The sequence below is a fragment of the Erythrolamprus reginae genome, chromosome 1 (genome assembly GCF_031021105.1).
Source record: "Erythrolamprus reginae isolate rEryReg1 chromosome 1, rEryReg1.hap1, whole genome shotgun sequence".
NCBI lineage: Eukaryota > Metazoa > Chordata > Lepidosauria > Squamata > Dipsadidae > Erythrolamprus > Erythrolamprus reginae.
The window spans coordinates 2,747,096-2,891,274 of NC_091950.1; the positions used below are offsets into that span (position 1 = coordinate 2,747,096).

A 144,179-nucleotide genomic window follows, 5' to 3' on the forward strand; every position below is an offset into this window, starting at 1 on the left:
CACTGTACACTCGCCCACCCCTTTCTCTTCCTTTCTTTCTTCTTTCTTTTGTTTTCTTATTTCTCAATCTTCTTCTCTTATCTATCTTCTATCTTCCCTTTATCTCCCTTTCTACAAAAAAAGAGAAAAGAAAAAAAAAGTCAGTAATAGTCATCAATAGTCAGTAACCCAACAATCCAATACAGCCAAACAAAGGATAGGCAAAACTTTCAGTCCAAGTACACACCAAGCGATAGTGTGATCTCCTCACTGGCCGATGAAAGCTGCAAGCCAGTGAAAGCTGTATTCCGCACACACTATACTCCACAGACTCTCCCGAATTTCCTGATCTCCGATCATCAATCTCCGCACACCACACTGCAGTTCCGTTTTCAGCGTCAGATCACCGTCTCCTCTTGTTTTTGTATCACAATCTCCAGTCCCCCATTTGTCTTTTTAGTCTCTGTCTTCAGCTCGTAATGTCATTTAACTCAGAGTCACTCACGGTTCATTCATTATTTGCAATCTGCTCCCATCCGCTCCATCGCCACCCAGTTCAATCAGGAGACTCACTTTTAAGGCTTCATTTCTCTGAACCTTTCCACTAGAATTCTTACGGGTGAGAGATTTAGCTGTTAAAGTCAACTCCACTGGTGTTTGTCGCTTCACTCTTTCTCCCCTTCCCAGCTGTCAATTCAGTGCACCATGTTTTTGGACCAAAGGAAACTTCATTTTTTCCCCGTTTGATGACAGGGATTCTGCTTGTCCCAGTGGAGGTTTGCACTTTCACCCTCTGCCCTAAGCTTTCCCCTTTGTTTAGCTCTCCCCTACGAGGAGCTGCGTTACTAATATTACGGTTTCCGAATGGAAAATCTCAGGCAGAGTCCAGCAGCTGCAAGACTTTGCATCGCATCACCATGGCACCACCCTGGAAGTTTGCAAGACTAAGGAGGTATTAATACCACTCTATAATGCTCTAGTCAGACCACACCTAGAGTACTGCATTCAATTCTGGTCACCCCACTACAAAAAGGACATTGAAACTCCAAAGAAAGTACAAAAAAGAGGAAACCAAGACATAAGAAGAGAGGTTGCTGGAACTGGGCATGGATAGTTTAGCAAAAAGAAGGGCCAGAGAGGACATGATAGCAGTATATAGATATTTGAGGGGTTGCCACAGAGAGGAGGGGGTCACACTATTTTCCAGGGCACCAGAGGGCCAGACCAGAAGCAATGGATGGAAGCTGAACAAGGAGAGATTCAACCTGGAAATAAGGAAGGACTTTCTGATGATGAGAGCGTTCACCCAGTGGAACAGCCTGCCAGCAGAGGTTGTGAACGCCCCATCACTTGACACATTCAAAAGGACTGCCATCTGGTTGGGGTGGTGTAGGGTTTCCTGCTTGAGCAGGGGGTTGGATGTTATGACCTGCAAAGTCCCTTTCAACAAACAAACAAACAAACAAACAAACAAATAAATCTTAATGAACACACCACTGGGCGTGATCATCTGACAACATGGGGCGAGTTACCAGCAATACCTTGATGATATTCAGCTGTAGATCTCCACCCCATGTCAGTTCAGTGAAGTGGTGGAAGACATGTGCCGGTGTCTTGAAGCTGTAAGGGTCTGGTTTGGGGTTAACAGGTTAAAACTCAACCCAGACAAGACTGAATGGCTGTGGGTTCTTCCTCCTAAAGACAATTCCATCTTTCCATCTTTGGTCTTGGAGGGAGAAACAATTTCCCCCTCGGATAGGGCTCACAACTTGGGTGTCCTCCTAGATCCACAGCAGAGGCTAGAGCAACACTTCTCAGCTGTGGCTGGGGGGCTTTCACATAGCATTGGACCAGAATACCTCCAGAACCGCCTTCTACCGCACGACTCCCAGTGGCTGATAAGGTCCCACAGAATTGGCCTTCTCTGGGTCCCATCGACTAAACAATGTCGTTTGGCGGGCCCCAGGGGAAGAGCCTTCTCTGTGGTGGCCCCAGCCCTCTGGAATCAACTTCCCCTGGAGATTAGAATGACCCCCACCCTCCTTGTCTTTCACAGGTTACTTAAGACCCACCTATATTGCCAGGCATGGGGGAACTAAGACTTCTCCCCCAGGCTTATTATATTTCATGTTTGATGTTTATGTGCTGTATGTTTTTTAATTGTTGAGGTATTATATATATTTTATTATTAGATTTGTTCCATTGTTATACTGTTTTTATTACTGTTCTGAGCCGCCCTGAGTCTTCGGAGAGGGGCGGCATACAAATCTAATAAATTGAATTGAATTGAATAGGTTCAACTTGTTCACCAGTTCCAGCCGTATCAGGACCAGGAGGCACTCTGCACAGCCACTCACATGGGGCTAGCCTTGAAAAGTCTTCTGAAACTTCAGTGCAGTGGCGCATGCAATAACAGGTATTTTGTGAGCCATCCCGAGTCCTCGGAGAAGGGCGGCCTACAAGTCAAATAATAATAATAATAATAATAATAATAATAATAATAATAATAATAATAATAATAATAATAATATAATAATAATAATACCTAAGTATGCTCGTATTACTCCATCTTTATGCGAGCTGTATTAATAATAATAATTATGATAATTTATTAGATTTGTATGCTGCCCCTCTCTGAGGACTCAGAGTGGCTCACAGCAAGCAAAACATCAAATACAAATCCAATATTAAAACAGTTATTAAAAAACAATCATACAACCCAAGCAAACCATGAATAAACCAAAACAGCTAAGGGTATATTCATTTCCTCATGCCTGGCGACATAGATGGGTTTTCAAGAGTTTACATAAGGCAAGGAGGGTGGGGACAGTCCTAATCTCTGGGGGGAGTTGATTCCAGAGGGCCGGGGCCGCCACAGAGAAGGCTCTTCCCCTGGGTCCCACCAGATGACATTGTTTTGTCGACGGGACCCGGATAAGGCCAACCCTGTGGGAACTAATTGGTCACTGGGATTCGTGCGGCAGCAGGCGGTCCCAGAGGTATTCTGGTCCGATGCCATGTAGGGCTTTATAGGTCATAACCAACACTTTGAATTGGTTGCCAGTCAGTCTCCGAACCAATTCAAGGTATTGGTTATCACCTTTAAAGTCCTAAATGGTTCAGGGCCAGATTATTTATGGGACCGCATCCCCAGGGAAGAGCCTTCTCTGTGGCGGCTCTTACCCTACAGAATCAACTGCCCCAGAGATTCTCATCTCCTCCCTACCGGTCTTCCGGAAAGTGGTTAAGACCTGGCTTTTCTGCAGGTCTGGAATTAGATTGACAGCTGTGTATGTATGGTTCTTTTTAGGACATTATTTTATTGTCTTATTATATTACTGATTTTATTGTGTATTTTGACCATATTTCAGCACTGTTGTATTTATCCCCACTTATTATTATTATTATTATTATTATTATTATTATTATTATTATTATTATTATTATTGTATGGCATCAGCCACGACCCCAGGAAAGGGTGGAGGAGTGGCTACTGTAGTCAAGGAGACTATTAGCCTATGCAGACTCGCTGCTCCTGAGATTGTGGGTTGTGAGTCCCTCCTTGTGAAGCTGGATCTAGGGGTTCAGGTGGGCTTGTTGCTCATGTACCTGCCTCCCAGCTGCATGTTAACAGCCCTGCCAGAAAGTAAATTCTGTGTCAACAGGAAGTGGGTTGAAAGAGGAAGTTGACAAATATAATGCACTTGAATTGGACTTTGGGTCAGAAAATACTTGAGACAAATTATAGTCTGGTATATAATTAATATAATATAAACATATTGACTTTAATGCTAATTTTTATATATGCTACTATTAATTTAATTTTCTTTGATTTTCTTCTATACTTACTATTATGTTTTCTTTTTTAAAAATGGAAAATTAATAAAAATGTTTAAAAAGAAAAGAGGAAGTGGGCCAGAAGAGGGAGTTGACAAATATACTGCACTTGGTTTGAACTTTCAACCAGAAAGAGATAGAAACATAGAAACATAGAAGTCTGACGGCAGAAAAAGACCTCATGGTCCATCTAGTCTGCCCTTATACTATTTTCTGTATTTTATCTTAGGATGGATATATGTTTATCCCAGGCATGTTTAAAATTCAGTTACTGTGGATTTATCTACCTCATCTGCTGGAAGTTTGTTCCAAGGATCTACTACTCTTTCAGTAAAATAATATTTTCTCATGTTGCTTTTGATCTTTCCCCCAACTAACTTCAGATTGTGTCCCCTTGTTCTTGTGTTCACTTTCCTATTAAAAACACTTCCCTCCTGGACCTTATTTAACCCTTTAATATATTTAAATGTTTCAATCATGTCCCCCCTTTTCCTTCTGTCCTCCAGACTATACAGATTGAGTTCAATAAGTCTTTCCTGATACGTTTTATGCTTAAGACCTTCCACCATTCTTGTAGCCCGTCTTTGGACCCGTTCAATTTTGTCAATATCTTTTTGTAGGTGAGGTCTCCAGAACTGAACACAGTATTCCAAATGTGGTCTCACCAGCATTCTATATAGCGGGATCATAATCTCCCTCTTCCTGCTTGTTATACCTCTAGCTATGCAGCCAAGCATCCTACTTGCTTTCCCTACCGCCTGACTCCCCAGCTAGCCAGACTAAAGTATAGTATGACATGAGGCTTAGCCTATCGTAATATTTTTAGACTTAGATTTCTACATATATGTTTTGTATCTATTCTTGTTCTGAGCTGCCCTGAGTCTGAGGAAAAGGGTGGCATACAAAACAAACAAAACAGACAAAAGAGACAAAACAAACAAAACAAACAAACAAGCTTTATGTTCCTGAAGGAGCGACCATGCCAAAGAGCTTTTAAATTACAGGTTTAAAAGGTTTGACTTACAACCACAATCGAGTCCCAGAATTCTGTTGCTAAATGAAACATTTGTTAAGGGAGTTTTGCCCCACTTTATGGCACCGTCACTAAGTGAATCACTGCAGTTCTTAAAGTAGTAACACGGTTGTTAAATGAGGTTGCAAAAGGGGATCTTGGGATCTTACTGTAGCAGGACAAGAACGACTTGTTGCCAATAAGGGAGCAGAGACCACAAGGAGATTGAGATACACAGGTTTATTGCATGCGGTTCAGAATAATATCAAGGGACTTCTGAACAGTTCTAAAACTGTCTCTTGGGAGTATTTATACATATGCAAAAGCGGAGAGTGAAATAGCCAATCATATGTCAAAGAGACAAGGTTATATGATGTAAAAATACAGATATGAAAATTACAAATCTGAAAGTACCTACGGTTGGCATAAAGAAGAACTTGTGGTTAATAAGTGGTTGTATTCGTGTCAAGCTATATGCCAGTCTATCTGCCTAGAGTGCAGGTGACAACCTATCTTACACCATCAAAGCTTTGTTCCTTTTCCTGAGTACATTTCTTGGTTACGCTTTTAGCGCTACAGCTGTACCTCCACCGGGCACAGAGGAAGCACAAGTGTGAGAGCAAAGATTTGCCCGATTGTCAGCACTTTAAAAATGTCACGTTTATCTCAGATATATGTGGGACAAAGGTCATATATCAAAAGAGCATAATTAAGGCAAGAATTGCAGTATTAAGTGAGAATGCAGATATCAGGGCATAGCCTAGTTTCCTCATTACAACAAGCTTTGTGTTCCTGAAGGAGAGACCATGCCAAAGAGCTTTTAAATTACAGGTTTAAAAGGTTTGACTTACAACCACAATTCTGTTGCTAAATGAAACATTTGTTAAGGGAGTTTTGCCCCACTTTATGGTCTTTGTTGCCACCGTCGCTAAGTGAATCAACGCAGTTCTTAAAGTAGTAACACGGTTGTTAAATGAGGTTGCAAAAGGGGATCTTGGGATCTTACAACAGTCGTAAATATAAACCAGGGGCCAAGCATCTGAACTTTGATCATGTGACCATGAGGATACAGCAAGAGTCGTGTGAAAAATGGTCATAAGTCATTTTTTTCAGTGATGTTATAACTTTCAAAGGTCAAATAAATGAAGTGTTGTAAGTCAAGGACTACCTGCATTTAAATTGATAATAGATAACAAATGCATTAAGAAAGTTAATTCAATGTTAGCCATGAAAAAGAAGTTTAAAGTAGACAAAAGCCAAAGGGCATCAAGAAAGAATAGCAATTCTGGAAGAAGAGAAGGACAGAGAAGAAATTTTGGAAGGAGAAGGACAGAGGAGCAGGATCATCGATTCTGGAAATAATGATGATGATAATGATGATGATGATGATGATGATGTTTTGGGATTTACATCATCAGCGAAGAGGGCACAGTTGCTTGTGATGTAATCACAAAGGTCATTGATGTAGAGAATGAAGAGCGTTGGTCCAAGTACACTACCTTGGGGAACACAGCTTTTAACTGGGACGAGGGTGGATATGGCGCTTCCTAGTTTGACCACTTGTTGTCTGTTTGACAGGAATGCTGTAATCCAGCTATGGAGGGATCCTGAGATGCCATAGGATTTGAGTTTTAGGAGTAGTTTGTCGTGGACCACTGAATCAAAGGCTTTGCAGAAGTCAATATAAATTGCATCTGTAGATTTCCCTTGATCTAGATGAGTTGTTCATATATTTTTGCAGTGGAGGAGCTGCAGGTTGCAGGATAGTTTTTTTCTGAAACCAAATTGTTTGTTAGAGAGCAAATTATTAGTTTCTAGATGGAGAGTAATGGATTTGTTTATAATTGATTCCATGACTTTGCATGGGACGCAGCATAGTGAAATTGGTCTGTAGTTATCTACAAGAGAGGGATCTCCTTTTTTGAAGATGGGGATGACCATTGCTTTCGACCATAGTTTAGGAAGTGTGCTGGTTCTGAAGGATTTTTCAAAAATTATGCTTAGTGGTTCAGCTACGGCAGAAGAGAACTTTTTTAGGAAGTAAGCACATAGACCATCTGGTCCGACTGATAGAGAAGGTTTAAGGTCACGTAATGCTTTTTCAACTCGGTCTTCAGTGAAGTCTACTTGGGTTAAGTCATTGAGGGAGTTTGAGGTGTGATTGATGAAATTGGGGGATGAGCCATTGCTGTTAACAAAGACAGAGCCAAAGAAAGAGTTGAGGAGGTTGGCTTTGGATGAATCATCATGGTATTCTTTGTTGTTGGGTCCTTTGAGAGGTGGGATTGGTCTAGAGTCTTTGAGTTTATTGTTGACAAAGTTGTAGAAAGCTCTATTAGATTTGGTGCGTAGGAGGTTTTCCTCTTGTTTGCTGTAGTAGTTAAGGCATTCTGTTTTTATTTGATTGCAAATGCTTTTATATCGGCTTTTGAAGTTGGAAACTTGTCCTTTTTTCTTTTTCCTCCAGAGAGATTTTTTTCTTGTTTGTAATTTTCTTATTGAGATGGGGAGGTTATTTTTTTTTGTTTATAGTACATGTTAGAGGTACATGAAGTCTGATGATAATTTTCATTTTGAGTAGGAATGTGTTTTAGAGGTCATCAATAGTGTAGCATTCAGAGAATAGAGTTTTCCAGTTTAATATTGAGAGGTGGGCTTCAATGAGTTCATAGTTCGCTTTTTTGAAATTGAATTTTGGTGTTGTATTATTTTGGTGGTTCATAGTGTGGCTTAAGTTGAGACTGAAGTTTATCATGCTGTGGTCACTGTTGGAAAATGGTTCTGTTGTTTGTAAGCCATATATTGTACTTTTGCTGTTGTAGAAGATGAGATCCAGACAGTTATCAAGTCTGGTATTGTTAGTTACTAGTTGGTCGAGTCCCAGATAGGTGACGGTATTATATATAGTAGAATGGATGGGTTCCGTGCTGCATTCATTTAAGGATCAGTTGATGTGTGGTAGGTTGAGGTCTTCAAGGAAGATAATGGGGTATGGGCAGTAGGTTGTCCACGTTAGTAATGTGGATAATTTGTTAGCATGTTCGATGTCGTAGTCTGGGGCTCTGTAGCAGAGTAAGAAGCGAATTGTGGTATATAGGGATAAATCACAGACTAGTTTCAGGTACCAATAAATGTTGTGCAACTTTGAAGATTGTTAGGTTCAGTGATTTTTTGTAGAATATAGCTACTCCGCCACCTCTGCGGGACTCACGGTCTGAGCGGAAAACATGGTAGTTTTTTGATGTGATAATGGAGTCTGGGTAGGAAGCATTTAGCCATGTTTCACATATAAAAATTATATCAAAGTTGGAGGTGTCAAGTAGAAGGAGGAATTCAGATGTCTTGTTGACTAAACTTCTAGCATTTAATAGTTTACATTTGAGATTGGTCTTGTGTTGGGGATTGGTTTTTGGGGTGGTTAGAGGAAGTAAGGGGCACTCTTTCCTATTCTTTGTTTGAGGTGGTAGGGTTGTCCATTTGTTGTTGTGGGATGGTGGTCAGTTTGATGTTGTGAGATGGAAGGTTGAAAGTTAGACCGGAAGATGTGGGGAGAATTATGGGTTTTGGGTTTGATGCTTTCTGTGCGGTAATCTATGTAAAGGTTTGTTTCACCAAGTTCATAGCGTCTCTTGAGTTCTGCCCGTAGTTCGAGAGAGCGAATACGTTGGAGGAGAGAAAGATCTGGTCTGGATCTGAGTTTGTTGAAGGACTTGTTATTTCTGGCAATGTAGTTAATGGTCTTGATGAATTGCTGTTTTATTTGTTCAGTTTTGCATACTACTTTGCAGAAGCGGGGAGCTATTGAGCCATCGTTATACTTGTGCTCAGGTCCAATTCTGGTAACTTCCAAAATGTCTTCTTGGGCGAATGTTTGTGCATGTGAGTGATGATGGTGGATGATATTTCTTATTCTTGTTATATCTGATTCATGACTTTCATCAAGACCAAAGAGGATAGCATTCTGGCGTTTTTGTTCACGTTCCATGGCATCCTTGACTAGGGTAGAGATATCAGTGGTAGAATTAGTGGGTTTTTGGAGTACTGGAAGTGGTTGAGGTTGAAGTTGGGGTGGTGGAGTGGTGAGTGGTATTTTGTCGGGTGGATTCGGTGTTTGGATATTTTTCTCCATGGATGAGAGTCTTGATTCAATACTTTCTTTCAATTCTTGTTGTGTTTTGAGAAGTCTTGGTTCAATACTTTCTATTAATGTTTGTTGGGTTTTCATGGCTTCTTTTAAGGTATTAATCTCATCAGACAAGCTGCTAAGTGTATTTAGCTTGAGGGCGCAGGATGAGCACATATAAAGAAATGAAGAGTTTGCTTTTAGGAAGGTGTCAATATGTTTAGAAATATTGAAGCAGCTTTTGTGAGCAGACTGATTGCAAGTCTCGCATTTTATGAAACCATCATGATCATTGATAACGTCATTGCATTTAAAGCATTGATAGCTGTGATTATCAATTGTTGCTTGTTGTTCTTTTTGGTCTTGTTGTTGTATATTCTTTTTGATTGGCATTTCTGCTTTGATTTGAGCTGTTCTGTGCCAGCATCTGTCTACCAGGGTGTGTGTGTGTGGGGGGGGGGTGTTAGTGCTTTCGGTTACCCTGCCTGAGTTTCTGGCTTCCTGCTCAGTGGGCCTCTTTATGACTTTATAGCAGCAATTAGGAGTTTGTAACTTTAAGAGAGAGGCAAATAGTTGAAACAGGCAAGAACAATGTCTTTCAAATGCCCAATAAGCTCCCCTCTTCCTTCACAGCCAGCACCTAGTAGTTTAAGCTTGCCTTATTAGCCCAAATGGTGTTTGAGAAGGTGATTTAGAAGATTTTTCAGTCTCCCTTTGAATGGAGCGTTTACAGGTCCTTTTGTTGTTAAAAGGGCTCCTAGTGCTTGTTCAAACTAAGGGTTTCTCTCTTGGTTATTCACTTGGCTTACAAGCATCAGATGGTTCCAAGCCTTCGTTGATAGCTCGGCTGATGGCAGGGTAAGCTTGGTTCTGCAGGGGGTTCGGGCAATGGCAAGATGTTTGATGATGCTAGGGTGCTGGAGGTCCTGGGGTGCTGGGCAGATTGAGGCTTTGTGGTGTTCAATGGGCAGTAGGGATCAATCACGGTTTGATGTCTTGCCTTGTTTCCTCGTGGAACTTTCTCTTCTCTCCTCTGCTCTGTTCTGCTCTGCTCTCCCAGAAATGTTGATCGAAAATGTTTTTAAAATATTTATATTCAATAAAATTACTTTTAAAAAGAAAGAAAGAAAAGAAAGAAAGAAAAGGAAGGCAAGGAGCTGCCTCTGCTCTGCTCTGCTTCAGAGGTTCAGCTTAACCAGACGTCAAAAACTGGGCTTAAAACCCTTGAAGATGCCTTCTCTCCACAAAACTTTAAATAAATAAAATAAGTTGAAGGCAGCCACTTGATGTTTCTCTTAGGTCTTCCACACCTTTCCTGCTTCTTTCTCAACTTTCTACAGAGTTGTGATACCAGGAAAGAGTTTGGAGACCTATGCAAATTCTTTTTCTCCCATTGGCAAGAAATGCAGAGAAGGCTGCAGGGAAAACAAAGCTCTTCTCCTAAGAGGAACCCTTGCTGCTCACACAAGCCAAGAAAATGCTCCCCTTTTCCATCTCCATCTCCATCTCCATGCAAGATTGGTGTGGCTGTTCTGAGTCAGAGAAACTGCCATTTTCGTTTAAGCTGCTAAAACTCTTTTCTTTGGTAGATAGGCTGGCCCAGTCCTTCTCCATGGGCCTGTGGGCAGGGAGCTCTGAATGTCTGTTTTTAAAAACACATTTTCTCCTTTAGGGAAAATATAATTCGGAAACTTCAGATTGTGCAGAATGCAGCTGCGAGACCAATTATGGGCTTCCCTAAATATGCCCATATTACACCAACACTCTGCAGTCTGCATTGGTTGCCGAACAGTTTCCGGTCACAATTCAAAGTGTTGGTGATTACCTATAAAGCCCTTCGTGGCACTGGACCAGATATCTGCGAGACCGCCTTCTGCCGCACGAATCCCAGCGACCAGTTAGGTCCCACAGAGTTGGTCTTCTCCGGGTCCCGTCGACTAAACATTGCCGTCTGGCAGGACCCAGGGGAAGAGCCTTCTCTGTGGCGGCTCTGACCCTCTGGAATCAGCTCCCTCCAGAGATCAGGACTGCCCCCACCCTCTTTGCCTTTCGTAAACTCCTCAAAACCCACCTCTGTCATCAAGCGTGGGGGAACTGAGACATCTCCCCCTGCCTATGTAGTATTTGTGTATGATAGGATTGTATGTATGTATTTATATATTGGGGTTCCTTGTTTTTATATTTTTAAATGCACTATTGTTATTTTTTAGATTTTAATTACAGTGATCCCCCGCTCGTTGCGAGGGTTCCGTTCCAGGAGCCCCCGCAATGAGCGGGTTTTCGCGAAGTAGCGATGCGGAAGTAAAAACACCATCTGCGCATGCGCAGATGGTGTTTTTACTTCCACCGCCGCCCGCCCTTCGCCCGCCATTGTCAGCTCCGCTTCCCAGCTGAGAAGCGGAGCGGGGGGTGTCCCGAAGCGCGCGCGCGCTTGCGGACACCCTAGCTCCGCTTCTCAGCTGGGAAGAAGAGCTGGGGTATCCCCCGCGCTCGCGCGCGCCGTCCGCCATTGCCAGCTCCGCTTCCCAGCTGAGAAGCAGAGCTGGGGGTGTCCCGAAGCGCGCGCGCGCGTGCGGACACCCTAGCTCCGCTTCTCAGCTGGGAAGCAGAGCTGGGGTATCCCCGCGCTCGCCGCGTGCCGTCCGCCATTGCCAGCTCCGCTTCCCAGCTGAGAAGCAGAGCTGGGGGTGTCCCGAAGCGCGCGCGCGCGTGCGGACACCCTAGCTCCGCTTCTCAGCTGGGAAGCAGAGCTGGGGTATCCCCGCGCTCGCGCGTGCCGCCCGCCCGCCCCGTTGCTCGCATCGCCGCTGTCTTACCGGGGCAAGTGAGGGAAGACCCAGGGAAGCCTCTGCCCGGCGGGGAAACTCCACCATCTACGCATGCGTGGAAGGGCACGCATGCGCAGATGGTGGAGTTTACTTCCGGGTTGAAAACTCGCGATATAGCCATTTCGCAGTGATCGGGGTCGCGAAAACCGGGGGATCACTGTATTAGATTTTTTATTATGTATTGCCTTCATCGCTGTTGTGAGCCACCCCGAGTCTACGAAGAGGGGCGGCATACAAGTCTAATAAATAATAATAATAATAATAATAATAATAATAATAATAATAATAATAACAATAATAATAATAATAATAACAATAACAACGATAACGATAACAATAACAATAATAATAATAATAATAATAATAATAATAATAATAATAATATTATTAAGGCTTTTTAAATATTTCCTAAAATATTTCATGCTTCCACGAGGGGGTGGATACTAACTTTCTACATGTTCAATCTTGACCATAGGTCCACAACACTTGATTAGTTGCCCTCTGGCTTCTGGACTTTCCATGGCTGGCTAGCTTTTATTTTACTTACAAAAAAGAAAGGGGAATTAGCCCCAAATCATCAGCCTCTCTGGGTCTGCTGACAGATGCTCTTGGAGAAGGCTCTCAGGGGCCTTCCAGAAATGTTTCGGACAAGGCTGAGAGGCCCCAAAATGGAACAGAATACTAAAAAGAATCAGAATACTAAATATAAACTTGGAGGAATTGAACTCATTGATGACCCTCACTCTATCAAAGACCTTGGAGTACTCATCTCCAATGACCTAAGTCCTAGAGCCCACTGCAACAACATTGCCAAAAAGGCCTTAAGAGTTGTCAACCTAATCCTTCGCAGCTTCTTCTCTGGTAATTTTGAACTGCTAACAAGAGCTTACAAAACATTTGTCAGGCCAGTCCTAGAATACAGCTCACCTGTATGGAATCCCCTTATATAGAGCACTGGTGAGACCATATTTGGAATACTGTGTTCAGTTCTGGAGACCTCACCTACAAAAAGATATTGACAAAATTGAACGGGTCCAAAGACGGGCTACAAGAATGGTGGAAGGTCTTAAGCATAAAACATATCAGGGAAGACTTAATGAACTCAATCTGTATAGTCTGGAGGACAGAAGGGAAAGGGGGGACATGATCGAAACATTTAGATACGTTAAAGGGTTAAATAAGGTTCAGGAGGGAAGTGTTCTTAATAGGAAAGTGAACACAAGAACAAGGGGACACAATCTGAAGTTAGTTGGGGGAAAGATCAAAAGCAACATGAGAAAATATTATTTTACTGAAAGAGTGGTAGATCCTTGGAACAAACTTCCAGCAGACGTGGTTGGTAAATCCACAGGAACTGAATGTAAACATGCCTGGGATAAACATATATCCATTGTAAGATAAAATACAGAAAATAGTATAAGGACAGACTAGATGGACCATGAGGTCTTTTTCTGCCATCAGACTTCTATGTTTCTATGTTTCTATGAGATGGACCTGAAAAAGGGGAGCATTTTCTTGGCTTGCATGAGCATCAAGGATTCCTCTTACGAGAAGAGCTTTGTTTTCCCTGCAGCCTTCTCTGCATTTCTTGCAAATTTATTTATTTTTATTTATGTATTTATTTTGTCAAGTATGTATTGATAGTATGCAAAAATACAACAATGTTGATATACATGATACTAGTAAGAGAGAAACATTAGGACAGGGGACGGTAGGCACGCTGCTGCACTTCTGCATGCCCCAAATGGGAGAAAAAGCATCTGCAAATGGTCTCTTTCCTGGTATTACAACTCTGTAGGAGGTTGAGAAAGAAGCAGGAAAGGTGCAGAAGACCTAAGTGAAACATCAAGTGGCTGCCTTCACTTATTTTATTTATTTAAAGCTTTGGGGAGACAATGGCAAGACAGAATACCCTACGAAAACAGACTAACAATCCTGGGCCTAGAAAGCCTAGAACTACGGCGCCTAAAACACGATCTGAGCATTGCCCACAAGATCATATGCTGCAACGTCCTACCAGTCAATGACTACTTCAGCTTCAACCGCAACAACACAAGAGCACGCAACAGATTCAAACTTAATACGAACCGCTCCAAACCTGACTGTAAAAAATATGATTTCAACAATCAAGTTATCGAAGCGTGGAACTCATTACCGGAATCAATTGTGTCAACCACTAACCCCCAACATTTCTCCCCTTAGACTTTCCACGATTGACCTCTCCAGGTTCCTAAGAGGCCAGTAACGGGCGTACATAAGTGCACTGGTGTTCCTTTCGTCCCCTGTCCAATTGTCTTTCCTTTCTTTCTCCTATCTTATATATTCTCTTCCTTTCATATATCCTCTCCTCTAAGTCCACTTTCACCCTCTTTTATATTATCACATGTCTATTTTTCTTCCTGTGTATTTGTGTATTGGACAAATGAATAAATAAATAAAAATAAAAATAAAGGCATCTTCAAGGCAGCTGCACAGGAAAAGTAACTCATCGAATATGAGCTATAGGGAGGAAGGGAGGAGCACGTTTGAAAACGAAAGTGCTTTTTAAAAGAAGGACTCAGGACAAAGCTTTACCCCTCTGTTGACAAATTGAGAATCAATTTAGCTTTCAACCTCCCTCACTTCACCAGAATGGTAAGTCTCACATTGAAAACCTCAAAAATGGGAAGGGTGGATCTTGAGGAATCTATTTGTGTGGTAGAGTTGCCTTGGAGGAACCAGTGCTTTGTCAAAAACATGCAGACTTTACAGCTGTCAGTAATTTTTGCAGGGACGAAACATGTCCTGGAAAGGAAGTGCTTGAATGGGGCTGGAGAAGGAGGGCCCCTGACCTTGAATTGCACTGGATACTGGGATGAAATAACTTTAGAGGCCCCTTCCGTTCCTGGCTTGTGAACTTGTAATGCCTTTTTTTCTGGGAAGGTTTTTAATTCCTGTGGTTTCATATAGACAAACTCTCCTGGCTTATCAGGGTGCTGACATGCGGTGTAGAGTTCTGGTGTTGTTTTTGCTGTTAATGTTTCACCAAATGCTTCAGCAGAAGAAGCGAGGATTCGGGTGTTGGTCCCTGCCTGGCAAATGCTGTTCTGGCCCCCAGGTGCCAAGAAGAAAAGGGGTCTTGCATCCTGGGAGGGGGGTGCAAGGCATTATGGGCTAGATGCAGAGGGTGGGACCTTCATCATTGCTCAATTTGTGGGGCTCCTGTTTGACATTGAACAACCAGACAAGAGGCAAAGGAGAGCGGGGTGGTTTGAAAGCCCCAAGTCCATGAAATGGCTCATGGCTTTTTTTTTTGGTGCCCAGAATGAAATATGACTTCAGAATAAAATATGACTTCAGCAACCGAGTTGTGGAAGTGTGGAACTCATTACCTGACTCAGTAGTGTCAACCCCTAACCCCCAACACTTTACCCTTAGACTATCCACGATTGACCTCTCCAGGTTCCTTAGAGGTCAGTAAGGGGCGTGTATAAGTGCACCAGTCTGCCTTCCGTCTCCTGTCCAATTGTCTCTTCTTATCTCATTTATCTTTTCTTCCTTTCAAATACATTCACCTATACTTTTATATCTTATCTTCTATTCTTTTCTTTTGTTATATTACTACATATCTTTCTCTTCAATGTGTATTATGTATTGGACAAAATAAATAAATAAATACAGTCCTACATGAGAAATTCAACTTTACTCTCATTTAAGTATTTTATGGGGCAGCCCAAATCATTTCTAACTGGGCAATGCTCCTTAATAAAAATAATAAAAAACATATGAGGAAAGGTTTATCTGTCTGTCTGTCTGTCTGTCTGTCTGTCTACCTACTTACCTGTTTCTATTTATTTATTTATTTATTTATTTATTTATTTATTTGTATGTTTGTATGTTTGTATGTTTGTTTGTTTGTTTGTTTATTTATTTATTTATTTATTTATTTATTTATTTATTTATTTATTTATTTATTTATTTATTTATTTATTTATTTATTTATTTATTTATTTATTTATTTATTTATTTATTTATTTATTTATTTATTTATTTATTTATTTATTTATTTATTTATTTATTTATTTATTTATTTATTTATTTATTTATTTATTTATTTATTTATTTATTTATTTATTTATTTATTTATTTATTTATTTATTTATTAGATTTGTATGCCGTCCCTTTCCCCAGACTCAGGGCGGCTCAGAACACAATAAAAACAGTTCATAACAAATCTAATAATTTACAATTTAAGATATTTTTAAAAACCCAGTATTAAGCAGACATACATACAAGCATACCATACATAAATTGTATAGGCCCAGAGGAGATATTTCAGTTCCCCCATGCCTGACGACAAAAGTGGGTTTTAAGGAGTTTACGAAAGGCAAGGAGGGTGGGGGCAACTCTGATATCTGGGGGAGTTGGTTCCAAAGGGTCGAGGCCACCACAGAGAAGGCTCTTCCCCTGGATCCCACCCAACGACATTGTTTAGTTGACGGGACCCGGAGAAGGCCAACTCTGTGGGATCTAATCGGTCACTTTGATTCGTGTGGCAGGAGGCGGTCTCGGAGATATTCTGGTCCGGTGCCATGAAGGGCTTTATAGGTCATAACCAACACTTTGAATTGTGACCGGAAATTGATCGGCAACCAATGCAGACTGCGGAGTGTTGGAGTAACATGGGCATACCTAGGGAAGCCCATGATAGCTCTCGCAGCTGCATTCTGCATGATCTGAAGTTTCCGAACACTCTTCAAAGGTAGCCCCATATAGAGAGCGTTACAGTAGTCGAACCTCAAGGTGATGAGGGCATGAGTGAGTGTGAGCAGTGACTCCCGGTCCAGATAGGGCCGCAACTGGTGCAGGAATTGGGCATGGAGAATCTAGCAAAGAGGAGGTCCAGGGGGGACATGATAGCAGTCTTCAAATACTTGAGAGGCTGCCACAGGAGGAAGGGAACACATTGTTTTACAAAGCACCAGAGAGCCAGACCAGGAGCAATGGTTGAACACCGTTCAAGGAGAGATTCAACCTGGAAATAAGGAGGAACTTTCTGACAGTGAAAGCGATCACCCAGTGGAATGGCTTGCCTGCAGAGGTGGTGAACGCTCCAACACTTGAGACTTTCAAGAAAAGATGAATGATACTAGTTTAAGAGTGTAAAGCGCTTCCTGGCTTCAAGGATGACAGTTACAGTGTGGCTTCTTATGAATGAGCTAAATGGGAGTGAGAGAAGACCCTCTACATTTCCACGGCCTCCTCTTTGACAATCCAGAAGGAACAATTGATGATGTTCTTGCATCTTCTGAATAGTGTGGCTCCAAACAGGAGTAGGCTACTTCAGGGGGAATCTGTCTGTCCATTATGTGCAAATCAAGAGCAAAGCTCTGGATTCACATCATTGGAAAAGACAGGTGAAAACCTGGAGGACAGGCTTCTTGGTGATAGCTGGACGTCTCTGGTCAGGATGAGTGCTGTCGAGGTTTGAGGAATAGTATAGTCTGCCTAGAATGTATAGAATAGTGATATACACCAACCTTTGTGAATGAGCTAACTTTAATATTGTTTCCTTCAAGTTTCATTTTCCAAATTAAATTCTCTAATTTTAATTTTAGATCAGACATGATTTCTCATAGCAGAAATGAATAATACTGTGGAAGAAAATATTTTCAATGCATTGAAGGAACTTACTGGCAGCCAATTTAAAGAATTTACATTTAGGCTAAAATTAATTAATTATGAAGGAAAGCCAAACATTCCTAAAGCTTCACTGGAAAATGCTGGTCGAGAAAAAGTTGTAGATCTCCTGGTTCAACATTATGGAGAAGATGCTCGAGAGGTTTGCATTGGTGTTCTTAGAAAATGCAACAGAAATGATCTTGTAAAAAACCTTGAAGAAATTGGACAGAAAGGTAAGAAAACGCAACATAATACAGAAATGTTCTCTCTACTTAAGATTAAGTGGCAATAAAGAGCCATTATCAATTCTTTCCCACGGAATCTTGTTCATCTGATTTGTTGGTGGTGGTTAGGATCGGCAGTGGCTCCCTGGGATTTCCGAGTGGGACTTTCCTTCTAGTCTGAGATTCCTTGTCTTGAGCCTGGAATCAAACCAGAGGGAAGGATCTGTACTGTCATTCAACTTGGCATTTTCCTATCACTGTCAAAGTAAACGGATAGGCCAAGTTCAAGCCAAAGATGTCAATTCGTTGATCTAAATGGAAGGGAGATCTTTAAAAGTTTAATTTAATCCATCCTTTTTTCCATCCTCCATCCTGACATAATACAGTATTAGGGGATCTTATAGGTGGTGACGCTATTGTTGCTACTAGGGAAGAAAGAAGGGCATGTAATGCTGGGTGGAGTCAGAGAACAAAGAAGGGCAGCATTCTTTTAATTCCTTTAATTAATTACCAAAGTGAAACATTTTTCAACTATATTTTTGTTCAAATATATATTAAGACAAAATCTCCCATCTATCTATATCCATCTATTCATCTATCTATCTATCTATCTATCTATCTATCTATCTATCTATCTATCTATCTTTCATCTATCTATCATCTATCCATCCATCCATCCATCTATCTATCTATCTATCTATCTATCTATCTATCTATCTATCTTTCATCTATCTATCTATCATCTATCTATCTATCCATCCATCCTCCCTCTCTCTCTTCTCTCTTTCTCTCTCCCCCCTTAAAACAACCAGCAAAAAAGGTGAAATGTTCAATGTATGTGTTTATGCCCAAAGGATACCCAAATTATAAATGTGTTAAATGTAAACTACTTGGACCACTAGTAGAAAAAGGAAATGATCCCGAGGCAACTCTAACCAAACTCCAAACTACACAATAAGGCTATATCCAAATCAAGCCAAATAATGAACCATTCCTCCTAGAGGAATTGACCCTGTGGCTAAACCTTAGGAAGAAGATAAATGTAGGCATATCCCAAATAGAATAGAAACATGACAATTAAAAAAGAAGCAGCATACATGTTTCAAACAGGTCCCGCAGAGTCAGCCTTCTCCAGGTCCCATCAGCCATACAATGTCATCTGGCAGGGCCTGGGGGGAAGAGCCTTCTCTGTAGTAGCACCTTCGGAGATGTGTACTTCCCCCACTCTCCCTGCCTTCTGTAAACTTTTAAAGCCCCACCGCTGCTGGCAGGCTTGGAGCCATTGAAATTTTAACATCTTGCCCCACTCAATGAATGAATGTGTGATGTATGATGTATGAATGTGTTGTTATTTAGATCCCTACATGTTGTGAGTTGCCCTGAGTCCAAGGAGAAGGGTGGCATAGAAATCAAACAGACAGACAGATAAATGATTGATTGATTGATAGATAGATAGATAGATAGATAATTAGATAGATAGATAGATAGATAGATAGACAGACAGACAGACAGACAGACAGACAGACAGACAGACAGACAGACAGATGATAGATAGATAGATGATAGATAGATAGATAGATAGATAGATAGATAGATAGATAGATAGATAGATGATGGACGGACGGACGGACGGACGGACGGACAGATGATAGATAGATAGATAGATAGATAGATAGATAGATAGATAGATAGATAGATAGATAGATAGATAGATGATGGACGGATGGATGGATGGATGGACGGATGGACAGACAGACAGACAGACAGACAGATGATAGACAGACAATCAGACAGACAGACAGATAAATGCCTACTATCTAATCTTAGTAATCTCAATGTAGCCCCATTACAAGTGGGCAATTGATTTCTCCTCCATATGTAGCATGTAAACTCAAACTCAAATATCCCTTGAAAAGTCACATTATCAAACACTTCTGGGATAAACAGAAAAGTGCCCCAGACCGTCTCCTCCCAAAAATGAAGGCGAGTGCTGAGCAGAGCAGATTATATTCTCAGATGAACACAACCAGCTATATTGTCTCCCTGGAGCAAACATCAAAGAGAATTTCACCAAAATAATTAGGCCAACAGATAACTACTTTTTTTTCTCTTCCTTCATATAGGGATGAATGACACAACAAAGAACCCGAAGACAACATTAAAAGATAATGAACAGTCTTTCGATTTTGAATTCTGGGTGCAGTGCAGATTTCGGTTTATCTGGGGCTGCTTGGCCACTTTGCTTGATATTTAGCGGATTTAGGGTGATCATTGACCCATAGAGCCAGTGATTTGAAAGAGGAGCCCCCAGCGCACCCGAGGGTGGCCGGCAAACCCATTGGGCAGCGAAGGAATCCTCTAGCTGACTCACGGAGAAACTGGTTTGAAGACATGACGCTCCGACTCCATCAAGGCAGCTGGGAGGAAACAACGAAGATAGAGTTGGAGTGAGGCTCTCTAAGGAGTTTTCTGATCGACCATTTTTTGTGGATGGTAATGGATTTTGATCTCTGTTGTGTGCTTTGAATTGGAGAAGAGATTGTGCTGGAGCACTTGAAAAGCGGCGACTGCCAAGTCTGCGATCCCTTTGAATGGCTAATGACGGCAGAGAACGAACGACATCAGGCAGAGCGGGTGAATTTTTCTGAGTGGATCTTTGCCACATCCTACTATTATTGGGAAATAAACACAGTGATCGACTGGAAACAACATTGTACAGTGATCCCTCGATTTTCGTGGGGGTTACGTTCCAAGACCTCCCGTGAAAATCGATTTTCCGCGATGTAGCGGTGCGGAAGTAAAAACACCATTTTTGGCTATCGACAGCCAAAAACTACCCCTCTCACCGGCTTTCTTCGGACACAGGTCCTCCTGCAGCAGCGCTGGCGGCCACCGTTCCCCGTAGGCACCCGCCCGCCCGCCGTTCGCTCGCCGCCCGCCCGCTGCTCGCCCACCGTTCACTCGCCACTCGCCCACCTGCCCGCCATTCGCTCGCCGCTCGCGTGCCGTTCGCTCGCCGCTCGCCTGCCGTTCGCTCGCCACTCGCCCGCCCGCCGTTTGCTCACCGCTCGCCCACCGCTCGCCCACCGTTCGCTCGCCACTCGCCCACCCGCCCGCCATTCGCTCGCCACTCGCGTGCCGTTCGCTCGCCGCTCGCCCGCCGTTCACTCGCCGTTTGCTCGCCGTTTGCTCGCCGTTCGCCCGCCGTTCGCTCGCCGTTCGCCCGCTGCTCACCCGTTCGCCCGCCATTCACTTGCTGCTCGCCCGTTCGCCTGCCGTTCGCTCACCGCTCGCCCATTCACCCGCCCACCGCTCACCTGCCCGCTCGCCGCCTGCTCCACCTCTCTTTCTCCTCTGCTGCAAGAGAGGCGGGACAGGCATTCTCCGGAGGCTGATGGGTGCACGGGCCGGCGCGTGAGAGAGAAAGAGGGGGGAGAGCATGAGATAGCAAGAGAGAGAGAAAGAGTGAGAGAAAGAAAACAAGAGAGGGAAAGTGAGAAAAAGAGAGAGAGCAAGAGGGGGAGAGATAGAGAAAGAGAGAGAATGACAGGAAAGAAAGAGAAAGAGACAGAGAAGTGATTCTTGGTGATGACGTATGACGTCATCAGGTGGGAAAAACCGTGGAATAGAAAATTGACAGATTGGAGTGGATTGAGCGGGTGACAATCCACAAAACCAGAAGCCTCCACTTCCCTTTGACTTTCTATTCTTAGCTAAATAACAGAAACTCTGAAGCTCGAACCTTCGTTGAATACAGTGGCACCTCTATCTACAAAGGCAGAAGTCACCATTTCTTCCCCGCCAGCACTTGGATCAATTGCGGGGGAAATGTACAGAGTAGAGCCGAGAGGAGGAGAGGGGAGCCGGCCACTCCTCGCCGTTCCTTGCAAGAGAGGGGGCTATAAAGAAATGGGGGGGGAGGAATACATGGGGAGGCTGGGAGAGGCAGAAACTAAACTTCCTCTTGAAGTTTTCAGTGCTGCGGAAACTAAACAATCGCGCGGCCCCGAGCCAGATGGAAGAAACGCGCCCTCCCCTCCCCCGCCATACTCAGAGCCTGCAGCGCTCTGGTTTTGCTCCTTGTTAGTTGACAGACTGACCGCCCCCCCTAATCTGTGTCTGCATCGCCTGCACTTCCCTGAGGACCGGCAGCTTGATCCCCAAGAGCGAAGGGGAAGCAAAGGAGCCTCCCCCGGTCCCCACCGGCATTCAGGGACCCACACACACACCATCTGAAAAAAGAGCCAGCCACGCTGGTACAGGAACTCCTTCGCCCATCTTCCAAGCCCTGAAATCGCCTTTCAAGGAAACAAGGCCAAGACGTCCCTGCGGTTGACCGATGCCTGTCCAGAAGGGACTTTCCACCTTCAACCGCAGAGAAATCTTGGCCTCATTTCCTTGCAAGGAAATTTCAGGACTGGGAAGATGGGCGAATGGGCTCCTCGGCCGCATTTTGGGAGTCAAGACGTCGGGCTTTGCTTGCCACCCAGGGAATCACGCAGTGACAGGCAAAAAAACCAAAACACCCCACCAAGGCAGAAAGGACTTTGGACTGCGGTCTTGGGAAGCCAGAGCGTGGCATCGCTTCGCTGGCAACCATCGGCATTGGCAGTCGGGAGGCGGGGAATCCCGGTAGCAGTGGCAAGCAAAGGGGAAATCCCGGTGGCTGCAGTCACAAGGCAGGGGATTTCACTGTGGCAGTAAGAAAGCACATGTACCCGGGCTCAGGTTCGTAAGTAGAAAATGATAGAAACATAGAAACATAGAAGTCTGACGGCAGAAAAAGACCTCATGGTCCATCTAGTCTGCCCTTATACTATTTTCTGTATTTTATCTTAGGATGGATATATGTTTATCCCAGGCATGTTTCAATTCAGTTACTGTGGAGTTACCAAGCACATCTGCTGGAAGTTTGTTCCAAGGATCTACTACTCTTTCAGTCAAATAATATTTTCTCATGTTGCTTTTTGATCTTTCCCCCAACTAACTTCAGATTGTGTCCCCTTGTTCCTGTGTTCACTTTCCTAATAAAAACACTCCCCTCCTGGACCTTATGATTCAGATGTAGAGGCAAAAAAAACCTTAAACACCGGGTTCATATCTCAAAAAGTTCACCAGTAGAGGCATTGATAAATAGAGGTACCACTGTATGAGCATAAGTTTAAATTACTATATGGATTGAAATATAAATAAGTCTGCAATCAAAATCTAATAAATAGTGGTACCTCATCTTACGAATGCCTCTTCTAACGAATATTTCAAGATACGAACCTGGTGTTTAAGATTTTTTTGCCTCTTCTTCCGAACTATTTTCACCTTACGAACCCAAGCCGCTGCTGCTAAGATGAAGGGGTTTCTTTTTTTCCCCTTTTTTGAAGAAAGAAAAGGGAGGGGTGGCTTGGAGGGAGGAAAAGACTCCACTGAATTAACTAGGAGAACGCGTTTTTGCAAGCACTGAGGGGGGTGTCTTTTTAAGAAAGAAAAGGGAGGGGTGCCCCCCTTGCCTTTCTTCCTTCCCACTCACCCTTTAGCCTAGCTTTGCTTCTTCCACCCGCCCCCTTTAGCTGCTCCTCCCTGCCCTCTGTTCGCCTCCCTTCTAAAGTTTGGGATTTTCCTGAAGGATTTGCACGCATTATTGGCTTTTACATTGATTCCTATGGGAAACATTGTTTCATCTTACGAACTTTTCACCTTACGAACCTCCTCCTGGAACCAATTAAGTTCGTATCATGAGGTACCAGTGTAGTTCTATCAATATCGAAGTATCAATGACAAAATATCCTTAATAACTTTAAATATGTCTAAAAAGTGGTGGTAGTTAATATATGGTAATTGACAAATAGTAATTAATAATTGATAAGTTAATATTTTTTAAAATAAATGTGTAAATCAATAATTACAATATAATCTTGCAATAAGTCGGTAAAATAAATCTAAGTCTATGAAGTTTTAGCAATGATAACGGTAGTAATAAAAGTAATAAAGATAATACATTATTTAAACTAGCACAATTATATCAATACGATTTGTCCAAGGTCGGAGTCAGAGAAGGGCAAGAAAAGGAAGGAGAAGAAACCCCCCCCCAAAAAAAAAATATGAAAAGGAAGAGAGCAGGAAAAAATTAATTATTCAATGTAATGACAGAAAAGTATACTTTTGGTTGCATTATAATATTTTATTTATTTATGTTTGTTTGTTTGTTTGTTTGTTTGTTTGTTTGTTTGTTTGTTTGTTTGTTTGTTTGTTTATTTATTTATTTATTTATTTATTTATTTATTTATTTATTTATTTATTTATTATTAGAGTTGAAAGGGATCTTACAGGTCATCAAGTCCAACCCCCTGCTTGAGCAGGACATCCTACAGCACTCCATCCAAATGGCAGTCCAATCTCCTCTTGAAAGTGTCCAGAGTTGGGGAGTTCACAACTTCCGCAAGCAGGTTGTTCCACTGGTTGATCACTCTGACCCTCAGAAAGTTCTTCCTTACCTCCAGGTTGAAACTTTCCTTGGTCAGCTTCCAACCATTGTTCCTCGTCCAGCCCTCTGTTGCCCTGGAAAACAGTGTGTCCCCCTCCTCTTGGTGGCAACCCCTCAAGTACCTGTATACAGCTATCCTGTCCCCCCTGGCCCTTCTTTTTACTAGACTATCCCTGCCCAGTTCCAGCAACCTTTCCTCCTATGACCTGGTCTCTAGGCCTTTTATCATTTTAGTTGCTCTTTTCTGCACCCTTTCCAGAGTCTCTATATCTCTTTTGAAGTGTGGTGACCAGAACTGGATGCAATACTCCAGGTGCGGTCTGACCAGAGTGGGGTTATTACCTCATCATCAACAGCAAAAAAAAAAAAAAAAAGCAAAACCTTAAGTCTGGTAAAAGTTCTAAATCAGGAAAAGTTCTTAGTCAGAAAAAAGTTACATCAGTCTATTTTTTTTGGCTTGTCCTGAAACCACAATTCAGTAGCAGAACAGGTTTAAATCAGTAACAGTCGGGAACTGCACATTCTGGTTCTTTTTTTTTTTTCTTGTGTGTGTATGTATCACTTCCCTTCCTTTTTATTTATTTTTTTACATTAACCTGGCTGCCTCCAGCAGAAGAGTTCACGTACAGGTAGTCCTCAAACTTACTGCCAGATCTTGAGTCCAAGATTTTTGCTCCATTTCACCACCTCTCTTGCCAGTTAAAGTGAATCACTGAAGTTTCTTAAATTAATATCACTGTTGTTAAGTGAACCTGTCTTTCCCATTGAAATAATGGCAACAATGAGTTGGAAGGGACCTTGGAGGTCTTCTAGTCCAACCCCCCACTTAGGCAGGAAACCTTACACCACTTCAGACAAATGGTTATCCAACTTCTTAAGAACACCAGTGTTGGAGCATTCACAACTTCTGGAGACAAACTGTTCCCCGGATCAATTGTTCTGTCAGGAAATTCCTCCTTAGTTCTAAGTTACTGAAGGAGGGGAAAGGGGGCGGGGGAAGGGACGGCGTCAAGGCTGTTTTCATTGCCCTTCTCGCTTGCTCGCTTCCCAGCCGTCAGAAGCTTCTCCCCAGGGCGTCCTTGCAGCGGGCGGGAGAGCGAGCGAGCGAGACGTGCAATCGGGAGAAGGCTGCTCCCTCTCGCTTGCTCCCTTCCCAGCCACCAGGAGCTTCTCCCCGTGGTGTCCTCCCCCCAATGCCCCTGGACACACACACACGCCCTTGTGTTCACACGCTCGGCCCGACACAGACACACAAAACATCTTCCCTCGGGCAGGAAGCGCCTCTTCCCATTTGTTTTGTACAAAGCAGAGCCCATCCGCCGAGCAGACCTGAGTGACTCCGGAGTGAGGGGAAGGCTTGGAAGTTTGTGATGTCCCTGCGGCGCTTCCAGCTTTCCCGGCGCTTTGCCAGCCTCCCGCCGACCATCCGCTCCCCCAGCTCGCCACTCCAGTCAGCTTCCCAGGTGGTGGCTTGAGACGGGGAAGCGGACGGTCGCGGGGAGGCAGGCAAAGCACCGGGAAAAGCAGGAGCAGGAGGCGGAGGAGGCCGAGAGGGACATGTGTGTGCTGAATCCAACGACCCTGGCTTGGCGAACAAGGCTCCACCGGAGGCTCTGAGATGAGCCGGAGATTATGGAAGCAGCGCTCATAATAGGGAGAAGGGCCAATTTGGACGGGGCGCCCTTCCTGAGTCGGGACCATCTCTGCAGGCGAGCGAAGGAAGCGGGTGAAGGGACCCATGAGCCCAGAGTGATTCTCCAGCCGCACGTCTCTCTTTGTCGCTCGGACACCGCGGGGAAAAGCTCCTGGTGGCTGGGAAGCTTGGCTGGCGAGAGAGAGAGAAGCCGCCCGTCGGGAGCTCCGGGGGGAGGAGCGGAAGTCCGGCCGGGCAGAGCTGACCCGCTGTGGGACGCATACGGGACCAGCTCCTCTTTCTTCCTGGCTGTGTGTGGGAAGCTGGAGCCCTCCGTGCCGCCCCCCTCCGCCCCCTCCTGCTGCAGAAAGAAGCCGAGGGTCGCTCTGCCTCTTTGCAGCCGCGAGAAGCAGCCTGACTGTGGGGTCGCCTGCTTTTTTCTCTCCTTTGCCGCTTTGGGCTGCCCGGTTGCAGGCTCATCCAGTGGCTGGCTCTTCTTCTTTTGCCACCACCGCCGTTGCTTGGAGGTCACGCGTGGCTCCACAGCCGGCCCGGTTTCGAAGCACCCTGCTCGACTGTCCTTTGGAGGTGAGGGGCGCGTCCCGAGTTCAAGACCAGCTCTGGTTTGCAAAGAGGATCGGCTGCGGTTTGTCAGCTGAGCAGCAGGGGGGGGGGACGACTAAACGGGGCCTGGGCTCATTCGTCCCGGCTCAGGAAGGGCGCCCTGTCCTCAGCTGGCCCATCTCCCTATGATGAGTGCTGTACAAACAATTCCTGGGTGGGGTTCTAAGGGCTCTGGTTCATTGCAGAGCCTCGGATGAAGCCTTGATTGCCGAGCCAGGGTCGTCGGAATCCGCACACCCAGACCCCTCTCGGCCCCCTCCGCCTCTGCCTGCTACTTTCCCTGGTGCTCTCCCTGCCTTCCCCACCAAGCCTACCTCTTCAGTAGAAAGTAAAGCCTCCACTGGTGGTGGTGGTGGTGGGGAGGAAACCCCCCTCTGTTCCTCCTTGGCAGGGTGAAGTTCTGGGAAGGTGAAGAGCTTCCTTACTTGGGCTCTCCAAACTCTTTGCCATCCTGAAACTGCGCCACCCCCACAGGAGCAGAAGAAGGTAGGGCCACTGTTGGCAATGGGGGGGAGAGAGAGAGGAGACCCACTGCACTTTTCCATGGCATGGTGAAGTTCCAGGACTGCTTTCTCCAACTACGGGTCTGTCTCCAGCCTTATATATCCACGTGACCTGTCAGAGCCCACAGAGTTGGCCAGGTCTTGTCAATCACGCAGTGCCGTCTGGTAGGCCCTAGGGGAAGGGCCTTCTCTGTGGCAGCTCCGACCCTCTGGAACCAACCAACTCCTCCCAGAGATTCACACCACCCCCACTCTCCTGGCCTTCTGGAAGGTTTTAAACACTCACCTTTAAATAATGATAGAAGACAGTAGAATAGTAAGAGAGGAACAGTAGGCACGATGGTGCTCATATGCACGCCCCTTACAGACCCCTTAGAAAGTGGGAGAGGTCAATTGTAGATAATCTACAGTTAAAGGTTTGGGCCTTGGGAGTAGAAACCACAGAGTCAGCTAGAGCATTCTAGGCGTTGATTACTCTGTTGTAACATAGACAAACTCTCCTGGCTTATCAGTGTGCTGACATGCGGTGTAGAGTTTATTTATTTTTATTTATTTTTTATTTATTTATTTATTCTTTGTCCAATATACAATGCATATGAAGGAGAATAAACATTAAGTAATATATATAATGACAGAAAGTAAGAAAGAAGAGAGGTTGGAGGAAAGGAGAGAAAATGTATGATATATGAGATAAGGAAAGAAGATTGGACAGGGGACGATAGGCACATCAGTGCACTTATGTACGCCCCTTACTGGCCTCTTAGGAACTTGGAGAGGTCAATCGTGGAGAGTCTTAGGGAGAAATGTTGGGGGCTGGGGGCTGACACCATTGAGTCTGGCAATGAGTTCTGGTGCTGTCTTTGCTGTTAATGTTTCACCAAATGCTTCAGCAGAAGAAGTGAGGATTTGCTCTTTGTCCCTGCCTGGCAAAAGCTCTTCTGGCCTCCAGAGGTGCCAACTGTGGAAGAAGAAACGGGGTCTTGCATCCTGGGAGGGGGGTGCAAGGCATTATGGGCCAGATGCAGAGAGCCGGACCTCCATCATTGCTCAATTTGTGGGGCTTCTGTTTAACATTGAACAATTGGACAGAAGGCAAAGGCAGGGGTGGGCAGGGTTCCCTCTAATTTTTTTTCGGTGTGAGCAGGAAAGTATAATGTCTGAAGGGCACATTTCCATGCCTGGGCGTGGATCGGTTAGAAACAAAAGGGGGTCACGTGACCTCCGGACACACAGCAATGGTCATAAAAAGGAAACGGCAGCAAAGTTTTGACCCTCCGATCATCGGGCTGCTGCGAAGGTGCTAAATGTTAAAAAGGGCCATAAGTCACTTTTTTCAGGGCCATTGCGACTTTGAACGGTCAGTAAATGAACCAATGAGGCCAATGTTTCTATCTCCTGAGTAAGACGGTTATTAAGTGAGTTCTGCCTCACTTTACCACCTTTCTTGCCACAGTCATTAAGTTAATCCTTGCAGCTGCTTGAACATCCCTGGGACATGGCCACCATCATAACTAACCTGTCAAGTGTCCAAAGTTTGATCCAATAACCCCTTTATTTTTCTTTTTTTTTAAAAAAATATTTTTATTGAATTTTTTAAAAGGACAAACAAAGACATACAACATTGAACACTCAAGGAGCTGCCATTGCTCTGCTTATCTTAGAAGTCTAACTACTACAAAAAACAACAACACCTAACTATAATCAGATCAATAGAAAAATAACATACATTCATATTACATATTTATTAAATTTAACTCTATATATTAATTTAATTATTTTGTCTATAAAATGCTTATTCAAAGAGTATAATATAGTAAATAACATGTCTAAGTTTATTCTATTATAAATGTTTTTAAACTATTAAGCTCTAACTTATAAAATTTCAAGACTATGCGTTCAAAAAATTCTAAATTCTTGTTACTTTAACTTTTGTTGTTATTTTTAAAATCCCACCATTCATATAATTTGTTCCATATTTTATAATATTCTGTTTCTACTTGATTATTCAAGCGTTTAGTCATCATATCTAATTCTGCACATTCCATAATTTTTTGATAAACTTCTACATCCTTTGGTATTTCCTTTTCTTTCCATTTCTGTGCAAATGTAATTCTTGCCGCAACCAATATATGTATTATTAAATAATAAATTTCTTTTTTATACTTAATGTTTGAAATACCAAATAAGAAAAATTCAGGAGATTTTTTAATCTTCTCCTTTGTTATTTCATTTAGTTTAAGTTCAGCTCAGTTTATTCAATTCATTTTTTCATGTGTTCAATTCATTTAGATATGCCTACTTCATCTAAATTGACAAATTAACAGTTCAGTCTTTCAGTCTTTATATTACTACTGGAGAAAAAATATGAATAGTAAAAGAGAAAAAGAAAAAACCCCACACTATAATCTTAAAATTCGAAAGAAAAATATACTGTTAATATTAACTAAGACAAGTAGTTCCAGCCGTTTTTCTTCTGAGCATATGGATATCACTTACAGTTTTTTCACTTTGTTTATGTTCGCCTTTTCGATCTGAATCTTCTCTTTTCAAGCTTACTCGATAGTATACCAAAAGATTTTCTCATCATGCTGTAAATCTTCTTTCTCTATTGATCTGCTTCTGTATTCTGTTTTTTACTTCCTTCTCTTGGAGACCACTATGGCTGCGCCCAGGCAGCCGCTGGACGGAGCTCTTTATGGATGTAGTTGTGGGGCTTTCCCTGGCCCCCAGGACAGTGGCAATCTGCCCCGGGGGATTCGGGAGACCCCCTGTCCTGTGCCGACCCCTCCGGGTGTCGGCAGCGTGCAAATTGCACCCTACAAGCCAGAAAAGGTAGGCTGCGGAGACAGAGCTATATCTCCGCACCCCCGTCGCGATCGTGCTCCAAGCCGGAAGTCACAATGGAACAAATCTAATATTAAAAAACATCTAAAACCCCCATCATTTAAAAACCATGCAACACATGCATACCAAACATAAAATATAAAAAGCCTGGGGGAGGTGTCTCAATTCCCCCATGCCTGGCGATACAGGTGGGTCTTAAGTAATTTGCGAAAGACAAGGAGGGTGGGCGCAGTTCTAATCTCTGGGGAGAGTTGATTCCAGAGGGCCGGGGCCACCACAGAGAAGGCTCTTCCCCTGGGGCCTGCCAAACAACATTGTTTAGTCGACGGCATCCGGAGAAGGCCAACTCTGTGGGATCTTATTGGCCGCTGGGATTCGTGTGGAAGAAGGCAGTTCCGGAGGTATTCTGGTCTGATGCCATACTGTGTTGTTAGTATTGTGAGAGGTGGAAGGGTTTCTCCTAAAGTCTACCACCATTTCTACGGTTTTGAGTGTGTTCAGTTCTAGATTGTTCTGGTCACACCACAAGGATAGTTGTTCAACTTCCCGTCTGTATGCGGATTCATCATTGTTTTGAATGAGTCCGATCACTGTTGTATCGTCTGCAAACTTCAGTAGTTTAACAGAGGGATCGTTTGAGATGCAGTCATTAGGGTATAGAGAGAAGAGAAGTGGTGAGAGTACACAGCCTTGGGGGGCACCTGTGCTAATTGTACATATATCTGATGTGATTTTTCCTAGCTTCACCTGCTGCTTCCTGTCTGTTAGGAAGCTTGTGATCCACTTACAAGTGTGTTCAGATACCGCTAGCTGATTTAGTTCGGTTAAGAGAATGTCCAGTATGATAGTATTGAATGCTGAACTGGAAACTACAAAGAGGACCCTAGCGTAGGTCATTGGAGATTCAAGATGTTGAATGATGTAGTGTACAGCCATATTAACAGCATCATCTGTTGATCTATTTGCTCGGTATGCAAATTGCAGGGGGTCTAACAGTGGATCCATGATGATTTTCAAGTGGAACATCACTAGCCTTTCAAAGGTTTTCATAACTACAGATGTTAGAGCAACTGGTCTGTAGTCATTCAGTTCCTTGATGGAGGGCTTCTTCGGCACTGGGATGATAGCGGAGCATTTGAAGCAGGAAGGAACATAGCACAGCTGTAGTGATTTGTTGAAGATTTGGGTGAAGATGGGGGCCAATTGGTCAGCACAGACTTTTAAGCAAGAAGGAGTTATCTTGTCTGGGCCTAATGCTTTTCCAGGCTTCTGTCTGTGAAATAGATCTTTTACTTCCTTTTCTGTGATCATTAGGTGTTGTAAACCCAATGGGATGGGTTCAGTTGTAGAAGATTTAGCTGTTGTTGGTGTGTCTGGGATGGAGGTTGTGCAGATAAGTGGTTGTGGTTTCTTTTCAAACCTGCAGTAGAACACATTCAGGTCATCTGCCAATTGCTGATCTCCTTCACCTTGAGAAGGTGGTTTGCTGTAACAGGTGATGTTTTTGAGAGTTTTCCACATGTTTGCTGGTTCATTTTTTGAGAATTGATTCTTTAGCTTTTCAGAGTAGTTTCTTTTTACTGCTCTGATCTCCCTTGTTAATATATTTCTGGCCTGATTGTACAGCATTCTTTCACCTTTTCTGTAGGCTTCCTCTTTGGAATGATGTAACTGCTTGAATTTGGCTGTGAACCAAGGTTTATTGTTACTGTATATTTGCAAGTTCCTGGTTGGTACACATAGGTCTTCACAGAAGTTGACATATGATGTTACAGTATCTGTGAGTTCATCTAGGTCTGCAGAGGTGTCTTTAAAAATATTCCAGTCTGTGCAGTCAAAGCAAGCCTGTAGCTTTAACTTTGCTTCTTCAGTCCAAGTCCTCACTGAAGTAATTGTTGGTTTTGTGGCTTTAAATCTTTGTTTGTAAGCAGGTACAAGTTGAATCAGGCAATGATCAGAGTGGCCCACAGCTGCTCTTGGTAAGGCCCGGTAAGCATTTTTACTGTTGTGTAGCAATGGTCTAAGATATTATTGCCCCTGGTGGACAATTTACATGTTGAAAGTATTTTGGTAGCTCATTTCTTAAGTTTGCCTTGTTTAAATCTCCCAAAATAATGGCCAGTGAATCAGGGCATTTGGCCTCATCCTCCGTAATCTGATCACCTAGGGTTTTTAGTGCCTTTTTTTACAAAAGCTTGCAGAGGGATGTAAATAGCAGATATTAAGAAAGAATGAATCTCAGGGAGAATAAAAGGGCTTGCAATTAATAATTAAAGACTCCAAGTTTTCATCACAGAATTTTTGTATAATGGTGATGTTTTTAGACCAGCTGTTGTCGATATATATATATACATAAGCCTCCTCTCTTTTTTCCTCCTGATAATTCTGCATTCTGATCTGTGTGAAAAATCTTGGAGCCAGGTATATGCATACTACTATCATCAATTTCCTCATTTAGCCAGGTTTCAGTAAAGCATAGGGCAGATGCATTGTGAAAATCAGAATTGTATCTATTTAAAAGCAGTATTTCATCCTTCTTGTTGGGTGAATGTAAATTGGTAAGAAAGATGGAAGGGAGCGTTTTTTTAATTCCCTTCTTCCTTAGTCTATTTAAAATTCCCGCCCTTTTACCTCTTAGTCTCTGCCGTCTGCGTTTGTTTTTGGTGATCCATGGTTGCCGGGAAATGGCTTCCTCCTGTGCTAAAATCTCCTCTGTGTTTGTAAAGGCAGGTGGGGTGAAGTTGCAGATAGCTGCTCCTTAAAGAAATGTTCCTTAATTCTTAGCAGATGGTCTCTTGAGTAGGAAATCCGTTGAGAATTGCAGGGAATATTAGAAAATGAAGAAACTGTTTGAGAACATTTCACTGAGGCAGCCTTTGTCAGCGCCATCTTGGATAATTATGATAATGATGATTTATGATAGCTTGCAGTTTTGAGTTAATGATTATATTTTGATATTAACTTGTAAATGCAAAATGGGTATGAATAAAGGCATTATAGAGGCATTTAAGGCTTTAATAAACTATATAGGAAAATGCATATATTGTGGTGTCTCCCTCAATGTAACAACAATAGCACAATGTAGGCTCACCATAATTAAAGATTGTTGTCCATTTATGTGCTGCTATAACTCATAGCCATCGTATTAGATCTATTCAATTGGAGACTGCTAACCCAAGTCCATTTAAACTGAGGCTTTACTTTATCACTATCAGAAGTAAGAGAACCTTTTACAAGACTGAAAACCTCTTCAAAGTATATCTATATACACCAGCGGTGTCAAACTCAAGGCTCACGGGCAGCATCAGGCCCACAGGGTGCATAATTCTGGCCTGTCGGAATAAGAAAGGACCAACGGCAGTGCTTCTGCCAGCCAAAATCGGCTGTGGGTGGGCAGCAGTGGGCTTTTTTGGTCTGCTTTCAGCCCCCGTGCCCTCCTGGCAGCCAAAAATGGACTATAATGGAGTGAGCGTGGACTGTTTTTGGCCTCAACAGCCTCCTACAGCAGTCTGGCAGCCGAAAACAGTTATGTTTCTCTCTCTCTCTCTCTCTTTTTAAAAATAATTTTTATTATAAGTTTTCAAAAGTTTTCCAAAGGTAAGGACAAAGACTAACAATAAAATAAACACATGTAACAAAAAAGTGTCAAAACAAAGCTGAAAAAAACAATATAGTATAATACAAGTAATACAAATAATGTAGAAAGAAAAAAAGGAAAAAGAAAACACATGCAACATTATAATTAAAAATTAGCTAATATTCGCTTCCTTGACATCAGTATAATATTAATATTTATGGATTTATATTTTTTTATTTTTTCAAGCCATATATACAGTTTCTCCCATATGATATATATTTCTTTCTTTTGTTCATTACGTAGATTTTGCGTGAGTTTGCTCATTTCTGTGGATTCTAGTATTTTATTAATTACCATTGTTTCGGAGGGCATGTGTTCATTTTTCCATTTTTGTGCTATTGCTAATCAAGAGGTTGTTAGTATGTGTATAATTAAGTAATAGTGTGCTCTTGATTGTTTTCCTCTTATTAGTGGCTGGTTTTCTCTTGCTTCCATATTCAGGAATTAGCTTCTTTTTGGACTGAGGGGCCAGGAGAATAAGAGGTTTCCCAGGAAAGGTTGCAGCTGCTGGCGAAAGCTAGCGTCCTTGGTGAGTAAAGTTGGCCACGGGGTCTGATCCTGGGGTGGTGATACGATATGTAGAGGTATGATTGAATACATGTGGGCACGAAGAGCAGGTGGGAAAATGTCTCTATATTTGTGCTGGGTTCATGTGCACAAGAGCTAATTTAACACACATAGAACATGCTAACAAATTACCCACATTACTAACGTGGGCAACCAACTGCCCATACCCCATTATCTTCCTCAGAGACCTCAACCTACCACACATTAACTAGTCCTTAAATGAATGCAGCACGGAAACCATCCATTCTAGTATATATAATACTGTCACCTATCTGGGACTCAACCAACTAGTAACTAACAATACCAGACTTGATAACTGTCTGGATCTCACCTTCTGCAACAGCAAAAGTGCAATATATGGCTTACAAATAACAGAACCATTTTCCAACAGTGGCCACAGCATGATAAACTTCAGTCTCAACTTAAGCCACACTATGAACCACTAAAATAATATAACACCAAAATTCAGTTTCAAAAAAGTGAACTACGAACTCATTGAAGCCCACCTCTCAACATTAAACTGGAAAACTCTATTCTCTGAATGCTACACTACTGATGACCTCTGCAACACATTCCTACTCCAAATGAAAATTATCATCAGATTTCATGTACCTCTAACATGTACCATAAACAAAAAAACAATAACCTCCCCATCTCAATTAGAAAATTACAAACAAGAAAAAAATCTCTCTGGAGGAAAAACAAAAAAGGACAAGTTTCCAACTTCAAAAGCCGATATAAAAGCATTTGCAATCAAATAAAAAAAGAATGCCTTAACTACTACAGCAAACAAGAGGAAAACCTCCTATGCACCAAATCTAATAGAGCTTTCTACAACTTTGTCAACAATAAACTCAAAGACTCTAGACCTATCCCACCTCTCAAAGGACCCAACAACAAAGAATACCATGATGATTCATCCAAAGCCAACCTCCTCAACTCTTTCTTTGGCTGTGTCTTTGTTAACAGCAATGGCTCATCCCCCAATTTCATCAATCGCACCTCAAAATCCCTCAATGACTTAATCCAACTAGACTTCACTGAAGACCAAGTTGAAAAAGCATTACGTGACCTTAAACCTTCTCTATCAGTCGGACCAGATGTCTGTTTGACAGGAATGCTGTAATTTCCCTCCATAGCTGGATTACGGCATTCCTGTCAAACAGACAACAAGTGGTCAAAATAGGAAGCACCATATCCACCCCCGTACCAGTTAAAAGCGGTGTTCCCCAAGATAGTGTACTGGGACCAACGCTCTTCATTCTCTACATCAATTACCTTTGCGATTACATCTTAAGCAACTGTGTCCTCTTCGCCGACAATGTAAAACTCTTCAACACCACCGATAACACAACTACTCTCCAAAAAGACCTTGACGCTGTTTCTGGCAACTCCAAATCTCAACTAGCAAATGCTCTGTCCTACATATTGGGAAGAAGAATCTGAACTCCAAATACGTACTGAATAATCAAATTATCACAGATAATCCCCACTCGGTTAAAGTCCTTGGTATACTAATAACAAAAGATTTAAATGCAGCTAAGAGAGATAAGGACCGAGTGCCTGTATGGAATGTGTTTGAATTACAGGAGAGCAGAGAAATAAATGGAGTTTCTTTATTCATGAAATGATGCATTTAATTAGAGTTATTTGTAATTGCTAAATTTCTACCAGAAACCAGAACATAGCCTAGGCGATGGAATAGATGACATGCACCAACTTTTGTGAATGAGCAAACTTTAATATTGTTTCCTTCAAGTTTTATTTTCCATATTATATTAATTCTCTATTTTTAATTTTAGACCAGATATAATTCCTCATGGCAGAAATGAATAATACTGTGAAAGAAGCTATTTACAAAGCATTGAATGAACTCATTGAGCGCCAATTTGAAGAATTTACATGGATGCTAAGTTCCATTGATTATGAAGGAAAGGAAAACATTTCTACAGCTTCACTGGAGAAAGCTAGTCGAGGAAAAGTTGTAAATCTCCTGATTCAACATTATGTCGAAGATGCTCTAGAGGTGTGCATTCGTGTTCTTAAAAAATGCAACAGAAATGATCTTGTAAAAAACCTTGAAGAAACTGGACCGAAAGGTAAGAAAATGCAACATAATACAGAAATGTTCTCTCTACTTAAGATTAAGTGGCAATAAAGAGCCATTATCAATTCTTTCCCACGGAATCTTGTTCATTTGATTTGGTGGTGGTGGTTAGGATCGGCAGTGGCTCCCTGGGATTTCCGAGTGGGACTTTCCTTCTAGCCTGAGATTCCTTGTCTTGAGTCTGGAATCAAACCAAAGAGAAGGATCTGTACTGTCACTCAACTTGGCATTTTCCTATCACTGTCAAAGTAAACGGATAGGCCAAGTTCAAGCCAAAGATGTCAATTCATTGATCTAAATGGAAGGGAGATCTTTAAAAGTTTAATTTAATCCATCCTTTTTTCCATCCTCCATCCTGACATAATACAATATTAGGGTATCTTATAGGTGGTGATGCTATTGTTGCTACTAGGGAAGGAAGAAGGGCATGTAATGCTGGTGGAGTCAGAGACCAAAGAAGGGCAGCATTCTTTTAATTCCTTCAATTAATTACCAAAGTGAATCACTTTTCAACCATATTTTTTCTTCAAATATATATTGAGACAAAATCTCCTATCTCTGTCTGTCTGTCTGTCTGTCTGTCTGTCTGTCTGTCTGTCTGTCTGTCTGTCTGTCTGTCTGTCTATCTATCTATCTATCATCTATCTATCTATCCATTAAAACAACCAGCAAAGAAGAAACAAACACATATAACAGTGACTGACACTATTGTGGTAAGCAATATATGTTCAATGTACGTGCTTATGCCCAAAGAATTCCCCAATTATAAATGTATTAAATGTAAACTACATGGGCAACTAGAAAAAAAAGGAAATGATCTAGAGGCAACTGAAGCCAAACTCCAGCCTACACAATAAGGCTATATTCAAATAAAACCAAATAATGAACAAACAACTCCTAGAGCAGTGATGGCACGCAGATCCATATCTGCTGGCACGCGAGTCGTTTGCCTAGTTCAGCTCCAATGTGCATGTATGTGCTGACAGCTGATTTGTGGCTTACACAGAGGCTCTGGAAGGGCATTTTTTTTTGGCTTCCAGGGAGCCTCCAGGGGGATGGGGGAGTGCGTTTTTACCCTCTCTCAGTTCCAGGAAAGGTTTCGAAGCCTGGGGAGAGTGAAACACAAGCTTACTGGGCCCACCAGAAGTTGGGAAATAGGCAGTTTCTGGCCTCCAAGGGTGTGGGCACTCATGCATGTGTGATAACACGTATGCATGCTCTTTTGGCACCCAAGGAAAAAAAGGTTCACTGTCCTAGAGGAATTGACCCTGTGGCTAAAGGGAAGATAAATGGAAACGTAGAAACATAGAAGATTCATTCATTCATTCATTCATTCAATTTTTATGCCGCCCTTCTCCTTAGACTCAGGGTGGCTTACAACATTTTAGCAATAGCACTTTTAACAGAGCCAGCCTATTTCCCCCACAATCCGGGTCCTCATTTTACCCACCTCGGAAGGATGGAAGGCTGAGTCAACCTTGAGCTGGTGATGAGATTTGAACCGTTAACCTTCAGATCTACAGTCAGCTTCAGTGGCCTGCACTACAGCACTCTACCTGGTGCGCCACCCCTATGCATGTATTGTGGAAAGGCTGGACACATGATAACTACTTGCTCTTAGAGAAGACATCTCAGTTCGTCCACTCCAGTCTCAAACACCATGCCCGTGTCTCAGGTGCAGGCTACATTGCCGGGAAACGACCAGAGCCCGGCCTAAAGCAAACCTTAGGCCGGGCAGGGACCAAACCTAATGACAATGATAAGACAGAGGAAACGAGACCGTCAAGACACCTGACCTTAGCCACTCAGAACCCACGATCCCAATATCGTGTGGTCCCAAAACCGAATTTCCTTCCCAAGTCTACCATGCATCGACCACATCCGTCCACCGTTTACTACTCCACTCCCTGCCCAACTCACCTGCACCCTCCCTCCAAACATTGCTGACTTCGTTGACGTTTTCGATGAGAAAGAAGCAGACCAGTTACCCCCCCCCCCCCCAACTCTACGACTATACCATTGACCTCTTACCCAATGCCAAACTGCCTGCTGGACCCCTCTATTGATGGCAGAAAAAGACCTTATGGTCCATCTAGTCTGCCCTTATACTATTTTCTGTATTTTATCTTAGGATGGATCTATGTTTATCCCAGGCATGTTTCAATTCAGTTACTGTGGATTTATCGACCACGTCTGCTGGAAGTTTGTTCCAAGGATCTACTACTCTTTTAGTAAAATAATATTTTCTCATGTTGCTTTTGATCTTTCCCCCAACTAACTTCAGATTGTGTCCCCTTGTCCTTGTGTTCACTTCCCTATTAAAAACACTTCTCCCCTGAACCTTATTTAACCCTTTAACATATTTAAATATTTTGATCATGTTCCCCATTTCCCTTCTGTCCTCCAGACTATACAGATTGAGTTCATGAAGTCTTTCCTGATACGTTTTATGCTTAAGACCTTCCATCATTTTTGTAGCCCGTCTCTGGACCCGTTCAATTTTGTCAATATCTTTTTGTAGGTGAGGTCTCCAGAACACAGTACAGTGAACCCTCGAGTTTCGCGTCCTCAAGCATCGCGAAAGGGCTATTTCGCGAGTTTTAAACCCGGAAGTAAACTCCACCATCTGCGCATGTGTGCGTAGATGGTGGAGTTCCCCAGCTGGGAAGCTGGGCGGCTTCCCTGGGTCTTTCCCCTCTTGCCCAGTAAGACCCCAGCGGCGGCGCGAGCAACGGCCGTGGGCGGGCGGGGCGGCACGTGCGGGGACACCCCAGCTCCGCTGCCCAGCTGGGGAGCGGAGCTGGGGTTTCCCCAAGCGCGCGCGCGTTGCTGGGGCCGCTCCCCAGCTGGGGAGCGGAGCCGGGGTTTCCCCAAGCGCGCGCAGCGTTGCTGGGGCCGCTCCCCAGCTGGGGAGCGGATCTGGGGTTTCTCCAAGCGCGCGCGCGCGTTGCTGGGGCCGCTGCCCAGCTAGGGAGCGGATCTGGGGTTTCCCCAAGCGCGCGCGCGTTGCTGGGGCCGCTTCCCAGCTGGGGAGCGGAGCCGGGGTTTCTCCAAGCGCGCGCGCGCGTTGCTGGGGCCGCTCCCCAGCTGGGGAGCGGATCTGGGGTTTCTCCAAGCGCCGCGCGCGTTGCTGGGGGCCGCTCCCCAGCTGGGGAGCGGATCTGGGGTTTCCCCAAGCGCGCGCGCGCGTTGCTGGGGGCCGCTTCCCAGCTGGGGAGCGGAGCCGGGGTTTCTCCAAGGCGCGCGCGCGTTGCTGGGGCCGCTCCCCAGCTGGGGAGCGGATCTGGGGTTTCTCCAAGCGCGCGCGCGCGTTGCTGGGGGCCGCTCCCCAGCTGGGGAGCGGATCTGGGGTTTCCCCAAGCGCGCGCGCGCGTTGCTGGGGCCGCTTCCCAGCTGGGGAGCGGAGCCGGGGTTTCTCCAAGCGCGCGCGCGCGTTGCTGGGGCCCGCTCCCCAGCTGGGGAGTGGATCTGGGGTTTCTCCAAGCGCGCGCGCGTTGCTGGGGCCGCTCCCCAGCTGGGGAGCGGATCTGGGGTTTCCCCAAGCGCGCGCGCGTTGCTGGGGCTGCTTCCCAGCTGGGGAGCGGAGCCGGGGTTTCTCCAAGCGTGCGCGCGTTGCTGGGGCCGCTCCCCAGCTGGGGAGCAGCCCCAGCAACGCGCGCGCGCTTGGGGAAACCCCGGCTCCGCTCCCCAGCTGGGAAGCGGCCCCAGCAATGCGCGCGCGCTTGGGGAAACCCCAGATCCGCTCCCCAGCTGGGAAGCGGCCCCAGCAACTCGCGCGCGCTTGGGGAAACCCCAGATCCGCTCCCCAGCTGGGGAGCAGCCCCAGCAACGCGCGCCGCGCTCCCCAGCAACGCGCTGCGGGCAGCGGTGGAAGTAAAAACACCATCTGCACATGCGCAGATGGTGTTTTTACTTCCGCACCGCTACTTCGCGAAAAATCGATCATCGCTTGGGGTCCTGGAACGGAACCCTCGCGATGATCGAGGGTTCACTGTATTCCAAATGTGGTCTCTATGCAGCGGGATCACAATCTCCCTCTTCCTGCTTGTTATACCTCTAGCTATGCTTCCAAGCATTCTAAATAATAATAATAATAATAATAATAATAATAATAATAACAACAACAACAACAACAACAACAACAACAACAACAACAACAACAAACTGTCCCGGGCCTGCCAGAGATCATCCATCAGCACGAACAAATCAGTTTCTGTGCTGTAGCCGGGCCTGAATCCTGACTGCTGAGGGCCTAGATAATCGGTTTCTTCCAAGGACCACTGGAGCTGGAGCAACACCACCTTCTCAACAACCTTCCCCATAAAGGAAAGGTTGGAGACTGGACGATACTTATTAAGAGTGGCTGGGTCCAGGGAAGGCTTCTTGAGGAGGGGGTGCACAAGGACGCCCTCCCCAAAGAAGCGTTCACAATCTCCTGGATCCAGTTCCGTGTCACCACTCTACTGGCCGAAACCAGCCAAGAGGGTCATGGAACCAGTAAGCAGGTGGCAGAACTCACAGCTCCAATGGCCTCGTCCACTTGATCAGGTGTCACCAAGTCAAACTCCTCCCAGACAGATGGACAAGGACAGGCCCCAGTCACCTTGACTGACTCGTTGTCAGCCAACTCTTGATTTGAGACAGAGTAAGGATGTGGTGTCGCTGATGAGGTGTCTCCCAGGGGCCAGTGCCAGCAGGGACAGGAGGTGGGTTACAAATATTGTCAAGGCTGCGAGTAAAGGTAATAATGTTGATGTGGTGGTGCATCTTGGCACAAATGATTTGTCCCAGAGAAATGTTAATGTAGTAAAAAGAGAATTCCAATGTCTTAAGTGTGGAGCTGGGCAGAATAACTGATTCAGTGACTTTCTCAGAGGTGTTACCGGTTTGTGGTCAGGGGGATAAAACAACTTGTATCAGAGAGTTTAATGTGTGGTTAAGGCAGTGGTGTAAAGCTGAAGGGTTTGGCTATGTAATTCATGTCAGTAGGTGGTCTAATAGGGAGTTGTTTAAGAGGGATGGTTTGCATCCCTCATACAGAGGTACCCAGGTGCTCAGTGAGGAATTCAACCTTTTGAACCCCATGGACCACCAAGGTCATAATTTTAAAAGCTTTGCTAAGGCCCTGGAAGTGAGGATTTTTGGGCAAGCTACAAAATGAACCTGTTTGGAAAAAATATCAGTAACGACCCAAATAACCGTGTTCCCCCCACTCTCAGGCAAATCCACAATAAAATCTATAGAAATTTCCTTCCAGGGTGCCCTGGGTCTCACCACACTTTGCAACAGTCCTTGTGGTCGACCCAGGGGTCATTTTGCTGCTGCACAAATGGGGCAACTGGCCACATAAGTCTCAATGTCCTTTTTCATGGAGGGCCACCAAAATTGTCTCCTCAACAAGTGTAAAGTTTTCAGAAAAGCAAAATCTCCTACCACTTTAGAGTTGTGGCCCCTCTCTAATACTACAGTCCTCATCGAGGCTGAAACATACACTCTGGACCCTATCCAGGACAGTACATTCTGCTGAGTGCAATCCGTTTGATGTGCCAATAACCAGTCATCTGTTTCTAAAGCTTTTTGCAATTCCGTTGCTAGATCATCTGGGAGATTGGCCGATTTTGAGTTCTGCTCTCTGGTTACTGCCGGGCATGCCCATTGTTGTGCTGGAATAACTGGTTGAATTACCTCTGGCCTGCCACTATTATATTGAGGCAACCTGGAAAGGGCATCGGCCATCAAATTCTTTTCCCCATGGATATAGCGCAGTGAAAATTTGAATCGATCAAAATGCTGCACCCACCTAGCTTGCTTTGTGGACAAATTCCAGAGGTTTTTCAAAGCCTCTAAGTTTTTGTGATCAGTCCACACCTCAAATGGTTGCTTTGCTCCCTCTAGGAATTGTCCCAGGAAAGCAGGGCCCAACACACTGCAAACACTTCTTTTTCCCATACAGCCCATCTGCACTCAGTCTCAGTTAGTGTCCTAGAGGTATATGTACAGGGACGAAGGCCCTGCTCCTCATCTCCTTGTAATAGGACCACTCCCACGGCCACGTCGCTAGCATCAACTTGGACCACAAAAGGATGCTCCAGATCTGGGTGTTTGAGGATGGGTTAATGTCAGCTGCTTCAAACGGAATTTAAGAAAAATAAAACTCAAATAAAACATAGCACGTAGAACCACAGTGAGGTTGATGTAATATCAACTGCTTTACTGAATTGGCATGGGATGGAGATGTATAACTGGGTATCATCAGCATCACGTTGATACCTCACCCTGTGTCTGTGGATGATCTGTGGATGATCTGCGGATGATCTCATCCAGTGGTTTCACGTAAATGTTAAATAGTAAGGGGGAGTGGACAGACCCCTACACTACCCCACAGAGTAGGGGCCTAGGAGTGGACCTCTTTCTTCTCACTAATATTGACTGCAAACGACTGGAGAGGTAGGAGGAGAACCATTGCAAAATGGTGCCTCCCACTCCCAATCCCTCCAGGCGTCAAAGAAGGATACCATGGTCAATGGTATTGGAAGCCATTGAGAGGTCAAGAAGCACAAAGATAGAGAAGTGACCCCTATCCTAGGCTGCCAGAGATCATCAATCAGCATGACCAAAGCAGTATCTGTGCTGTAACCAGGCCTGAGACCAGACTGAAAATGGTCTAGGTAATCAGCTTCATCCAAGGACTGCAGGAAATGGAGAGACACAACTTATTTAAATACTTAAATAAGCATTTATAATTTTGTTATATTAAATAGGTGCATTTAATATTAATAAAATGGAAGTTCTCTGATCATTATTTTACAAATGTATTTATCTTTTTAAAGAAATACATATTAGTGATCTACAGGATGTAAAATTATTTATTTATTTTTGTTTATTTATTTTGTCCAAAACATAATGAGGGTTACAGAGGATATATCCATAGTACAATATATCAATGGAAGTATCTGAGAAAAGATATAGGAATAAAATATATCAATGTAAGAATAGAAGAAAAGATATAGGGCTAGAAAAAGGTATATAAAAAAATATAGGAGAGACAATAGGACAGGGAGCGGAAGGCACGCTGGTCCGTGGGATTTAAAATTATGACCTTGGTGGTCCCTGAGATTCAAAAGGTTGAGGACCCTTGATCTAGGGGACTGCTATTTCATGAAGTTCCTAAGACCAGAGAAGATTGAAAAGATTGAATGACTGACACAGCACCATTGAAAACCAGTTTATCTGAAATATGGTGAAGAGCTCAGTCAGCTTTAAAACTCTAATGCCTGAAATAATCTGAAATAGATTATATACACAGTTGGAAAAAACAAAGGAATTGTTATACAAATTTGGAACTTAATGACATGATGAAGATGGTAATGTGGATTACACTCACCACACATCACAAAGCCCTCACTGTTGAGAAGTCAAAGATTTCTACTCCCACCATTCACATATACAAAAGAAATTAGGATAGAAATGTGAGTACTGCAGAAGGAGTTATGGGGTCCTGCTAGCTGACATAGGCAGTGAGCACTCAGGCCCACATCATGCTTTCCTAGAAGAATGTGGTGAAAGGGAAGCTCAGGAGTCAGGGAGACAGCTCAGTTCTACTTTCATAGGAGGCAGCTGATTTTTCTACTTCATGACGAGGTGTTCTGCCTGGCCTCGAGCCACCCAGAAACTAAGTAAAGAGTCAAACACACATATAAAGCAGGCTTGTAAAAATAAAGCAATGATTGTTCTTTATATTCAGAAAACTGCAAACGGAGTTTCCAAGCAATTGTTAGTTTAAAAAGTCAATAGGTCAAAGTAAATTACTTCTGTTAGTGCAGGAGCCTTCCAGGCTTACGTCAGTCAGAAATAACTCACAAATTGAATGTCAGAATGTTCAGAAAGCCACAGCAAACACCAAAGTACAATTAATCAAACATTCAGAATAGGGTTGTTCATTAACTCTTCCCCTTCTAATTCAGATGAACCTCTGGCTGGAGAGCTGACTGACCCCCTCTCTCCAGTCCCTTCCTGCTCCATTTCTCTCCCTGTCTCTGCTTCTGGTTCGCTGTCTGATTTGTCCTCCAGCCAGACTGGTCTTCTGTAAACAGACGGCTCCCACTCCTCAGCGTTAAAATCAGCAGCCACAGGAGCTGGCCTGAAGCCAACCACAACTCAAGGGACATTTTGCTATATAAAAATAAACAATTTTCTGACATTTCCTTATTGATAATCTCACTTCAAACTCTACAATATGCTACTTTTCTCCTTCATTTAGATTTCAGCTGCTGGGCATGTGGATTCTTCAGCAAATTATATCAGTCAATGCTCGTTGCATGAGCAAATTTGTCCTGCGTTTGAGCCAGTTAGCCTTGAGGAAGTGGCTGGGGTCCTTGTGTGCTTGAATCTTGCCCTTTTTTACATCCATGATTAATTAAAGCCTCTCAGGGGAAAACATGTAGCTGAATGCAAAAGATGGAAAATGATTTTTGATGGGAGGGGATGATCCCACCTGCTCAAAAGGAGGTGACAGGTCATTTGAAGAACACAGGAAGAAACAGTTATCTAGATCCTTTCCAGTGGTAGGATTCAATTTTTAAATTACTGGTTCTGTGGGCATGACTTGGTGGGTATGGCTTAGTGGGTGTAGCAGGGAAGGATACTGCAAAATCTCCATTCTCCGCTCCGGGAGAAGGTTACTGCAAAATCCCCATTTCTTCCCAATCAGCTGGGACTCAGGCAGCAGAAAATAGATGAGGTCAGGGCCACACAGAGGTGGTATTTACTGGTTCTCTGAAGCACTCAAAATTTCCGCTACCTGCTGAACCTGCTGAATCCCACTTCTGATCCTTTCCACTCATTTCAGGTAGAGATATAGCACTGAGATGATATTGACTGAATTTATGGATGCCCGTAAGACTGTGATGGCGAATCTATGGCACATGGAGCCATATCGGAGGGCGCATGAGACTTTGCCCTGTGTCAGCTATCAGCCTTGGGAAAGGCCATTTTGCCCTCCGGATGAATCAGGGAAGCTTCCCTAAGCCCTGAGTGGCAATTCATCTTCCAAGGAACCCAGAGGTGGGAGAGAGGGCAAGGGCACAGTCAGCTACTATGATATTCACCATTGTGAGCCATTCAAGCCCATCAGAAAAAGGAAAAAGGGGAAAGGGAAATGTGTAGAAAGGCGTAGAAATTATTAGATAGGAAATCTAATATACATTTATAAATGTGGACCATTAAAAACGTGTACAATGTTAAGACTCATGGTGGCACAGTGGTTAGAATGCAGTTCTGCAGGCTACCTGCGGTTCAGCAGTTTGATTCTCACTGATTCAAGATTTTCATTGTTCCAAGGTCAGTAAAATGAGGACCCAGATTGTTGGGGGCAATATACTGACTCTGTAAACCACTTAAAGAGGGCTATAAAGCACTGTGAAGTGGTATACACGTCTAAGAGCTATGATTTGATTTGATTTGATTTGACTTGACTTGACTTGACTTGACTTGACTTACTTGACTTGACTTGACTTGATTTGATTTGATTTGATTGCCACCCTTCTCTGGAGATTTGGAGCGGCTCACAACAACAAAAAACAGCACAAATCCAATACTTAAAATAATTTAAAACCCTCAATATAAAAAGCAATCATACATCTCATACAAACCATAAATAAAACAAAAACGGTCCAGGGAATCAATTTTCCCATGCCTGACAACAGAGGTGAGTTTTAAGGAGTTTGTGAAAGGCAAGGAGTGTGGGAGCAATCCTAATCTCCGGGGGGAGTTGATTCCACAGGGTTGAGGCCGCCACAGAGAAGGCTCTTCCCCTGGGTCCCACCAGACGACATTATTTTGTCGACGGGACCCGGAGAAGGCCAACTCTATGGGACCTAACCAGTCACTGGGATTCGTGCGGCAGAAGGTGGTCTCGGAGATATTCTGGAATTGCTATTGCTAGATATTCATAGAAGTTACAAACCCATGCATTTACTTATTTTTTTTTAAAAAAAACCTCTATGAACATTTTTATAATGTGTATTTTACTAATTCCAGTCCATCTTTTCTTGCAGATGTTGATGCTCATCAACTTCCAGATTTATCAGGTAAGGCAGGAATCATTCAAAGTGTCATTGGTTTTAAAACTAATTCAACATGAGCGTTTCCTTTCCTCTCCTTCCCCATCTTTGCAAAATATTCTGAATGGGAAAAACTCCAAGAGGCTTTGTGATGTTGATCATAAAATTGGAGGGAGGGAGAGAGTGAATCAATCACAGTGAATCAGCAGAAAGAACAGAGAGAACAGAGAGAGAAAATAATGCTTTCTGGCTCCCTCTTATGGCAATTTGAAACACTACCTCTTAAAGCTATTGTACATACAAACATTCATTGTTAGCTTGTTTATACACTGCTCAAAAAATAAAGGGAACACACAAAGAACTCATCCTAGATCTGAATGAATGGAATATTCTTATTGAATGCTTTGTTCTGTACAAAGCTGAATGTGCTGACAACATGTGAAATTTATTGTCAATCAGTGTTGTTTCCTGAGTGGACAGTTCGATTTCACAGACGTTTCATTTACTTGGAGTTATATTGTGTTGTTTAAGTGTTCCCTTTAAAACCCAACTGTCCTGTACTAACACATTTCAATTTCTTCATGGGAAATTTGATGGCATAAATAGTCAATTTTATTGTGATGAAACTTACATTTGGATAGTTTGGCATACAACATAGCAGCACAAAGTTTCTGGAGAAGAGCTCTGACTATTTTCACATGCCCAGGTTTCATTTCTATGAAAATTAAAATGTCATCTAGATAAACCAATACCTCTTTATACAGGTTTTTATGCAGGACTTCATTTATCAGCTGCATGAATACTGTGGGCACCCCTTGTAGTCCAAAGGGGAGCACCCTAAACTGGAAACATTCCAGCAGGCAGTTTTTTCAGTCCAGCAAGTGATTTTCCTCTCATCTCCTTCTCTGGTTCTAATGTGGTAGTAAGTGTTCTGGCTTTTCCCAAACCATGAAGCAGACTCCCCACCCCAATAAAAACCTCTTTTATTTGACATACAGTGAATTTTACTTCAGAAAAGATTTTCCTCTCCCACAGTCTTTCAAGATAGTTCTCAATTATCAATTTTATCCTTGGCTCGGAAAGTGGCCAGGCCGATATCTTTCAGATGCTGCAGTACTTGGCAAAAATGAACTAATTAAGCAAATGTATTGTCTTCTTCACACTCCACTTCCTGTCCACTCCTCTTTTATTCCCTATGGGAGGGGCCATTCATCATCCACCTATGGCTTTACTCCCAAGTTGACCCTTGTTCCTCAGCTGTTCCCTTCGTCTGGCAACTCTGCGCATGAGCACACTGGGAACAGGTTCCAGCTGTTCTTCTGTTTCATGTATGTCTGTCTCCAGAGGCAGATGATACCTGTCAGACTCCCCTAGCCCCTTCTCTGCCTCCCATTCAAAGCACTCATCCAAGCCTTCCCCAGACTCCAGGGCTAGCCCATGTTCCTCCCCAACCTCCTCGCTATTTGAATCTGCTGCCAGCTCCATTGGCCACTGGTGGGCCACAACACTAAGCCTCTTGCAAGTCCAACTTTGTAAAAAAAATCCCCTTTGCCAATGGGTCAACATATCCTTCATGAGGGAAAGTGGGTATATATTTTCCACACAGACCATGTTTAACCCTCTGTAATCAACACAGAGGCACAAAGATCAGTCCATTTTCTTCCTAAATAGGACATCTCCCAGTCTTGGGACATTTCCAGCTCCTCTGGGGTCTATGTGGGGTCCCCCCGTCACTGCTGCTCCTGCCATAGTGGCTGTCACTGCTGCTGGGATGCCCAGGGATGGGTTTTTCCCTTCTCCCTCCTCTGGCTGGTTGTGACATCCAACACTTACGGGCCCTTTAGTCTTGGCTGTCTCCTAGGCTGCAGCTTCCTCTGTTCATCCAGCAGAGTTCACATCTGATTGAGACTTGGCAGAGGCTTTGCCCCAGCATATGGTTTCTTATGGTTACAAGTGGTGTGCCACAGGGGTCTGTTCTGGGTCCTATTCTTTTTAATATGTTTGTGAGTGACATAGGGGAAGGTTTGGTAGGGAAGGTTTGCCTATTTGCTGATGACTCTAAAGTGTGCAATAGGGTTGATATTCCTGGAGGCATCTGCAATATGGCAAACGATTTAGCTTTACTAGATAAATGGTCAAAGCAATGGAAACTGCAGTTTAATGTTTCCAAATGTAAAATAATGCACTTGGGGAAAAGGAATCCTCAATCTGAGTATTGTATTGGCAGTTCTGTATTAGCAAAAACTTCAGAAGAGAAATATGAACAGTGCTGTCAGGTGGGAATAGAGGGGAAATTAATTAAATTCACAGATTTCCCCAAGCTTGTGTGAGTGGCTAATAACGCAGAGGATAGTCTAAGAACACAGAACACAGAGATCTTGAAAGACTTGTACAGTGGGCCCAAACAAACAAAATGCAGTTCAACATGGAGAAAAATAAAATCATACACCTAGGTAAGAAAAACCCAAAACATACATACAGACTGGGTGAAACCACACACAACACTGTGAGAGAGATCTAGGAGTCTTGGTAGACAACCAACTAAACATGAACCAGCAATGTGCAGCAGTGGCTAAAAAAGCCAACACAATCTTGAGCTGCATCAACAGAGGGATACAATCTAGGACTAAAGAGGTACTAATACCACTCTATAATCCCCTAGTGAGACCACACCTGGAGTACTGCATTCAATTTTGGGCCCCACACTACAAAGAAGACATTGATACTCTGGAAAAAATTACAGAAGAGAGCAACTAGAATTATAAAGGGACTGGAAACCAAACCATATGAGAAAATGTTGCAGGAACTGGGCATGGATAGTCTAGTGAAGAGGAGGGCCGGGGGGACATGATAGCAGTATACAGGTACTTTAGGGGTTGCCACGTAGAGGAGGGGTTTGAAAGCTGACCAAGGAGAGATTCTCTCCTGTATGGAATCCACACTGAATAATAGACATTAATACAATTGAAGGAGTCCAGAAATACTTCACAGGAAGAGTCCTCCACTCCTCCTCAGGCAACAAATTACCTTACTCCTCCAGTCTTCAAATACTATGTTTAGAAAATTTACAGCTATGCTGCCTCCGAACTGATTTAACTGTTGTTCATAAAATCATACATCACAATGTATTCCCAGTTAGTGACTATTTCACCTTTAAAACAACAACACAAGAGCACGCAATAGATACAAACTGACTGGAAATCGCTCCAAACTAGACTGCAGAAAATACGACTTCAGTTGGTCAATGCCTGGAATTCACTACCAGACTCTGTTGTTTCCTTCTCCAGTCCCAAAATCTTCAATCTTACATCATCTACAATAGACCTCTTCCCTTTTCTAAGAGGTCTGTAAGGGGCATTTATAAGTGCACCTACGTGCCTACCCTTCTTGTTCTAATGTCTCTTTATCTTTTCTATCTCTACTTTATACTTACATTATGTTAAACATAGTACTAGATTTGTATGACAAATGAAATAATGAACGAATGAATGAATGAATGAATGAATGAATGAATGAATAAATAAATAAATTCAACCTGGAAATAAGGAAGAACTTTCTGACTGTGTGAGCGACCAACTGGTGGAATGGTCTGCCCGTGGAGATTATGAACACCCCAACGCAGGTGTAGAGTTTCCTGCACCAGCAGAGGTTGGACTAGAAGACCCACAAATAAATAGATAAAGTAGGTTAGGTGCCTCTCTGGGTTGACTACTTTGCAGACTTCACCTAATGTAAGCACCTGCCTCAGCTATCTTCTCAAGAAACTAAGACTCTTAAACAGTTTGCATTTCAAAAGGAAATTTTACTGAGAAGTAGTGATTGCAGAGAAGTCAGGCGGAGTCTGAAATTTGTGCATGAAGCCTTAGACTAACTTTTTTCTTCAACTCCCACCCCAATGCCCCATGTCCATCGGTAGCCAGTCAAATGCCACAAGGGTGTTTTGAAAAACTCCAAGCCTTATGGTGAGAAGAAGTTTTCCTAGGAACATTATGACCTTGAATTCCAGGCTGAGACCAGCTGAGATGGAGCCTGTGCAGATGGCCCTTTCGCCCTCCCCCTAAACTCCCAAGCAGTTACAGCAAAAGTGAAAGCAATACAGTCTTAAACTGCATCAACAGGGGGATACACTCCAAGATTAGGGCGGTATTAATACCACACTATAATGCCCTGGTCAGACCATACCTGGAGTATTGCATTCAGTTCTGGTCACCACACTGCAAAAGAGACATAGAAATTCTGGAAAAGGTGCAAAAAAGAGCAACTAGAAAGAGAGGTTGCAGAAACTGGGCATGGATAGTCTAGTGAACAAACGGGCTGGGGGGGACACACATGATAGCAGTATATAGGTACTTAAGGAGTTGCCACGGAGAGGAGGGGGTCACACTATTTTCCAGGGCACCAGAGAGCCAGACAATGTACAATGGATGTAAAGCTGACTAAAGAAATAGTCAACCTGGAAACCACAACAACACAAGAGCACACAACAGATTTAAACTTAATATTAACCGCTCCAAACTTGACTGTAAAAAATATGACTTCAGTAACCGAGTTGTCGAAATGTGGAACTCATTACCGGACTCCATAGTGTCATCCCCAAACCCCCAACACTTTACCCTTAGATTGTCTACGGTTGACCTATCCAGATTCCTAAGAGGTCAGTAAGGGGCGAGTACAAGTGCACTAGAGTGCCTTCCGTCCCCTGTCCTATTGCTCTCCTATATCTCCTATACCTTTCTTCTATTCCTATATATCTTCTTCTATTCTTTAATTGATATGTTCTATTCCTATACCTTCTTTTCTATTATTTCTTAGATATATTTTACTATGAGTATTTCCTCTATAACCTTCATCATTTTATTATGGGTATATAGATATATACCCACTAAAACCCTCATTGTGTATTGGACAAAATAAATAAATAAATAAATAAATGAACGAACGAACAAACAAACAAACAAACAAACAAGCAAACAAACTTCCTGAAGGTCAGAGCTATCAACCAGTGGAACGGCCTGCCAGCAGAGGTTGTGAACTCCCCAACTCTCAACATATTCAAGAGTAGATTGGACTGCCATCTGACTGGGGTGGGGTTGGATTAGATGACCTGCAAGGTCCCTTTCAACTCTAATGAATGAATGAATGAATGAATGAATGAATGAATGAATGAATGAATGAATGAATGAATGAATAAATGAATAAATAAATAAATAAATAAATAAATAAAAGATTTCCATGCAAAACATTCAACCCATGAAGCTCCCCCCCCCCTTCAGAATGGCAGAATTCTGACAGGGAGCTGACATCCTGATTATTGCATTTCATCAACGTATGAAAAGGGATCAAAATTCAATTTTCTGGATATGATATATCATGATATTGAGCTTGATGTAATAGTGGTATGGATTATCTAGTAATCTATTATATTTTCAAGGCAGTGTCAATCTAAGTAATATATATATTTCTAAAAGGGCCCAGGAGTGAGAATTTATGTTGAATGAAATTGTTCCAAATTTGGTATCATCAGTACATATGCATATTTGTATAATTCAAAATATTGGAAATCAAAGCCTCACATTTTAATAACAATTGCATCTTTTTAAAGATACGTTGAAAAGGATATGTAGAAATTGATAATTTGAATTGAGGAACCCCAAGGAAATTTATTGAAGAATATATTTAATTGTAGAAAATCCATTATCTCCTGTGTGTGTGTGTGTGAGAGAGAGTGTGTGTATGTTTGTGTGTGTGTTTCCTCTCTGTCAATAAAAAACAATCCACACTAAATAGGAAGTTTGCTGGGAATTACACTCATTCTGAGAATATTTACCATATCACAAGGGAGTAATGTTTAAAAATACCCATTTATCAAAGTCCAAAGAAAAAGCTTATACAACCTGTTATCATTTAATGCAATCATTTGAGAAATGTGTGAAATAACAAGAGTTTGAAATGATAAATATTTAATGTACTGGTTAACAAATATTTGCCTATTCACATCAATTCTGACCAACCAACTAACAAAGTATTCCACAATTTCCCTCAACACATTAATCCGGAGGGTGGATGGGGTGACTTCAAGGAGAAAGATACACAACAAAACATTTAATTGAGAGTCTTGTGCAGGTCTTATTTTTCACACTTTTAATTTAACTCATTCTTCCTTTAGATTACAGAAACTACATTAAAAACAAATTTCAAACAATGAAAGACCCTAATGCCGTTCCAGGTGAACATGTGCTGTTGAATGAGAGATACTCAAAGCTAAGGATCCTAGATTATCACCTATCTAAAGGCGAGAGAGTAAATGAAATTCGGGCAACAGGAAGGAAACGACCTGAGTCTTCAGCCAGCATTGAAACACTATTTAACCCTGATAAACATGGATTAATTCCACAAGTTGTTGTACTACAAGGAGCTGCAGGAATTGGAAAAACAATGACGGCCAAAAAAATCATGTTTGATTGGGCTTCTCAACAACTTTACCAGGACAAATTTAATTTTGTTTTCTATATTTGCTATAGAAAGATGAATCTCCATGCAGAGACAGAGAAGCATAGCATTGCAGAGATAATTTCAGAAGGATGGCTCAAGTGTCATGAATCGAAAAAGGTCATTCCAAATATAATGAAGAATGAAGAGAATCTTCTGTTCATAATCGATGGCTTTGATGAATGGTATTCCTTTGATTGGTCCAAAGATTCCTTTTGCTCTGATCCCTGGAAGAAGGAGCCAGTGAGAATTCTTTTGAGCAGTTTATTTCAAAAAAAGCTTCTTCCCAAATCCTCTCTTATAATCACAACAAGACAAACTGCTTTGGAGAAACTCCATCAATGTTTAGATCACCCGGGTTATTTTGAGATACTGGGATTTTCTCCTGAGGGAACAGAAGAATATTTCTACAATTTTTTTGGAAATGAAGACAAAGCAATTAAAGCTTTCAAATTTGTTAAACAAAATGATACCCTTTTCGCCATGTGTGTCATCCCCCTTGTGAGTTGGATCATCTGCACAGTTTTAAAGGAAGAGATGGAGAGAGGCCAGGATCTTCAGAAGACACCATACACTCTCACTGCAATCTATATGCTGTATCTCTCCAGTTTGTTAGAGTTTCACCATAAAGAATCCAAACAGGATGTTCAATCAAATGTGAAAGGCTTATGCTCTTTGGCTGCAGAAGGAATCTTGAAAGAGAAAATATTGTTTATGGAAAAAGACGTCAAGAAGCACATTTTAGACCAGGGAAACTCCCTCCCCCTTTTTCTGAATCAGAGCATCTTCAAAGAGAAGATTGATTGTATTCAAACCTACAGCTTTATTCATTTAAGTTTCCAGGAGTTTTTTGCTGCTTTGTATTATCTCCTAGAAGAAGGAGATGAGCAGCATTCTCAAAATCGGAATGAAAATTTGCAGTCATTATTAAAAATACATAAATCTTTTCACACTGAAGGAGTATTTCGCTTTCTCTTTGGTTTTTTAAGTGAAGAAAAAACAATGAGAGAGTTGAAAAAAAAATTTGGATGGAAAATTTGTCCTAAGAATAAAGAATTAATGTTAGACTGGTTGAAAGGTAATTTAAAATATGATAGATATACCAGATTGAAAATATTTCATTATTTATATGAGACACAAGATGACAATTTTGTAAAAAATGCACTAAATGGTGTCACTGAACTAGGGGAATATTTCAACTCTTCTATGGAATTGATGATCTTCAACTATTGTATACAACACTGCCAGAATTTAAAGACACTTCATGTTTCGTGTTATTTTCAACATCTTCCAAGAAATGAGTAAGTATTTTGAAAGTCTTTTGAACATTTCATTTAGTTTATGATCCTGTCACTACTATTCTATAACTTAATGTCTCAAATATAATAAGATAAAAGAAAAATGTTACTTGGGAGTAAAGATATTTGTTTCCTTGTTTGTTCGTTTTCTTATTTTCGTAATAAAAGTAACTTTGTTTGAAAGCTGATTCTCTACTTTAATCCATTGATTCTCAGATATGATTCATTGTGGTCCACACGGGCTATAATTTATCTTTAAATCTGTCATCTATGAGATCATAGTTGGCTTTCCTGAAATTGTACTTTGGAGCCACGTTATTCTGGTGAGTGTTTAGATGATGTAGGTTGAGGTTGAAGTTGATCGTACTGTGGTCGCTGTTGGAGAAGGGTTCTTTTGTGTGCAGTCCATAGATAGCACTTTTGCTGTTGCAGAATATGAGGTTGAGACAGATGTTGAGTCTGGTGTTGTTTGAAACTAATTGTTCTAGTCCTAGGCTGGTGACAGCGTTATAGATAGCGGTATGTATAGGTTCAGTGGAGCATTCATTTAGTGACCAGTTGATGTGTGGTAGGTTGAGGTCACCAAGGAAGATAATGGCATGGGGGCAGGAGGTTGCATTCCTAAGAGAAGAAAGAGGACTGGAAAGTCCAATAAGTTCCAGGTAAAGTATTAAAGATAAAATTACTGGGCACATAGAAAAACAGGCATTGCTGAAAGAAAATCAACATGGTTTCTGCAAAGGCAAATCATGTCTTACTAACTTGTTAGAATTCTTTGAGGGTGTAAATAAACACATAGATAAAGGGGACCCAGTTGATATTGTATATCTTGACTTTCAAAAGGCTTTTGACAAAGTCCCTGACCAAAGGCTCCTAAAAAAGCTCTTCAGCCATGGAATTAGAGGACAGGTCTTGTCCTGGATTGGTAACTGGCTAAATTGTAGAAAGCAAAGGGTGGCAATAAATGGACAATTCTCTGGATGGAAAGAAGTGAGAAGTGGTGTGCCCCAAGATTTAGTTTTGGGACCTTTTCTTTTTAATTTATTCATTAAAGATCTGGATGTAGAAGTAAATAGTGAGGTAGCAAAGTTTGCTGGTGACAATAAATTTTTCCGGGTAGAGAAAAGTGAAAGTGATTGTCGTGAGCTCCAGAAAGAACTCTCGAAATTGAGTGAGTGGGCAACAAAGTGGCAAATGCATTTTAACCTAAACAAGTGCAGTTATGCATATTGGGGCAAAGAACCCCAATTATACCTACCAACTGATGGGGACCAAGCTTTCTGAGACAACCCAAGAAAGAGATCTTGTGGTTTTGGTGGACAGCTCAATGAAAATGTCAACCCAGTGTGCAGCAGCAGTAATAAAAGCAAATTCCATGCTTGGCATGATTAGGAAGGGAATCGAAAATAAGTCGGTAAGTGTTGTATTGCCTCTGTACAAATCGATGGTGAGACCACACTTGGAGTACTGTGTACAGTTCTGGTCACCGCACCTCAAGAAGGATATAACGGAACTGGAAAAGGTGCAAAAAAGGGCAACAAGAATGATCAAAGAAATGGAGCCCCTCCCTTATGAAACCAGGTTGCAACGCCTTGGTCTCTTCAGCCTTGAAAGACGGCGTTTAATGAGTGACTTGATCAAAGGTTATAAAATCATGCATGGGATAGAAAAAGTGGATAGAGCAAAATTCTTTTCTCTATCCCACAATACTAGGACGACGGGGCACTTCCTAAAGCTCATAGGTGAGAAAGTGAGGACAAATAAAGGGAAATATTTCTTCACCCAGAAATATTTCTCTTTGTTTGTCCTCACTTTCTTACCTATGAGCTTTAGGAAGTGCCCCCTCATCCTGGTATTGTGTAATAGAGAAAAGAATTTGTCCTCACTTTCTCACCTATGAGCTTTAGGAAGTGCCCCGTCGTCCTAGTATTGTGTGATAGAGAAAATAATTTTTCTCTATCCACCTTTTCTATCCCATGCATGATTTTATACATGCATGAGGGGTAGAGGGTTATAAGTAACACAGTCATATGGGAACTGCACAGCTGTCATGACGTCTGATTGTAATGGGCAGATTCCAACAGTTTTTGGTCAAGGACTATCTGTAACCATTTCATTTACAAAGTTTTCTTTTTCTACTACTAATTTCTCCCACTGCAATATAAATGAATTTATTTTCAAATGGACTGGAATGCCAAACATATTTGCAGAGTAGAGTAAATGGAAACACTGAAGTAAAAGTCTGATGAACAAAAATGTCTTTTCTTTTTAGGGATTTGGATGAAAGATATATGGAACACTTCTTTAAAGCACTGACAAAACTGAGAAACTTAAGTGCCCTCCGGTAAGAAAAGTGTTAGCATTTTATTTTAGATGTTATTGATAATAAAGCCAGAACATAATATTAGAAGTTTGCGTAATAAACTAGATATATTGTTACAGCAGTCTCGCCTCAATTTCTCATGGTCAGCAATAGAAGATGCTTTACTAACAGTTCCCAAAGCCTACCATGGAACTGACTTATAATTGACACTGAGAGAAGGAAACAAAATTTGGAAAACTTAAGGAAGGTTGCAGCACTTTCACTGGAATTTCTTAATAAGAGGCAGGAAATAGACTAGAACAGAACAAGATAGAATTCTGTTTTTTTTTAAAAGAAAATATCTTTATTGAAAATAAGTAGCTGTAGGGATACATAAAGCAAAAGGATTGTGCAAATATTGGTACAAATTTTAACACGTTTTTTGCTGATAAAATTGCTCAGATTCAGACGGACCTTTACTCCAATTGGAAAGCAGGGGGAGCGGGCTTTGGGAGCTCTTTCATACATACACACACACCAATTCTAGTCTGACCTCCTTCTCATTCAGGAGACAGTTACAGAATCCTAGAGATGGAAAGGATCTCAGAGGCCATCTAGTCTGACCCCCTGCTCAAGCAGGAGCAGTGGGATGGCTGGGGTGAGTGGTGCTATGGTATGGATGAGATGAATGGAAATAGTATGAATGATAGATTTGGCCCACCTGACACTGGAGAGGCAAGAGGGAAGGGGGCACCAATCTCTGGGGTGACAGAGGGTCAGAATATTCCGGTGTTGCTGGGGAGAGGCAGATATGGCGGGGGCCACGGAGTTAGCCATTCCAGGGGAACGAGGGATCGTTGCTTAATAATGATCCCTTGTTCTGGCTCCGTGAGCTCAATCTTGGGCACTGGTGATGAATGTAATTCTGGCCCTGGGCTCAGGTTGCTGCTGCTCAATGCCAGGTTGGTGATAAATAAAGCTCTCCTCATCCGGGATCTGATCCTGAATGAGGAGGCCAACCTGGCATGTATTACTGAAACCTGGCTGGGCCCAGAGGGAGGAGTTCCTCTCTCTGAAATTTGCCCAGCCAGGTTTCAGATATGGCATCAGCCTTGACCCCAGGGAAGGGGGGGAGGAGTGGCTATTATAGCCAGGGAGAGCCTTGGCCTGCGTAGGCTCATTGCTCCAGAGATTGCGGGTTGCGAGTCTCTCTTGATGAAGTTGGACTTAGGGGTTCAGGTGGGCTTGTTTCTCACGTACCTGCCTCCCAGCTGCATGTCAAAAGCCCTGCCTATGCTACTCGAGGAGGTAGCCGGGTTGGCGGTGGAGTTCCCCAGACTTATTGTCTTGGGGGACTTCAATCTGCCATCACTCGGTGAACCCTCTGGACTGGCACAGGAGTTCATGGCCACCATGACAGCCATGGACCTGACTCAAGTAGTTCAGGGTCCGACTCACGAGAGAGGACACGCACCCGACATGGTATTCCTCTCCGAGCAATTGAGTAATGGTCTGAGACTAAGGGGCTTAGAAGTGTTGCCTTTGTCATGATCGGACCATTTTCTACTATGGCTTGAATTCCTGGCTCCAATCCTTCCCCGCAGGGAGGCGGAATCGATTAAGATGTTCCGCCCCAGATGCCTGATGGACCCAGAGGGCTTTCAGACGGCGCTTGGGGTTATTCCAGATGCACTCATCCACAGTTCGTCAGAGTCTCTTGCGGAGGCCTGAAACAAGGCTGCAGCGGAGGCTCTTGATCGGATTGCGCCTTTGTGACCTCTCTGTGGTGCTAGACCCCGTAGAGCTCCATGGTTCAACGAGGAGCTCTGGGAGTTGAAACGCCAGAAGAGACGTCTAGGGAAGCGATGGAGGAAGAGTAAGTCTGAATCCAATCGAACACTTGCAAGAGCTTTTATTAAGACTTACAAAGTGGCGCTCAAGGTGGCAAGATGTGCGTATCATGCCGCCTTGATTGCATCAGCGGAATCCCGCCCGGCCACTCTGTTTAGGGTGACCAGCTCCCTTCTTAACCAGGGGGGAGTTGGGGAGCCCTTACAGAGTAGTGTCGAGGATTTTAACACGTTTTTCTCTGATAAAATCGCTCGGATTCGGGCAGATCTCGACTCCAATTGGAAAACAGAGTCGACTGACAACGAGTCAGTCGAGGTGACTGGGGCCCATACTTGTCCACCTGTCTGGGAAGAGTTTTTTTAAAAAAAAGAAAATATAATCTTTATTGAAAATAAGTAGCTGGGAGACTTCCGGTGGCTGCGAGCCACGTCGGGAGGCTGGCGATGGAGCTCTGTCCCCAGACCTCCGTTTTTGCTTTGGCGGTCGCGTTCTCGCGGTGCGACCAGGCACAGAGAACCCGATCAAGAACAGGGGGTTTCTCTGCGTCAGAGGGGGTGTCCACCGCCATCCCCAGGTGCAGGATTGCCCCGCACCACCAAGTGCAAAGATCCGGGACCGGATCCTTTCGGCGCCTGGCCATAGCGTCGACTCCACAAAGAGGAAGTACAAAGAAAGAATCAAAGAAGTCAAAAAGAGCGAAGACAAAAGGTATTGTGACTATTACTCTCCACAAACGAATAAACAAATAAATAACTGAATTTACTAGAAATAAGGCGAAGAAGATTAAATACAAAGAGAAATTTCTGCCTACGTGAGCGGACTTCAAGAAAGCGGAAATGGCTGTAGCTTACGTAATTTAAAGCGGCAAAAAAAAAAACCCCCACCAACCTAAAACTCTTTTTTAAATGCTATTCCTGGAAGGTTTTTTCTTACCATCGAAACCGAGGGAATAAGAATTGTTTAAGTTATATATAATACTCTTTTTTTTCTCTTTGCCTTGAAGTGGACTGTGTATGAGACATTCGTAGTGTTTGATTGCAACATAGAAAGAAATAAGATCTAATATTCAAGATGGAGGATTAATATGTTCAAGAACAAAGAAGCTGACGGATTAGTTTTGGATATGTTAAATTGAATATTTTTTGAATATTATATTCTGTTTGGATTGTAGTGCATTATTCCTGACTTTCTTTTGTGGGCTAGTTTCTGAGAAAGCATTGCTAATGAAGATATTCTTTTTTTTCTACCTGAAATTAAAGTGCCATTTGGATTATTTACTTGGACTATTGAAATTAATTGGATTATTATTTGGACCTTTTTGAATTACTACTTGGACTATTTGAAATTAAAATCTGCCTACCTTTTTTAAATTTTATTTTTGGTATTTTTGAAACTGGACTTACAAATATCAAATGAATTAAATGATATTGGAACATTGAACACCGATTTAACTGACCCATTCCAACCATAAGAAGGGCAACTAAAGAACTGAAATACATTTTGGATTTTTTTTCTCTTCTTTTAAGTTTATAAATGAATTGCTAAACTTCCCTCTTCCTCCCTCCCTTGTTTGGTTGCCCCCTGTACCTCTTTATCCCCTCCTTATATATTCTTTGATATTACGTGTGTGTCTCTTTATCTTTTGTGTTTTTCTTTTTTTTCTTTTCTTCTTTGCTTCTTTTTTTCTCTTAGGCCCTAAGATTGTTTAGATTGACACAATATATATATATATATATATATATATATATATATATATATATATATATATATATATATATGTAGATTGTTCTGAGTTCGGGTTTTGCCCTGTGTAATGTTTTGCATGTCTATGCGACGTTTCGGTGAAATCACATTCACCATCTTCACCATATTCCATTTACAACAACACAAAGATTGGAACTCCAGCCTGAAGATGGTGAATGTGATTTCACCGAAACGTCGCATAGACATGCAAAACATTACACAGGGCAAAACCCGAACTCAGAACAATCTACATATATATATATATATATATATATATATATATATATATGTATGTATGTATGTATGTATGTATGTATGTATATATATATATATATATATATATATATATATATAGAGAGAGAGAGAGAGAGAGAGAGAGAGAGAGAATTGTAATTGTTTTATTAACTGTTTTTTAAAGTAGATTTGCATTTTTCCTTTTCTTTCCCTTTTTTTCCTTTTTCTGGATTCATTCTTTTAAGTATTCTTATTTTAAATAGATTTTAAGTAAGTGTTTATTAGAGATTTAGCTATCTGAAACTATTTGATATTATAACTACACATTTTCTCTTTTTTTAATTGAAATTGACTTTACATAATATTGGAAGTATTTTGAACACTATTAGATATATTGATATACTGTTGATATATTCTTCCTTGCACCTCTTTTTTTTAATCTTTCTGTTTTGTTGCTTTTATTGAATTTTAACACTAATATTAATTTTATAATAGCAATATTAAAGACTGAGTGACTATTAAATTGATGCCATTTTGGAAACTTACAGATTTCAGAAGACCTAGAAAAGTGTCTAAGATGTCCACCACCTCGACCATCATAAAAACTTCAAAGAAGCAAACTCCAACTCCAACTGCTTCACCACAAAGCTCTCCTTCTCCATCGCCATCTTCTCTGCCACAAAGAACAATAACAAGTATGTTGGCCAAGGAGAAAGAAAAAGAAAAACCCCCAGTACAACCAACTTTACAGACTATTCAAGACACACTGGCCTTGCTTCAAGTGTCTATGCAAGCTAACAGAGATGATGCACGGGAAGAGGCCCAGAAACACTATGAAGGTATAAAAGCAGAAATGAGCAACTTGAAGTCTGAGATGGAAAATGTGAAAGGAAGTGTTCAAGCAATGGATGGGAAAATTGAAGCGATGCAGCAAACCGTAAAAGAAAATGAACAATGGAGGAAGAAGGTGGATTACAAAATAGAGAAAGCCGAAAAGAGAATGGATGAATTCGAGGACCACAGTACAGTGGCTAACAGAGGATTTGACGAAGCCATTACCAATCTTGAATTACAACGAGCCTCACATGGGCTGAGGTTCCAAAATGTGCACGAACAAAAAGACAAAAACTTAGGCTCGAAAATGGCGGAAATAGTAGGTGAGATTCTACAGATGGACCCTTAGGATGTAATCAAAGAGATTGATGAAATTTACAGAGTACAAACTAGCTATGCGAGAAAACACAACTTACCAAGGGAAGTACACATTAAATATATTAGGAAAACCATAAGAGATGACATTCTGAACTGGTCAAGAGATGAAAGTTTAAAATATGGAGGTAAAGACGTTATAATACTAAAACAGGTACCAAGAAGAGTTCGTGAAAGTAGGAGGGAATACTACTTCCTAACGAGAATTTTAATTAAAGAAAAAATAATTTTCAGATGGTTGATCCCAAAAGGAATTTCTTTTTTCTGGCAAAGATCCAGAATAAAGCTAGAAACAGTTGATGAAGCAAGAGCCTTTTACGAACAATCTGGACTGTGTAGGCATGAGATATCATATAGAGAAATTGGAGCAGGAGGAGAGGAAAGGGGAGCGACCTCAAGGGGGGAGGAAGAAACTCAAGATCCTAAGAACAAACAGTCTCAACCACAACAAGAATTGGTACTAAGCACCAGACTTCGAGAACCTAGAGAAACCAAAAAGTACTATTAATAGAAATGTACTCAGATTTAAAAATTTTCTCTGTAAACGTAAATGGATTGAATCACCCAAGAAAAAGAAAACAAATATTTTCAAAACTTAAAAAATTAAGAGCTCAAATTATGATTTTACAAGAAGTTCATATTAAAGATATGAATAGAGATTTATTATGTAATTCTAAATTAGGTAATTTGTTCACTAGTTTAGCTGCGAAAAAAAGGAGAGGTATAGCGGTCTATATTGATGAAACGATTGAGGTCAAACAACTTTACAGCGACAATGATGGTAGAATTTTAATTTTGCAAATGCCGTCCTTCTCCGCAGACTCGGGGCGGCTAACAACAATAGTGAAACAACATATAACAAATCTAATATTTAAAATAATTTAAAAAACCTAATTTAAAAAACCAAACATACACACAAACATACCATGCATAAATTGTATAGCCATAGGGGAAAGGGCATATCTCAGTTCCCCCATGCCTGACAACAGAGGTGGGTTTTAAGGAGCTTGTGGAAGGTGGGGGCAATTCTGATCTCTGGGGGGAGTTGGTTCCAGAGGGCCAGGGCCGCCCCAGAGAAGGCTCTTATTTGTTCGTTTGTTTGTTTGTTTGTTTGTTTGTTTGTTTGTTCGTTCGTTCGTTCGTTCGTTCGTTCATTCATTTATTTATTGGATTTGTATTGGATTTTTATTTATTGGATTTGTCTTCCCCTGGGTCCGGCCAAATGACATTGTTTAGTCGACGCGACCCAGAGAAGGCCAACTCTGTGGGACCTAACTGGTCGCTGGGATTCGTGCAGCAGAAGGCGGTCCCGGAGATATTCTGGTCCAATGCCATGAAGGGCTTTATAAGTCATAACCAACACTTTGAATTGTGACCGGAAACTGATTGGCAACAAATGCAGACTGCAGAGTGTTGGTGTAACATGGGCATACCTAGGGAAGCCCATGATTGCTCTCGCAGCTGCATTCTGCACAATCTGAAGTTTCCAAACACTTTTCAGAGGTAGCCCCATGTAGAGAGCATTACAGTAGTTGAGCCTCAAGGTGATGAGGGCATGAGTGACTGTGAGCAGTGACTCCCGGTCCAAATGGGGCCACAACTGGTGCACCAGGCGAACCTGAGCAAACGCCCCTCTCGCCACAGCTAAAAGATGTTTCTCTAATGTGAGCTGTGGATCAAGGAGGATGCCCAAGTTGCGGACCCTCTCTGAGGGGGTCAGTGATTTCCCCCCCCCCCAGGGTAATGGACGGACCGATGGAATTGTCCTTGGGAGGCAAAACCCACAGCCACTCCGTCTTATCAGGGTTGAGTTTGAGTCTTGGGTCGGCTAATCAAATATAAGCACGTTGACCTTTGCCTCTGGTCAGGTCCCAGGGTAGCGCCGTTCTCCAATTCCAGCCTTACCCCAGAACCTCTACCTGCTGGCCATTCATCTCGTCTAGGTCAGGGAATGTGCCATTCCCCCACTCCGGGCCTTGCCCCAGGCCTTCGTCTGCATGTCACCACCCCCAGCTTCAAATTATGGCCCCCGTGGCTGAAGCAATTTATTTGGCCTGTGACCTGCTGCGCTAGGCTGAAGGGGGCCATACGGGGCAAGGACAAACAGGGGCAAAGCAGTTTGGGAATAGACCAGATGGTTTTTCTGACCTGTAAGAGATTCCATTCAGAAAGCACTGGAGTGGAGATCTTGTAGCCATTTCTTCCATCCCTTGCCAAGCCTTGGTCGCTTGCGGAGATGCTCCATGTGCCCTCTCAGTCAGCAGCTGCTTCTCTCCACTGCTGTTCTTGCTGGGAGCAAGAGCATCTTGTGCAATTTAGCAGTTGTGAACTGCTACTTTCCTCCAAGTCCCATCCCAAAGTGCTGCAGCTGAGAGAAACAGCATTCTACATGGCTGCTACTTCTCTGTGCCACAGCATTTTCCATATGGGACTTAGAGGAAAGCCATGGTTCACAGCTGCTAAACTGCACAAGACCCTCTCCCAGCAAAGTGGAGAGTAATAATAATAATAATAATAATAATAATAATAATAATAATAATAATAATTTTTTATTAGATTTGTATGCTGCCCCTCTCCGAAGACTCGGGGTGGGTCACAACAATGATAAAAACAATATAATAGTCACACAAATCTAATATTAAAAGAAATAACTAAAACCCTATCATATTAAAACCAGACGACACATACATATCAAACATAAATTATAAGGAGCCTGGGGAAAAGATGTCTCAAATCCCCCCATGCCTGGCAGTTTAGGTGGGTCTTGAGTAGTTTACAAAAGACAAGGAGGGTGGGAGCAATTCTAATCTCTGGGGGGAGTTGATTCCAGAGGGATCGGGGCCGCCACAGAGAAGGCTCTTCCCTTGGGGCCCATCAGACGACATTGTTTAGTCAATGGGACCCGGAGAAGGCCAACTCTGTGGGACCTTATCGGTCGCTGGCATTCGTACGGTAGCAGGCGGTTCTGGAGGTGCTCTGGTCCAATGACATGTAAGGCTTTAAAGTTCATAACCAACACTTTGAATTGTGACCGGAAATTGATCGGCAGCCAATGCAGGCCACGGAGTGTTGTAGACATGTGGGCGAATCTGGGAAGGCCCACAATGGCTCTCACTGCCACGTTCTGCACGATCTGAAGTTTCTGAACACTTTTCAAAGGTAGCCCCATGTAGAGAGCTTCGGTCAAGAGCCTCCGCTGCAGCCTTGTTCCAGGCCTCAGCAAGAGACTCTGCTGAGCTGTGGACGAGCGAATCTGGTAAAACCCCAAGCACCTTCTGAAAGCCCTCAGGGTCCATCAGGCATCTGGGGCGGAACCTCCTAATTGGTTCCGGCTCCCTGTGAGGGAGGATTGGAGCCAGGAAATCAAGTAGAAAATGGTCTGACCATGACAAAGGCAATGCTTCTAAGCCTCTTAGTCTCAGACCATTATTCAATTGCTCCGAGAGAAATACCAAGTTGGGTGTGTGTCCACCCTCATGTGTTGGACCCTGAACTACTTGAGTCAGGTCCACGGCTGTCATGGTGGCCATGAACTCCTGTACTAATCCAGAGGAACCGCCGAGCGATGGTAGATTGAAGTCCCCCAGGACAATGAGTCCGGGGAACTCCACCGCCAACCTGGACACCTCTTCGAGCAGCACATGCAGGGCTGTTGCAACGCAGCTGGGAGGCAGGTAGGTGAGTAACAAGCCCACCTGAACCCCTAAGTCCAACTTCATAAGGAGTGACTCACAACCCGCAATCTCAGGTACAACAAGTCTACGCAGAGAGAGACTCTCCCTGGTTACAATAGCCACTGCTCCCCCCCTTCCCTGAGGTCCAGGTTGATGCCATATCTGAAACCCGGCTGGGCATATTTCCAAGAGAGGCACTCCTCCCTCTGGGCCCAGCCAGGTTTCAGTAACATGCCAGATCGGCCTCCTAATCCAGGATCAAATCCCAGATGAGGAGAGCTTTATTCACAACCGATCTGGCATTGAGTAGCAGCAGCTTGAGCCCAGGGCCCGGATTATACTCGTCACCAGGATCCCAGTTTGAGCTCACAGGACCGGAACAAGGGATCGCTTTTAAGCAGCGATCTCTTTTTCCTCCAGAAAGGCTCGCCACTGCATCGGAGAGAAGATATGGAGGGGAACAGGGCCTGAAATGCTGCTTGGTCGAGCCTCACTGTGTGGTGGAAGCTGTGCATGTGGGAAAGGTATGGGCATATGCGCGCATGCTTATATTTTTGGTGAACCAGTTGCTAAATTAGTTGAATCCCACCCCTTCTTCGGTTCCTTTAAAAATACAATATATAGTTGTTTTACGTAAGCGAATGTTAATTATCTACCTCTATCTCCACATCGAATCCCTTTCACCATTTGTTTGTTTGTTTGTTTGTTTGTTTGTTTGGTTGGTTGGTTGGTTGGTTGGTTGGTTGGTTGGTTGGTTGTTGGGTTGTTGGGTTGTTCGGCTGTTCGGCTGTTCGGCTGTTCGGTTGTTCGGTTGTTCGGTAGGCCTCAACTAAGAATGCTGACTTTTTACTTTTTTCTTTCTTCTCCCCATCCTTTCTTTTCTTTTGTCTTAATTATATGTTTGTAATAGTTGTTTATTATTCTTTTTGAATTGTATTGTTTTTCTCTTTGTGAATAAAAACTTAAAAGAAAAAAGAAATTACATCACACAGTTCTAGATGCTTGGGAAGTATTCGACTTGTGATATTGTGATACAAAATCCACCACATCAATCTCATTTGCTGTGTATTACTGTTTTTTGTGAATAAAATAAAATAAAAAAATAAAAAATAAGAATGCTGAGTCATTCAGAGGCAGCTGAGCATGCAGCAACCAAACAATTATATGAAAAGTATTTAACTAGGCAAGAGCTCCCTGCTCTTTCTCTCTGTGTGTCCACTGTTAGCTGGGTGCGTGGAAGTATGCTTTGAAGAAGCTGTAACGCTGTAAAAGTTGGTTCCTGTGAGGTATTGAACTAAGATAGTTGTAGCAAGGTAGTAGTAAGATACTAGTTTATTGTATGTATAGTATAGACAGTAGTAGTAGTAGTATAAAGAAATAAATATATTTTTCCACAACTTCCTACTGCTGCTGTGTTTCATTGAAGACTTCAACTCCATTTCTACTGATCTGTGGCTGGCTGGCTGGTTGGGTTGGTGGGCTGGCTGGACTTGTTTGCTGCTTGGCCACAAACAGGTTAGTTTCTGCAAATGCAGCTCTGATACAACCCACCACCACCAGAAGTAATGTGGAAGCAGCATTTGCCTGCTTCTCCCTCCCATCTCTGGCCCACGCTGCATGCAGATAGGGGTTGCCTGCCTTCCCCACTTGCTCTCTTTTATAACCTGTCAGTAACCCTTCCCTGGTCCATCATTGCCATCTGCCACCTGATTGGCTGGTGGCTTTTTATCCTGTGGAGCAACACACCAGGGACAAATGGTGTCTTGATGAATGGGCCCGGCTGAAGGGCAAGGGGTGGAGGGCCAGAGAGAATCACCAGGGGAGAGCCAGCATAATAGAAATGCTGGCTGGGAATGGGCTGAGACAGGTGGGTTGAGATTTACTGGGTGTGGTCAAGAGTGAGAACTGAACTCCAGAACTGAACACAGTATTCCAAATGGTGAGACCACATTTGGAATACTGTGTTCAGTTCTGGAGACCTCACCTACAAAAAGATATTGACAAAATTGAATGGGTCCAAAGACGGGCTACAAGAATGGTGGAAGGTCTTAAGCATAAAACGTATCAGGAAAGACTTCATGAACTCCATCTGTCTAGTCTAAAGGACAGAAGGAAAAGTGGGGACATGATTAAAAGTTTTAAATATGTTAAAGGGTTAAATAAGGTCCAGGAGGGAAGTGTTTTTAATAGGAAAGTGAACACAAGAACAAGGGGACACAATCTGAAGTTAGTTGGGGGAAAGATCAAAAGCAACATGAGAAAATATTATTTTACTGAAAGAGTAGTAAATCCTTGGAACAAACTTCCAGCAGATGTGGTAGATAAATCCACAGTAACTGAATTTAAACATGCCTTGGATAAACATATATCCATCCTAAGATAAAATACAGAAAATAGTATAAGGGCAAACTAGATGGATCATGAGGTCTTTTTCTACCATCAGTCTTCTATGTTTCTATGTTTCTATGTTTCTATGTTTCTATGATGTTTCCATGTTTCTATGTTTCTATGTGAGAGCCTAAAGGTGCCAATCCATTCTGAATTCACTGCATGATCACATTCCCATCAGTTCCAATAAAATCCAGCAGACAATGGATTTTCAAGAAATACTTGTTATTTTTCAAACTCATCTCTGCAGGCTTGGTGGAAAAGTCGCAACAATATCCTGCAGCTGCCCTCTTGCAGAAGTACTCAGCAAAAACCAGAGATTGAGAGAGATAACTTTGTCCTTCAAAAGCTATGAAGACAAATCAATGGAACTATTGTGCGATGGGCTCAAAACTCCATGGTGTACTGTAGAGAAGCTAAAGTAAGAAATGCATAAACCTCTCTGTTTGTTCTACACAACCATTGTTTGATTGTTATTTTTCTGGAAATTTATCCAGGGTGAGACAGTTCAACTCTTTTACTTAATCTTAGTCACTTCAAGTCCTATATAAATACATTCTATACTTATTTCTTAAGAAATAATTTTGATTTTTCATACTCTTCTTTGGAGGTTTTATGGAGAGATCCTGGACGAATCCTGCAGCGGGTATCTGGCGGATGTATTGAAGAAAAACCAGAGATTGAGAGAGTTAGAGCTGTGCTTCTCAAGCCCTGATGAGAAAGCAGTAGAACTATTATATAATGGGCTAAAAGATCCAGAACATGAAATAAAGACGCTAAAGTAAGTAATGCCTTTTACTCTACAAAATCGTCTTCTAAAGGTGAATATTTTGAAAATATATCCAGAGAAAAGCAATTTAGCTTCCATTGTTTATTGTATTTACTTCAGATCAGGGGTGAGATTCAGGTGGTTCGGAGCAGCTCAGGTGAACCATTTTTTTACGATTCTGCGCAGTTTGGAAAAGCGGCAAAGCACACCACCAGCTGGCCCTGCCTGCCCAGCCCTATATATATATATTGCCTTTGCCACACAACCAAGCTAACCTCCATGCCTCCCCCTTTGCCTTGGATTGCATAGCCAAAGATAAGCATGTTGCCCATCCCCTCGGGTCAGGTCCTAGTGCTGCGCCATTCTCTGGTTCCAGCCTTGCCCCAGAACCTCCACCTGCTTGCCATTCACCTTGTCTAAATCAGGGAACGCACCGTCCCCCCACTCTGGCCTTGTCCCGGGCCTCCATCTGCATGCCCCCCCCAGCCTGAAATTACGGCCCCCAGAGCTGAAACAGTTTATTCAGCCTGTGGTCTGCTGCACTGGGCTAAAGGGGGGGCACCGGGGGCATGGACACAGGAGGGTGAAAGGAGTTTGGGAATGGACCAGATGGTTTTTCTGACCTGTAATAATTTCCATTGGGAAAGCACTGCAGCAGAGATCGTGCAGATGTTTCTTCCATCCCTTGCGAAGCCTCGGTCACTTGCGGAGATGCTCCATGTGCTTTCTGAGTCGGCAGCTGCTTCTCAACACTGCTGTTCTGGTTGGGAGAGAGAAGGTCTTGTGCAATTGAGCAGCTGTGAGCTGCTTTCCTCCAAGTCCCATTAAAAGCCCTGCAACTGAGAGAAGCAACATTCACTATGGCTGCTACTTCTCTGTGCCACAGCAATTCCAGATGAGATTCAGTGGAAAGTCAATGCAATATGCAAATATTTGAATAAAACTGAGATTAAAGAAGCATTTTTGAGAAAAGAAAACTGTCTAGAGAAAATACTGAAAGAAAAGATTAATGATTCAAAAGGACAGGCTAGTAAGATTTATAGTATGTTATTACAAGTGGAAGAGGAAGTGATTAAAGGCCTAACAAGATACTGGCAAAATGAATTACAGATCAACGAAAACGAGATGGAAGAAGTAGTAGAAAATATATATAAGATAAAGAACACAAGAATTAGAGAGATGAGAAGGAAAATTTTACATAAATGGTACTTTACGCCAGTAAAACTAGCACACTTCCAGAGGAAAGGAAAAGGAAATTGCTGGCATGGTTGCCAAATAAAAGGAGTTTTTATGCATATGCTCTGGGAATGTGTTGAAGTTCAAAAATTTTGGAAGGAAGTACAGAATGAAATTAACAATATGCTAAACATTAATTGGATAATCACGAAAGAATCAGCAACACTAGTTAAACATGGGGAATTACGAGAATTTAAAGAAATCAAAGCAGCAGCTTTGGAAAGCGCTCAAGCAGTAGTGGTATTAGGGAGGAAGGACAGCAATAAATGGACAATCCAGAATTGGTACTGGTACATGGTGGACCACATTCACTTCGAAATTATGGAAATAAGATTAAATAACTTTGATGAAAATAAATTGGAGAAGCTGATGGCACGATGGAATAAGGTGAAAGATTATATCTTAAGTAGAATATATGACGACAATGTGAAAAATAAACTCCAATCACTCTTTGTATGTAAAGAAATGTAAACCGGAGCCAAGGAAGAAATTGAAATTTACTGTAAATAATTTAACCCCCTAAATGGTGGAGGGGTTATTGGTGTTGGGCACTTTTTCTTTAAGATTCTTTTGTTTGTTTGTTGTGATAAAAATTTAATAAATAAATTTATTTTTTAAAAAAGAATGGAAACAAGACAACAACAACATGGCTGTGCCTGGCAGCTATATATATCCCGGGCTGCCAGGCTGAGCCAACCAATCACCTTGCAGTATTTTCCCGCCCAAGGAATATGGGGCGGGTACAAGGCCTAACTGTCCTCTGGACACAACACCCTGCATGATCACATTCCCATCAGTTGCAATAAAACAGAGTTCACGATGGATTTTCAAGAAATACTTGTAATTTTTCAAACTCATCTCTGCAGCCTTTATGGACAACATGCATCAATATCCTGCACCTGGCCTCTTGCAGAAGTACCCAGTGAAAACCAGAGATTGAGAGAGATAACGTTGTCCTTCGAAAGCTATGATGACCAATCAATGCAACTGTTGTGCAATGGGCTCAATAATCCAGGATGTACAGTAGAGAAGCTAAGGTAAGAAATGCATAGACCTTCCTGTTTGATCTACACAACCATTTTTTGATTGTTATTTTTCTGGAAACATATCCAGGGTGATGCAGTTCAACTCTTTTACTTAATCATAGTTGCTTCAAGTCCTATATAAATACAGTGGCACCTCTACTTAAGAACTTCATTTGTTCTGTGACCAAATTCTTAAGTAGAAAAGTTTGTAAGGAGGAGGAGGGGGGGCAGAAGAGGAGGAGGACAGTCACTGCCAAAGGAAGAAGGTGAGATGGGGGAATCAAAAAACCCCAAAATTTTAAGCCTTAAAAAGAAAACGAACTCTGAGGCGGCAAGGAGGAGCACGCGCCTCCCATACACACAGCACGAGGCTGCCTCCCATACACTGCACCAGAGAGAGAAACCCAGGCGAGCGAGAGGGCCACTGAAAGGCTCCTCTGGCAGCCCAGAAAAGCGTGAGATAGCCAGGATTAAAGGGGGAATGGTAGGAAACTCGCTGGGCCTTCGTGCCGCTCTCAAATCCCCTGGGAAATTTTTCTGGGCTCGGGTTCTTAAGTAGAAAATGGTTCTTAAGAAGAGGCAGAAAAAGTTTGAACACCCGGTTCTTATCTAGAAAAGTTCTTAATTAGAGGTGTTCTTAGATTCCACAGTACATTCTATGCCTATTTTCAAGCCATAGTTTTAATTTTTCATATTCTTCTTTGGAGGCTTGAGGGAGATGCCCTGACCGAATTCTGTAGTGTGTATCTTGCGGAAGTATTCAAGAAAAACCAGAGATTGACAGAGTTAGAGCTACGCATTGCAATCTTTGATGAAAAAGCGGTAGAACTATTATGTGGTGGGCTGAATGATCCAGAATGTAAAATAAAGAAGCTAAAGTAAGTTTTACTCTCTACAATTGTCTTCTAAAGGTTAATATTTTGAAAATATATCAAGAGAGAAGCACCTGATCATATTCACCCTTGTTTAAAGTGACCAGATTTTAAGATTGGGAAAGAGGGACATTTTTGGGGGGGGGGGCTAAAAAAAAGTTAAGCCAAAAAAAATTAGCATCGCATTCCTTTCTCTCTATTTCTCTATCTTTTTCTCTCCCTCCCTCTTTCTCTCTCTTCCTTCCTTCCTCTTTCTTTCTCTCTTCCTTTCTTCCTCTTTTTTGCTCTGTTTCTCTCTTCTTCCCTCTATCTGTCTTTCTCTCTCCCTCCTTCCCTCTATCTCTCTCCCTTTCTTTCTTTCTGTTTCTCTCTCCCTCCTTCCCTTTCTCTTTATTTCTCTCTTTCTTTCTCTCCTTCCCTCTTTCTTTCTTTTTCTCTCTCTCTCCCTATCTTTCTTTCTCTCTCTTTCTTTCTCTCACTCTCTTTTTTCTCTCTTTCTCCCCCTCTCTCTTTCTCTCTTCTCCCTCCTTCAATGAAGCATTGTGTGAAGAGTCTGAATACTTATGCCAATGGGATATTTCAGTTTTTTTCTTTTTAATACATTTATAGACCTTTCTAAAATTTTGTTTTCTTTTTGTCTTTATGCTCTATATTGATGTAGATTAATGAGAAGACAAATGAATTGTAATGACTATAGAATCAGGCTACAGCATAACAAAATGAAGAAAAAGTGAAGGGGGTCGGAGAAATTTCTGAATGGGTATAGAAACTTCAGGCCCCCACCCTTGGCAAAGCCTCCTTTGTATGCATCTGCCTACTTCAGCCCATTCACAACCAGCTTTCCTCCTCTGCTGGCCTTTCCCCAATGAGTCTCCCTGGCCAGTAGGCATCTGGCCCTCCGACCCTTGCCCTTTGGCCTGGCCCATTTGCTGAAATTCCATTTGGAATACTGTGTCCAGTTCTGGAGACCTCACCTTCAAAAAGATATTGATAAAATTGAATGGATCCAAAGACGGGCTACAAGAATGGTGGAAGGTCCACTGATGAAGTGGACAAGGCCATTGGAGCTGTGAGTTCCGCCACCTGTTTGCTGGATCCGTGTCCCTCCTGGCTGGTTTCAGCCAGCAGGGAGGTGACACGGAGCTGGGTCCAGGAGATTGTCAATGCTTCTTTGGGGAGGGGGTCCTTTCTGGATCCCTACAAGGAGGCACTTGTGTGCCCCCTCCTCAAGAAGCCTTCCCTGGACCCAGCTATTCTCAACAACTATCGCCCAGTCTCCAACATTCCCTTTATGGGGAAGGTTGTTGAGAAGGTGGTGGTGCTCCAGCTCCAGCGGTCCTTGGAAGAATCCGATTATCTAGGCCCTCAACAGTCAGGATTCAGGCCCAGCTACAGCATGGAAACTGCTTTGGTCACGCTGATAGATGATCTCTGGCGGGCCTGGGACAGGGGTTTATCCTCTGTCCTGGTGCCTCTTGACCTGTCAGCGACTTTCAATACCATAACGCTAAGCTTCATAAATAAAGTCCTTGAATGCGCCAAAATGACTAAATTGACATTAGAGCTACAGGAAAAGAATAAATCCGAATTATATAAAATATGGGAAAGCTGGTATAAATGGCTGAAACTGGGAATATATATATAAAACATAACAGAATAGTAATATTAGACACTCCTTCCTCTCATATCCAAACACAATGACAACAGAGAAATACTACACCATGAGTCAATAGAACTCAACTTCCCCCCCCCCAGGAAAAGAAAAGCTCGCACCCCTCCAAAAATACCTAAGAGAAGTATCAATAAAATATTTACAATTCATGAAAACAAATATACAATTCCATTCCTTAGACATAAACACCTAACCTAAGGTCGCTCAACAACGATTTATGTTTGCATTTGTTTTTATTCACTATTGAAATTCAATACTATATACGTTAACATATGGCCTTGTCCCTTTTCACTCCCTATTCCCCCTTCCCCTATGCATGTTTTGCTTGTTTGGTTGTTTCTTTTATGGGTAGAAAATCAATAAAGATTAATACATTTTTTAAATAAGAAAAGCTGGCTGTGAGTGGGCTGAGGCGGGGGGGTTGAGAGGAACTGGGTGCGGTCAAGGGTGAGAACCTATAGATTTCAATCCATTCTGAATGCCCTGCATGATCACATTCCCATCAGTTGCAATAAAACCCAGCAAACGATGGATTTTCAAGAAATGCCTGTAATTTTTCAAACTCATCTCTGCAGGCTTGGTGGAGCATATGCAACAATGTCCTGCATCAGGCCTCTTGTAGAAGTACTCAAGAAAAACCAGAGACTGGGAGAGTTAACGTTGTTCTTCGAAAACTATGTTAGCGAATCAATGGAACTATTGTGTGATGGGCTCAATAATCCAGGATGTACAGTCGAGAAGCTAAAGTAAGAAATGCATAGACCTCTCTGTTTGATCTACATAACTATTGTCTGCTTGTTATTTTTCAGCAAATATTTCCAGGGTGACAAAGTTCAACTCTTTTACTTAATCATAGTCGCTCCAAGTCCTATATAAATACATTCTATGCTTATTTTCAAGCAATAGTTTTAATTTTTCATATTCTTCTTTGGAGGCTTGAGAGATATACCCTGGATGAATCCTGCAGTGAGTATCTTCCAGAAGTATTCAAGAAAAACGAGAGACTGAGAGAGTTGGAGCTGTGCTTCCCAAGACTTGATGACAAAGCTGTAGAACTATTATGTGGTGGGCTAAAAGATACAGAATGTAAAATAAAGACGCTAAAGTAAGTAATGTATTTTACTCTACAAAATTGTCTTCTAAATGTTAATATTTTGAAAACCTATCCAGACAGAAGCAGTTTAACTTCCATTGTTTATCATATTCCCTCTAGTTCAGGGTGGGATTCAGCCAGTTCCGAGCAGTTCGGGTGCTCGGTTGTGCAGTTTGGAGAAGTAGCAAAGCACACCACCAGCTGGGTCTGCCTGCCCTGCCCTATATATATATCACCTTCGCCACACAGCCCAGCTAATCTCCACACCTTGCCATTTGCCTTGGGTTGGTGAATCAAATAGAAGCCTGCTGCACTTCGCCTCGTGTCAGGTCCCAGGGTTGCACCATTCTCTGGTTCCAGCCTTGCCCCGGAGCCTCCACCTCACCTGCTTTCCACTCACCTCGTCTAGGTCAGGGAATGCACCATCCCCCCACTCTGGCCATGCCCCAGGCCTCCATCTGCATGCCAGCCCCCACCCAGAAAATCAAAGGAATTTATTTGGCCTGTGGCCTGCTGCACTAGGGGTGGGAGCGCTCAGGGGACATGGACACAGGACGGACAAAGCAGTTTGGGAATGGACCAGATGGTTTTTCTGACCTGTAAGAGGTTCCATTCAGAAAGCACTGGAGTGGAGATCTTGCAGATGTTTCTTCCATCCCTTGCTGAGCCTGGGTCGCGTGCGGAGATGCTACATGTGACCTCTCAGTCGGCAGCTGCTTCTCTCCACTGCTGTTCTTGTGGGAGAGAGAGCATCTTGTGCAATTTAGAAACATAGAAACATAGAAGACTGATGGCAGAAAAAGACCTCGTGGTCCATCTAATCTGTCCTTATACTATTGCCTGTACTTTATCTTAGGATGGATATATGTTTATCCCAGGCAGGTTTAAATTCAGTGACTGTGGATTTACCAATCACGTCTGCTGGAAGTTTGTTCCAAGGATCTACTACTCTTTCAGTAAAATAATATTTTCTCATGTTGCTTTTGATCTTTCCCCCAACTAACTTTAGATTTTGTCCCCTTGTTCTTGTGTTCACTTTCCTATTAAAAACACTTCCCTTCTGGACCTTATTTAACCCTTTGACATATTTAAATGTTTCGATCATGTCCCCCCTTTTCCTTCTGTCCTCCAGACTATACAGATTGAGTTCATGAAGTCTTTCCAGATACGTTTTATGCTTAAGACCTTCCACCATTCTTGTAGTCTGTCTTTAGACCCCTTCAATTTTGTCAATATCTTTTTGTAGATGAGGTCTCCAGAACTGAACACAGTATTCCAAATGGGATCTCACCAGTGCTCTCAATCTCCCTCTTCCTGCTTGTTATACCTCTAGCTATGCAGCCAAGCATCCTACTTGCTTTCCCTACCGCCTGACTGCACTGTTCACCCATTTGGAGACTGTCAGAAATCACTACCCCTAAATCCTTCTCTTCTGAAGTTTTTGCTAGCACAGAACTGCCAATACAATACTCAGATTGAGGATTCCTTTTCCCCAAGTGCATTATTTTACATTTGGAAACATTAATTTAATCTTAATCATTTCCTATATTTTTTGCACTCTATAACTTTAGCACTTTATAACTTTAATGATTTTTTAATAATTATATGTTATTCTATTAAGATCTTGAGAATAACTTAGTGTTAATTAGTATCCTATTTTAATGTAATTGATTTTTATATTGTTTTTCAATTGAATCTATATTGAAATTAATAATTTAGCTAATTTCTTAGAAGGGTTTTTAAAACTAATGAATTATTGGGCTGGGTATGATGATATGTATGAAATGAATGATTGTTATGGGTGAGCTGGGTGGGACTTTGGTATGGATGAAATAAATGGAAATGGTATGAATGATTTGATTAGCCTACTTGACACAGGAGAGGCAGGAGGGGAGGGGGCACCGATGTCTGAGGTGGTAGAGGCTCGGAATATTCCGGTCCTGCTGGGGAGAGGCAGATATGGCGGGGGCCACAGAGCTAGCCGTTCCAGGGGAACGAGAGATCGTTGCTTAATAACGATCCCTTGTTCCGGCTCTGTGAACCCAATCCTGGGTGCTGGTGATGAGTGTAATTCTGGCCCTGGGCTCAAGCTGCTGCTACTCAATGCCAGGTCGGTGGTAAATAAAGCTCTCCTCATCCGGGATTTGATCCAGGATGAGGAGGCCGACCTGGCATGTGTTACTGAAACCTGGCTGGACCCAGAGGGAGGAGTTCCTCTCTCTGAAATCTGCCCAGCCGGGTTTCAGATATGGCATCAGCCTCGACCCCAGGGAAGGGGGGGAGGAGTGGCTATTATAGCCAGGGAGAGCCTTGGCTTGCGTAGACTCGTTGCTCCAGAGATTGCAGGCTGCGAGTCCCTCCTGGTGAAGTTGGACTTAGGGGTCCAGGTGGGCTTGTTTCTCACGTACCTGCCTCCCAGCTGCGTGTCACAAGCCCTGCCTGTGCTACTCGAGGAGGTAGCCGGGTTGGCGGTGGGGTTCCCCAGACTTCTTGTCTTGGGGGACTTTAACCTGCCGTCGCTCGGTGAAACCTCTGGACTGGCACAGGAGTTCATGGCCACCATGACAGCCATGGACCTGACCCAAGTAGTACAGGGTCCGACTCATGAGGGGGGGCATGCACCCGACATGGTATTCCTCTCTGAGCAACTGAGTAATGGTCTGAGACTAAGGGGCTTAGAAGTGTTGCCTTTGTCATGGTCAGACCATTTTCTACTGTGGCTTGACTTCCTGGCTCCAATCCTTCCTCGCAGGGAGGCGGAACCGATTAACCTGTTCCGCCCCAGATGCCTGATGGATCCAGAGGGCTTTCAGAAGGCGCATGGGGTTATTCCAGATACACTCGTACACAGTTCGGCAGAGTCTCTGGCTGAGGCCTGGAACAAGGCTGCAGCGGAGGCTCTTGACCGAATTGCGCCGTTGCGACCTCTCCGCGGCACTAGACCCTGTAGAGCTCCATGGTTCAACGAGGAGCTCCGGGAGTTGAAACGCCAGAAGAGGCATCTAGAGAAGCGATGGAGGAAGAATAAGTCCGAATCCGATCGAACACTTGTAAGAGCACATGTTAAGACTTACAAAGTGGCACTCAAGGCGGCAAGATTCGCGTATCATTCTGCCTTGATTGCATCAGCGGAATCCCGCCCAGCCGCTCTGTTTAGGGTGACCCGCTCCCTTCTTAATCAGGGGGGGAGTTGGGGAGCCCTTGCAGAGTAGTGCCGAGGATTTTAACACGTTTTTCGCTGATAAAATTGCTCGGATCCGAGCGGACCTCGACTCCAATTGGAATACAGAGTCGACTGACAACGAGTCAGTCGAGGTGACTGGAGCACGTACTTGTCCACCTGTCTGGGAAGAGTTTGATCTGGTGACACCTGATGAAGTGGACAAGGCCATTGGAGCTGTGAGTTCTGCCACCTGTTTACTGGATCCGTGTCCCTCCTGGCTGGTTTCGGCCAGCAGGGAGGTGACACAGAGCTGGGTCCAGGAGATTGTCAATGCTTCTTTGGGGAGGGGGTCCTTCCCGGATCCCTACAAGGAGGCACTTGTGCGCCCCCTCCTCAAGAAGCCTTCCCTGGACCCAGCCATTCTCAACAACTATCGACCAGTCTCCAACCTTCCCTTTATGGGGAAGGTTGTTGAGAAGGTGGTGGCCCTCCAGCTCCAGCGGTCCTTGGAAGAAGCCGATTATCTAGGTCCTCAGCAGTCAGGATTCAGGCCCGGCTACAGCACGGAAACTGCTTTGGTCGCGCTGATGGATGATCTCTGGCAGGCCCAGGACAGGGGTTTATCCTCTGTCCTGGTGCTTCTTGACCTCTCAGCGGCTTTCGATACCATCGACCATGGTATCCTTCTGCACCGGCTGGAGGGGTTGGGAGTGGGAGGCACTGTCCTTCAGTGGTTCTCTTCCTACTTCTCTGGTCGGTCGCAGTCGGTGTTAGTGGGGGGTCAGAGGTCGACCTCTAGGTTGCTCCCTTGTGGGGTGCCTCAGGGGTCGGTCCTCTCCCCCCTACTATTTAATATCTACATGAAACCGCTGGGTGAGATCATCCAAGGGCATGGGGTGAGGTATCATCAGTATGCAGATGATACCCAGCTTTACATCTCCACCCCTTGTCCAGTCGGCGAAGCAGTGGAAGTGATGTGCCGGTGCCTGGAGGCTGTTGGGGTCTGGATGGGTGTCAACAGACTCAAGCTCAACCTGGATAAGACGGAGTGGCTGTGGGTTTTGCCTCCCAAGGACAATTCCATCTGTCCGTCCATCACCCTGGGGGGGGAGTCACTAAGCCCCTCAGAGAGGGTTCGCAACTTGGGCGTCCTCCTCGATCCACAGCTCACACTAGAAAAACATCTTTCAGCTGTGGCGAGGGGGGCGTTTGCCCAGGTTCGCCTGGTGCACCAGTTGCGGCCCTATTTGGACCGGGAGTCACTGCTCACAGTCACTCATGCCCTCATCACCTCGAGGCTCGGCTACTGTAATGCTCTCTACATGGGGCTACCTTTGAAAAGTGTTTGGAAACTTCAGATCGTGCAGAATGCAGCTGCGAGAGCTATCATGGGCTTTCCTAAATTTGCCCATGTCACACCAACACTCCGCAGTCTGCATTGGTTGCCGATCAGTTTCCGGTCACAATTCAAAGTGTTGGTTATGACCTATAAAGCCCTTCATGGCACTGGACCAGAATATCTCCGGGACCGCCTTCTGCCGCACGAATCCCAGCGACCAGTTAGGTCCCACAGAGTTGGCCTTCTCCGGGTCCCGTCAACTAAACAATGTCGGTTGGCGGGACCCAGGGGAAGAGCCTTCTCTGTGGCGGCCCCAACCCTTTGGATCCAACTCCCCCCAGATATCAGAGTTGCCCCCACCCTCCTAGCCTTTCGTAAGCTCCTTAAAACCCACCTCTGTCGTCAGGCATGGGGGAATTGACATGTTCCTTCCCCCTAGGCTTATAAAATTTATGCATGGTACGCTAGTGTGTATGATTGGTTTTTAACTTGTGGTGTTTTTAAATTAATTTAAATATTGGATTTGTCTTACATTGTATTGCTATTGCTGTGAGCCGCCCCGAGTCTGCGGAGAGGGGCGGCATACAAATCTGATTAAAGTTAAAGTAAAGTTAAAGCTGTGAGCTGCTGCTTCCCTCCAAGTCCCATCTGAAAGAGCTGCAGCTGAGAGAAAGAGCATTCCAGATGGCTGCTACTTCTCTGTGCCACAGCAATTCCAGATGGGACTTAGAGGAAAGCCATGGCTCACAGCTGCTCAGTTGCACAAGACCCTCTCCCAGAAGTGTAGAGAGAAGCAGCCGCTGTCCCGGAGAGCAGATATGGAGGGGAGTAAACTCTGAAAGGCTGCTCGGTCGATCCTCACTGTGTGGCGGAAGCTGTGTAAGCATGGAAGGCATATGCACATGCGTGCATGATTACATTTTTGGTGAACCGTTTGCTAAATTAGTTGAATCCCACCACTGCTTCAGTTCCTTTAAAAATACAACATATGGTTGTTTTTCCTAAGAGAATGTTAATATTGCGATTCCTGTCTGCAGGTTTTCTGGAGAGATCCCAAATGAATCTTACAGCAGGCATCTTGCAGAAGTATTCATGGAAAACCAGAGCCTGAGACAGGTAGAACTGACCATCCAGTATCCAGATGAGAAAACCGTGGGACCTTTGTACGAAGGGCTCAAGCATCCAAAATGTAAAATAGAGACAGCACAGTAAGTGGCCATTTGTTTCCATTTTCATGTGCCAACCATCTCTTCCACGTTGATCTTCTGGAAATAGACCCAGGATGAGGCCATTCTATTTGCAGTATATGACTTTCGCTTCCTTCAACCGTACAGTTCCTGTTTCTTTTCAAAGATCCAAATACTAAAACTCTTATGATTATCTTTCAGTGGGTGAAACAGTTCTTAGTAACATATCTCAAATTGATAACTTACAATTTTCCACAAAAGCTGAGATTCCTTATTCCGAAAGGAATAAAATTTGTTGAACAGCTATTGACCTCTGCTCTCTCATTGCTGTGGTCACATGATCTTCATTTTGAATATTCCCTGATAGTTTCCCAGCCCTGTAAACCCTTTCTCCGTCCTTTCCCCTAGCAGCAAGGAATTGACTCATTGTGTGGCCTTTTAAAAAGCAATACTTTTAAGATCCACGAAGAAAGGCCTGGCTATTCTTGTGTTTGGTGTTCCTTTTCTCTGGCACACAAACTATATCTCACTTTTTGTTTAGAAAGTAAGGGAACAGGGATACTACATCCTTTTATAGTTCTTCACATTCACATGCGAGGCAGGTTGGGCTGACAGTCACCAAGGGAGGGGCTGTGTTGCAGAGAGCTTAAGAATCGGATCTCTCTGGTATCAGTCAAATATACAGTGGTACCTCGTGATACGAACCCCTCGCCATACGAACAATCCAAGATACGAACCCAGGGATCGGAAGTTTTTTGCCTCTTCTTCCGAACTTTTTCCATCTTACAAACCCGCCACTGCCACCGAGAAGCCCCGCTGCCCAGCTGTCGCCTTTAGGAACAGCCGGGGGGCTTCTCGGCGTTCCCCTGAACACCGAACCTGGAAGTTTGGCGAAAGTTTGGGGTCAGCGTTCGGGTTCAGGAGGACGCTGAGAAGCCCCGCTGCCCAGCTGTTAGCTTTTCAAAAGAGCCGCAGAGCTGTCAGGCCGGTCAGGAGGCTGGAAAGGAGGTGGGGAATCCCAATAGGGAATTCCATGGGCAGAGCTTTGACATCACAAAGACGTCCTTCCTGGCCGGCCGAAATGTAGAGTCCAGGAAGGACGTCTTTGTGACGTCAAAGCTCTGCCCATGGAATTCCCTATTGGGATTCCCCACCTTCTTTCCAGCCTCCTGACCGGCCCAACAGCTCCGCAACTCTTTTGAAAAGCTAACAGCTGGGTGGCGGTGCTTTTCAGCATCCTCCTGAACCCGAATGCCATACCCGAACTTCCAGGTTTGGCGTTTGGGAGGCTGCCGAGAACCCCTCGGCTATTTCAAAAGGTGACAGTCGGGCGGCGGGCCTTCTCGGCAGCCACCCGAACCCGAACCTTTGCCGAACTTCCGGCTTCGGCAATGGGAGAACGCTGAGAAATGCCCGGCTGTTTCAAAAGGTTTTTTGCGGGTTTTTTCTTTCACGCATTAATTCATTTTACATTGTTTCCTATGGGAAACAATGTTTCATCTTATGAATTTTTCACCTTACGAACCTCCCCCGGGAACCAATTAGGTTCATAACATGAGGTATTACTGTATTAGGAAATATAATATAATACCTCAGTCTTTGCCCATCCTGTTTCATTTTTCAACTGCTTCCTACTCTAAACTAAATATAGGCTAGCACATCCTCAGCCATCAGAGAGTAGATAAATCTGTGTTCCCCAGCTCTCCAGATGTCATGTGATCCTATTTCTCTTCCCTGTAAGGTATAATTCCCTGTAAGGTATATTCTTTATACTTTATTAAAATATACTCCTATACTTCAATAAGGAAACCAGCAGGGATACTAAACTTTTGTTCAGATGAGAACAACAATGTAAAACATTGTGCTGGAGTAAATTAATTAAATATCAATTAAATTAATACAATTAAAATATCATCAGCATAATTATGCCGCCTGGAAAAACAGAGGGACATCATAGTCAGGGCATGGCCCTAAATGTTGGGAGATGGAAGGAGGAGTGAAAAGGATGTTTCTCTACCCACCTGTTGTATCCCATGCATGATTTTATACCCTTTGATCAAGTCACCCTTTAAATGCTGTCCCCTCCTAAAGGGATAGTTTATTAAGAGATAGGAAATCCTTCCAAAGACATCCACTTTTCTGAATCAAATAAAATGTAGAAAGAATGAAACCAAATAAAATCTGGAATTTTGTTGAGTTATAGATCAGACTATATTTGCTGTCTGTCCTGCGAGATGCCAGGTGGGTCCCCTGCACAGCCCTGTTAGAGATATGACTGAGAACTTACATTTTGTTGACAGGTTAAAGTAAGATTTGGTTTTTCGTTATAGGTTGAATGGAAAACATATTATACAGAATGGAAAGTGGATGGACATGGAGCGCACAGTTTAAGCCTCCAGTGCAAATGATGTTTCTTCATGCTTGTGTCAGCCGCTCTCCATTATTCTTCATATCTTCTCTGCAGGGACTGTCATTAAGAAACGGGGGGCAGGGGGAGGCATTCGGGATTTGGGGGGGAAACACGCTGGAGGAGCCCATGGGAGATTTGATTTTGTATGAGAAAAGGGAAAGGGGGAGGGAGCTGCAGCCTGGCCCAGATGTGCAGAGCAGAGCTGCTTATCACCAACTCAAGGCTAATGGCTGTGCATTCCAGAAGTGTGAAACGCCAGCGAAGATGCCCCCACCTGATGCTCCTGGACACTTTGGATTGGATGGACTGCCAAAGGGGGGTGTTGGGGTTACTGTCAACCTGCGCTGCCTGCTGCTGCATTCTTTGCTCGGTTGCCATAGAGACGGGGAGGGGGAGATAATAAAGGGGGGTTGGGAAGTGTGCAGGAGGGGAAAAGTTTTCTTACGTTTCGATTTCCCAGGCATTGACGAGACCGTTAGACTGGCAAATTCCTGAGATTCCCGGGAGGAGCATCTTGGACCCCCTGATGCATCTGGACAATGGAGATTGGGAGGATGCCCAACAGGGGGGGTGGAAAAAGGGGGTTTTAGTATGTGGGTTACGGGCCATTTTCTTCAGATTTTGCTTTGCTTCTGATGCTTCAAGTTCTGATTTTGATAAATTCACTTTTAACCTCAAATGAAAAGACTCTGAGTTTTATTTGTCTGAATTCTGACTGGCAGCACCTGACAGGTACTTTGTAATAGGCATTTTGCCCGCCTTTTTCTTCAGACTTTGCTTTTCTTTCGTTGCATTCACTTCTGATTTAGTAAAAGTGACTTTTGAAGTTCAAAATGGACTCTGAGTTTGACTTTCCTAAATTCTGAGCAAAGCAGACCTGACAGTTTATTCATTTATTTATTAGATTTGGATGCCACCCCTCTCCTTGTTTGATCTCTTTTTATTTCTTTTTCTCCTCCTATGGCAGTGATGGCAAACCTTTTTTTCCTTGGGTGCAGAAAGAGTGTGTGGGCACGCTATCGCTCATCCGTGAGTGCCCACACCCATAATTCCTGGGGAGGGCGAAACAGCTTCCTCCACCCCTGGAGGCCTCTGGAGGTCAGAAATGGCCTGTTTTCCAACTTCTGGTGTTTTGCCCTCCCCAGACTCCAAAGGCTTCACTGGAGCCAGAGGAGGTTAAAATGCCCTCCCCCATCCTCCTGGAGACTCTCTGGAAGCCAAAAAAGCCCTCCCGGGGCCTCTGTATGAGCCTAAAATCAGATGACCAGCACACACCTGCCAGTTGGAGCTGAGCTAGGACAACGGCTCACGTGCCAGCAGATATGACTCTGCGTGCCACCTGTGGCACCCGTGCCCTAAGTTTGCCATTGCTGCCCTACAGTAATAATTTATTTAATAAATAAATTCCAACATTATTGTGGAAGGAATCAAAATTACTACATAAATTTCCAATTGACATTGTCAAAAGCTTTCTGCACATCTAAGAACATTAAGGCACAGGGTGTTGTTCATAATATTCTAAAGTACTTAAAATCATACACATATTGTTTTAAACTGTCTTTTTGGTAAAATTCCATTTTGGTCAGAATGTATAATTTCATTGAGAATTTTTTAAAAATCTATTTGCTATTATTGAAGCAAATATTTTGTAGTCCACATTCAACAACGAGATCAATCTGTAATTTTTAAATTTTTGTAAATTAGTCTCTTCTTTTGGGATCAAAGTGATAAATGCTTCTATCCAAGAATATGGTACTTTAGCTTTCAATATTAGTTCATTATAAAGTTCTAACATCACAATTCCAAATGTTTCTTCAAATATTTTATACATTTCTACCGGTAATCCATCTGGTCCTGGTGCCTTGCCGTTTTTATAGGCTAACCATCTTCCTGGTTTATTAGCATGTTCAAAAAAAAAATTCTTGGAAATTTTGTAGATTTCTTGCTATATCTTTGTTTTCTAGCAAATTTAATTTATGTTTTTTCAGGTCCATCGTTATTTTAATATTTTAATGTTGTTCATCTCTTTGAAGTTTCTTCTCTAAGTCCTTATATTCCTCTTCTATTTTGGGGAAAATGCTCATCTTTGGCCAAGTAGGTCATTGCCAATCCTCTAAAATAAAGGAAAAGATAAGACAAAAGTAAGCATTCCACAGTTGTGTTCTGAAGCTACAATTGATCCAAATTAAATGTTAGATTTCACTGTGTTATACTAGCTGTAATATTCCAACACAGTTTTGAAATCTTTTTTTTAGCTGGGTTTGATTCGATTGGTTTGACTTGGCTAATTACTAATTTAGCCAATATGTGAGAGTTATCGCTTTCCAACACAATCTTTCTTGAAGGGATAGAAAACAAAGCTACATTATTATATTTATTTTATTTTATTTTATTTATTTATTTTATTTTATTTTATTTTATTTTATTTATTTCATTTGACTTATATGCAGCCCACTCCTACAGGACTGAGGGCGGCTCACAACAATGAAAACGATACAATGAAAAAAATCAAATACAACATTAAAACAATGAAAAACTCGTTAATATAACCCCCTTTAACTATAACACACACACCCCCCCCAAATAATTCCTAATAAAATCCCTAAATCCAAACAAAAAAAGCATACTATCACACATACCAATCAGAAAAATATATCAGCCAGAAGTAAGCTGTTAATCCTCATAGCTTTTCGGAAGGCCAATAGGGTAGGGGCAGTATGGACATTGGGGGTAGTTGGTTCCAAAGAGCTGGGCCGCCACGGAAAAGGCCCTCCCCCAAGAGCCCAGCAACTGACATTGCTTAGTTGACAGGACCCGGAGAAGGCCAACTCTGGAGTATCTAATTGGTCTTTGGGAGGGACATGGCAGGAGACCATCCTGTAAATAATCTGTTTGATCCTGTAAATAATCTGCTCTGCTGACATGGAGATGGCTTCTGAAGTTTGTGCTTGAAGTGGAAAAGAATGAAGCTTTGGTTTTGGGTTTTATCGATTGGAATGATGGTTCTTTATAGAAATGGCTTATTCGTGTTATTATGGGGAAAAAATCCCCAAAAGTTGTGATTTGATATTAATGTTTTATTCTACTGCAATGGAGAAAGTCAAAAGTCAATGTTTATTTTTCTTTTTTTCCCTATCCTCCCTCTTCCTCCCCACTGTTTTCCTATTTACTTTCACAATTTGCATCTTATTTTATTTTATAACTCAGTAAAAATGTTAAACTTGGAACCAAATTCATAGACAGGAGAGAAGCACACAAAACCATTTCCTATTAGCCCAGCCACTGTTCCGTGTAAGCTGCGTGCACGGGTATGCATGCCCCAAAATACACCCCCCCCCCACGTGCATCCTTTTCCAAGGGTGCACAAGGAGTCGGGCCTTGGAGTTGGGGGCGGGGAGCGCTGAAAGTGCAGAGGCGCCGTGCGCGCTCCCCATCCCCCTGCCAGCCGCGAAGCCGTGGCTGCCCCTGCTTCCCCACGGTGCCTCCGCTCCCCTCGCGCCCCTGGCCTCTCGCCGCTGCCCCCCACCCACCCGATCTGCCCCCTCTCCAGCTTTCTCTGCCTTCCACCTTGGTGCATGACATCTCCCGCGGCGGTGGCGGCTGCGTCTTCTCCTCCTTTTCATCCACGCTCCCAGCCAGCGGGCTACGAGAAGGTTTTCTCTGCGCGCTTCGGGAATGCCTGCCCCGCCCCTCTCGCAGCCCCTTCGCTGAGAGAGAGAGAGCAACAGTCAGAGCAAGATGGAAAGAGAGAGGGAGAGAGAAAGTAAGTGAAAAGAGAGGGGGGAGAGAGATAGCAAGAGAGAGAACAAGAGAGAGAAAGAAAGAGAGAGAGAAAGAGTGAGAGAGAAAGAAAGCAATAGAGAGAGAGAAAGAAAACGAGAGAAAGAGTTAGAGAGAGGAAGAGGAAGAGAGAGAGAGCAATAGACAGAGCAAGATGGAAAGAGGGAGAGAGAAAGTAAGTGAGAAAGAGAGAGAGACAGAAAGAGGGGGAGAGAGAGATAGCAAGAGAGAGAACAAGAGAGAGAAAGAAAGCAAGAGATATAGAAAGAGTGAGTGAGAGAGAGAGAAAGAAAGAAAGAGAGAGAGAGAGCAACAGACAGAGCAAGATAGGAAGAGAGGGAGAGAGAAAGTGAGGAAAAAGAGAGAGAGAGCAAGAGGGGGAGAGAAAAAGAGAGAAATGACTTGATTTAAAGCATATGGTAAAAAGCACCCAAATAATAACAGGGGGGAAAAATCCAGCCTCGTGTGTGTGAGAGAGAGCGAGAGAGAGAGAACTCTTGAACCATTTCCAATAGTCCTCACCTGTTATTAGAAATGGTTCAAAAGTTCACATACACACACACACACAAGGGGGGAGGAGACAGGGATGGAAAAAGAGGAGAAGATAGTAATAATAGTAATAGATTTTGGTTTTGTTTTATTATTAATTTCTTTTAATAAAAAAGAAGGGGATTTTTTCTTATTTATTTGTTTGTTTATTTGTTTGTTTATTTGTTTGTTTGTTTGTTTGTTTATTTATTTATTTATTTATTTATTCTTCTATGCCGCCCAGTCCCAAAGGGACTGCCGCTTAGACACTATACTTTTCCGCCCACACCGGAAAAAAATTAGAGGGAACATTGAGCCCAGCTGGTCCAAATGTGGATCGTGGCTCTGGGCCACCTTTCCATGGCAGCTGACAATTGTGAAGATGTACTTCACAACACAATCATAGCAAACAAACCTTTCTGGCTCCAACTATTTGTTAGACTAATCTCCTTTAGAGTTGAAAGCATCCTAGCATCTTAAGAGACATTCCTGTCTATTTTTAAGGTCTACTGGAGAAGTTACTTTCTCATTTATCTCCTGCCATGGGGGCATAAATAAACCAATTATTCAATCCAAGTATTGGGACGATAGCTTCAACACTTGACTGTAAATACCACCTGACGTTACTCATTAGTACTTAGACTTTCTGAACAAATTGTGTCACAGGCCAAACTCCATGTTGTGTGCAGGTGCTCAATTTTGTGTAGCTCAAATACACAACTACTTTGACTCCCAAGTCCTTCTGCAAGAGACCTGAGCATGTTTTCCCCTATTTGCTGTGCAAACAACCTCTACTGTTATGTGGGTAGAACAATTTTCTCTGTTTGCAATTATCAGAAGAACAGCAATTTAACCCTCTGTGGATTTCCACCCACATACAACTTGCAAGATAAAACCTGATTTAAAAATATATGCTCAGAGGTCTCCTATGGGGCGGGAGAGAGGACAACTCATGGGTTTGGGGAGACTCAGATGGCCTTGGTTTGGTCACATCCCAAATACATAGAAGAGAAAGCATGGCTGATATATATTTGTCCTATGGGCATCTATTAGCCCATAGTCTTCCTCTGTTATGCTGAAGCTGTGCTGAGAAATCAAGGGTTATCTGCAATTCAGATTCTCTACTCTTCTTCTTCTTCTTCTTCTTCTTCTTCTTCTTCTTCTTCTTCTTCTTCTTCTTTTCTTCTTCTTCTTCTTCTTCTCTTCTTCTTCTTCTTCTTCTTCATCACTACCATCATCATCTAGGGGTGAAGATGATGAGAATGGCTGGGCTTCCTCTCCTGATTTTGTGCCTCCTGCTTCCAACTATTGCTAAGAGGATGCAAACTGGATGTGGGTTGAAAGGACATATAAAAACTCGCCTTTACTATTACAAGCCTGGGGATCTTATGATTGCTGGGAATTTGCATCTGATAGCTGCTTCATTCCCCAATGTCCCAGACTTTGCAAAAACCCCATCAGTGTCTCGTCTTCATACTCTGTATGTTTCATTTGTGCGAATTCATTAATTAAAGGTGCAATTAATTATTTGCTTTGCTATTATATATTTCTTCCAGTGATTTTTGCAATATTGCAGTATTCCCCAAATACTGCTAGTCCTTAAATCCTGGTTACAATTGAGTCCAAAATGTCTGTTGTGCAGTGAAATAATTGTTTGGCTCATCTTGCCACCATTGTTAAGTGAGTCCTGCAGTTTTTAAGCGGATGGCATCACCGGGGAGACTGCAATTGTCATAAATATGAGTCAGTTGCCAAGCAGCTGAATTTTGATCATGTGATGCTGCAAAGGTTGTGTGAAAAATGGTTGTAAGTCACTTTTCTCAATGCCATTGGAATTATCTATCTATCTATCTATCTATCTATCTATCTATCTATCTATCTATTTATTTATTTATTTATTTATTTATTTATTTATTTATTTATTTATTTATTGTTAGAGTTGGAAGGGACCATGCGGGTCATCAAGTCCAATCCCCTGCCCAAGCAGGAACCCTATAGCATCCCAACCAAATGGCAGTCCAATTTCCTCTTAAAAATATCCAGAATATTGGAGTTCACAACGTCCGCTGGTAGGTTGTTCCACTGGTTGATCGTTCCAACCGTCAGGAATTTCTTCCTTATCTCCGTGTTGAATCTCTCCTTGGTCAGCTTCCAGCCATTGTTCCTTGTCCTGCCCTCCGGTGCCCTGGAGAATAAAGTGATCCCCTCCTCTCTGTGGCAACCCCTTGTATAACTGTAGACTGCTATCATGTCCACTCTGGCCCTCCTTTTCTCTAGGCTATCCATGCCCAGTTCCCGCAGTCTCTCTTCGTAAGTCTTGGTTTCTAGACCCCTGATCATTTTGGTTGCTCTTTTCTGCACCTTCTCCAGAGTTTCAATGTCTCTTTTGAAGTGTGGTGACCAGAACTGAACACAGTACTCAAGGTGTGGTCGGACCAGGGCATAGTAGAGTGGTATTAAGACTTCCCTGGTCTTGGAGTGTATTCCCCTGTTGATGCAGCTTAGGATTGTATTGGCTTTTTTGGCTGCTGCTGCACATTGTTGGCTCATGTTTAGTTGATTGTCCACCAAGACTCCGAGGTCTCTTTCGCAGTCGCTACTGCTGAGAGGGGTTTCTCCCAGGTTGTATGTGTGTCCAGGGTTTTTTCTGCCTAGGTGAAGGACTTTGCTCTTGTCAATGTTGAACATCATTTTAAATGGCTGAAGACTGTCTGTAGCTCAAATCTTTGTGCTTTGCTTAATGCAGAGCCAAACTCATAAAAAAGGCCAGAATTCTCTATTTTTCCAGAATTTTTCATTGGGAAGATGATAAAACACGTAACGAATCATGAGGGAGAAGAAACTCAAATCTGTTCTGCCTAGAACAGAAGCTGACTTGCATTATTCAGTTTGGCAAAAAGACCTAGTGGAAAACTCATCGAAAAGCTCAGCCCTCTACCATTGTCCATGAATTATTTTAAATTCTTGTGTATTTGAGATGAGCAGGAAATCTCGAACTATGGGATAGGAATTGTAAATTAACAATAGAAACATAGAAGTCTGACGGCAGAAAAAGACCTCATGGTCCATCTGCCCTTATACTATTTTCTGTATTTTATCTTAGGATGGATCTGTGTTTATCCCAGGCATGTTTAAATTCAGTTACTGTGGATTTATCTACCACGTCTGCTGGAAGTTTGTTCCAAGAATCTATTACTCTTTCAGTAAAATAATATTTTCTCATGTTGCTTTTGAGCATTCAAAAGACAATGTCTTTTGACAATGTCATAGACAATGTCTATGGCATACAAAGAAAACTTATATAACATGTTCTATAGATTGCATTTTCAACTGGCAAGATTGGCAAAGTTTCTGGAAATTTGCACCTGTCACCCACTTCGATTCTCAACGTCCCAGACTTTGCAAAAAAAAACACCATTTCATAGTGTGTGTGTTTCATTTGTATAGTAATCTTTTCTCACAAAGCTGTACAAATTCAATCGAGGAAATGCTTTAATGAAACCAAACCCAATGAAAGTTGTGTGCATATGAGCTTCACATTTACAAAAAAAACCCATACAAGGCGAAGTAATATTTACCAGCACTCATCCCGTAATGTTTCCCAATATCTTCCTCACTATAGATTCCTTCTCAAGAACTATCAGTAGATCGTGGCCTTGGCCTTTGCAGTTGGAGAGGTCAACAAAGACCTGAATAGCTATCAGGGCTGAAAAGCTTCTCCAAGGGAAACCCAAATTGATTAGGGTGGAAAGGAAGCAATTGAGGAGGATTCCAGCCATTAGAGCAGAGTAAAGAATGGAGAGGGACCACAGAGGGGGATTTAAAGGGCCCCTGATTTTTTTTACTTACTTACTTACTTACTTACTTACTTACTTACTTACTTACTTACTTACTTACTTACTTACTTATTTGATTTGTATGCCACCCATCTCCGGAGACTCGGAGCAGCTCACAACAACAAAATGCAGTACAAATCTAATGACTAAAAACAGTTTAAAACCCATTAATATAAAAACAATCATACCTCCCAAACCGATTGGTTGGGTTTAATCTTTTCTTATAAAGCCATTATAGGAATATTGACACACTTTTACATCTTTTGGGCTTTATCCCCTAGGATAAACGTCAGATAACCATGTGAATTAATCACTTATTGTTTAAACTTACATCTCATTGGGTCAACTTGCTGTCTTACTGATCTTCTGACTTCCCCTCACTCTTTATCTACTATACTCTCCTAGGGTAAACATATTTTGTTTATTAATATGTCCACATCTCCTGTTTATTAAACTTTCTAAAGGTGATTTTTAAGTGGGTATGCCAAAGTACATTTCTTAATAATCATTTCACTATATTTATTATATAATTATTTATTGGATTTGTATGCCGCCCCTCTCCGGAGACTCGGGGCGGCTAACAGCAATAATAAGACAGCGTACAATAAAAATGATTAAAAAGCCATTAATATAAAAACCAAACATACATACAGACATACCATGCATAAAATTGTAAAGGCCTAGGGGGGAAGAGTATCTCAGTTCCCCCATACCTGGCGGCAGAGGTGGATTTTAAGAAGCTTGCGAAAGGCAAGGAGGGTGGGGGCAATTCTAATCTCTGGGGGGAGTTGGTTCCAGAGGGCCGGGGCCACCACAGAGAAGGCTCTTCCCCTGGGTCCCACCAAGCAGCATTGTTTGGTTGACGGGACCCGGAGAAGACCCACTCTGTGGGACCTAACTGGTCGCTGGGATTCGTGCAGCAGAAGGCGGTCCCTGAGATATTCTGGTCCGTTGCCATGAAGGGCTTTATAGGTCATAACCAACACTTTGAATTGTGACCGGAAACTCATTGGCAACCAATGCAGACTGTGGAGTGTTGCTGTAACATGGGCATATCATCTTCGTCCCTTTACCCTTTTACCAGGAAGAGGGGTTATATGAGGCAAAGGAGGCAAAGGGACTTTATTATCTTTCTTACAGCCATCCAAATTCAATGAAGGAACGATCTTTAATTTAAAAAGTGTTTCTCAAACAGAGGGGTGGGTTCCCCTGGGGGGAGCATGGAGCGATGCCAGGGGGCCGCGTGACCCTGTGGAACATGCTTTCTTTGCTGCGGGGAGTAGGTTTTTTTTGCATCAAACAATAGCACACAGTACAGAGTAGAAGATATGAAGTGCATGTAAGAAATCCTTAAGAGACACCATGGAAAATATATTTAATAGGGATGAAAAGAAAGGAGGAGAGAGACGGAGATAATGAGACAAACGTAAGTCTCCCAAAAGCTAAGGTGAGGAGTCTGTGGAGAGGGGCGGCATACAAATCCAATAAATAAATAAGTAAGTAAGTAAGTAAGTAAGTAAGTAAGTAAACAAATAAATAAACAAATAAACAAATAAACAAATAAATAAAATAGAATGAATAAATAAGTGAATAAGGGAATAAGGGAATAAGTAAATAAGTAAATAAGTAGATAGATAGATAGATAGATAGATAGATAGATAGATAGATAGATAGATAGATAGATAGATAGATAGATAAATATGATGAAGCGTATGTAGTGCTTGGCTTCACTGTGACTACAGTGAGAGACAAGGAAAGACCAGCATGTTTTCTGTGTCTAAAAATGTTGGCAGCAGGAACCAAATAAATTAAGGCATCATTTAAACACATTACACCCCAATCACGCTGATCGGCCACTTGAGTTTTTTCAGCGACAACGTGCTGAATATTGCAAACAATCATCCCAGTGGACAGTTGAGGGAGCTTGACAGAAATTGTTGTTTATGTGAGTGCTCAAAATTTAAGCTCCTCCCGAAAAAGACAAGGCGACATTTACCAGCACTCAGAAACTCTCCTGCAATATTTATTTATTTATTTATTTATTTATTATTTAGATTTGTATGCCACCCCTCTCCCCAGACACGGGATGGCTCACAACAATACTTTCCTCATTATAGATTCCTGCCCAAGAACTACCAGCAGATCCTGGCCTTGGCCTTTGCAGTCAGAGAGGTCAACAAAAACCTGCATCTCCTCCCCAACATCACCCTTGGCTTCCACATCTATGACAATTACCAGGTGGAAAGATTTATTTCCACCTACAGCCTTTCCATGCTCTCGGCAAGACGCAAATTACTTCCAGGTTATGACTGTGAAGGTCAGGACCCTCTTCTCTGTGTCATTGGAGGACTCAACCCCAAAACCTCAAGGCAGATGGCCTCCCTCTTCAGCCTCTTCAAGGTTCCACAGGTAAAGGGAAAGGGGCTCTAGCTGGAGACCAACAACAGAAGCACATACAGAAACCCAAAATCATCCAAAGGTATTTTGACATGGAGAACAAGAGTATGAGACTCAGATAATCCATGCACTATTTCATGTTTTTATTTAACCCAAAGAGAATGAGAGAATGCAGAAAGGCTGGATTTGCCAAAAGCAAACTCGGGTTAATTTTTTGGTCATAAAAGTTTCTTCACAGTTTATTCCTTGTTATCAGGTTGATGATTCCTTTCTTGTGTGCTGTCATGTCCTGGCCAGGTAAAAGATGTAACTGGTGGCTCTATACAAGACTTAATCTGAGTCAGCCTGAATGGTGAGGCAATAACCTCACAATCGTGCCCTTTAAATTCACCACCAATCTTTACTTTCATATTTTAAAGAAGAATCTCACTTTCTCCAGCTAGGTGTTGGTTTTGAGGTCTCTCAGAAAGACAGAAGAATCCACCCTTCCTTCTTCCAGATTAATCCCAGGGAATCTGCTGAGAATGAGGGTTTAGTCCAGTTGCTCCTGCATTTCCAGTGGAACTGGGTTGGTCTTCTGGCCCCTGAAGATGACAGGGGAGAACATTTCGTCTCATCTCTGGTGCCAATGCTGAAGGAGAAGGAGATCTGCCTGGTCTTTACTGCAACATTTTCACTCGATGAAACCGATGCTGCACTCTTGAAATTTTTTCGTAATTTTGAAATTTGGCTTAAAGCTGAAGTGATTGTTCTGTCTGGAGACACCCACAGAATGATTACTCTACTGGGGGCTATGTATTATTATGAAGACATGAGAAAGATCTCATCTTGCATAGTTTGGATCTTAACTTCTCATTGGAATCTTAATGTAATGGAATCTGTAGACCTACTGAAAACTATAAAACAGTTCCATGGGGCTCTGCATTTTAGGGAACATACTGCGGACATCACAAAATTCACCAGTTTCTTGCTGTCTTTAACCCCTCGGAACCGACAAGGGGATGTCTTTCTTCCAATGTGGTGGGAACAGGTCTTTAACTGCCAGATCTTCAAAGAAGGCAAATTCCATCCAAAGAGGAAAAGACGATGTACAGGAAGGGAGAATTTAAAGAATCTGCCATCTTACCTTTTTGAAATACCCATGACGGGGAAAAGTTACAATATCTACAATGCCGTTTATTCTGTGACACATGCTTTACATGCATTGTATATATCCAGAGTGAGACCAGCTGTGACGAGGCTTGGAAAGAAGATCTCAAATGTCCAGTCATGGCAGGTAATCTCTCCCTTTTTCTCCTGTCCACTGATCTTTAGAGAGGAAGTTTCCAATTCGTATTTCTTGAATTACTGAGTTGCATTCTATCATATCAAAGCATTTCAGAACATAATAAGGCTATTAAAATTTATATGAATTGAGTATGAATTGAGTAGCAGTGTTCCAATATCTCAGGGGCTGTCACAAAGAAGTAAGAGTCAAAGCTCCTAAGGGCATGGAAATTAATCAAGGAGACAAGCAACTTAGAACTAAGGAAAAACTTATTGGCAGTTAGAATAATCATACAAATCTAATTAATAATAATAATAATAATAATAATAATAATAATAATAATAATAATACCATTTACCAGTGGCAAAGAACTGGTGGGATCATAAGCCCGAAAAAGTGATCAAAAATGACTTCCGACTTCAGACTGACTGAATTCTGAAGCATAACACACCAGACTGTGATCGTGGAGAAAAAGAAAGCATGGATCATCGACATCACAATCCCAGGAGACAGCAGAGTTGAGGAGAAGCAGCTAGAGAAATTAGTGAAATACAAAGATCTAGAAATTGAGCTGCAACGACTCTGGCGTAAGCCCATGAAAGTGGTCCCAGTGGTCCTTGGCATGCTAGGCGCAGTACCAAAGGATCTCAGCGGACATTTGAAAACCATCAGAATTGACAAAATCTCCATCTGTCAATTGCAAAAGGCCGCTTTACTGGGATCGGCAAACATAATTCGCTACATCACACAGTCCTAGGTGCTTGGGAAGCGCCCGACCAATTGCTTAGAACAGCATCAAAAAAACTCCTCTATCTTTTTCAGACATGCACCCGTCTCCCAAGATGATACCTGTTACATTACGATTGACTCCATGATGTCTCATTTGAAGCTTCAGCCAAGAACTCCAATTTCTGAAGTTCTCTTTTCTTTCAGATTCTTCCCCATTTGAGGAACATCCAGTTCAACAACAGTGTTGGTGAGGAAGTCTCCTTCTCAGAAAACGAACTTAAGTCTGGTGGTTACGATCTCTTCAATTGGATTCTTCTCCCTAATCGATCTTTTGTCCCCATGAAAATTGGCCAAGTAGATGCAAGGGCTGCCCCAGGGAAGGACTTCACCCTTAACTCCAAGGCAATCACCTGGGCCCCAATGGTGAGCTGGAAGGAAATGTTGTAAATTGAGGAAAAGATTTATTTTCTCTTGGGGATGAATGAATAAAAGAGTTGGAAGGGATCTTGGAGGTCTTCCAGTCCAAGTTTTGCTCCCTATCCCATTCCAAGCAAATCTATCAAATATCTGGTCCAGAATCTTTTTTTTATTTATTTTTTGTTTCTATTCAAACTCACGACTGTTATTCACAAAGGGAGTACTAACACTTCCATATTGGAGGCACCAAAATTTGGATTTGGTGGTGTAATCCATCTGGTCCTAGTGATTTAAACTTATCTAGACTGGCTACATGTTACCTTAACATTTTCTTGCCTAATGTCAGCTAGCCTGCTGATTGCTACCATGGAAAGCGGGGAGAGGCACTTTGCTAATCTCTCCAGGATCATTTCTTCTAGCTTTGGTAAGCAAAATTGTTGGCAGACCATGTTGAACCATTCTTAAACACATTCGGAAAGTGGGGGAGAAGAGTGTGGAAAGAAATATCAAACTCGAGGCTCCCAGGCTGGATGTGCTGGCCATGCCCACCCCCAGTTCAGCAAGGGAGGGAAGCGAGTTTGACAGCCCTGGAATAAGGAAGCAAGTTCATTGCTTGGTCCTTCTACAGTATTTCTCTTTCCTCTTCTAGAAGGTGCCCTTTGCTAGGTGTGGCCTGAAGAGGTGCCAGGCAGGAGAGAGGAGAAGAGTTCCAGAGGGAGAACAGGTTTGCTGCTATCAATGTGACCCTTGTCCAGAAGGGACCATTTCTAATCAGACAGGTAGAGCAAACTTTCAATGTAGGTCTTTAATTCATGGACATAAACTGTTCAGCCCCCCCATGGACCAATTTTCCTGCTTCTAGGCTATTCAATGCAGGATACTTTCAGACTACAATTGACAGGCTCTGTACTAGACTTTCCACTCCTACTCTCACATCCCACTGAGAAATTCAACCACCATTTTTTTTCCTGAAGGAGTGGGGTAGGTGGTCCAAGCTTTAATTTCTTTTTATTTTGGGTGTGCTTGTAATTTCAGCACTATCAATCATTGATAGGCCTTTTGCAGAAGGAGGAGACCTTGCTAATTCTTTCTTAAAGGAAGGAAGGGGGAAGGAGGGAGGGAGGGAGGGAGGGAGGGAGGGAGGAAGGAAGGAAGGAAGGAAGTGTTGTGAGTGGTCTCTAAGGAAGGTGAATCTCTATGGAAGAAGGTCTAGCCATTGAATATGTCTAGAATCAGTTGGCCACACCCAGAGAGTATATCAGTGAGGATTTATGGGGAAAGGGACATGGAGAATAGGTGTTTGTAATGGTGGAGGTCCTAGATCTGGGGTTCCAGAAATGCTTTGCTGGAAAACTGCTGTTATCCCTTTAAGCCCATCGTGCAGGGATGCAGCTGTCTGAGGAAAACATGAAGATTCATGAATGTGTGTTTAAAGGACATGAGAACACTTAGGAATTCCTTAATTGGATCCTTATCTATTAGACAACTTGACCGGGAACGCTGCCAGCATGGACTAAATGCCTGACCTTGTTTTGTACAAATAAATGCTCCTTTCTTCCAATCCAACCAGGCCCAAACAGAACAGGAAGGAAGGAAGGAAGGAAGGAAGGAAGGAAGGAAGGAAGGAAGGAAGGAATCAAAATGATTTGAATTAAAAAGCAAATGTTGAGTGTTTATTGGTTTGAAATAGGTGTAAAATAATACATATAACTTAGAATTGAACTCCCCTCCCTCAACAGAAGGGGAGGAATGTGATGCTACCTCTCAGCAGTTTACAACACAGCCCTTTCAGAAGTTCAAAGAAGATTCCAAAACCAGCTGCAAACTCCTAACTGGCTTCAAGAGTATTCAAGGAAACTGCTAATAAAGCGATAACTGCAGGGAAATGCAATCCTTCCACCCCCACCATCCCCACCCAACCACCCCCCACTCAATTGTCAGTATCTATCCTTCCAATTCTCCCTGCAATCAGAACTGATGAAGCTTCCTGGATGAGAAGCAAAACATTTTCTTTTTCCTCCTCAAGGAAAATCAATCTGGTCGCATTTTGAAGAAAGCACCTTTGAGACAAAGTTGTTGTTAACACATATAGCAATACCACTTAGACTTACGTACCACATCACAGTGCTTGACAGCCCTCTCTAAGCAGTTTATGCATACCGTATTGACCCCAACAATCTAGTCCTCATTTTACCCACCTTGGAAAGATGGAAGGCTAAATCAACCTTCTGCCTGGTGAGCTTTCAACTGCCCTATTTCAGGCAGGCAGGAGGCAGCAGAAATATCCTGCAGTACTGAGCTCTAACCACCGCACCACAGGGCACATAAATAATGAATATGAAAATAAAACGGTAAGGTTCCCAATTGAAGGAGCAATTTGGTTGGGGGGATTCAGATATAAATTGAGAAAGATACAGTGCACAATACATCTCACAGAAAATGCCACAGTAGTCAAAGTGGTCAATGACTGGAGAGACCTTTCTGCATGGAAAAATGACTAGGTCAGTTGGGGCTGAACTGATTCTTGGTTCTGCCTCATGGAACACCACGGTTCTCCTGAATGAGCAATGATTATCCCTTTTCGATGAACCATAAACAGTACAGCGAGTTGTTCCATCACTACGTTTGTGGTTGGCCACAGTAGAAAGGGGACAATCTTCTCTCTCCTGAATAATGATCATGTTAGATTGTCCTGAACTGCTTGATTCTTGGTTTCAGATGCAGACCACTGTGACGATTGTCCAGAAGACAAACATCCAAATATAGACAAGGACCACTGCATTGAGAAGAAGATCCACTTCCTTGCCTATCAAGATATATTGGGATACACTCTAGTTTCTCTCACACTTTTCCTCTCTGTAACCACATCTGCAGTCCTGGTGATATTCCATAAACATCGTGACACACCAATTGTCAAGGCCAACAATCGAGATCTCACCTACATCCTCCTGGTCTCTCTCCTGCTCTGCTTCCTCTGCTCCTTCCTCTTCATTGGTCGACCTGGGAAGTTCACTTGTCTTTTCCAACAATCTGCCTTTGCCATCGTATTTTCCCTTGCAGTTTCCTCTGTCTTGGCAAAAACTATCATGGTGGTTCTGGCCTTCATGGCCACCAAGCCAGGGAACAAGACAAGGAAACTCTTAGGAAAGCCACTTACTAACTCCATTGTCTTAGTCTGTCCCCTGATCCAGGCAGTTCTTTGTACCACCTGGCTGGCAACATCTCCCCCATTTCCCAACATGGACTTCCACTCCATGGTAGTAGAAGCCATCCTGGAATGTAATGAAGGCTCAGCTTTGACGTTTTATGCAGTCCTCGCCTACCTGGGTGTACTGGCCTTCATCAGTTTAATGGTGGCTTTTCTGGCTAGGAAATTGCCCGACAGCTTTAATGAAGCCAAGTTCATTACTTTTAGCATGTTAGTCTTTTGCAGTGTTTGGATCTCATTCCTTCCCACCTACCTGAGCACCAAAGGGAAGTCTATGGTGGCCGTGGAGATCTTCTCCATCTTGGCCTCTGGGGCAGGTCTCTTGGCTTGCATCTTTTCCCCCAAATGCTACATTATTCTACTGAGGCCACATCTGAATTGTAGAGAAAATATAATGAGGCACAAGAATATCTGATTTATGCACAGCTTGGCTACTTTTCTTTTGAATTTTAGGCAGTATTTTATTTGATCTGACTTCTGAATAAAAGTGGTTTTTTTAAGTGTAAAAAAGAAAAACAACACAGTGACTGGAAACTGCTTCAGAGAAAGGAGAGAAGCACACAAAATCACATACCCTTCCTTGTTCTATTAGCCTAGCTGGACCAAAGTTCTCCTGCATCCATAGACAAACTAACCAACTGAAGCTGGAATAATTCAATTCATACATTGCTTCTCTGATATAAACCTTTATAATACCTTAGCAATGATGAGGTTATATTATTGTCAATATTTTATTAGCTGCCAAAAGGGGGGTGGGTTACCATGTTTTCCAAGGCACCAGAGGGCAAGTCAAGAAACAAGGGATGAAAACTAATCAAGGAAAGAAGCAACTTCAAATTAAGGAGAAACTTTGTAACATTGAGTACAATTAACCAGTGGAACAATTTGCCTTCAGATGTTGTGGGTGTTCCAACACTGGAAACTTTTCAGAAGCGACTGCACAGTCACTTGTCTCAAATGATAGGGGGTCTCCTGCTTGAACAGGATGTCCATTTCTATTCTAATTTATTGATTGGAACGGAGCGAAGCTTTTTCCTCCTTGTGTGAAAGAGAAGATTGGCTACTACGGAAGGTGAGTGGTCAGGAGAAGGACTGGATGCTTCCTTTCCTCCCTGGCTTGGCTCTCAATGGCCATTGAGAATGGAATGGAACTGAACAGAACAGAATATAGGAATAGAATAGAATAATTTTAGCAACCTTAGAAGGATGGAAGGCTAGACAACTGAAAGAGTGAGAGTGAAAGAGAGAATATAGACAGACAGTGATAGATAGAGATGGGCAGAGAGAGATATGAGAGATAGATGATAATTAGTACTAACACATAGACTTATATTCCACTTCAAAGGGCTTACAGCCCTCTCTTAGCAGTTTACACAGTCAGCATATTGCCCCCAACAATCTTGAAAGAATGGAAGGCTGGAATCAATCCCTTTCTATCCCATATCCAGTCTTCAATCGTGACCAAATATGGACTAGACGATCATTTCAAGCAGGCTCCTCTAAAGCTGCTCTATGACCACCTTCTCCACAATCTTCCCTTAAAAAGAGAGATTGTATACTGAATGAATATTGTCCATTGTGGTAGGATCCAGCAGGGGGGAAGACCAAGGCCTCCTAAGAAGTGTAGGAACAAACACACAATACTGATTAATAGACTTGGAAGGGACCTTATAGGTCCCTTCCAAGAGGAGGGAGCGCCGATCTCTGGGGGGGCAGAGGGTCGGAATATCCCTGTGTTGCTGGGGAGAGGCAGATATAGCGGGGGCCACAGAGTTAGCCGTTCCAGGGGAACGAGGGATCGTTGCTTAATAACGGTCCCTTGTTCTGGCTCTGTGAGCCCAATCTTGGGTACTGGTGGTGAGTGTAACTCTGGCCTTGGGCTCAGGTTGCTGCTGCTGAATGCCAGGTCGGTAGTAAATAAAGCTCTCCTCATCCGGGATCTGATCCTGGATGAGGAGGCCGACCTGGCATGTATTACTGAAACCTGGCTGGGCCCGGAGGGAGGTGTTCCTCTCTCTGAAATTTGCCCAGCCGGGTTTCAGATATGGCATCAACCTCGACCCCAGGGAAGGGGGGGAGGAGTGGCTATTGTAGCCAGGGAGAGCCTTTGCCTGCGTAGACTCATTGCTCCGGAAATTGCGGGTTGCGAGTCTCTCTTGATGAAGTTGGACTTAGGGGTTCAGGTGGGCTTATTTCTCACGTACCTGCCTCCCAGCTGCGTGTCAAAAGCCCTGCCTGTGCTACTCGAGGAGGTAGCCGGGTTGGCGGTGGAGTTCCCCAGACTCATCGTCCTGGGGGACTTCAACCTGCCGTCACTCGACGAAATCTCTGGGTTGGCACAGGAGTTCATGGCCACCATGACAGCCGTGGACCTGACTCAAGTAGTACAGGGTCCGACTCACGAGGGAGGGCACGCACCTGACATGGTATTCCTTTCCAAGCAACTGAGTAATGGTCTGAGACTAAGGGGCTTAGAAGCATTGCCTTTGTCATGGTCAGACCATTTTCTACTACGGCTTGACTTCCTGGCTCCAATCCTCCCCCGTAGGGAGGCGGAACCAATGAAGATGTTCCGCCCCAGACGCCTGATGGACCCTGAGGGCTTTCAAACGGCGCTTGGGGTTATTCCAGAGGCACTGGTCCACAGTTCGGCGGAGTCTCTCGCAGAGGCCTGGAACAGGGCTGCGGCGGGGGCTCTTGACCGGATTGCGCCTTTGCGACCTCTCCGTGGCGTTAGACCCCGTGGAGCCCCATGGTTCAACGAGGAGCTCCGGGAGTTGAAACGCCAAAAGAGACGTCTAGAGAAGCGAAGGAGGAAGAGTAGGTCTGAATCCGACCGAACACTTGTAAGAGCTTTTATTAAGACTTACAAAGTGGCGCTCAAGGCGGCAAGATGCGCGTACCATGCCGCCTTGATTGCATCAGCGGAATCCCGCCCGGCCGCTCTGTTTAGGGTGACCCGCTCCCTTCTTAACCAGGGGGGAGTTGGGGAGCCCTTGCAGAGTAGTGCCGAGGATTTTAACACGTTTTTCGCTGATAAAGTCGCTCGGATCCGGGCCGACCTCGACTCCAATTGTAAAACAGAGTCGACTGACAACGAGTCAGTCGAGGTGACTGGGGCACGTACTTGTCCACCTGTCTGGGAAGAGTTTGATCTGGTGACACCTGATGAAGTGGACAAGGCCATTGGAGCTGTGAGTTCCGCCACCTGCTTACTGGATCCGTGTCCCTCCTGGTTGGTTTCGGCCAGCAGGGAGGTGACGCGGAGCTGGGCTCAGGAGATTACCAACGCTTCCTTGGGGAGGGGAGTTTTCCCATCACTCTATAAAGAAGCGCTTGTGCGCCCCCTCCTCAAGAAGCCCTCCCTGGACCCAGCTGTGCTCAACAACTACCGTCCAGTCTCCAACCTTCCCTTTATGGGGAAGGTTGTCGAGAAGGTGGTGGCGCTCCAGCTCCAGCGGTCCTTGGAAGAAGCCGATTATCTAGGTCCCCAGCAGTCGGGTTTCAGGCCCGGTTACAGCACGGAAACCGCTTTGGTCGCGTTGATGGATGATCTCTGGCGGGCCCGGGACAGGGGTTTATCCTCTGTCCTGGTGCTGCTTGACCTCTCAGCAGCTTTCGATACCATCGACCATGGTATCCTTCTGCGCCGGCTGGAGGGGTTGGGGGTGGGAGGCACTGTTCTTCAGTGGTTCTCCTCCTACCTCTCTGGCCGGTCGCAGTCGGTGTTAGTGGTGGGTCAGAGGTCGACTCCTAGGTTTCTCCCTTGTGGGGTGCCTCAGGGGTCGGTCCTCTCCCCCCTGCTATTCAACATCTACATGAAACCGCTGGGCGAGATCATCCAAGGACATGGGGTGAGGTATCATCAATATGCGGATGATATCCAGCTTTACATCTCCACCCCATGCCCAGTCAACGAAGCGGCGGAAGTGATGTGCCGGTGCCTGGAGGCTGTTGGGGCCTGGATGGGTGTCAACAGACTCAAGCTCAACCCGGATAAGATGGAGTGGCTGTGGGTTTTGCCTCCCAAGGACAATCCCATCTGTCCGTCCATCACCCTGGGGGGGGAATTATTGACCCCCTCAGATAGGGTCCGCAACTTGGGCGTCCTCCTCGATCCACAGCTTACATTAGAAAAACATCTCTCAGCTGTGGCGAGGGGGGCGTTTGCCCAGGTTCGCCTGGTGCACCAGTTGCGGCCCTATCTGGACCGGGACTCATTACTCACAGTCACTCATGCCCTCATCACCTCGAGGTTCGACTACTGTAATGCTCTCTACATGGGGCTACCTTTGAAAAGTGTTCGGAAACTTCAGATCGTGCAGAATGCAGCTGCGAGAGCAGTCATGGGCTTACCTAGGTATGCCCATGTTTCACCATCACTCCGCAGTCTGCATTGGCTGCCGATCAGTTTCCGGTCACAATTCAAAGAGTTGGTTATGACCTTTAAAGCCCTTCATGGCATTGGACCAGAATATCTCCGAGACCGCCTGCTGCTGCACGAATCCCAGCAACCGATTAGGTCCCACAGAGTGGGCCTTCTCCGGGTCCCGTCAACTAAACAATGTCGGTGTGCGGGCCCCAGGGGAAGAGCCTTCTCTGTGGCAGCACCGGCCCTCTGGAACCAACTCCCCCCGGAGATTAGGACTGCCCCTACTCTTCCTGCCTTCCGAAAACTCCTTAAAACCCACCTTTGCCGTCAGGCATGGGGGAACTGAAACATCTTCCCCTGGGCATGTTTAATTTATATATGGTATGTCTGTGTGTATGTCTGGTAGTATATGGGGTCTTTTTTAAATCGTTAAATATTTTAAATCTGTTTAGATTATTTATGATTTGTTTCCACGTGTTGTGAGCCGCCCCGAGTCTTCGGAGAGGGGCGGCATACAAATCTAAGTAATAAATAAATAAATTTTATTATTATTATTATTTATTAAATTTGTATGCCGCTCCTCTCTGTAGACTCAGGGCGGCTCACAACAATAGTGGCAAAACAATGTAATACAAATCTAATAATTTAAACTAAAAGCCCATAATTTAAAAACATGCACAAAACACACCATATATAAATAATATAGGCCTGGGGAAGTTATTTCAGTTTCCCCATGCCTGATGGCAGAGGTGGATTTGAAGGAGTTTACGAAAGGCAAGGAGGGTGGGGGCAATTCTAATCTCAGGGGGGAACTGGTTCCAGAGGGTCGGGGCCGCCACAGAGAAGGCTCTTCCCCTGGGACCTGCCAGATGACATCTAATCTAACCCCTCACCCAAGAAGGAGACCCTTCACCATTTCTGACAAATGGCAGTCCAATCTCTTTTTGAAAGCATCCAGTGATAAAACTCCCACCACTTCCAAAGGAAACTTCTGTTCCTATGATTGATTTTCTCATTGTCAGAAACTAAGCACTCTTTTTGTATTGCAAAGAGCACTCGTCCCAAAACAACCGGGTAGTCTGTACAATTTCCCTTAAGCAGTCATCAAGTACTTAGCTAGCAGCTGTGAAGAAACTTCACACCCCTTCTCCTTCCAACGAAGTGAGGCACACATACAAATGTTGCAAACAAAGTCCAGAAAACAGCAACACATGATTCCTGAAGAACTGCGATCAGATACTCTTTCACAACGGCCAAACCCACATGCTGCTATTTATAGCAGCAGCCCTAATTACTGGAGCCCCACCCAACCACAGGTGGCCTCATTTTCTCTTGTAATAATCCTTCAGTTGTTATCTTCTATGCATCACTCTACGCATGCAGGGATGTGTCATTAATTCTTGTTCAAAATCCAAGGATGTTACAGATGATTGAGCTCCTCCTGGGCTCTCTGCCAAACTCCCCTCTTCCCTGTCACTCATGCTTCCTTGGTCAGACGAGGCTTCATTGGCAGATTCCATCAGGAGCAAAACAGGCCTGCGGCATGTGGCTTTCTCCCCCACATCCACCTGCACATTCCTTGGGGCAGGAGCTGGGCCAGAGCTAACCACAACAGTTACTAGACACAACCAAAGATTCCTTTCTCCAAGCCAAGGTCACCATTTGTTCTGCCTCAACTGAAGAGAAGAGGAAGTTAATAAGCCCCTGCACACGGACTGGCTCTTGTGATGAATTTGTGGATGTGGGGGATGTAAAATAAACCTTAACCTACGTGGGATTCTGGGAACTATTCAGAATCGGAATGACAATGGCATAGCCAACATGGTTCTGTTAATAAATCGAGCTCTGATTGAGAGAATTGAACTGGGACTTGATTTGTTTCTCAGGTGCTATTTGGAATGCTGACAATGTTTTAGCCTCCAGTCCCCTGATTCTCTTGGTCCCCTGCACTTTTCCTATAGTCTCACTCTCTTTTTTATAGTGTGATCAAAACAGTGACATCACTGTGACCTCAAAGCTACCATTAGGGACTACGTACGGGAGCTCAATGAGTTCAAATCACCGGGACCTGACGGACTCCACCCCAGAGTCCTAAAAGAACTGGAAGACACCATAGCGGAACCTCTTCTCCTCATCTACCAAATATCTTGGGCCACTGGAGACCTACTAGATGACTGGAAACGAGCGGACGTAGTTCCCATCCACAGAAAAGGTAAAAAGACAGATCCAAGCAACTACAGACCTATCAGCCTGACTTCAATACCTGGAAAAATACTGGAGAAAATAATAAAAAAAACAGCTTTGCCACTACCTGGAAACAAACAAGATAATATCTAACAGCCAACATGGGTTTGTCAGAAACAAATCATGCCAAAACAATCTCATATCCTTTTTTCAACACCATAACCAAATCAGTAGACCAGCGCAACACAGTGGACCTCATTTACTTAGACTTCAGCAAACCTTTCGACAAAGTCAACCACCATCTCCTAATCAACAAATTAAAAAAAAGTGGAGTAGACTACAACACTTGCAGATGGATTAATAGTTGGCTGACCAACCAAACCCAATGAGTTGTCCTCAACGGTTCCAAATCCACATGGAAGAACGTAGGCAGTGGGGTACCACAGGGTTCTGTCCTGGGCCCTGTGCTCTTCAACATTTTCATCAACGATTTGGACGAGGGAATAGAAGGGCAACTGATCAAATTCACAGACGACACTAAGCTGGCGGGGGCAACCAATACTCTAGAAGACAGGCTCAAATTACAGAAAGACCTAGATAGACTAACACAGTGGGCCCACACCAACAAAATGATGTTTAACATCGACAAGAGCAAAGTCCTTCAACTAGGCAGAAAAAACCCTGGACACACATACAACCTGGGAGAAACCCCTCTTAGCAGTAGCGACTGCGAAAGAGACCTCGGAGTCTTGGTGGATAATCAACTAAATATGAGCCAACAATGTGCAGCAGCAGCTAAAAAAGCCAACACTATCCTAAGCTGCATCAACAGGGGAATACACTCCAAGACCAGGGAAGTCTTAATACCACTCTACTACGCCCTGGTCCGACCACACCTGGAGTACTGTATTCAGTTCTGGTCACCACACTTCAAAAGAGACATTGAAACTCTGGAGAAGGTGCAAAAAAGAGCAACCAAGGTCTCTTAAAAAAACTTCTCTGGGGGAAGTTAGCTTTTCATTTATCCCCTGCCATGGGGCATAAATAAACCAATTATTGGGACAATAGCTCCAACATGCTAAGGTACAACTAACTGTTAGTGTCACCATGCTACCCATTAGCATTCAGGATTTACTCCCTCTTGTATGCAGGTACACAGTTTTTCATAGCTCACAACTTCGCTTTGACTCTCCAGTCCTTCTGCAAGAGACACAAGTATGTTTTCCCCTATTTGCTGTGCAAACAACCTCTACTGTTATGTGGGTAGAACAATTGCCTCTGTTTGCAATTATCAGAAGAACAGTAATCCAACCCTCTGTGGATTTCAACCCACATAAACCTAATTTAAAAATATATGTTTAGAGGTTTCCTCACGGGTGGGAGAGAGGACAATTCCTGGGTTTGGGGAGACTGAGCTGGCCTTAGTTTGATCACACCCCAAATACATAGAAGAAGAAGCATGGTTGATATATATTTGTCCTGGGGAGAGCCACTCATTAGCCCACAGTCTTTCTCTGTTGTGCTGAAACGGTGCTGAGAAACCAAGGGCCATCTGCAATTCAGATTCTCCACACTTCCTCCTTCTCCTCCTCCACCACCTCCTCCTTCCCCTTCTTCTTCTTCACAGGGGTGAAGATGATGAGAATGACTGGGCTTCCTCTCCTGATTTTGTGCCTGCTGCCAACAACTATTGCTAAAAGGAGGCAAACTGGATGTGGGTTGAAAGGACATATAGAAGCTCCTATTTATTATTATCGGCCAGGGCATCTCATGATTGCTGGGAATTTGCACCTGGAAGCTCTTTTGTTCGACACCATCCCAGACTTTACAAAAAACCCATCAGAGTTTCTTCTTAACAGTATGTATGTTTCATTTGTGTGCATTAATTAATTAAAGGTGCAATTAGCTAATTATTTGCTTTGCTATTGTATACTTCTTTCAGTGATTTTTGCAATGTCCCAAGGTACTGGTTGTCAGGGCTACAATTGAGCCCAAAATGTCTGTTGTTCAGTGAAACAATTGTTTGCCTTATTTTACGACCTTTCTTGCCACCATTATAAAGTGAGTCCCTGCAGTTCAGAAGATCACACCACTGAGGGACAATGCAACCACCATTAATATGAGTCAGTTGCCAAACAGCTGAATTTTGATCAGATGACCAATGGAATGTGTGGTGTGAAAATAGTTTATTTTTCTCAGTGTCATTAAAATTTTAAATGACTGAAGACTATATGTAGTTCAAATCTTTGTACTTTTCTTACTGCAGAGCCAAGGTGACTCTAAAGTGTGCAATAGGGTTGATATTCCTGGAGGGGTCTGTAATATGGTAAATGATTTAGCTTTACTAGATAAATGGTCAAAGCAATGGAAACTGCAGTTTAATGTTTCCAAATGTAAAATAATGCACTTGCGGAAAAGGAATCCTCAATCTGAGTATTGTATTGGCAGTTCTGTGTTAGCAAAAACTTCAGAAGAGAAGGTTTTAGGGGTAGTGATTTCTGACAGTCTCAAAATGGGTGAGCAGTGTGGTCGGGCAGTAGGAAAAGCAAGTAGGATGCTTGGCTGCATAGCTAGAGGTATAACAAGCAGGAAGAGGGAGATTGTGATCCCCTTATATAGAGCGCTGGTGAGACCACATGTGGAATACTGTGTTCAGTTCTGGAGACCTCACCTACAAAAAGATATTGAAAAAATTGAACGGGTCCAAAGACGGGCTACAAGAATGGTGGAAGGTCTTAAGCATAAAACGTATCAGGAAAGACTTCATGAACTCCATCTGTATAGTCTGGAGGACAGAAGGAGAAGGGGGGACATGATCAAAACATTTAAATATGTTAAAGGGTTAAATAAGGTCCAGGAGGGAAGTGTTTTTAATAGGAAAGTGAACACAAGAACAAGGGGACACAATCTGAAGTTAGTTGGGGGAAAGGTCAAAAGCAACGTGAGGAAATATTATTTCACTGAAAGAGTAGTAGATCCTTGGAACAAACTTCCATCAGACGTGGTTGGTCAATCCACAGTAACTGAATTTAAACATGCCTGGGATAAACATATATCCACCCTAAGATAAAATACAGAAAATAGTATAAGGGCAGACTAGATGGACCATGAGGTCTTTTTCTGCCGTCAGTCTTCTATGTTTTTCTAAGCTCATAAAATAGGCAAGAATTCTCTATTTTTCCAGGATTTTTCATTGGGAAGATGATAAAACACATAAAGAATCATGAGGGAAGATAAACTCAAATCTGTTCTGCCCAGAGTAGAAGCTGCCTTGCATTATTCATTTTGACAGAAAGACATAGTAGAAAACTCATTGAGAAATCCTCCATCCTCTCCCATTGTGCAGGAATTGGGTTTTTTTTAATCCTTCTGTACTTGAGATCAGAAGTGCCCATGAATAATGACATTTAACAGCAGTCAGAAATTCTCCTGCAATACTTTCCTCACTATAGATTCCTGCCCAAGAACTACCAGCAGATCCTGGCCTTGGACTTCGCAGTCAGAGAAGTCAACAAAGACCTGCATCTCCTCCCTAACATCACCCTTGGCTTCCATATCTATGACAATCACAAGCTGGAATTGTTTGTTTCCACATGCAGCCTCTCCATGCTCTCTGCAAGACACAAATTACTTCCAGGTTATGACTGTGAAGGTCAGGGCCCTCTGCTCTCTGTCATTGGAGGACTCAACCCCAAAACCTCAAGGCAGATGAACTCCCTCTTCAGCCTCTTCAAGGTTCCACAGGTAAGGCTTGACAAGATGCTGGCAAAATGATTTACAAATAGATGAAAGTTGATATTCCTGGAGGCGTCTGTAATATGGTAAATGATTTAGCTTTACTAGATAAATGGTCAAAGCAATGGAAACTGCAGATTAATGTTTCCAAATGTAAAATAATGCACTTGGGGAAAAGGAATCCTCAATCTGAGTATTGTATTGGCAGTTCTGTGTTAGCAAAAACTTCAGAAGAAAAGGATTTAGGGGTAGTGATTTCTGAACGTCTCAAAATGGGTGAACAGTGCAGTCAGGCGGTAGGGAAAGCAAGTAGGATGTTTGGCTGCATAGCTAGAGGTATAACAAGCAGGAAGAGGGAGATTATGATCCCGCTATATAGAATGCTGGTGAGACCACATTTGGAGTACTGTGTTCAGTTCTGGAGACCTCACCTACAAAAAGATATTGACAAAATTGAACGGGTCCAAAGACGGGCTACAAGAATGGTGGAAGGTCTTAAGCATAAAACGTATCAGGAAAGACTTCATGAACTCAATCTGTGTAGTCTGGAGGACAGAAGGAAAAGGGGGAACATGATTGAAACATTTAAATATATTAAAGGGTTAAATAAGGTCCAGGAGGGAAATGTTTTTAATAGGAAAGTGAACCCAAGAACAAGGGGACACAATCTGAAGTTAGTTGGGGGAAAGATCAAAAGCAACATGAGAAAATATTATTTGACTGAAAGAGTAGTAGATCCTTGGAACAAACTTCCAGCAGACGTGGTAGATAAATCCACAGTAACTGAATTTAAACATGCCTGGGATAAACATATATCCATCCTAAGATAAAATACTTCTATGTTTCTATGTAAATGAAAGAAATAGTAGAAAATATACATAAGATTAAGAACACAAGAGTTAAAAAGATGAGAAGAAAAATCTTACATAAATGGTATTAAACACCAGCACAACATGCACACTTCCAGGGGAAAGAGAAAGGTAATTGTTGGCATGGTTGCCAAAAGAAAGGAATTTTCATGCATATGTTCTGGGAGTGTGTAGAAATTCAGAAATTTTGGAAGGAAGTGCAGAACGAAATAAATAAAATGTTAAATATTAATTGGACAATTACAAAAGAAATAGCGATATTAATTAAACAAAGAGAACTAAGAGATTTTAGAGAAATAAAAACTGCAGCACTGGAAAGTGTTCAAGCGGTAGTGGTATTGGGTTGGAAAGAGTCTATAAAATGGACACTACCGAACTGGTACTGGTACATGGTGGATCACATACATTTTGAAATCATGGAAATAAGATTAAACAACTTTGATGAAAATAAACTGGAGAAGCTGATGGCACGATGGAATAAGGTGAAAGGTTATATGCTGAGTAGAATCTGTGACGCAAATGTGAAAAATCAACTCCAATCACTCTTTCAATAACAAATGCAAAGTAGAGCCAAGGAAATATATATATATAAACTAGTAAATATTTGAACCCCCCGCAATTGGTGGTGGTGGTGATGGTTATTGTCGGTCGGGTGATGGGCACATGCACTGTGCACTGTTTTATGTTTGTTTTACGTAACCATATTTACAAAATCAATAAAAATATATTTTTAAAAAAAGGTTCCACAGGTAAAGGGGAAGGGGCTCTAGCGGAGGACAGCAAGGTGTGGACAAACAAGAGAAGCACACACAGAAACCCCAAATCATCCAAAGGGGTTTTGGAGTGGAGACCAGGAGTATGAGACTTAGATAACATTGGGAACAGCAATTTCATTATCTTAAATCTGTGACATGTTTTCAACTAACTTTTGGCCTCTGGATCCAAAAATAAACACAGTCTTTGTCTATCATGTCACCTTTTTAAACTACAAGATACCCTCAAAAATCACACAAATTGTGCCTATAAAGGAAGGGAAAGCAAAAACTTGTCAAATATACTGTTTACAAAGAATAATTTTATTCATACAAATGTTATAATAGTTACTGCAAGTTAAATTGTGTTCATACAAATAGGGTTTTTTTTACAAAATGGTATTTATATATATTAAGTGGGGAAAATTACTTATAGCTTTTCCTGAAGTTTATAAATCTGTAGACATTCTCACTTGATACTCCAACAATATGTACATCTCATCTATCTTGATATCGTGCCTCCATGACCTTCAAATCTTGGTGGAATCGTTCATCCTGCTCATCATTGACCATATCAGGAAAATTAGCAAGATGGCTCTATAAAAATGCAATTTGATGTTCATGTTGCAACCTCATAACCTCATAATTCTCAGAAGATTTAGAGAAAAAAACTTGACGTTGTAGAAGAAAATTAACTACAGTTTTGAAACCAGCATGCCTAATTAACTATAAAAAGCTCAAAAATCAAACTCAACAGAAATTGTGTTACAAATTGCTCCCCAGTATAATCCATGTGATATTTCATGTTGCAAGAGATGAGACCAGGCTGAAATGCCATATTTGCCAAAAGCCACCTCTTGTTACTTTCTTCACCATAAAAGTGTACCCACCTTTCTTAGCAGGTTATTCCTTGTTATCAGGTTGGTGATTCCTTTCCTTGTGTTCTGGCAGGTCCCAGCCAGGTAAAAGGTGTAACTAGTGACTCTTTAAAAGACTTAAGCTTGCCATTCAAAGTGAGACAACTGGAGGTACTGAGGCAATAACCTCACAATAGTGACCCTTAAAGTCACCACCAAACTTTATGTTGTGTTCTGATATTAAAGAGTCAGGAGGCTTGCATAGTGGCAACAGCTCTTTATTAAGAATATTGAGAACTCCAGCAAAAGCCCAGCTGCTGGTTCCTGTTTAAATAGCGAGCTCTGTCTGGGAATGGGGGTTGGATTATTGTTCTGTATTTGTCTTGTCTTCTTTTTGGTGTTAATAATTAATAAAGATATTTTTTTAAAAATCAATCAAACCCACTCAACAAAATATATATGTCATTCTTCAGCCAGGGGGCTAGAGTCTGGCCCCAAGCCTGGTGGCATCGATCAGTGCTTCCCAACCGGTGTGCCGCGAGACATGGTCAGGTGTGCTGCGAAGAAAGAAGCTTAGCTTCTGCTCTCGCAACTTTTTGCTGAGAATGCGAAGAGCAAAAAGTTGTGAGACCGGAAGCTGAGCTTCCTTCTTTGTGCCTTCCAAGTTTTCCGGCAGCTGCAGCACCCCGCCCAGCTGGAGCTTCCCTGGCGGTGGCAGCAGGTGAGCTTTGGGGCCTGGTGGGAGGGCGGCGGCAGCGGGAGGGTGGCACGCAGCGGGAGGGCGATGGCGGCAGCGGTGGTGGCAGGCAGTAGCCATGGGGCGGCGGCAGGGTGGTCAGCTGTGAGGCAGAGCTCAGGAACGGAGGCACCGATGGCAGCGGCTGGACATGCTGGAATTGCGTGGCTGGCACTTGCCTGCTGGCTGGGCCGGGATGGAGGCTCCAGCCCCACGTCCATGCCCTGCGCAACGCCAGCATGTATGGCATCTAGCAACACGTCCAGCCGCCGCCATCAGTGCCTCCATTCCGGAGCTCCACCATTCCGGAGCTCTCACAGCTGACCACATTGCCACCGCCCCATGGCTACTGCCCAATGCTGCTGCTGCGGCATGGTGTAAGAGGAAGAAAGAGAGAAAGAAAGAGAGAGAGAGATAGCAAGAGAGAGAAAGAGAGAGGGAGAGAGGGGGAAAGAAAGAGATAGCAAGAGAGAGAGAGAAAGAGAGAGGGAGAGAGGGGGAGAGAAAGAGATAGCAACAAAGGGAGAGAGAGAAAGAGAGAGGGGGAGAGAAAGAGAGAGAAAGCAAAAGAGAGAGAGAGAAAGAGAGAGAGAGAAAGAGAGAGAAAGAGAGCAAGAGAGGGAGAGAGAGGGGAGAGAGAAAGCAAAAGAGAGAGAGCTAGCAAGAGAGAGAAAGAGATAGCAAGAGAGGGAGAGAGAAAGAGAGAGAAAGCAAAAGAGAGAGAAAGGGAGAGAGAGAAAGAGAGAGGGAGAGAGAAAGAGAGAGGGAGAGAAGGGGGGAGAGAGAAAGAGAGAAAGACAGCAAGAGAGAGAGAGAAAGCAAGAGAGAGAGAGAAAGAGGGGAGAAGGAGGGTGAGGGAAAGACATAGAGGGAGGGAAGGAGGGAGAGAGAAGGAGAGCAAAAAAGAGAGGAAGGAAGGGAGAAACAAAGAGGGATGGAGCTAGAGGGGGAAAGAAAGAGGAAGGAAGGGAGAGAGAGAAAGAGGGAGAGAGAGAAATAGAGCAAAAGGGAGGAAGAGGGAGATTTTTTTTGTCCAAACTTTTTTTAGGGTCCCCCCTGCTCAATGTTCCCCAGGATTTTGTAAATGTGAATAATGTGCCGCGGCTCAAAAAGGGTTGGGAAACACTGGCATAGATGATTCTTTAGACTCTTACGAAAGGTGAGGAGGGGGGGCAGTACAAATCTCTGGGGGAAACTGATTCCAGAGGGCCAGGGCCCTCACAGAGAAGGCTCTTCCCCTAGGTCCCACCGTGGCATTGTCTAGTTGATGGGACCTGGAGAAGGCCAACTCTGTGGGACCTAACCGGCCGCTGGGATTCATGCGGTAAAAAGTGGTCCTGCAAGTAGTCTGCTCTGATGCAATGTAGGGCTTTATAGGTCATAACCAACACTTTGAATTGTGTCCGGAAACTAATCAGCAGCCAATGCAATCTATGGAGTATGGGAGAAACATAGACATGCCTAGTAAGGCCCATGACCACTTGCGTGGCTGCATTTTGCACAATTTGTAGCTTCTGAACGCTCTCTAAAGGTAGCCCCATATAGAGAGCATTGCAGTAGTCAAACCTCGGGGTAATAAGGGCATGAATGACTGTGAGTAAAGACTCCCTGACCAAATAGGGCCTCAAATGGTGCACCAGGCAAACCTGGGAAAACGCCCCCCTCGCCACAGCTGAAATATAGGTATGTAGAATTCGCCTCACATCTAGTTTGTGCCAGGATAACTCCTGGTCAGTAGAGGGATTATCATAGAAGGTAGGCATGACTATTTCCTGAGTTCCCTGGAAGTGGGAATTCACTTTTGGGACAAAGGTAGGGTCTAGTCGAATATCCACTCTATCTGAGTGAAAACTACTGAGGTCCTCCCTGATAGACAATGTGGCCAATTCTTAAATTCTATGGGCAGATGTTGCTCCAGGATCTTTGGAAGATATAGTTTAGATATAGTTCAGTGGTTCTGAGATCTTGTCTGCCTGTTCCTTCAGAATCTTGGGGTATAATCCATCTGGTCATGGTGATTTGAATTCGTCTAGGGTGGACAGGTGTTCCCTTACCATTTTGTTCCCTATTTTAACTTGTGTTCCTAATATGTTTTTTGTGATGCTGTTTTTGATAGGTTTGGCTGTTTTTTCCCTTTCTGTAAAGACAGATATAAAAAATATGTTGAGCCCCCTTGTTGATGTTTGGAGACTTCCACCACTCAAATGACGATTGAACCGCTGCTGAAAACTGAACTCTGATTGTCAATGTACCACAGCCCACCCACCGGAACGGGAGGAAAAATCATTGTAGGTCTCTGGAATGCAGGTGTGCCCAGGGTATGATGTGTATAGCAGATATCATCTTCCCCAGGAGGAAGGAAAACAGGTTGAGGGAAATCGAGGTTTGGTCCAGGACCAAATTGATCATGCCTAGTAAGCCCTCCCTCCAGTCCTTGAACAGGTGCACTGTGCACTCCAGAGAATCAATAATGGCTCCCAGGTGGGTTAATCTGGTAGATGGAGAAAGGTGACTCTTAGACTGGTTTACTAGGAAATCATGATGTTGTACGGTGTCCCATGTTACACTGACATCCCTTTCCGCCTGTGCCTGAGAGGAAGATGGGATGAGAATATCATCCAGGTAGCACTGTTTGCATACCAGCAGGGATCTTAAATGTGCTAAAGTGCCTAGGATCTTGGTAAAGACCCTTGGGGCTGAAGATAATCCAAAGAGGAGCCCACCACCCACCTGATGGTTTTGGTACTATAAACAAGATCAAGTAGAACCCCTAGCCCTGTTGACCTTCAGGCACCCTTTGGATGGCCTGAATATCTAGCAGGTGTTGAATGACCTTTTCCATGAAGGTTCTTTGGGAGGGATTTCTAGATTTGGGGCACCAAATGAAGAATCTGGGAGGGGGGAGTAATAATTCAATGGCCAGGCTGAGGAGATTGTCTCTTGGACTCACTTGTTGGTGGTGGTTTCCTTCCATTGGCTGGCAAAAGGCTACTTGACTCCCTGTGGGTGGGGCCTGGGATTCAGTGACTCCAATAGGGGTGGGGGCATCCACCAGAGCCCCAAAAGGCCCATTTTGCCTGCAATTCTCTGTAAGCTGTATTCCCCTTTGGCTGGTTACGAGGGGTGTAGGACCTGGGGATCTCCCATAGGGAGAGTCCAGTGGTTTGTATCCCTTTCTGGACACTGGAGCCAATTGGAAAGGGTATTTGTGTGTGGGGGGGGTGGATAAGACCTTCTTCTTGTCCATGGTTTCCACTACAATGGGATCCAGGACCACCCCAAACAGAGACTGACCCACCAGGGGGCTGCCGCCAACCTCCACTTATGGCACACATCTGTGGGCCAGCTGCGCAACCAGAGCATACATCTGGCCACCATGGTATCTCCATAGAATGTGCCATGAACTGGGCAAACTGGAGAGAGGCATGGGCAGTGAAGTGTGCTGAGGCTAATAGTTTATTCAGGTCCTGATGAGCCTTGATATCCAATGGCGGGAGGCACTCTTGTAGCGTAGACAGCCACTTCAAGGATATGCAGCAGAGGAATTATGTTGTGGTGGATGCCTTGACTGCCCAGACTGCAACATGGTAGGCACACTGGAGAGCAATCTCAGATCTTTGATCCTCCAGGCACGGGAGCTCCTCTGCATCTCCCGGCATTGAGATGTTGGAGTAGAGGCCAAGGACCGGGCTGTCTACCGCTAGTACTTGTAGATGCTGGGCCAGCAGAGGAGGCAAGTTGAACAATCTTTCATCAAGGGAGTTGGTTAGGGGCGCCACCATGGGAGACTGCCACTGCTTTAAGACCGCCTCTACAAAATTGCGGATCTGGCACCACCTCCACCTGTGAGGCTGTTTCCTCAAACAACGGGTTTAGATTCAGTGCTAATTGGTCATAGGGCAGTTTTAACCCATACTTGGGGGCTAGCTCCACCCAACTTGGAGAAGAACCAATCAGCAATTGGCAATCTCCCGCTCAATAGGGTGGACCTGTTAGGAAACTTACTGGCTAATATGCGAATCTCAACACTTTACCTTTCATATTTTAAAGAAGAATCTCACTTTCTCCAGCTAGGTGTTGGCTTTGAGGTCTCTCAGAAAGACAGAAGAATCCATCCTTCCTTCTTCCGGATTAATCCCAGTGAATCTGCTGAGTATGAGGGTTTAGTCCAGTTGCTCCTGTATTTCCAGTGGAACTGGGTTGGTCTTCTGGCCCCTGATGATGACAATGGAGAACGTTTCGTCTCATCTCTGGTGCCAATGCTAAAGGAGAGGGAGATCTGCATGGCCTTTACTGCAACATTTTCATCTGATTTGACTGATGCTGCACTCTTGAAATTTTTTCCCGATTTTGAAATTTGGTTTAAAGCTGAAGTGATTGTTCTCCCTGCAGATGCCCATGGTATGACTCCTTTACTGGTGGCTCTGTATTTATATGAAAAAATGAGAAACATCTCATCTCGTATAGTTTGGACCTTAACTTCTCATTGGAATCTTAATATTGTGGGTAGTGTACACCTACTGCAAGCAGTAAAGCAGTTCCATGGGGCTCTACATTTTAGAGAACACACTGCAGATGTCTCAGAATTCACCCGTTTCCTCCTGTCTTTGAACCCTTGGAAGCCACAAGGGGATGTCTTTCTCCCAAGGTGGTGGGAAGAGGTCTTTAACTGCCAGATCTTCAAAGAAGGCAAGTTCCATCGAAAGAGAAAAACACAATGTACAGGGAGGGAGAATTTAAAGAATCTGCCATCTTACTATTTTGAAATACCCATGACGGGGAAAAGTTACAATATTTACAATGCTGTTTATTCTGTGGCACATGCTTTATATGCAATGTATAGATCCAGAGTGAGACCAGCTGTGACGAGGCTTGGAAAGAAGATCTCAAATGTCCAGTCATGGCAGGTAATCTCTCACTTTTTCTCCTGTGCACTGACCTTTAGAGAGGAAGTTTCCCATATGTATTTCTTGAATTACTGAGTTGTATGCTATCATATCAAAGCATTTAAGAACATAATAAAGCTATTAAAATTTGTATGAATTGAGTATGAATTGAGTAGCAGTGTTCTGATATCTCAGGGGTTTCCACAAAGAAGAGGGAGTCAAGCTATTCTCCAAAGCACCTGAGGGTAGAACAAGAAGCAATAGGTGGAAGCTGAACAAGGAGAGAAGCAACTTAGAACTAAGGAGAAATTTCCTGACCGTTAGAACAATTAATTTGTGGAACAACTTACCTCCTGCAGTTGTGAATGCTCCAATACTGAAAGTTTTTAAGAAGATGTTGGATAACCATTTGTCTGGAGTGATGTAGGATTTCCTGCCTGTTGTGATTCCATCTGAGGCCCCTCAGGGAACAGCTGATCCTCTACTGGCTTCCTGCTCAGAGGGGGAGGATGAGGAACAGGAGGTTCAGGCAGACGGGGAGGAGGAATCTCAGGCTGAGGGAGAGGGAGGACAGCCAGAGTCCCCCGAGGGGGAACTCTCTCCAGCAAGCAGCCTGGATTCCTTAGATGAAAATGCACAAGCAATCATCGATCTCCGGCAGAGAAGAGCAACACAACGAAGGGGACAATTAGCCAGGTACTTTCAGCACTAAAGAGGCAACAGCTGGGTTTGGGTGTGGTGCTCTCCGGAAAGACTGAAAAGGCAGACCCACCCTTCCTGGCTTGTGGAGTATTATCTTTGGGAGTCCTGGGACCTGGCTGTGATCTTTGGCGTCTTGGAATTCTGGTTTGTGACTTTGAATACTGAAACCTTGGGGGGAAAAGGTGTGGGTCTTATTCTCTACAGTGGTGGGTGTGCCAGCAAGAAGTCTGCTGTATTGTCTGGCCATCAGGACTCTGCTGTGAAGTCTCATAGCCTGCCTGTTGGGAAGAACAGGTTTTTCTCTGTGTTTATTTTTCAAACTATAAAGTGCCTTTGTTTTTACCAGCGTGTCTGGCTGTTTTTTCCAGTTGGTGTTGAAGTCTGGGGGCACCCAGACAGAACACTGCCTAAGCAGGGGTTCGGACTAGAAGACCTCCAAGGTCCCTTCCAACTCTGTTCTTCGGTAGCTCTGTATAATGTGTTCTTGAAAAGGAGTAGCAGAGACAAAAAAGAAATCAACCAAACTATGGTTTCTGGAGCGTGGAGAGCCCATTTTGTCCTCCTGGAGGCTCAAGCAAAGCCTCCAGAACCCAAGGAGGGCAAAAACACCACCCCACCGCCATGGTACAGGAAGCTGACGTGACCATGCCCATCCAGATACCGTACAAAGAACCCCTTGCTAATATTTTTCAAGCCCACCCCTAGTTGGGCCTCTCTGGGCAAGGAGGAGGAAAACCTGAACTTCTGTCTATATGTCTATAACAATATTTACAGCCAGTGACGACAGGAGCAAAACCACACAATATTTTGGAATGTGGCATTGAAATCTTGCTATGTAGCTATCATTCTAGTAAACCTGGAATAGAATAAGCCATGATGATGCAACTGCCCAATGATAAACAGAATCTTTGTAGTGTTGGGAAAGGAGTCAAATATTGCATAATCCCACCAATTGCTAAGATCAGCGTCAAGAAAACTCTGCTATCTTTTCCAGACATGCACTTGTCACCAAAGATGATGCCCGTTACATTATAATTGACTCCACGATGTCTCATTTGTGGCTTCAGCCAAGAACTCCAATTCCTGAAATTCTCTTTTGTTTCAGATTCTTCCCCATCTGAGAAACATCCAGTTCAACAACAGTGTTGGTGAGAAAGTCTCCTTCTCAGAAAACGAACTTAAGTCTGGTGGTTACGATCTCTTCAACTGGATTCTTCATGCTAATCGATCTTTTGTCTCCATGAAAATTGGCCAAATAGATGCAAGGGCTCCCCCAGGAAAGGACCTCACCCTTAACTCCAAGGCAGTCACCTGGGCCAAAAAGGTGAGCTGGAAGGAAATGTAAATTGAGGAAAAGATTTATTTTCTCTAACAGAATAAAAGAGTTGGAAGGGACCTTTCAGGTCTTCTATTTTATTTATTTATTTATTTATTTATTTATTTATTTATTTATTTATTTATTGTTAGAGTTGGAAGGGACCATGCGGGTCATCAAGTCCAACCCCCTGCCTAAGCAGGAACCCTATAGCATCCCAGCTAAATGGCCGTCCAATTTCCTCTTAAAAATGTCCAGAGTATTGGAGTTCACAACGTCCACTGGTAGGTTGTTCCACTGGAACAAGACTGTTCTGACCGTCAGGAAGTTCTTCCTTATTTCAAGGTTGAATCTCTCCTTGGTCAGCTTCCAGTCGTTGTTCCTCGTCCAGCCCTCCGGTGTCCTGGAGAATAAAGTGATCCCCTCCTCTCTGTGGCAACCCCTCGTATACCTGTAGACTGTTATCATGTCCGCTCTGGCCCTCCTGGTCCAACTCCTGCTCCCTCTCCCATTCCAAGAAAGTCTACCCCAAATCTGGTCCAGAATCCATTTGTTTGGTTTCTATTCAAACTCACGACTGTTGTTCACAAACCGGGTAAGAACACTTCTATATTGGAGGCACCAAAATCCTTCCATGGGGAAGGGATTTGGTGGTGTAATCCATCTGGTCCTGGTGATTTACACTCATCTAGGCTGGATAGGTGTTACCTTCACATTTTCTTACCTAAAGTCAGCTAGCTAGGGGAGAGAAGTCAGTGGAGAATTTTTCCTCACAGTTTTGCAACTAAGATCTGCACTTTGCTTATTTCTCCAAGATTATTTCTTGTGGCTTTGGTTAAAAAACAAATGCTGGCAGATTTTGAAAATAAATAAATAAATAAATAAATAAATGAATGAATGAATGAATGAATGAATGAATGAATGAATGAATGAATAATAAACTAACTAACTCATGGCCCTTAGGCTGTATGCGTTATGTGCTGGCCATTTCCTGTTGCAGTATAGCATGAATGTTAGAATAGGATTTTATCATATTATATATATCTGGACCTCTAGCATAAAAATGCTCTGCTTACCCTGATTCTATTATAGCCAGGATAGGACGGTACTAACTGCTTAGTCTGTATTACTGGTGAATTACAACAGGGAAACGACTGACTATAAAAGGGCTCAATAAACATGTCACTGATAAACACGTTTACATCACCCCAGACAGGACGTTATGCGATCAAAGGGGGGAAATTTACATTGCCTGAAGCAACACAGGAAAGGAGATGTGATAAGGCAGAAGGCTTCAGAGAAATTAGGTGTGAGAAACATTTGCTCAAAGGAAAAGTGTTTCTAGGAAATTGGTTTGTGATATCTGGGGAAAGGAAGGACTCAAAGATATGTCATGTTTGAAGTTATGTTATTGGATGTTAGTGTATCACTTGACATGTACGTGCAATTATCCCCATTTGCTCAAGCTCCTAAAATAAAAAGAAGTACATGGCTCCATACTGTGTCACTTCACCCAGAGAGAAAATGTGTCCAAGTCTTCTTTCTAGGATTCGCATTCGTGAGTGATCCCACATGGCTGGGTTGCTCTTAGCCCCTCTGAAGACATCGTCTTCATCAGGGACTTTGACAACATCCACAATTCCCACCCACAGTTTAGTGAGGGGGGGATTGTGATATGTCACATGACAACAACATGATGATGCGAGTTTGACAGCCCTGCCATAAAGGAAGCACATTCATTGCTTAGTCCATCTTAAGTCTTTCTCTTACCTCTTCTAGAAGGTGCCCTTTGCCAGGTGTGGCCTGAAGAGGTGCCAGGTAGGAGAGAGGAGAAGAGTTCCAGAGGGAGAACAGGTTTGCTGCTACCAATGTGACCCATGTCCAGAAGGGACCATTTCTAATCAGACAGGTACACTTTCAATGTAGATCTTCCAGGATCAAGAAAGTCATGTTGTAGATCAAAATATTAGTATTTTGTCATTTTGGTAGGACTGACATAGATCTCAGCAGAACCTTTAATTCATGCCCGCCATGGTCCAAATTTCCTGCTACTCTGCTATTCAATGCAGGGTAGTATCAGGACACAATTGACAGGTTCCATCCCACTGAGCAATTCAACCACCAATCTTTTCCTGAAGGAGTGGGGAAGGTGGTCCCAACTTCAATTTCTTTTTATTTTGGGTGTGCTTGTTATTTCAGCACTATCAAACTGCCAGGAAATTGATAGGCCTTTTGCAGAAAGAGGAGACCTTGCTAACAATTTTTGAAAGAGAGGAAGGAGGGAAGGAAGGAAGGAAGGAAGGAAGAAAGAAAGAAAGAAAGAAAGAAAGAAAGGATTGAGTGGAGATATTCAGTCACACTTTCGAAGAGAGCAAAGACCACTTTTTTTGTTAGAGAGGACCATTGGTTTGAAATAGGGGTAAAAGAATCCATCTATATTAGAATTGAACACCCCTCTGTCAACAGAAGGGGAGGAACGTGATGCCACCTCTCTGTAGTTTACAACACAGCCCTTGCAGAAGTTCCAAGAAAATTCCACAACCAGTTGCACCCCGATTCAGATGAACCTGAGGGCAAACTCCCAATTGACTCCAAGAGCTCTTCAGGCGAATGCTAACAACCAGATGACTGCAAAGAAATGTAATCCTTCCATTTCCCCATCACCACCACCATCCAGTCTCAATTGTCATAAACTGAGAAAGATATAGTCGACAATGGGGCTCACAAGAAAAAGCCACCATAGTCAAGGAGGTAGCCAGTGACTAGGCCAGTTGAGACTGAACATATCCTTGACTCTTCCTAATGGATCTTCAAGGTTCTCCTGAATGAGGGATGATTTCCCCTTTTCCATGAACCATAAACAGTGCAATCAGTTGTTCTATCACTATGTTTGTGGTTGGCCACAGTAGAAAGGAGACAATCTTCTCTCCCCTGAATGAGGATAATGATCATGTGAGATGGTCCTGAACTGTTTGATTCTTGGTTTCAGATGCAGACCACTGTGACAATTGTCCAGAAGACAAACATCCAAATATAGACAAGGACCACTGCATTGAGAAGAGGATCCACTTCCTTGCCTATCAAGATACATTGGGATACACTCTAGTTTCTCTCACACTTTTCCTCTCTGTGACCACATCTGCAGTCCTGGTGATATTCCATAAATATCGTGACACACCAATTGTCAAGGCCAACAATCGAGATCTCACCTACATCCTCCTGGTCTCTCTCCTGCTCTGCTTCCTCTGCTCCTTCCTCTTCATTGGTCGACCTGGGAAGTTCACTTGTCTTTTCCGACAATCTGCCTTTGCCATCGTATTTTCCCTTGCAGTTTCCTCTGTCTTGGCAAAAACTGTCACGGTGGTTCTGGCCTTCATGGCCACCAAGCCAGGGAACAAGACAAGGAAACTCTTAGGAAAGCCACTTACTAACTCCATTGTCTTAGCCTGTCCCCTGATCCAGGCAGTTCTTTGTGTCACCTGGCTGGCAACATCTCCCCCATTTCCCAACATGGACTTCCACTCCATGATTGGAGAGGCCATCTTGGAATGTAATGAAGGGTCGGCTTTGATGTTTTATGCTGTCCTCGCCTATCTGGCTGTCCTGGCACTCATCAGTTTAACAGTGGCTTTTCTGGCTAGGAAATTGCCCGACAGCTTCAATGAAGCCAAGTTCATTACTTTTAGCATGTTGGTCTTTTGCAGTGTTTGGATCTCATTCCTTCCCACCTATCTGAGCACCAAAGGGAAGTCCATGGTGGCCGTGGAAATCTTCTCCATCTTGGCCTCTGGGGCAGGTCTCTTGGTTTGCATCTTTTCCCCCAAATGCTACATTATCCTATTTAGACCCAATCTGAATACTAGAGAGAATATAATGAGGCACAAGAATATCTGATTTATGCACAAATTGGCAACTTTCTTTTGAATTTTAGGCAGTATTTTATTTGATTGGATTTCTGGAAAAAAATAATGAGTGAAGTGTTAGTTGTTAAATTATTGGAAATCAACTGATTTGCCTAATCACAGAGCATCTATTAATCAGGAATAATCACCATATTTTTTATTTTCCATTAATGCCAAAGAGAGAAAAGGAATATATCCACTGGAAAGTTGCAGGTAATAAGGTCTAGGTGTAAGCTGTAGGCTTCACTGGCACAAAGTTGTAAACTAACTTATTTGCAAAATGCCTTAGAAATATTTCCTATATGCTGACATGTGTAATGTGTTTCTGCAAAGTATGCATCTTAACAGATACATTTAGAAATGGAAAAATGAAACAGGGAAATCAGGAATTTAAAGTAATAAGTGGCTGGGAGCTTCAAATGTACACAGGTGTTTACGGAAAGTTACAATCAGTAAGAAAGAACAGGGAAGTTAAATTGTGGAATGCTTATGTTAGTAAAAAAGGAAAGTAGAAGAAATGTGATTCCAGATAAGGACAGGGCCCTTTGCCCAGTAGCTGTCCTTGGAGGGACTGCTATGTCACTGGATCCGTTGCAATGGTTTGTTACTGTATTACCGTATATTTTGGTGTATAAGACACACCGGTGTATGAGATGCACCTAGATTTTAGAGGAAGAAAACAAGGAAAAAAGTATTCTGAACCAAATGGTGTAGTATTAAATAGCAATAGTAACCTCTCCGGCCACAAGGGATTGGTTTGTGAATCCTGCTGTTTTCTTTGGGAAATGTCTCCCTTCCTTCTTTCTTTCCTTCTTTCCTTCCTTCCCTCCCTTCCTCCTTCCTTCCTCCCTTCCTCTCTTTCCCTCCCTCTCTCTTTCCCTTTCCTTTCTTTCTCTCCACTTCTCTCACTCTCTTTTCCCTCTCCCTCATTCTCTCCCTCCAGATCTCTCTCATTTCTATGTACCTCTCCCACTCCCCCCCTTTTCTCTTGCATTTGTTTATCTCCCCCTTTTTGCTCTCATTTCTCTCGCTTTCATTTCTGTTTCTCTCTCTTTCCTCTTCCTCTCTCTTTTTCTTCCTCTCCCCTTCTCTCTCTCGTTTGTTTCCCTCTTCTCCCTCTCTCATTCTCTCTCTCTGTCTCTCAATCTTTCTCTCATTTCTCTCTCCCTCTCTCCCTTTCATTTCTGTTTTTCTCTTCCCTCTCCCTCTCTTTTTCCTTCTCTCCTCTTCTCTCTCTCCTTTGTTTGTTCTTCCTCGTTGTTTCCCTCCATCAGTTTCTCATTTTTCTCTTTCTCCTTTTCTTTCACATTCTCTCCCCCTCTCACTTCCCCTCCTCTCTTTCCTTCCATCTCTGTCTCTCTGGGGACCAGCCAACAGCATATCCCACTTCTTCTTAGCTTCTTCTCCAGTTTCACACAGAACTGCACCACTTCCAGGTTTTACAGCCGGCCGAGCAGGATCGCCTCCTCTCCTCCACTGTGTACTGTGATTTGTCTTTGGCCAGGCTCCACCCCCAAGATGCGCCAAGGGGATGCCTTGCCTGGTTCTCCGCAGCTGAGGAATGTTGCACAGGCTGCCCTGCAGCCCTTAGTGGAGGCCGGCAGCTTGGCCCTGGGGATGCCCCTGAAGGCGGGAGATTGGAGTGGGGGCTGATGGAGCCGACCCCCTCCCGTGGGATGATCAGTGCTGCACCATGGGCCTCTTTGGCTGTCTGGGTGCACTGAGGGGAATCAGTCCAGGCATCTCTAATAAGGGTTGCAAAGAGGTGGCTTGATAACACTGGACTACGGGAAGCAGCTTCTCTCAGCACTCAGCACTGGCGGTAACGGCTTTCCCGTAGTCCTTTGGTGGCAAGCCGCTTCTGTGCAACACCTTACTAGAGACACCTGGACTGCAACAAAAATTGTTTTGGGGTCTCCCACTTGCAGGCTCCTCTCCTCAGGGATACAAATCAAAGACCCGTGCTGAATTCAGCAGAGAATTCAGCAGCAATTCCTCCTGGCGAGCCGTAGGACAGTTAGGGCTGCAGGCGAGGATAGGCAGTGGCTTCCACACCCACCCCAAAAGACCCTCAATAGTATGTTTTTACAGACGCTGAGCTTCTTTGTTCAAAGGGGAAGTGGGGTAAAAAAAAACATTTTATTTGCAGAGTGGCCTCCGGCGGACCCCGAGATGGATAAAATCCGTTTATGTGTCTGTGTGAATAAGTATCATCCAAATCTGCTTGGAGGGACAAGTTCCATATGTGCGAAGGCTGGCCAATCCATCTGCTCGCTCTTTGTCCCTCGGGGGCATCCTTACACCAAACCCTGCATGGGGAAGTAGCCCGTGGAGAGGAGCCACCGCATCAGTAGTGGCAGTGGTCAGCGGCAGCAGCCTTCTTGTAGTCTGGCGGTGGCGGCTTTTTGTTCAGTTTGGTAGTGGCAGCTGGTGCCACTACCAAAAGCCGCCACCACACAACTGCAAGAATGCTGCAGCCACCACTGCTGACCACCATCCAACTCCCCCCGCAACATTCATTGTATAAGACGCACCCATTTTTGGGCGCACTTTTTCGAATTAAAAAATTGTGTCTTATACACTGAAAAAAATGGTATATCTTTTATATCTCTTATTTCTTTCTTCTGTGCCAATTATTAGAAACAATAAATCTCTGATCTTAAAGTAAAAATTGTTGCTTGCAGTTTGTCTTTGTTTTTATTGTTGTTGTTGTTGTTGTTGTTATTATTATTATTATTATTATTATTATTATTATTATTATTATTATTATAGAAACATAGAAACATAGAAGACTGACGGCAGAAAAAAACCTCATGGTCCATTTAGTCTGCCCTTATACTATTTTTTGTATTTTATCTTACAATGGATCTATGTTTATCCCAGGCATGTTTAAATTAAGTTACTGTGGATTTACCAACCACGTCTGCTGGAAGTTTGTTCCAAGGATCTACTACTCTTTCAGTGAAATAATATTTCCTCATGTTGCTTTTGATCTTTCCCCCAACTTCAGATTGTGTCCCCTTGTTCTTGTGTTCACTTCCCTATTAAAAACACTTCCCTTCTGGACCTTATTTAACCCTTTGACATATTTAAATGTTTTGATCATGTCCCCCCTTTTCCTTCTGTCCTCCAGACCAGTGGTCCCCAACCTTTTTTCCACCAGGGACCAGTTTCACCAAGACAATTTTTCTATGGCCCGGTGGGGGCAGAAAGGGGTGTGGTTGGGGGACGGGATTAAGCATGGGGGTGTAGCTTATCGTTCCACTGCCTCTCTTTCCTCCACCCCTTTTAATTTTGCAGGGGAGCCGAGGTGACAGAGGGAGGAAGGCTAGGAGGGTATGGTTTCCTTTCCCCTCCCGTTCACTCAGGATCGCCGTTTGCCTCCAGCCGAGGTGGTCCACCTGAGGGAGAAAACTTTTGCTTGCTTGCTTCATTCCTTCCATCAGTTTCAGAGGAACCCCCCCCCCACCGCCTGCTCCGGCTGGGTTTGCAGCAAATAATCCCAGAGGTGGGGGAGGTGCCTCCACGGACACAGTTGCCTTCCTTTGCAATCGCTGCCTGCTTGGAGCGCCCACCACTGCCAGGTCCGGTAATTTTCTTGAAGCAAGGAATCCTTCCAAAAGAAAATTACCAGAGCTGGTGGTGGGGGCTTCATGGCCACACGCACACCCCTGGCTTCACTCCCACCCAGGCCCCCGGGAAAGCCTAGCAAAAAAAGAACTGCACAATGCCAAAGCCTTTCCGTCTGAGCTGCAGGCAGAGCGAGGGCTTTGCGAGGAGGAAATAGACTACTTTCGACGAGGGAAGAAAGGCAGGAAAGGAAGGAAGCAAGCAAGCAAAAGTTTTCTCTGACCGAGGCAAACAGCGGTCCCAAGTGAACGGGAGGGGAAAGAGACAGGAACAGCTTGGCACTCGCCAGCTCCACAGCAGCCGCTAACTCTGCGGACCGGTGCAACATGCCCCACGGCCCGGTACTGGTCCACGGCCCGGCGGTTGGGGACCCCTGCTCCAGACTATACAGATGGAGTTCATTACGTCTTTCCTGATACATTTTATGCTTAAGACCTTCCACCATTCTTGTAGCCCGTCTTTGGACCCCTTCAATTTTGTCAATATCTTTTTGTAGGTGAGGTCTCCAGAACTGAACACAGTATTCCAAATGTGGTCTCACCAGCGCTCTATATAAGGGGATCACAATCTCCCTCTTCCTGCTTGTTATACCTCTAGCTATGCAGCCAAGCATCCTACTTGCTTTTCCTATTGCCGGACCATACTGCTCACCCATTTTGAGACTGTCAGAAATCACTACCCCTAAATCCTTCTCTTCTGAAGTTTTTGCTAACACAGAACTACCAATGCAATTGTTGTTATTGTTATTGTTGTTATTGTTGTTATTATTGTTGTTGTTGTCATTGTTGTTGTTATTATTATTGTTGTTGTTGTTGTTGTTGTTGTTGTTATTATTAATTAGATTTGTATGCCGCCCCTCTCCGGAGACTCAGAGCGGCTCACAACAACAAAACACAGTAGAAATCCAATTATTAAAAACAGTTTAAAACCCTTAATATAAAAACAGTCATACATCCCAGACAAACCATACATAAAACAGAACAGCTCGGGGGAATCAATTCCCCCATGCCTGATGGCAGAGGTGGGTTTTAAGATTTTGCAAAAGACAAGGAGGGTGGGGGCAGTTCTGATCTCTGGGCGGAGTTGATTCCAGAAGGTCAGGGCCGCCACAGAGAAGGCTCTTCCCCTGGATCCTGCCAGACGACATTGTTTCGTCGATGGGACCCGGAGAAGGCCAACTCGGTGGGACCAATTCTCCCCACTTCTCCCCATCCTGCACATTCTCTCGCAACATACACACCCCATTTTTAATCTTTATTTTCACTGTATTTCATGTTATAACAAACATCAATAAAACTGTGAAAAGAGGAGGGGGAGATCAGGGGTTTTGACCCACACTGAGTGGAAGCAGCTTCAGAGAAATGAAAAAAGTACACAAAGCCACGTACCATTTTCTATTAGTCCAGCTGGACCAAAGTTATCCTGCACCAAGAGTGAAACTGACCAACTGAAGTTTGACCATTTCAATTCATACATCATTTCTCTGATATAACCTTTATAGGACTTCAGGGAGGAAGAAGGTTGAAAAATATTGACAACTATGTCAACTTTAAATGCAGCTGGATTACTGAATCTAGTTATGATGTGTTTCTTATGCCACGTTGTGTTATGCATTTGTGAAGTGGCTCTTTTGTTTCTCCAATGTACAGATCTGCAGATGTCTCACTACTTTGTCCTGCATATACCACGTTGTCCAGTTTGTGTCTGGGTGTTTTATCCTTGGGATGGACAAGCTTCTGCCATAGTGCATCCTTGGATTTGAAGCGTACATGTATGTTGGGTTGGTTGAAGAGCCTCCTGAGCTTTTCTGATATTCTGAAACATGTGCAAACTCCCTGCCATAAAGCCTCAACACTGGACCTGTCTGGACACTGAAGACAGAACTCAGCTCAGGAACTTTTTTCATCTATATGACCCCACATGGCCAGACATGATTCCTGCATGACTTAAGACACGTGGTGGAACAATGGTTAGAATATAGTATTGCAGGCAAACTCTGCCCATACCCAAGAGTTGATCAGCTCAAGGTGAACTCAGTTTTCCATCCTTCCAAGGTTGGTAAAATGAGGGCCCAGATTGTTGGGGTCAATTCGCTGATTGTGTAAATTGCTCAGTGTAGCTGCCATATAATGTTAGGATAGGATTTGATATCTGGACTTCTGACATAAATGCCTCATACACACCAACTTCATTAGCCAGAATAGGACTGAACGTAACAACCACATAAGTCTGCATTTCTGGTAAACTCTGCTTGAGGAAGTGACTGGCCATAAACGGTTCAAGGCAGCTCTCCTCGAATAACAAGAATGTGTCAGCAGAATGAGAACTGTGATCAAATGATGCATATTTACATTTCCTGGGGTAAACAGGACAAAGGCAGCAATAATAGGCCTTGCTTTGTGGTAAACAGGAGATAGCCATTCTAACAACAAAAGGTCCCAGGAAATTGGCCGTGAGAGACATTGTTCAGTAGAAACTAGTTATGTGCCATATGTAGATAGGAAGGACTTGGAAGTTGTATAATATCTTAGAGTTACGTTATTGGATGTTTGTATACCACGTGACATATACATATAATCATACCCAATTTGCATATTCCCCCCAATAAAAGGAAGTGCATGGCTCAAAACTGTGTCATTTCACCCGGAGAGAAATGTGTCCAAGTTTTCTTTCTAGGATTCGCGTTCGTGAGTGACCCCACACGACTGGGTCACCCTGAGTCCCTCTGAAGATCTCAGGGACTTTGCGGCGTCGCAGCTCAGAAAGGGCTGTTAAGTGCTATAGAACAGTATATAAGTTTAAGTGCTAGTGTTGCTACAATACTCTTTGACAATCAACTAGAGAAAATCAGAAAAAGGTTCTACATTTAGGCAAGAAAAACAAAACACATAGGTACAGTATATGTGGTACATTGCTCAACAGTAGTAACTGGACAATCATTTAAATAGGAGCCAGCCATGTGCAGCAGCTGCCAAAAAACCCAACATAGTTCTAGGCTGCATCAACAGAGGGAGAGAATCAAGATCACGTGAAGTGATAATACCACTTTATAAGGCCTTGGTAAGGCCACAGTTGGAATACTGCATTTAGTTTTGGTCACCACAATGCAAAAAGGATATTGAGACTCTAGAAAGACTGGAGAGAAGAGCAACAAAGATGATTAGGGGACTGGAGGCTAAAACATATGAAGAAGGATTGCAGGAACTGGGCATGGCTTGTTTAATGAAAAGAAGGACCAGGGGAGACATGACCTATTCTCCAAAGACCCTGAGGGTAGAACAAGAAGCAATAGGTGGAAACTAAACAAGGAGAGAAGCAACTTAGAACTAAGGAGAAATTTCCTGACAGTCAGAACGGTTGATCAGTGGAATAAAAGTTGCCTCCAGAAGTTGTGAATGCTCCAACACTGGAAGTTTTTAAGCAGATGTTGGATAACCATCTGTCTGAAGTAGTGTAGGGTTTCCTGCCTAAACAGGGGGTTGGACTAGAAGACTCTAAGGTCCCTTTCAACTCTGTTGTTATTATTAAAACTATCCTTAAAAAGCTAGAAATTGCCCCCCCTTTTAAATAGAAGGAGATTAATACATTCACTCAATTGTCCCTTGTTCCATCAAGTCCTGTTTTAAACTGTTCTTGCGTTTTCTTAAAGGGGTGTAAACAATTAAAATTTAAAAGCTTAAAAATAGCTTTTTTAATTCTGCTCCTTCCTCACATCTAAAGTCTAGCAAGACGGAATACAGGGATGGAAAAGAAATATCCTGCTGAGCTGCCTAGGTTTGCTTATTGTTAGAGTTGAAAGGGACCATGACGGCCATTGAGTTCAACCCCCTGCCCAAGCAGGAACCCTATAGCACACCAGTCAAGTGGCAGTTCAATCTTCTCTTTAAAATGTCCATAGTGTTGGAGTTCACAATGTCCGCTGGTAGGTTGTTCCATTGGTTGATCGCTCTGACCGTCCTCCTTATCTCCATGTTGAATCTCTCCTTGGTCAGCTTCCAGCCGTTGTTCCTTGTCTGGCCCTCTGGTGCCCTGAAGAATAAAGTGATCCCCTCCTCTCTGTGACATCCCCTCATATACTTGTAGACTGCTATCATGTCCGCTCTGGCCCTCCTTTTCTCTAGGCTATCCATGCCCAGTTCCCTCAGTCTCTCTTCGTAAGTCTTGGTTTCCAATACCTTAATCATCTTGGTTGCTCTTTTTTTGCACCTTCTCCAGAGTTTCAATGTCTCTTTTGAAGTGTGGTGACCAGAACTGAATACAGTACTCCAGGTGTGGTCGGACCAGGGCGTAGTAGAGTGGTATTAAGACTTCCCTGGTCTTGGAGTGTATTCCCCTGTTGATGCAGCTTAGGATTGTGTTGGCTTTTTTAGCTGCTGCTGCACATTGTTGGCTCATGTTTAGTTGATTGTCCACCAAGACTCCGAGGTCTCTTTCGCAATCACTACTGCTAAGAGGGGTTTCTCCCAGGTTATATGTGTGTCCAGGTTTTTTTCTGCCTAGGTGAAGGACTTTGCTCTTGTCGATGTTAAACAACATTTTGTTGTTTATTCCTCTATGAATGAGGAAGAGGTACTGGGTGAAGGTCATCTACTTTTAATCCTATTTAACACACTTTTATATATGCTACATCTCTATGGCATATGTTATACTTATTTTACCCACTTAGTGTTGAATTTATGATTTGGAAGTGCTTCTGACACAAAGCAAGAAAGCCAATTATATCACAACAGTAGTGGGTTTCACTTACGTTTGCTACCAGTTCATAAATGTGAACACATGTGCACACCTGCTTCAGATGAGTTGATAGAAACATAGAAACATAGAAACATAGAAGTCTGACGGCAGAAAAAGACCTCGTGGTCCATCTAGTCTGCCCTTATACTATTTTCTGTATTTTATCTTAGGATGGATATATGTTTATCCCAGGCATGTTTAAATTCAGTTACTGTGGATTTATCTACCACATCTGCTGGAAGTTTGTTCCAAGGATCTACTACTCTTTCAGTAAAATAATATTTTCTCATGTTGCTTTTGATCTTTCCCCCAACTAACTTCAGATTGTGTCCCCTTGTTCTTGTGTTCACTTTCCTATTAAAAACACTTCCCTCCTGGACCTTATTTAACCCTTTAATATATTTAAATGTTTCGATCATGTCCCCCCTTTTCCTTCTGTCCTCCAGACTATACAGATTGAGTTCATTAAGTCTTTCCTGATACGTTTTATGCTTAAGACCTTCCACCATTCTTGTAGCCCGTCTTTGGACCCGTTCAATTTTGTCAATATCTTTTTGTAGGTGAGGTCTCCAGAACTGAACACAGTATTCCAAATGTGGTCTCACCAGCATTCTATATAGTGGGATCATAATCTCCCTCTTCCTGCTTGTTATACCTCTAGCTATGCAGCCAAGCATCCTATTTGCTTTCCCTACCGCCTGACTGCACTGTTCACCCATTTTGAGACTGTCAGAAATCACTACCCCTAAATCCTTTTCTTTTGAAGTATTTGCCAACACTGAACTGCCAATACAATACTCATATTGAGGATTCCTTTTCCCCAAGTGCATTATTTTACATTTGGAAACATTAAACTGCAGTTTCCATTGCTTAGACCATTTATCTAGTAAAGCTAAATCATTTACCATATTACAGACGCCTCCAGGAATATCAACCCTATTGCACACTTTAGAGTCATCGGCAAATAGGCAAACCTTCCCTACCAAACCTTCCCCTATGTCACTCACAAATATATTAAAAAGAATAGGACCCAGAACAGATCCTTGTGGCACACCGCTTGTAACCTGACTCTGCTCAGAATACTCGCCATTAACAATAACTCTCTGATGTCTACGCTTCAGCCAGCTGCAAATCCGTTGAACTATCCAGGGATTAAGTCCAATCTTCACTAATTTATCTATCAGCTCTTTATGTGGAACCGTATCAAAGGCTTTGCTGAAGTCCAGGTAGGCAATATCCACGGCACCACCTTCATCCAACACCTTTGTGACAAAGTCAAAGAAATCAATGAGATTAGTCTGACATGATTTGCCTTCAGTAAAGCCATGCTGATTTGGGTCTAATAAGTTATTGTTTTTTAGGTGCTGATTTATCCTCTTTTTGAGTAGAGTCTCCATCATTTTAACTACAACTGATGTCAAGCTAACTGGCCTGTAGTTACCAGCTTCTTCTCTACTGCCCTTCTTGTGAATAGGCACAACACTGGCCATTCTCCAATCCTCAGGAACTTCTCCTGTTAACAAGGATTGGTTAAACAAATCAGTCAGGGGGGTAGCAATGACAGATCTGAGTTCTTTAAGAACTCTGGGGTGGATGCCATCTGGACCCATTGCCTTATTTATCTTTAATCGTTCAAGTTCTTCTAAGACATCGGCTTCTAAGATCACTGGAGCTGAATCCGTACAGCTGGAAGCAATGCTATATCCCTCTATAGTATTATTTTGTAAGGTGTCTTTTGAGTTGGCGAAGCTTACCACCAAGGCCACAACCAGTTCGCCCGAACCGGGATCAACCGGTAGGAACCCACCACTATACCATAACACACAGCAATGGGTGGTCTTACCTACCAGCTTCATGGAGATATTAAGAAACTGTAGTGCCAACACAAAGCTTTCGTAAGCTTCTTAAAACCCACCTCTGCCGCCAGGCATGGGGGAACTGAAATATTCTTTCCCCCTAGGCCTTACAATTTACGCATGGTATGTTTCTATGTATGTTTGGTTTTATAATAAGGGTTTTTTTAGTTGTTTAGTATTGGATTGTTACATGCTTTTTTTATCACTGTTGTTAGCCGCCCCGAGTCTGCGGAGAGGGGCGGCATACAAATCCAATAAATAAATAAAATAAATAAGTAAATAAATAAAAGGAAAAGAACCACCACAAAATAATTGTGATCCTCTGTCAATCTATGGAGCCCACATAGAAGTATACCATAGATCAGGGATGTCAAATTTGATGACACAGAGGACCATATCAGGATTGGGTTTGGCCTTGGGGACTGGGGTGGACATGGGCAGTGTCGCAATTAGACTCAATTAGGTACAGCCCACGTGAGCTGAGATGAGACTAACCATGGAGGTTGAGGATCAAAGCTGCGAGGAAAGCTTTTAAACAAAGTTACTTTTATTAAGAAAACGTATAAAAAGTAATGATGCCTGCGAGCAGGCAAGAGACACGTCTACATCCTTAGACTTCTCAAAGAGTAATGGAGGATCTTCCTTCTCTTCCGACACAGAGAGGAAGTGACTAAACAGGGTTTACATCATAAATGGGGGGAGCTACATTAACATACAAGAGTTAACTATTTAACTACTCAATGTCTCTAGATGTCTCTGGAGGCTGTCAATACACAGCATGACAGGCAGGGTGGCATGGCCAGTTCAACGTCACTTGTGTTAAAGGTACCTATGGTGGCCCAAGTACTCTGTCCATGAAAACAAGCTCCCAACCTCTGATTTTGGCTGCGACGTCCTCCTGCAACCTTCTGCCAGCAAAAACAGAACCTGGGAGATCTGTACATAGCCCTCCCTGTCACGCTGAGTATCGACAGCCCCAGAGACATTCTAAGTCTTTTAGAGTTATGCAGTAATTAAATAGTTAACAGTTTGTGTGTTGTATTAGCTCCACCCATTATGATGTAAAATCCTGCCACATCACACATGCATCATTTCCTCCTTGTTGAAATTCTCCATATTGTCTTCTCTCTTTCTTTGTTAGCTGCAATGATGTAGCACCCATCTCAGATGCCTCCAACAGGCATTAATTATATTTTCTTATTTTCGTAATAAAAGTAACTTTGTTTGAAAGCTGATTCTCTACTTTAATCCATCAACTCTCAGATATGATTCATTATAGTCCACGCAGGCTATAATTTATCTCTAAATCTGTCACTCCCAAGCTCCATTTCCACTGGCAGAAACGCCATGGGCTGGTCCTTCACTGATTCCAGGGCAGCTCTGTGGGACAGAACTAAGTACCCCATTGGCCGGGTCCAGCCCCTGGATCTTGTTTGATACTCCTGCCAAGATGACAGTATTAAAGACCCCCAAAAGGTCAGGTAGAACCAGGGTGGAAACAGTGTCCCATCCCAATTTAATCAACATATACCCAAAAATATAATCCCTGCTCTGCTGACATGGAGATGGCTTCTGAAGTTTGTGCTTGAAGTGGAAAAGAATGAAGCTTCGGTTTTCGGTTTCATCAGTTGGATTGATGGATTTTTATTCATATTATTATGGGGAAAAAACACAAAAGTTGTGATTTGATGTTAATGTTTTATTCTACTGCAATGAAGAGAGTTGGAAGTCAATGTTTCTTTTTTTCCCCCCCCCATTCTTTCTCTTCCTCCCCACCGTTTTCCTATTTACTTTAGTATTTTGTATATTATTTTATTTCATAACTCAGTAAAAACGTTAAGCTTGGAACCAGTGAAGGCAAACTGCCCTCCCCCAGTGGGTCGACCTCTAGGGAGGCACAGCATGCCATGATTGCCACATCAGAATGAAGCAACAGAGAGGAAGTTTTCTCGATGAGGCGACCTCTGTTAAATCAAGATCGCTCCTTTTATTGTGTTTCACTTTTTCTGACATGTGGTACAGAATAACCAATTCGTGAACGCCACATACATTAAGCCATCCCTCTACTACCATTCACTCATGCACCATATAAGGCTTCCCTTGTGGCTTCCCTATAGGTAATTAACGGAAGCTCCATTCTTTGCCTTTTCCTGGATTGTGTGTTTACTGGTGATTGGCAAAGAAATGAGAGAAAGGCATATATTTCCTTATATGGAAGTTAGCTATAGGTTTTCTTCATGTTGTATTTCCACATGGTCATGGATCCTGCAACTTATTCAGCCTGGATTTTGCTGCTTTTTATAGAGGAAGAATAAGGTTTTATTCAGCACCCAATTAGGCTAAAATATCACTCTTCAGCAATATACCATTCCAAATTTCAGTGCTTAAAAACCTATGATTACAACAAACCAGCTTCAGAGAAAGGAGAGAAGCACACAAAACCATTTCTTATTAGCCCAGCTGATCCAAAGGGGCCCCTTCCCATGGCAGCAGACAATTGTGCATTTGTGTACTTCACAACACAAACACAGCAAACAAGCTGTTCTGGCTCTAGCTAGTTGTTAGACAGCCCTACTGTAGAGTTGAAAGCATCCTAGCATCCTAAGAGATCTTCCTGTCTATTTTTAAGGTCTCTTTAAAAAACTTCTCTGGGAGAAGTTATCTTCTCATTTATCCCCTGCCACTGAACAAGCCAATTTTTCAATCCAAGTATTGGGATTATAGGTCCAACATATTACTGTAAAACTGACTATCACTGCCCCCACGCTACCCATTAGCACTCAGATATTCTGAACAAATTGTGACATGGGCCAAACTCCATTTTGTGTGCAGGTGCTCACTTTTGTGTATCTCAAATACACAACTTCACTTTGAGTCTCAAGTCCTTCTGCAAGAGACACAAGCATGTTTCCCCATATTTCTTCTGTAAACATCTCTAATGTTATGTGGGTAGAAAGATTGCCTCTGTTTGCAATTATCAGAAGAACAGTTATTCAACCCTCTGTGGATTTCCGCCCACATACAACTTGCAAGATAAAACCTGATTTTAAAATATATGCTCAGAGGTCTCCAGGGTGGTGGGAGAGAGGACAATTCCTGGGTTTGGGGAGACTGAGCTGGCCTTAGTTTGGTCACATCCCAAATACATAGATGAGAAAGCAAGGTTCATATATATTTGTTCTGGGGGGAGCCACCCATTAGCCCACAGTCTTGTGCTGAAGCTGTGCTGAAAATTCAAGGGTTGCCAGCCATTTAAATTCTTCTTCTTCTTCTTCTTCTTCTTCTTCTTCTTCTTCTTCTTCTTCTTCTTCTTCTTCTTCTTCTTCTTCTTCTTCCTCTTCTTCTTCTTCTTCCTCTTCCTCTCCTTCTCCTTCCTCTTCTTCTTCTTCTTCCTCTTCTTCTTCTTCTCCTTCTCCTTCCTCTTCTTCTTCCTCTTCCTCTTCTTCTTCTGGTAAAGGTGACGAGAATGACTGGGCTTCCTCTCCTGGTTTTGTGCCTCCTGCCTCTAGCTATTTCTAAGAGGATGCAACCTTGGTGTGGGTTGAAAGGATATATAGAAACTCACCTTTACTATTACAGACCTGGGCATCTCATGATTGCTGGGAATTTGCACCTGAGAGCCGCTTCGTTCACCAGTGTCCCAGACTTCGTAAAAACCCCATCGGGGTTTATTCTTCATACTCTGTATGTTTCATTTGTGTGAATTCACTCATTAAAAGTGCAATTAATTAATTATTTCCTTTGCTATTATATACTTCTTCCAGTGATTTTTTTTTTCAATGCCCCTAAGTACTGGTAGTCCTTGAATCATAGCTACAACTGAGCCCAAAAGGTCTATTGTCCAGTTGTCTGGTTTTACGACCTTTTTTGCCACTGTTGTTGGGTGACTCGCTGCAGTTATTCAGTGGATCACACTACTGAGGAACCCTGCAACCATCATAAATATGAGTCAGTTGCCAAGCAGCTGAATTTTGTGACCATGGGATGCTGCAAGTGTTGCAAGTGTGAAAAATGGTTGTTAGTCACTTTCTCTCAGTGCTGTTGAAATTTTAAATGTCCGAAGACTATTTCTTAATGCAGAGCCAAGCTCATCAAATAGGCCAGAATTCTGGTCATGAATAATGGTCTCTAGGAAATCTCAAACTATGGGATAGGAATTATAAATTAACAATGTCTACTGCATATAAGATCAGGTTTTCTTTCCACCAGCAAGACTGGCAAAGTTGTTCAAAGATTATTATTTATTTTTAAAAAATATTTTTATTGATTTTTAAAAAGACAGACAAAGACATACAACACTAAACATTTAAGGAGCTACCATTGCTCCGCTTGTCATAGAAGTCTAACTAATACAGAAATATAAAAAACCTAACTGTAGTCAGATCAAAGCAGAAATACCACTTATTATTTAAATTTCTTTATATTTTAAGATATTCTATACTTAAACAGAAGGAAAAAAGAGAGGTTATTAGTAATACAAAAGAAAAATGAAAGAATATACACTTCTAAGTTAATTATACTATATACTAATTCATTCTATCTTATAATTAACTATTAATACCATTTTTAAAATTCCACCAATCATATACTTTATTCCATATTTTATAAAATTCTGTTTCAGTTTGATTATTTAAACGTTTAGTCATCATATCTAGTTCTGCACATTCTATGATTTTTTTAAATACTTCAGTATCTTTTGGTATTGTCTTTTCTTTCCATTTCTGTGCAAATACTATTCTTGCTGCAACCAATATATGTATTATTAAATAATAAGTTTCTTTTTTATACTTTGTATTTGAAATACCCAATTAAAAAAATTCAGGAGATTTTTTAATCTTCTCCTTTAGTTGTTCAAAGATTATTAATCTGGTGGTGAAAATGCAATAGAAGCCAAAAACTATCAGACCAAAATACATACATGGTTGGAGAAGATGATACAACAACATATGGATTTGGAATATTTTAAATTTCTTATCAGAAATTTTTAGTAAAGAAAACGTAATAAGAAGAGTTGGATTGTACTGAACAAATGAAGAGATTTGTATGGATGAGAATGTGACTGGGAAAATATTACAAAGTGCAGAAATGAATAGGTTCACATTTTCAATTCAAGAGAAGGCGCAAACCCAATATTGTAGCATCTACCAGTGGTTAGAAGACAAATATTATTTTGTCCAGGTTTCATAATAGTCCGATTCTTTTTGATTATTAAGCTCCATTGTCAATCTGTCCATCTCTGCACAGTCGTATATTTTCTTGATGATCTCATTGTCTTCAGGTACTTGCGGATTTTTCCAGTTCTGTGCAAATACAATCCTTGCAGCTGTTGTAATATGCAAGCTTAAATATTTTACATTTTTAGAATAGGTACCTCTCATAATACCCAGTAGAAAAAGCTCTGGCGTATACTCTATTTTTATATTTGTTATTTGACACAACCAATTATTTATTTTTTTCCAATATTTTCTTGTCTCTGGACATAACCAACATAGATGAAAGAAGGTGCCTTGAGTCTTATTACATTTCCAACACATTGGACTGTAACGTTTGTGCATTTTGGCTAGTCTTTTGGGTGGGAGATGCCAACGATATGGCATTTTATATTGGTTTTCTTGGTATGTTGTGGATTTTGTTAATTTGATATTTCTCTTCCAAATCTGTTCCCATTCCTCTCTATATATATTGTGGCCAACATTTTTCGGACAAAATGGTACCAATGGACAAAAAAAAGAAACTTAAAAAAAGAAGCATTGAAATAAAATATTAAGAAATCTAAAAGCAATTAAAAGACAATATCGATAGGAATGTATATATGATGCAGATTCATCTGTAAATATGATTATGTACACTTTTTAAAAAATGGAAAAATTTAATAAAAATATATTTTAAAAAGAAGACAAATATTAAAAACAGAAATGAAAGTAGATTAATGAAATACAAAAAATATATTAATAAAATTAAATAATTTAAATAGAGGATTGTTACATTATCAGATATGTTATCTATATTAGTATTAAGTTACGAGTAGATAAATATGAATAAGGATGTAAATTTTAATTGTCATTGCACAAGATATTTGTACCCACACCACAGACTGATTAATGGAAAATGGATTGTTTGCATTAAAATAAAATATATTTTTTAAATCTGAACTGGCTATCAGGGTTGATAAAGCTGCTCCAAAGAAGACCCAAATTGATTAGGGTGGAAAAGACGCAATTGGGGAGGATTCCAGCCATTGGAGCAGAGTGAAGAATGGAGAAGGATGACAGAGGGAAATGTAAAGGGCACATGACACTGATGGGTTGCATTTAATCTTTTCTCATAAAGCCATCCAAATTCAAGCAAAGAACATGCTTTGATTAACCAAACCCAATGAAAATTGTATGTTTGCATGTGTGCTTTAAATTAAGGCAACATTTATTCATCTGTAATATTTTCATCACTATAGATTCTTGCCCAAGAACTACCAGCAGTTCCTGGCCTTGGTCTTTGCAGTCAGAGAGGTCAACAAAGACCAGTGTCTCCTGCCCAACATCACCCTTGGCTTCCACATCTATGAGAATGGACAGCTGGAAAGGTTTATTTCCACCTACAGCCTCTCTGTGCCATCCGCAAGACACAAATTATTTCCAGGTTATGACTGTGAAGGTCAGGACCATCTGCTCTCTGTCATTGGAGGACTCAAGCCCAAAACCTCAAGGCAGATGGCCTCCCTCTTCAGCCTCTTTAAGGTTCCACAGGTAAAGGGGAAGGTGCTCTAGCTGGAGACAGCAAGTGGAGACCAGGGGTCCCCAAACATGGCAACTTTAAGATTTGTAGACTTCAAATCCCAGAATTCTCCAGCCCACACAGCTGGCTGGAGAATTCTGGGAGTTGAAGTCTACCAGTCTTAAAATGGCCAAGTTTGAAGACCTCTGGTGTAGACAAACAACAAAAGCACACAGAAACCCAAAATCATCCAAAGGTGTTTTGGCGTGGAGACCAAGAATATGAGACTCAGATAATCCATACGATATTTCATGTTTCAAGATATGGTTTTATTTAACCCAAAGAGAATGAGACAATGCTGAAATGTTGAATTTGCCAAAAGCAAGCTCTTGTTAATTTGTTTGTCATAAAAGTTTCTTCACCTGTGTTCAGTTCTGGAGACCTCACCTGGGTGAACAGTGCAGTCAGGCGGTAGGGAAAGCAAGTTGGATGCTTGGCTGCATAGCTAGAGGTATAACAAGCAGGAAGAGGGAGATTGTGATCCCCTTATATAGAGTGCTGGTGAGACCACATTTGGAATACTGTGTTCAGTTCTGGAGACCTCACCTACAAAAAGATATTGACAAAACTGAACGGGTCCAAAGTCGGGCTACAAGAATGGTGGAAGGTCTTAAGCACAAAACGTAGCAGGAAAGACTTAATGAACTCAATCTGTATAGTCTGGAGGACAGAAGGAAAAGGGGGGACATGATCGAAACATTTAAATATGTCAAAGGGTTAAATAAGGTTCAGGAGGGAAGTGTTTTTAATAGGAAAGTGAACACAAGAACAAGGGGACACAATCTGAAGTTAGTGGGGGGAATGATCAAAGGCAACATGAGAAAATATTATTTTACTGAAAGAGTAGTAGATCCTTGGAACAAACTTCCAGCAGACATGGTTGGTAAATCCACAGTAACTGAATTTAAACATGCCTGGGATAAACATATATCCATTGTAAGATAAAATACAGGAAATAGTATAAGGGCAGACTAGATGGACCATGAGGTCTTTTTCTGCCGTCAGTCTTCTATGTTTCTATGTTTCTATGTTTATTCCTTGTTATCAGGTTGATGATCCCTTTCTTGTATGCTGGAATGTGCCAGCCAGGTAAAAGGTGTAACTGGTGACTCTTTCCAAAACTTAAGCTTGCCATTCAAAGTGAGTCAACCTGAATGGTGAGGCAATAACCTCACAATAGTGACCTTTGAAGTCATCACCAATCTTTACTTTCATATTTTAAAGAAGAATCTCACTTTCTCCAGCTAGGTGTTGGCTTTGAGGTCCCTCAGAAAGACAGAAGAATCCATCCTTCCTTCTTCCAGATTAATACCAGTGAATCTGCTGAGTATGAGGGTTTAGTCCAGCTGCTCCTGTATTTCCAGTGGGACTGGATTGGTCTTCTGGCCCCTGAAGATGACAATGGAGAACATTTCGTCTCATCTCTGGTGCCAAAGCTGAAAGAGAAGGAGATCTGCCTGGTCTTTACTGCAACATTTTCATTTGATTTGACTGAAGCTGCACTCTTGGATTTTCTTCGTAATTTTGAAATTTGGTTTAAAGCTGAAGTGATTGTTCTGCCTGGAGACACCAACAGTATGACTGCTCTACTGGTGGCTATGCATTCTTATGAAGAAATGAGAAAGATCTCATCTCGTATAGTTTGGATCTTAACTTCCTATTGGAATCTTAATATTGTGGGTGGTGTAGACGTACTGCCTCTCGTAAAACAGTTCCATGGGACTCTGCATTTCAGGGACCACACTGCAGATGTCTCAAAATTCACCCGTTTCTTGCTATCTTTAACCCCTCGGAAGCCACAAGGGGATGTCTTTCTCCAAACGTGGTGGGAACAGGTCTTCGACTGCCAGATCTTTAAAACAAGCCATTTCCATACAAAGAGGAAAACACGATGTACAGGAAGGGAGAATTTAAAGAAGCTGCCATCTTACCTTTTTGAAATACCCATGACGGGGAAAAGTTACAATATCTACAACGCCGTTTATTCTGTGGCACATGCTTTACATGCAATGTATAGATCCAGAGTGAGACCAGCTGTGACGAGGCTTGGAAAGAAGATCTCAAATGTCCAGTCATGGCAGGTAATCTCTCACTTTTTATCTTGTCCACTGATCTTCAGAAAGTAAATTTCCCATTCGTATTTCTTGAATTACTGAGTTGCATTCTATCATATCAAAGCATTTCAGAACATAATAAGGCTATTAAAATTTGTATGAATTGAGTAGCAGTGTTCTGATATCTCAGGGGTTGCCACAAAGAAGAGGAAGTCAAGCTATTCTCCAAAGCTCCTGAGGGTAGAACAAGAAGCAACGGATGGAAACTAATCAAGGAGAGAAACATCCTATAACTAAAGAGAAATTTCCTGACAGTTAGAAAAATTAATCAGTGGAACAGCTTGCCTCCAGAAGTTGTAAATGCTCCAACACTGGAAGTTTTTATAAAGATGTTGGATAACCATTTTTCTGAAATGGTGTAGGTTTCCCTGCCTAAATAGGGGATTGGACCTGAAGACCTCCAAGGTCCCGTCCATTTCTATTATTCTATAATTCAGTATCATGTGTCCTTGAAAAGGAGTAGAAGAGACAAAAGAGAATCAGCCAAACTAGCTCTCTATAAGTTTCCTAGAGGAAACATCTTCTTATAATGTTCTGAAACACTAGTGGTTCTAAAATCCTTTATTACTGGTTTGTGCATTTTTGTGTGCATGCACAATGATTCTGCACATGCACAGAACTGTCCCTAGTGGGTGTGCAGAGCTTCCCATCACCAGCATCACCGGTTTTTAGACCTGGGCCGAATCAGGAGCAAGTCCTGAAAGCTCACTGTTTGTTGACTTTCAGAGGGTAACCGTTCCAGGGAGGAGACATCAGCCCAGAGCAAGTTGACAAACTGGGGATATTGTGCAAGAAATTTCCATAGGCTACTTGAACTCAAGGGGCCATGCCTTGTGACTATATAAGGGAAGGTCTCATGAGGAATCAGTGTGAAGGACAACGTTCCACAATAACAGGGGGTTTTGCTTCATGCTGTAGAGATCCAGTTTGCTTTCTGACTGTTGAAAATATACACAGGCTGCCTATCTGGGACTTCTGCCAAAATGCTGTGAGTTGGGATGATTAATAGACCCTTATCAGAGACTTTTAATGAGCCGTTGGACTCCCACCGGAGAACTCACGTCCTTTGAATCCAACTGCTAAAAAGACACTCGGTTCATTTTAATCTTGCTTTATGTTTCTATAGCTCAGCTTCCTAGGAGACTTTGCCCCATTTCTTCCATTTGTCATTTGTTGTATTGCTCAGCTTATTGTGTAAAAGCAGCTTCTGCCACAAACGACAAAACCTAGAGTGGTCTTATTGGCTTCCTGGTCTGAATCAGTAGTGGGTTCTAAAACACATTGCTATTAGTTCACACTCACACTTGAAGACAGATGTGATGCTTCTGCACATGGAAATTCCAGCTCATGTTAACTCTGTGCTGATGATTGAAGAACTAACAAAAGTTCTTGTCAGGCCTCCTGACAATAACAGTGATAGGGATTGGGAGGAGTGAGAGAGAGAGAGAGAGAGAGAGAGAGAGACATTGGAACTACAGCACATTCTTTGTGCAGAGCTATAGATCCACTGTACAAGGGAAGCTAGCATTCCTTTCCCCGGATTGGTACATGTGATGCACTTGTGGGGGTGGGAGTGAACTTTAACCTAAATCACGGAAGTGAAATTCAGTGCTGATATTATCACGGCAGAATCCAGACATGGCTCTGATAATAAATGGAACTTTCTGTGTTTACACAGCAGTGGAATTGAATTTATTTTTCCAGATGCTAGCTGGTTCGCTGACAGTTCTATCAGCAGTGGGCAAACACAGGTCCAAAGACAGAATTCTTTCTCAGGTTTTGGACTGGGTCAGGAGAGGCTGGCCTATGGTCTCTGGGGTAAGCTGCCCCAGCCATTCCAGACAAGGCAAAACAAACTCTCCACAATGAAAGCCTGTTTGCTTTGGGGGCATAGAGTTGTTATTCCTTTCACCAAGGGCGGTTATAACTTACCTTGCTGCTGGTTCATTTGTTAGCCTGTGCTGTGTGGGTGCGCTTCACACATGTGCCATGCCCAAAAATATGAAAAAATTAATTATTATTATTATTATTATTATTATTATTATTATTATTATTATTATTTATTGGATTTGTATGCCGCCCCTCTCTGCAGACTTGGGGCAGCTAACAACAGTGGTAAAACAACATGAACAATCCAATTAATAAAAACAACTAAAAAAACCCTTATTATAAAAAACCAAACATACACACAAACATACCATGCATAACTTGTGGTAGCCTAGGGGGAAAGGATAACTTAACTCCCCCATGCCTGGTGACAAAGGTGGGTCTTAAGTAATTTGCAAAAGACAAGGAGGGTGGGGGCCATTCTATCTCTGGGGGGAGTTGGTTCCAGAGGGCCAGGGCCGCCACAGAGAAGGCTCTTCCCCTGGGGCCCGCCAAACAACATTGTTTGGTTGACGGGACCCGGAGAGGGCCAACTCTGTAGGACCTTATCAGCAGCTGGGATTCGTGCGGTAGAAGGTGGTTCCGGATGTATTCTGGCCCAATGCCATGTAGGGCTTTAAAGGAGGGGGAAAGATGGCAACTG

General features: G+C 43.1%; 1 protein-coding gene and 1 long non-coding RNA gene across 4 annotated transcripts; both read left to right on the top strand.

Moving 5' to 3' along the window:
* The first annotated feature begins 14,271 nt into the window (after nucleotides 1-14,271).
* Nucleotides 14,272-20,373, top strand: LOC139162904 (uncharacterized). Its single transcript, XR_011558391.1, has 3 exons — nucleotides 14,272-14,413; nucleotides 17,377-17,673; nucleotides 19,788-20,373. It is a non-coding gene; the product is annotated as an uncharacterized lncRNA (long non-coding RNA).
* Nucleotides 20,374-33,824: 13,451 nt separating this feature from the next.
* On the top strand, nucleotides 33,825-82,751 carry LOC139162911 (NACHT, LRR and PYD domains-containing protein 3-like). 3 transcript variants are annotated; one of them, XM_070743818.1, is made up of 13 exons: nucleotides 33,825-33,912; nucleotides 35,753-36,049; nucleotides 46,113-46,145; nucleotides 52,285-53,908; nucleotides 56,178-56,249; nucleotides 67,557-67,727; nucleotides 67,917-68,087; nucleotides 70,178-70,348; nucleotides 71,044-71,214; nucleotides 73,456-73,626; nucleotides 73,815-73,985; nucleotides 79,513-79,683; nucleotides 81,993-82,751. In XM_070743818.1, exons 2-13 carry the CDS (start codon nucleotides 35,770-35,772, stop codon nucleotides 82,051-82,053), a joined length of 3,267 nt encoding a protein of 1,088 aa, XP_070599919.1. In that variant the 5' UTR covers nucleotides 33,825-33,912; nucleotides 35,753-35,769; the 3' UTR covers nucleotides 82,054-82,751. The 3 variants fall into 3 exon arrangements, with proteins under 3 accessions (XP_070599919.1, XP_070599927.1, XP_070599936.1); XM_070743826.1 differs by lacking the exons at nucleotides 73,456-73,626; nucleotides 73,815-73,985; XM_070743835.1 differs by lacking the exons at nucleotides 33,825-33,912; nucleotides 35,753-36,049; nucleotides 46,113-46,145; nucleotides 52,285-53,908; nucleotides 56,178-56,249 and adding an exon at nucleotides 65,401-65,442.
* The last annotated feature ends 61,428 nt before the right edge of the window (nucleotides 82,752-144,179 follow it).

Coding starts and splice junctions, on each gene's coding strand:
- LOC139162911 (XM_070743818.1), top strand. CDS start 35,770: ATGGCAGAAATGAATAATACTGTGAAAGAAGCTATTTACAAAGCATTG. Junction 73,986..79,512: donor TGTAAAATAAAGACGCTAAA/GTAAGTAATGTA, acceptor TCCTGTCTGCAG/GTTTTCTGGAGAGATCCCAA. Junction 79,684..81,992: donor TGTAAAATAGAGACAGCACA/GTAAGTGGCCAT, acceptor TTTTCGTTATAG/GTTGAATGGAAAACATATTA.